The 144179-nt window shown below is 33.8% G+C and overlaps 1 protein-coding gene and 1 pseudogene across 4 annotated transcripts; both read left to right on the top strand.

The window, feature by feature from the left end:
• The first annotated feature begins 40045 nt into the window (after window positions 1-40045).
• Window positions 40046-112739, top strand: EFEMP1 (EGF containing fibulin extracellular matrix protein 1). 4 transcript variants are annotated; one of them, XM_023494946.2, is made up of 12 exons: window positions 40046-40289; window positions 41679-41760; window positions 42495-42521; window positions 45124-45172; window positions 45362-45634; window positions 91884-92006; window positions 96826-96945; window positions 97931-98050; window positions 100477-100596; window positions 106535-106658; window positions 106785-106980; window positions 111261-112739. In XM_023494946.2, exons 2-12 carry the CDS (start codon window positions 41680-41682, stop codon window positions 111420-111422), a joined length of 1395 nt encoding a protein of 464 aa, XP_023350714.1. In that variant the 5' UTR covers window positions 40046-40289; window position 41679; the 3' UTR covers window positions 111423-112739. The 4 variants fall into 4 exon arrangements, with proteins under 4 accessions (XP_023350714.1, XP_023350713.1, XP_023350715.1 ...); XM_023494945.2 differs by having other exon boundaries at window positions 40047-40289; window positions 41673-41760; XM_023494947.2 differs by lacking the exon at window positions 42495-42521 and having other exon boundaries at window positions 40047-40289.
• A 5284-nt stretch (window positions 112740-118023) lies between these two features.
• On the top strand, window positions 118024-123653 carry LOC105749099 (annotated as a pseudogene).
• Window positions 123654-144179: the final 20526 nt, after the last annotated feature.

The raw sequence follows: 144179 nt of genomic DNA, 5'->3' as shown, positions 1-144179 counted from the left end.
AGCTTAATCTAAACAGAGCTGAGCCAAAAGGACTCAAACCCATGTTGAGAGAAAGCAGCTTCAAGCAATTCATAATGATCCAGCCCAGCATCAATGGCCCAAGAACTGATTACCCTATAAATTAAGATGGGACAGACAGAAAACAATGACTCAGTAAGAAAAGAAATATCCAAAAAAATTTTAAAAGTGAAAGAAAAAAAGTCTAAGAATTATAACATTGAAAATACCTTAACCTGAAAAACATCAAGAAGCAACAAGCTGAGAAGGATTCTGGGAAGATGATGGAGGCCAAAAAATTCCAAACTCTCCAGATTTCCCCTGAAAACAAGACAAAATTATACCTCAGGGCAAACATAGAACAGTTAAAAACAAATAGAATTTAGGGCAGAAGAGTGGTCCTCTTGGAATAATCTGAGATCTGAAAAAAGATACCAAGACTGAGGTTTGTCCCTTCTCCCAAATCTTCCCAATTCCAGGATAGTTTCACTGAAACAACTAGCTAGGAACCCTGGGATTAGCCAGATTGGGAAATTGCTTGGGCCCCAGTCAGAAGAACTTTCAGCTTCCAGACAGGGGGATGGGGGGCAGTTGTCTGAATTGGGGAAGATTGAGGGAACCTCTGCCGATAAGGAACACCAGGCCCAACTGTGCCACTGAGTTGCCATCACCACCCTGACTGAGAAGGAACCAGAACATGCCCAATGAGTGCCTGTGAGCACTTATATGAGGGTGAAGTTGTTGGTTTTAGTTTCCAGAGTAGAGAAGAGAACTGAAGGAGGACTTGAAACCAAAGACACCATCCCCCTACCTTTACCCTAAGTCTAGAGTTGTTGTTATTTAAAAAAAAAAAAAAAAAAAAGCAGGCAAAGGAGAAAGAACTTAATTATAGAAAGTTACTATATATATTGGGAAGGGGAGTTCATCTTCAGAGGAGGCCACTAAAGTTTAAAAAAAAAAAGCCTCTTCTATCCCCAAAGAGTAATATCATCAAAAAAAATTCATAGAAGAACTCAAAAAAACAAACAAACTTTGAAAATCAAATGAGAGAGACTGAGGGAAAAATAAAAAATAAAAGCAATCCAAGAGAAACTAAAAATTATGAAAAGAAAAGCAACCAACTATAAAAGGAGATCCAGAATCTTTGTGTGTGTGTGTGTGTGTGTGTGTGTGTGTGTGTGTGTGCGCGCTGATGCAATTGGGGTTAAATGACTTGCCCAAGGTCACACAGTTAGGAAGTGTTAAGGGTCTGAGTTCATATTTGAACTCAAGTCCTCCTGACTTCAGGGCTGCTGCTCTATCCACCGTGCCACCTAGCTGCCCCAAGAGATCCAGAATCTTAAGGAAGAAAATGACTCTGAAACTTAGAATTGGGAAATTAGAAAGGGGAAGTCAGCTAAGTTATGAGATCAAGAAATAATAAAGCAAAATAGAAAGAATGAAAAAATTAGAAAAGAACATGAGATTGTCATAAGAAAAAAACAATAGATTTGCGGGACAGATAAAGAAAAGAAAATATAAGATTAATTGGACAACCGGAAAGCTATGATTAAAAAAAGAATCTTGATACAATAATACAAAAAAAAATTGAAGTCCAGAAATGTTAGAACAAGAGGGGAAGGTAGAAATAAGAAAAAATCCACAAATCCCACCTAAAAGAGATCCTATGAAGAAAACCTACAGGAACATCTTTGCTAAATTTCAAAAACCCCAGATCAAATGTAAAAATTTACAAGCAAAAAGAGCAATCAAAACAACAACAACAACAAATCAAAATTCTGGAGCCACAATTAGAATGACACAAGATCTATCAATGGCTATAATAAAAATAGATGTTCCACAAGTCTTGGAATATTATATACTGAATACCAAAAGAATTATGGCTGTGGCCCAAAATATCACATCCAGTAAAATTAACCATAATCCTAAATGGAGAAAAAAATGAATATTCAACAAATTGCCAGACTTTCAGGATTTTCTTTCTCTCTCTCTCTCTCTCTCTCTTTTTCTCTTTCTCCTTCTCTCTCTCTTTCACACACATACACACACACACAGGGTTTTGCAAAGATTAATGTTGAAAATTATCCAAGCATATTTTTTGAAAATTAAAAAGCTTTAATTTTAAAAAAAGAATGATTAACCAATACCAAAAAAAAAAAAAAAGACACAATGAGAAATATAAGGTAAATATCAAAAAATAATTTCAAGGAACTCAATAAGAACAAACTGCTTATGTTTTAACCATGGAAATGTAAATCATATGTCTAAAATTGTCACCAGTAATTGAATAATTCTAAACAAAGTTTGGGGTGTGATTCTAAAAATCATAGAAAAAGACAAAAAACATTATTATGAGGTGTGAGAGCAAGAACTGATATAGAGGAATTAGGGGAGAAGAACAAGTAGTTCTGAGATCCTACTCATATCAGGAATGGGTTAAAGAAGAAATAATACATATATATAACTGGAAAAATATAAAACTCTTCAAAATTTATAAAGAAATAGGAGGGGAAGAAAATAGGATAAAGCAAGATAAAGAAGGATGTGTGGTGCATTAATAAGAATTCGATGAACAGGGAAGGAAAGATAAGGGAGGGATCGCTGGTGAGGGAAGAGAGGAGGTTAAGGAATAGCAAGACAATCCAGGGGTAGAAATAAAGTAGAAGAGTCATTAGAAGAAGGAAACAATATATACACAAACATAATGATAATGATCTGCAGTAAAATTTATTAGGAAAAAAAATAGGAGCAGTAATCATCGATCTCAGACAAAGTTAAAGCTAAAATAAATTCAATCAAAAGAAAAAATAGGGAAACTACATTATTATAAATCAGCCATATTAATATTGTTTTAGATTGTTCAAAACAAGTAGATAATATAAGGTTGTAATATTTCTCTGGCATAGGAAATGATGAGTTGGTGGATTTAGAAAAATATGAAAAACTTGGACCTAAGAAGGCTGATGTCATTCACCTTCAGAGAAACAGAGAACAAAAAAAAAAACAAAAAACAGAATTTACATAAATCTATATGAATGAATATATGTATATGTATGATTATAGATACATATATGTATGAGTGTATATGTACATATATACATATACACATGTATATGTATATATTTTGTATATGTACAAATATGTGTTGTAGCTATATGTGAGTGTATGTATATGTATGTGTGTGTCTACATAAATAGATAGATGGGGAGGAAAGAATAAAGTAAAAAGTGCACAGAAAAAAAAAACAAAAGAAAACCTACAAGAAAGCAAAGAAAAAATGGATAGTTCTGAATACAATGTATTCTATTAAAATGGACATTTATTCTTACAATCTTGAATCCTCTCATGCTCTGCTGTGAACATGAAAAATGTTTTCTTCTATTTGTATCTAAGTTTTGAACAAATAAATACATTTTTAAGAAAAAAAAAAAAAAAGAAGAAGCAACAGAGGCTGCTAGGTGGTGCCGTGTATAGAGTATCAGCCCTGAAAATCAGGAGGATCTGAATTCAAATTTGAATCATTCGATTAACATTTCCTAGCTGTGTGACAAGGATAAGGATAAGGCAATTGCCTTAGCAAAAAAATAAAAAAGAAGAAGAAGAAACAATCTAAGAATTAATGGACATCTAAAAACTATGATCAGAAAGCTCAAAATGAGACAATAGTGTGTAATATCAGCCAAAAATAAGATAATTAGATTTTATACTGTATTAAGAGAATTATAAAGACCAGGAATAGGCTAAAAAAAATTAGTTCTCTGCTATGGCCAGACCACTTATAAAACTTGGTATTCATTTTGATACCACATTTTAAGAAGGACGTTGATGAACAGGAAAGTATCCAAAGGACAACCATTTGAGGGGTATATTGTAGAGTAGATAATTTTCAGGTGTGGCTGACTTTAGAAAGCATTTGCAATTCCTTCTAACTCATAGATTTTGTGATGACATTATAATACACCATATTACTTGGCATATTTTAAATTGCTTTTTAGTCATATATGCCTCTCCATGATCCCATTTGCAATCTTCTTGGCAGAGGTAATGAAATGGTTTGTCATTCCTTCTCCAGCTCATTTAATAGAGGAGGAAACAGTTTAAGTGATCACATCAAGCTATGACATAGCTATGAAGTGTTTAAAACCAGATTTGAACTCAGAGTAATATTCCTGACTCTAGGCCTGGTACTCAATCCACTGTGCCACCTAGCTGCCCCAGTTGATATATTATCTTTGTGTTTAAGCAGTATTATTAAGCATAATAACAAACTCTTATATCCCTTTTTAAACTTTACATTTTTCATTCTGGCAAGACAGGTCACTTTATGATGAGGAAAGCTGAGACTCAAAACATCTAATTGTTTCCCCAGTCTTTTATAGCAAATTTAACCATATAAGGTCTGACAGTTTAAAGGGAAGGCAAGGGAAAATAGCAAGGATTGCCTAAGCATTTGAAAGTTGGACTAAAAATCATAGAGAAAGTAACTTGAGAATCAAAGAAAAACAAATATTCTGCTATTTAGTTTATACTCACTAATTTAGGCAAGTAAGAATAAGAAAATGATGAAAATTTGTGAAATCCATCAGTGAAAAATAAGATAATAATAAAATAAAAATATCTTATATCTCACAGTTTGGGAAAAAGTGTTCTATAGTTCAAAGTTGAAATAAACTAAATGACTATGGATTTAAGAATATTCAAACTGTGAATTCTTTTTAGTTTATTTTTTTTTCAATGTTAAATTATAGTTTGGTACAAGGCAAGACAACAGAGAGTTAATAAGTCAATCTAATCATGTAATGAAAAGAAAAACAAGCAGAAAAGCCCAAGAAATAAGAACCTTTCTCTAGATCTTTATTTGGAATTTAGCCTAAATCAGCAGTGACTAAGAGTCATACTACCTCCTATGCCCCTAGTTGTTGCATGGACTTCCATTCCATGGGGAAAGTATTCCTATAAAAAAATGCATACTAGAGTTGGCATATTTTATTAGACTCCACATTAGGAATAACAGAGACCAAAGGTTAATAGTGAACTTTACCTTCTCTATAGCAAGGAAAGAATGCTCCTATGTACGAGATGGGAACAGAAAGAAAGAATTTTAATTCTAGAGTTCATTATTATAAATCTTTTTACTAATGAAACTAGTTCCTTTTTTTCTAAGTGAGAATGTTTTATGTGTCAAATTTAGATAAATATCATTACTCCCTTAAAAATAAGTTTGAATAAATATTCTGAACTATGCCAAAATTCAACAATCATACTCTGTTATCCAAAAAAAGTTTGTACATTATCAGATCATATATAGTAACATTTGCTTTCCCACTGCTGTGGTTCTTATGCTTTGTGTTAAATTTATAACATTCATTTGAACATTCCAGTAACTAATCTAAAAAACACTTATTTAACATTTTCACATCAAATACTTTCCCAACAAATTTCAAAACTTCTCATCACATGATGAATCACTAGCTGTCTTCCAACTTGCTGACAAAATGTTGAGTCAAGATAACTTCCAGTGAAGTTCCAATCAGTAATGTCTTTTTGTTCCTTTTGGCCTTCTTTTGGAGGCTGGATTTATATGGTGAGACCTGTTCTCTCTCTTAGAGATATGATTTTGAATGATGATTGTATATTGTTAAATATAGATGGCTGAGATCTCCAAATCTGACAAAGATTATCATTTATAGAAATGCAAATTCCAGGGAAGTATATCTCCAAGTTCCTAAGAGTTGTCATAAAATCTACTTATAAATATTATCAATTCATTTTTAAGTAAGCAAATTTGTTAGGTAATTAGGGGAGAAAATAGGTTGTTTAGGAAGAAATTTAAAGACAGTTGTGTTCAATGATATAATAGTGAATTTCTGAGTTATCACATTAAGAGTGAGAGTTTTTTCCCATTTCTCTCTATTCTCACCCATCATCCTCAAAAATGTGTCTGAGGATTATAGGGTCTCAAGGGTTCATCTAGTTCCAGTTCTCTTCTGCTAGAACACTTGAGATAAGTTTCAAATACAGGGACGAATAGGAGGAAGAAGGAGAAAGAAATAAGCTAAAATTGAAAATAATGGTACATGCTATAACAATCAGACTTCCAAGAAAATATTTTAATGATCTAGAAAAAATAACAACAAAATTCATATGGAATAATAAAAGGTCGAGAATCTCAAGGGAATTAATGAAAAAAAAATCAAATGAAGGTGGCCTAGCTGTACCTGATCTAAAACTATATTATAAAGCAGCAGTTACCAAAACCATTTGGTATTGGCTAAGAAATAGATTAGTTGATCAGTGGAATAGGTTAGGTTCACAAGATACAATAGTCAACTATAGCAATCTAGTGTTTGACAAACCCAAAGATCCTAACTTTTGGGATAAGAATTCATTATTTGACAAAAACTTCTGGGATAACTGGAAATTAGTATGGCAGAAATTAGGCATGGACCCACACTTAACACCGTATACCAAGATAAGATCAAAATGGATCCATGATTTAGGCATAAAGAATGAGATTATAAATAAATTAGAGGAACACAGGATAGTTTATCTCTCAGACTTGTGGAGAAGGAAGAAATCTGTGACCATAGATGAACTAGAGACCATTATTGATCACAAAACAGAAAATTTTGATCACACCAAATTAAAACGCTTTTGTACAAACAAAACTAATGCAAACGAGATTAGAAGGGAAGCAACAAACTGGGAAAACATCTTCACAGTTAAAGGTTCTGATAAAGGCCTCATTTCCAAAACATATAGAGAATTTACTCTAATTTATAAAAAATCAAGTCTTTCTCCAATTGAAAAATGGTCAAAGGATATGAACAGACAATTCTCAGATGAAGAAATTGAAACTATTTCTAGTCATATGAAAAGATGCTCCAAGTCATTATTAATCAGAGAAATACAAATTAAGACAACTCTAAGATACCACTACACACCTGTCAGATTGGCTAAGATGAGAGGAAAAAATAATGATGAGTGTTGGAGGGGATGCTGGAAAACTGGGACATTGATGCATTGTTGGTGGAGTTGTGAACGAATCCAACCATTCTGGAGAGCAATTTGGAACTATGCTCAAAAAGTTATCAAACTGTGCATACCCTTTGATCCAGCAGTGTTACTACTGGGCTTATATCCCAAAGAGATCATAAAGAAGGGAAAGGGACCTGTATGTGCACGAATGTTTGTGGCAGCCCTCTTTGTAGTGGCTAGAAACTGGAAACTGAGTGATGCCCATCAGTTGGAGAATGGCTGAATAAATTGTGGTATATGAATATTATGGAATATTACTGTTCTGTAAGAAATGACCAACAGGATGATTTCAGAAAGGCCTGGAGAGACTTACACGAACTGATGCTGAGTGAAATGAGCAGGACCAGGAGATCATTATATACTTCAATAACAATACTATATGAGGACCAGTTCTGATGCACCTGGCCATCCTCAGCAATGAGATCAACCAAATCATTTCCAATGGAGCAGTAATGAACTGAACCAGCCACGCCCAGAGAAAGAACTCTGGGTGATGACTAAAAACCATTACATTGAATTCCCAATCCCTATATTTATGCCCACCTGCATTTTTGATTTCCTTCACAAGCTAATTGTACACTATTTCAGAGTCTGATTCTTTTTGTACAGCAAAATAACAGTTTGGTCATGTATACTTATTGTGTATCTAATTTATATTTAAATATATTTAACATCTACTGGTCATCCTGCCATCTGGGGGAGGGGGGAGGGGGTAAGAAGTGAAAAATTGGAACAAGAGGTTTGGCAATTGTTAATGCTGTAAAGTTACTCATACATATAACCTGTAAATAAAAGGCTATTAAATTAAAAAAGAGAGAGAGAAAAATTCAAAAAAATAAAATAAAATAAATTAGAGGAACATAGGATAGTTTATCTCTCAGACTTGTGGAGGAGGAAGAAATTTGTAACCATAGATGAACTAAAGACCATTATTGATCACAAAACAGAAAATTTCGATCACACCAAATTAAAAAGCTTTTGTACAAACAAAACTAATGCAAACAAGATTAGAAGGGAAGCAACAAACTGGGAAAACATCTTCACAGTTAAAGGTTCTGATAAAGGCCTCATTTCCAAAACATATAGAGAATTGACTCTAATTTATAAGAAACCAAGCCATTCTCCAAATGATAAATGGTCAAAGGATATGAACAGACAATTTTCAGATGATGAAATTGAAACTATTACCACTCATATGAAAGAGTGTTCCAAATCACTATTGATCAAAGAAATGCAAATTAAGACAACTCTGAGATGCTACTGCATACCTGTCAGATTGGCTAAGATGACAGGAAAAAATAATAATGTTGGAGGGGATGCGGGAAAACTGAGACACTGATGCATTGTTGGAGGAATTGTGAATGAATCCAACCATTCTGGAGAGCAATCTAGAATTATGCCCAAAAGTTACCAAACTGTGAATACCCTTTGACCCAGCAGTGCTACTACTGGGCTTATACCCCAAAGAGATACTAAAGAAGGGAAAGGGACCTGTATATGCCAAAATGTTTGTGGCAGCCCTGTTTGTAGTGGCTAGAAACTGGAAAACAAATGGATGCCCATCAGTTGGAGAATGGTTGGGTAAATTGTGGTATATGAATGTTATGGAATATTATTGTTCTGTAAGAAATGACCAGCAGGATGAATACAGAGAGGCTTGGAGAGATTTACATGAACTGATGCTAAGTGAAATGAGCAAAACCAGGAGATCATTATATACTTCAACAATGATACTCTATGAAGATGTATTCTGATGAAAGTGGATTTCTTTGACAAAGAGACCTAATTCAGTTTCAATTAATCAATGATGGACAGAAGAAGCTACACCCAAAGAAAGAACACTGGGAAATGAATGTAAACTGTTTGCATTTTTGTTTCTCTTCCCAGGTTATTTTTACCTTCTGAATCCAATTCTCCCTGAGCAACAAGAGAACTGTTCAGTTCTGCACACATATATTGTATCTAAGATATACTGTAACCTCTTTAACATATATAGGACTGCTTGCCATCTAGAGGAGGGGGTGGAGAGAGAGAGGGGAAAAATCGGAACAGAAGTGAGTGCAAGGGATAATGTTGTAAAAAATTACACTGGCATGAGTTCTGTCAATAAAAAGTTATTATAATTTTTTTAAAAAGAAAAAAAAAGAAAATAATGGAACAAAAAAAACAGTCTTTCTGGTTAGATTTAGGTCTAGTCATGATTGTTTTAATATGTTGTCTAAATATCAGATAATTTATTAATTTGGTGCCAACTTTTTTTAGGTGTTTGTATTTCTAAAAATGAAACAAACTATTTTAGTGCTTCAAATTTACATATAAATGAAGTATTCCTAAAAGTCAAAAAACAAACAAACAAAAGAAAACCTTTAATAGTACAAAAAAAAATTCTATATTTGACAATTAAACTCTTTTCTTGGCTCACATTCAGAATTCCCAAAGATCTCGAAGCTTTTCACCATTACATGATTCTTTCTTACTTGACAGATGAGAAAGAAAGGATTTAATTACTATAAGGATATCTCAATTGAACATATTCTCAGAGTAATTTCTGAGTAGTAACAACACCATTTTGGAAATATCATTTGCCTAGAGTTTAAATAAAAAGAAATACTGTTCGTTAAGTACCAGTGGGCATATTTGGAATACTCTCAAATCATAAACTTTACTAATTTTTCTATGAGTCTTGCATATGCTAAGAACTTTATTAGCAAAGCATATCTTAGTTTATTTATATGTTTTAAGTAATCCAGGATAACGTATTAGCCTATGGAAGAAAATGGGTTTTGGGTTTTTTTTGGTTTTTTTTTTTTTAATATTTCAAGGATTTACCCTAACATGACCATAGTTTATTTAAGCAATCTTTTTTTTTAATTTACTAATGTAAAAAATCCAATTTTTATATGATCTTTTTTTTAAAAAATCAATTTCCTAATAACTTTTCAAGCATAAGCATAGCCTTTCAAACATTTTATAAACATTTCTGTCTTCAGGCTACTAATGGATTTTTGAGTGATATGATATTTTCAAGGGCAGAAAAAAAGACACTAAAATGAAATAGGGTGAAGACTGGATGAATAAAAATAATCTGAGATGCTTCCTTTTGGAGTTAACCATATGACATCTGAAGTTCTCTTAGCTCTAAGACTCTATGGTTCATTATATAGAAATATCCTGTTTAAGACCATTAATTGGTACTACCAAAACATAGTATTGGGGAAAATGGTATTGCATGGAACAGTATGAAGGGAATAGCATTATAAATGAACATTTGAATAAAACTAATTTAGTCCAATAAACCTGGTTCATAGATTCAGAATCATAGCATTTAAAACTGCAAGAAACTTTATATACCATATATTCCAACCTCATTTTGTAGATAAAGAAACTTAGTTAATTGGTTAAATGATTTGCTTAAAGTCTCATGGACAGCAATTGCTGTCAATCAAACCCAACCCTTCGATTACAAATCCAGTAATTTTCCCTTGACACCAAACAATTTGTAAAGCTCTTTCTGACACATAGGGGATACAGAGAATAAAGTATTGAGCTTGCAGTCAGAAAGACTTGAGGTTTAAATCCTGCTTTAGACTCTTACTAGTTGTGTGACTTAACTACTCTCTGCCTTAATTTCTTCATCTGAATGGACATGGCTCTCTTCAACAATGAGATGATTCAAACCAATTCCAATTGTTCAGTGATGAAGAGAGCCATCTACACCCAAAGAGAGGATCATGGGAGCTGGTACAACATAACATTCTCACTCTGTTGTTGTTTGCTTGCATTTTGTTTTTTTTCTCACTTTTTTTCCTTATTGATCCGATTTTTCTTCTGCAGCAAGATAACTGTATAAATATATATATACATATATTGGATTTAATATATATTTTAACACATTTAACATGTATTGGACTACCTGCCATCTAGGAGGGAGATGGGGGGAAGAAGGGGATAATTTGGAACAGAAGGCTTTGCAAAGGTCAATGTTGAAAAACTACCCATGCATATGTTTTGTAAATAAAAAGCTTTAATAAAAAAAATAATTTTTTAAAAAAAATTTCTTCATCTGTATAAGAGGAAAATAACCTATCCCATGGAAGGGTTGAATGAAATAATATATGTAAATATCTTTTCAAAAACCTTTCAGATTTTAAAAACTCTTATTATTGGTGTGTGCTAATCATTGTACTAGAGGAGACACAAAACTGAGATAAAACATGGTTCCTTTTTGCCTTCATAAAGTTCAAATGACCATAATTCAAAATTAAGAGATGAAAGGCAGAATTGAATATATATCCAAGGTTTTAAGAATTTTAAATGATTGGAGAAAGAACAGTTAGGATCCTACGGACCAAAATCCTATAGGGAAAATCAAATTCTTCTGGCTTCAAAAGGAGTTCATATGGTCAAAGGGCTATCAAACTCTTCACATATCCTTCGATCCAGCAATATTTCTATGGGTTTGTATCCCGAAGAGATCAGGAAAAGAGAGAAAAGGACCCATATGCAAAAAGTAGCCTTTTATATAGTGACAAGAAACTAATTCAGTGGATTGAAATAAAGTGGATTTGATTTCTTTAATCTTGAGTCTTACAAGATTTTTGACTATTACTTAGACAAAAGTATAACTTACATGGTTGTGAGGTTTATTTTTTTAATTCACATAAAACTATTTATCCCTATGAAATTTTGTCATTTTAGAATGAGCCTAGGATTCTAGTGCTGATGAATAGTTTTTTAATATCATGGCAAAATGTATTTAATAAATTTTAATGTCCTAAATATCTGTCTATCGACTAAAAATAAATTCTTAGGCTTTATCATCATATAAATTAGGTGGCAGGCTATATTTCCAAGATTGAGTGAAACTATGCAGTTATTTTGTCAGCATTAATACAAATTATTGCTTTCACTAGCAAATTTTTCATTGAATTTTTTAATCTGATTGTCTCTTTAGAGATTGTAGATACATAATTTCCATAGCAAATGGTGTTCTAATTAAGGTATATAGTATTACATAATTTCAAATTTATTGCTGTCATTCATTCTTCTAACCATCATTTCCTCAAATTTGATGCTACCCAGAGTTAGTTCCCTGGCACTAAAAGACATTGAAATATTCATTAAATTTAATTTGGAAAAAACTTTCTTATTAGAATATTCCATAAACATTAGGTATTTTTTAAAAGTATTAAAATGTTACATACATCCCAGGTAACTATACATACCACTTCTAATACTTTGAGTTCATAAAAACTAAGGACATGACCCTAATAGAGCCAGTTTTTCTAATACTCACTGCCCCAACTTGGAATTGCTCCAGGAAAAAATCCCAGTATATTCTTGATATAAATTATTTTTAAGTTTCCACAAATGTAAGTAAAAGGAATTCCTGGAATACCTATAACCATTCAAGATAAAATACAGGTGTTTGGGTATAGGACAGATGTTATTTCATCACAAAGAAATCAAAGAATTCATAGAACACACCAGAACCTATGAATAGATATGGAAACAGAGTGCTCAAAAGAGCCCATTAACAATACTCGACCTTGAAAGGAGCTAAATTAATTTATCAAAACAAATTTCCATTGAAATCTCTCTGTCTCATAGGTTCATACACAGTCCTTTCCAGAATCAGTTGTACCCTGTGATTTGGATTTCCCAGAGCATAAATGTATTTGGGAGTCTGCTGAACAAACAACTTCCTTTCCATTGGACCTACATAGTCTAAGTAACTCACTGGCTTTGCTCTCGAAGGACAAAACTGAAAAAGAATGATACAGGCTATCTTCTTTTTCTGAAGAACCCACTATCTCAAGAAATGTTTTTCTAAATGGCCTAGGGTCCAAATTCTCAAACACAGGAACCCTTGAATTTGAGTTTCCCATGAAGTAACTCCCACTTCGGGCCAACTGGACATACAAATACCTACCATTTCCATGTGCTTTTGCAAAAAAAATTTCTCAGAACCTTGGTTCCTACCATCTGTGAAACTGAGAAAGCCTATTCTCAATCTCTTCTTAGAGCACATGTAAGCATGTGTAGGAATGTCATATGCCTCCCCTGCAAATTACCATTAACTGTTCCAGTAAAGGGGGGAAAGGGAGCAAAAAGAGAAATTCCATTCCCTCCTCCCTGCTATACTCAAGAGGAAGATACTAAAAAAGTGAAGAAGCCCTGGAAAAAGTGAGAAACTAAACCATCTAGCTTTTATGGCCCATCATAAGGGGAATTCCCTATCTCTGGAATTCATTGGACATGTTAACTTTCTATGAAGAGATTGTTACTCAGTTATCAAACCTATTCATCTTGTAAGAACTAATATTGATTGGTGACTATCCTGACTATCTTCTAGGTACATAGGAAATCATAATTAAACTAGAATTAATTCATTAAAAAAATTTGAAATGCAAAATTGTTCCTTTTGCGTTTTCCAAAAGTGCAGTACTGTAGGCTGAGATTCAGAGTCGGAGTAGCTGGGTTCAAATAGAAGGCTGTTTCCCTCTCAGTTGCTTCTTTCTAACTCTATCCCCAGTAAGTATACCCCCCAACTAGGAAATGCCTAATAGTATTTACAAACATAAAGTATTTCAAACAAAGAAACAAACAGATTTTCTCTTGCCTAGAAAAAAAAAAAAGATTTCAGGTTCTTATGAAGAAGCTCCATGAGAGAAAGTTGATAGAGGATTTCACTTTGGTATTTACAGTGGACAGAGGAAGTGTTGTTAGCAACATAGCTTCTGTCCTACACACTGATCTGCCCAAGAAACTTCACCCCAAAGTCCCTGCCTCCTTTTCGTGGCAGTTGCTCTCCCAGGTCTATGTAGCTTCTTATAATTTTACTTTCTCCACCTTCATAGAAGGTTCTATCAATCTTGTCAAGAGTGAATTCCTTTCAAAGTCTCTCTCCTTGACTTAACAGACTGATTTTTAAAGGTTATACAGTTATTCAATTTCAGACATGTGCAATTTTCCTGACCCATTTGGGTTTTCTTGCCATATCAGACCACTGGAGTGATTTAACATTTCCTTCTCCAGGTCATTGTATTAGTTAGGGTTAGTGATTCACTCAAACCAGTAAATCCACTTATAGCTGATAAGTTGTCTGAGGCTGAATTTGAACTGACAAAGATGAGCTTTCCTGACATCAGATCAGACACTACAGCTACTGCACCACCTACCTGACCTAAAGGTTATCAAACACATTGGTACAGTTATTTTGACCATTAGTTGTTTGGACTTTTTTGTTATTAGATCTATCAAAGACTAGCTCCCTTACACATAAAATGAGAAGCTTAGATTAGATGTTCCCCAAGGTCACTTTCCAGTTCTAACATTCTGCGAATTCATGATGCACTCTAGTTCCAGCAAGGTCAACACTGACTTCCTTTATTGTTATAACTGACTTCCTATTTAATACACATTTTTTCATATTTATATTTTATTTTATGTTAAGAAAATTGTATTTTAAGATTTGAATTTATTTTATCAGTTGGTTTGCTGTTTTTGTTCTTTCTCTTAAATCCCTAATTCTATTTTTATATTTATTAGCTTTTTCTCCTTTCCCTACTATATATATACATATATATATATGGAATAATTTATAATTCTTCATTCATATCTTTTTTTTTCCTTCATGGAAAAAAAATACCACTTCCTGAAAGGTTTTCTCGTCAGTATTCTTCTCCGTTCACAAGGTCCTCTCACTGTGGTAATCATTCAGTCTTAACTGTTGGCTGATCTTGGTTGGCAGGTGGAATAAAGCTAGAATTGAATGTGGATAGACAAACTTCAAAAGGCCTGTCATTCACTAGATGAAACTAACCATCTGGCATAGATTCCCCAGAAGAGTCCAGTTTAGGAGTTCATTAAATCTTCCCTTCCAAGGAGACCAGGCACAGATGTTAACTTTCCAGGGAAGCCAGTTAAGTCCCATAGCACCACTTGGATTCTATCTCCAAAGAGATATTTAGCCCATTTTGATTCATTTTCCAGATTTCTATAACTCTTTTATCTCATGAAGAAAAGCCTTTTATGTGATTTGCATAGTTTCCCCTCTTCTAGTGACAAGTTACCCCAGAATTCTGTGAGAATGTGTACCACACACAAAAAAGGGGGAGAAAGGCACCCACAAAGCAATAATTGAATACTAACCATATACAAAATACTGTATTGGGAAAAATAAAAAATACAAAAAAATTAGAAGACAATTATCATCATAGAGAAATTTAAAGTCTCATGGAAAGGCAAACATATGTATAAAACAATTCATGGATTCATATAAAGATCATTAAATGATCTTTCTAATGCTTGAGATACATTGGTCACAAATTCAAGTCACAAATAATCTTTCAGGCACCAGCTATTAGAACCAATCACATATACAGCCACTCCTCTAAGACAAGAAAGGAAAATACTAACCTCTTTAAAATTCATCTCAGCCTGTGTCAGTTTTTAAAATGAAACACAATCTATAGAAATAAAAATGATAATGTACAATTCAAGTTAATATAGACTTTGAAATGCTTCCTACATACAAAGTACTCAACTAGGAAATGAAATCTTAAAATTTTTTTTAAAAAATCTTTCCCCCCCTCAAGAAGCTTACATTCTAATGAGAGAAATAAAGCAAAATAAATGTAGTACTTTTGATAGAATATGATAAAGTCTAAATGAAATATATAACAATTTTGAAAGAGAAAATCTTTTTCAGCTATAGCAGATGTTCCTAATCTGAGGTCCAGGTCTGAGAACATGGATGAGAAAAAAAATAACATCTTTATTTCAATATAATTCATTTCCTTTGCAATCCTGGATATTTTATTTTGTTCATTTAAATGAGAAAAAGTTATAGACTACACCAGACTGTCAAAGAAATCCATGATGCACAGGAAAAAAAAATGGTTAAAAAAAATCGGAGTTCAGGCAATCAGGGAAAGATTCCTGGATATATTGGCACCTGACCTGGGACCTGTAGAAATAGGATATCAAGAGTGAGTTCCAAGTACAATACTTTGTTATTATTGTTCAATCATTTAAAAAATGTCCAACTCCTTATAACCCCATTTGGTGTTTTCTTGGCAAAAATTATGAAATGGTTTGCCATTTCCTTTTTTAGCTCATTTTACAAATAAGAAACTGATGCAAACAGGGTTAGGTGATTTGCCCAGGCTCATACAGCTAGTAAAAATGTAAGGTCAGATTTAAACTCATGAAGATGAATCTTCCTAATTCTAAATCCAGTGCTTTATCTACTGAGTCACTAATGTGACATTACATTGATGCTCCTATTCTAGCTTCATCTATCTGATTTGCCACCTAAGATTTCATTGTGCATAAAAGGATAAAAAGCAGACGCTAAACAACAAGAAGTGGGACAGCTTGATGAGCTCAGAGCTAGTCCAGCTTCATCATTCAGCCTTTACCTTTATTAAGATTTTTATAGACTATATTCTTGAGTGATCAAGCCAAATCAAAATGGAAGTGGGTCAATACAATGGGGGCAAGTGAGAAGTAAGAAAAAACTTCCTAAAACTGATGTTTTAGCTGAGTCTTAAAAAAAAAAATCAAGGATTTTGTGAGAGACGAGAAAAAAATTTAACCTAAGCATGGTTAGATAGATAGTCGAGTGCCTGGAGAAGAATAATATACTTTAAAAAAAACAGGAAGGAAGGAAGGAAGGAAGGAAGGAAGGAAGGAAGGAAGGAAGGAAGGAAGGAAGGAAGGAAGGAAGGAAGGAAGGAAGGAAGGAAGGGAGGGAGGGAGGAAGGGAGGGAGGGAAGAAGGGGAAAAGGGAGGGATTGGAGGGAGGAAGAAGACAAATTGGCAACATTAACATCTAATTTACAATCCAATTTACAAATGGCAACATTAACAGCTAATTCTAAAGGGAATAGGGATCCACTAGTGTTGATTATATATGGGGGTATGTAACATGGTCAGACCTACCTTTTAGAAAGATCATTTTGATAGTTGAGTGAGGTACAGGAAAGACTTGAGGGAGGAAGTTTTATTGGAAAGCTAATGCAGTAATCTAGCAAAAGATGATGAGAAAATGTATTGGAGTATTGGGTATGTGAATGAAAGATATTTGCAAAGGACGGTTTTGGGTTTTAAAAAATTCCAATATTTGGCATCTGATTGGATATATGGAGTAAATAAGAGAGAGGAGATAGGAATGACATCAAAGTTGCTGATATGACAAAAAATGATGATTGAGAGAGGGGAAAGACCATTGAATTTATCCACTGAGAGAGCACTTGTTACTTTGGAGACAGCAGTTTCAATTGAATGATAAGATTGGAACTCAAATTGCATGGGATTTTTTTTTTTAAGTGAGAGTAAAGGAAATAGATTTTTTTTTTTAATTTAATAGCCTTTTATTTACAGGATTTATACAGGGGTAACTGATTTTTTTTTTTAAATCACAAATGTTGATGGTGTTTTCAAGAAATTCATCTAAAGAGAGCAGAGATATAGGATAATAATTGGAGCACATAATAGAATTTAGTGAAAGCTTTTTTTTTAGGATGGGTAAATGGACAAGTTAATGTTAACAGTGGACATTTATACTCACTGCATAGAGAATGTGTAATTAGAAAGCACTAGAAGAAGACAAAGGGGATTAGTTCTCCTGGGATAGGCAAAACCAAGATCTGATTGGATAATACACACAGAACACCAATCCTAAACTGAAGAAAAGAGAAATGTTACCTGCCAGAGGATAGAGCTAAGAAAAGAGAGGAAACTAGCACTTCTTAATTTAGAGAGAGCTTGTTGCCAAGTATATACAGCAGACTTGGTTGACTACACGGGCTCCTACTCCTGCATAGAGTCAGACATTGGTCTGTGTCTGCTGGCTGTAAACATGAGCATAAGGGATAGTCTGAAAATGCATGCAGACAGGAGAAAACAGGATAAAATCATAAAACAGTAAATGGTCCATTTAACTAGAAACATAGATTGGAAAAGAAGCTAAAAATAAATTGGAATCAGCCTGGCCTTAAATATCAGATTAAGAAGCTCCTAGTTCTGCTCTAAATCAAAATTGATTAGAGAAATACAAATTAAAACAACTGAAGTACCACCTTATACCAATAAGACTGGCTAATATGACAGAAAAATAAAATGATAAATGTTGGAGGGAATGTGGGAAAATTGGGATATTAATGCATTGTTAGTGTAGTTATGAAGTATTCTAACCATTTTGGAGAGCAATTTTGGAACTATGACCAAAGGACTATAAAACTGTGCACACCCCTTGACTCAGAAATACCACTACCAGGTCTATATCCCAAAGAGATATGAATACAAAAACACTCATAGCAACTCTTTTTGTCCTGACAAAGAACTGAAAATTTGAGAGGATGTACATCAATTGGAGAATGACTGAACAAATTGTGGTATATAATTGTGATGGACTATTCCATACTATAAGAAATGATGAGCAATATGGTTTCAGAAAAACCTGGGAAGATCTATATTTACTAATGTGAAGTGAAGACCCGGGAGAACATTGTACTCAGTAATAGCAACATTGTACAATGATCAACTGTGAATGACTTAATTATTCTCAGCCATACAATGACCTACGATAGTTCCAAAGGACTTCTAATGAAAAATGCTATCTACATCAGTTGGAGAATGGCTGAATAAATTGTGGTATATGAAAATTATGGAATATTACTGTTCTGTAAGAAATGACCAACAGGATGATTTCAGAAAGGCCTGGAGAGACTTACACGAACTGATGCTGAGTGAAATGAGCAGGACCAGGAGATCATTATATACTTCAACAACAATACTAGATGATGACCAGTTCTGATGGATCAGGCCATCCTCAGCAACGAGATCAACCAAATCATTTCTAATGGAGCAGTAATGAACTGAACTAGCTATACCCAGAAAAAGAACTCTGGGAGATGACTAAAAACCATTACATTGAATTCCCAATCCCTATATTTATGCACACCTGCATTTTTGATTTCCTTCACAAGCTAATTGTACAATAATTCAGAGTCTGATTCTTTTTGTACAGCAAAATAATGTTTTGGTCATGTATACTTATTGTGTATCTAAGTTATATTTTAATATATTTAACATCTACTGGTCATCCTGCCATTTAGGGGAGGGGGGGGGGTAAAGAGGTGAAAAATTGGAACAAGAGGTTTGGCATTTGTTAATGCTGTAAAGTTACCCATGTATATATCCTGTAAATAAAAGGCTATTAAATTTAAAAAAAAAAATGCTATCTATCTCCAGAAAAAGAACTGATGGAATCAGAATGCAGATCAAAGAAGATCTTTTTTTGTTTTATTCTACTTTGAGGTGTTTTTTTTTTTTTGGGGGGGGGGGCCTGTGTTTTCTTTTGTACCATGGCTAATATGAAAATATGTTTTGTAGGACCACATATATAATCTATATAAAATTGCTTGTATTTTCAAGAAGAAGCCAGGAGAAGGACAGAAAGAAGAAAATTTGGAACTCAATTTTTTTAATGTTTTAAATTGTTTTCAAAAGGCCATAGGATTTAGCAACTAATAGTTGTTTGGCAATCTTGAAGAGAATGTTGTTCAAAAGAATGACAACATAGGGCAGAATAGATCTGAGTTAGATACCTCAATTTTAAAAAAAAAATTGTTATCAATATGGTGAAGACAAAAACTTCACACTGAATATTATTTTCACACTATGTAGAGACATGAAGTTAAGTGTTTAATTTTTAACCCTTTCTACCCACAACTGTTTAAACTCTGAAACATTTTTATACATTCATCATTTTTTTAACCTTGTTTGTTTGAGGAGTGGATCACTTATGTTATTTTTTCCTATCCCATTCATTGCCCCAACCACACATAGCTAGTCTTGGGGGCTGGGGTTCATTTTTTAAAATTATTTTAAATATGTAGTTGAAATTTAGCAGAAAGAAATTCTAGAGGGCAATTCTAAAAAATGTAACTATTAATATATTTCTACTCTCCAAAATTTTTTCCTGTTCATAATATTCCTTCAAGATTGCATTTTCCTAAGACAAAAAAAGGTCTTCTGAGATTCCTTTAAGTTTCATATGCATATGGATATTTTAATTGAAAATTTAATTATGCTTTTTAAGTCACATCCTATTATAACTTTATTCTTTTGCTTCATTTGGTTATTATCATCTAAACTCCTCAATTTATCTTCAATCTCTCCCTGTAACTAGCTCTTTACCTATTACCCACAAACATGCCCATCCTCATTTTCAAAAAACCCTCACTTGATCCTTCCATCCCCAATATCATCCTATATTTCTTCTGCTTTTTATGGCTAAATTCCTAGAGAAGATTGTCTACGATAGGAGCTTCCGATTTCTCTCCTTTCACTCTTTTTTTAATAAATTCTTTATAATCTGAATTTCTATCTCATCATTCAACTGAAGCTGTTCTCTCCAAAGCTATGAGTGATCTCTTAATTGTCAAATCCAATGGCTTTTTCTCAGTCTTCATCCCTCTTGATCTCTTTGCAGTTAGTCATCTCCTCCTAGAAAATCTCTTCTCCCCAAATATTTGGGATACTACTTTCTGCTGGTTCTCATCCTACCTGCTATATTTTCATCCAGATTATTCAACTAACATGGGTATCCCACAGGCTTTATCCTGAGGCTTCTTATCTCCCTGTCTGCTGTTTTATGTAGTGATCTTATCAGTTTTATTAATCCAATTATATCTCTCAATACAGATGATTCTCAGATCTATTTATCTAATCCTTAATCTACCTGATAACCTCCAATCTTGCATCTCTAACTTCCTGTTAGACACTTTAACTGTCCTGTAGACATCTTAAACTCAACATGTCCAAAACTACACTCATTATCTTTACTCAAAAAACAACTCCCTGCTAACATCCTACATCAAGATAAGATCAAAATAGGTTTATTTATATACATAAAAGTGATAATATAAGCAAATTAGGAGAGCAAGGGTCTACTGGTCAGATCTGTGGAGAAGGAAGGAATTTATGGCCAAAGAAGAAGTAGAAAACATTATGAAATGCAAAATGGATAGTTTTGATTACATTAAATTTTAAAAGTTTCACACAAACAAAACCAATGCAACCAAGATTAGAAGGGAAGCTATTTTTACAACTAGTGTTTCTGATAAAGCCCTCATTTTTACTAGAGAGAGAACTCAGATTTACAAGAACAGAAGTCATTCTCCAATTGATAAATGGTCAAAGGATAGGAATAGACAATTTCCAGATAGAAAAATTAAAGTCATTTTTAGTCATATAAAAAATGCTCTAAATCATTGTTGATTAGAGAAGTGCAGATTAAGATAACTCTGAGATTTCACTTCATACCTCTCAACCTGGCTGAGATGACAGGAAAAGATATTGATAAATGTTGGAAGGGATGTGGGAAAACAGACATTAATGCCTTGTTGGTGGAGCTGTGAAATGATCTAACCATTCTGAAGAGCAATTTGGAACTATGCCCAAAGGGCTCTAAAACTCTGCATACATAGCATACACAGTATCAGGGTTTCTACTGGGCCTGTATCCCAAAGAGATCATAAAAAAGGGAAAAGGACCCATATTGCAAAAATGTTTGTAGTAGCTCTTTTTATAGTGGCAAAGAACTGGAAATTGAGTAAATACCTATCCATTGGGGAATGTCTGGATGTTATGGTATATGAATGACATGAAATATTACTGTTTTGTAAGATGAGCAGGTTGATTTCAGAAAAGCCTGGAAAGATTTACATAAACTGATGCTGAATAAAGTGAGCAGAACAAGAAAACACTGTACACAGTAACAACAAAATTATGTCATGAACAACATATGATCATGATCAACATGAATTTGGCTTTTCTTGACAATGTGGTGATTCAAGATAATTCCAATAGACTTCTTATGGAAAGTGCCATCCTCATCCAGATAGAGAACTATGGAGACTGAATGAGGTTGGAAGGATAGTATTTTCACCTTTTGTTGTTGTTATTGTTGTTTGTTTCTTTCTTGGATTTTTTCCTCTTTTGGTCTGATTTTTCTTGCACACATTAAAAGTATGGAAGTATATTTACAAGAATTGTGCATATTTAACATACATCAGATTGCTTGCTATCTTGAGGAGGAAAAGAGGGGAAAAAATTTGAAAGACAAAGTCTTAAAAAATGAATCTTGAAAACTATCTTTACATGTATTTGGGGGGAAATATTATTGAGAATATATGGGAATATTATCTGAGTTTCACAAAGATTTAATAAGTATTAAAATAAAAACTCAAAAGACCATGGCCTCGGTGAATGAAGTGAACCAAACCAGGAAAACATTGTACACAATAAAAGCAAGATTACATGATGATCAACTTTGATAGAATTAGTTCTTAGTAACACAGTGATCCAAGACAATTCCAATAGACTTGTAATGGAAAATGCCATACATATTCAGAGAGAAAACTATGAAGACTGAATACATATTGAAGCATACTAGCTTCACCTTTTTTTTTTGTTTGTTTGCTTTTTCTTTCTCATGGTTTTTCCCTTTTGTTCCCCTTTTTCTTTCGCATCATGACTAATATGGAAATAAATTTAAAATGATTGTACATGTATAACTTTTATCAAATTACTTGCTACCTTCAGAAGAGGGGGAAGGAAGGGAGGGAAGGAGAAAAAAATTTGGAACTCAAATATTACAAAAAGGAATGTTGAAAACTATTTTTACATGTAATTGGAAAAATAAAATATTAAGGGGAAAAAAACTTCCTACCTTCCCTATTACTGTGAAAAGTACCTTACTCCTCCCAATCCCTTAGGCTCATAATTTAGTAGTCATCCTTGACTCAACTCTCTCTCACCCAACTCTCCCCACCCCTTTTCAATCTGTGGCCAAAGACTATCTATTTCATCTCTGCAACATTTCTCAAATACACTCCTAGTCTCCTCCGTCCCAGTCATTACCCTGGTGCAGATTACCATCACTTCATGCCTAATTTTTTGCAGTAGCCTGCTAATTGAGTTGCCTAATTCAAATCTCCCCCAACTCTAATCCATCTCCATTTAGCCAACAAAGTGATTTTCCTAAAGTATAGATCTAACCATGTCACTTCCCTTCCACCCTCACTCAATAAACTCCAGTCACTCCCTGTTGCCTCCAGGATCAAATACAAACTCTGGCATTCATATTCACCATTGAAGAGAGAGTCCCATATCAATGGGCTTTGGGTCTCATCAGGAAACCTTTATCAATTCCCCTTTATTCTAGTGCCTTCCCTCTAATGATTATTTCCTATTTATCCTATATATTATTTTTGTTCACATTTCTCCAGTAGCTCTTCCAGAGCAGAGGCTCTTTTGTCTTTCTTTGAGGTCTCAAAACTTAGCATAGTATCTAATACATAGCAGGCATTTAATAAATGCTTACTGGGCATTTGGGCTACCCACAATTTTGATTCTTTAGAAAATGTGTTATTCCGTTTTGGTCATGTATACTTATTGTGTATCTAATTTATATTTTAATGTATTTAACATCTACTGGTCATCCTGCCATCTGGGGGAGGTGGTGGGGGGTAAGAGGTGAAAAATTGGAACAAGAGGTTTGGCAATTGTTAATGCTGTAAAGTTACCCATGCATATATCCTGTAAATAAAAGGCTATTAAATAAAAAAAATTTTAAAATTTTAAAATTTTAAAAAAAGAATTTGTAAGAAAAATAGGAAAGTAAATTACAGGAATGGGTTAGAAGAATATATTTTAATTGAAATTGATTGTTCAATATATAATAAAATCAAAAATACAAATTTTAAAAAATGTGTTATTCCATGGTAATCTTTTTTTTTTCTTTTAATGGAGTTGAGTTTCCGGAAATAACTGATGATCTGCACAAGTATTACACAATATCTCTAATGCAATCCAGTTTAATTTCTTCTTATGGGTTTACAGTAGTTCTTCACTTGGAAGCTAACAAGGAAGAAAGAGGCACAAGAAAGGAATAATAGAGGGGTTATAGCAATCTTTTTGTATATAAATTCATTTCCAGTTTTGTTATCAGTCTTTCTGGCTCCAAAGACAGCAATGAAACTATTTATTGCCAACTCTTAGTAACTCATCTCGAGAAGGCTTCTTAAAGTTATACTGTGTCCTACTGAAACCAGAAAGGAAATATTGTGCATGCTTTAAAGACAAGACCCTCATTGGCCAGTTCTCCATTATAAACCTTATTGGAGGAAATTTTTTAAGGTTGTAAGTAAAAAATATATACTATATATAAATAAGCAAAAAATAAAGGAATTTTATATTCTCTGTGCCATTCAATCAAGTTTTATAACTATACAAAAATTATTTTTGAAAACCTACCTGTTCCCACTCATATTTTTATCAACTCTATATTCAGATCATCTCATAGAAATTTTATAATGATGAAAAGGTTGTCAGACAAGTCATTAGTTATTGATATTCTATTAATTACTTTTGGGGAATAATAATACCATTTGTCATTTTATTTAATATTTGGGTTCCCTTTCTCTCTTTTAGATGACTTTAAAACAGAGGTCCTTAAACTACGGCCTGTGGGCCAGATGCAGCAGCTGAGGATGATTATCCCCACTACCCAGGGCTATGAAGTTTCTTTATTTAAAGGCCCACAAAACAAAGTTTTAAAACATCAGTTTCAAAGCATATAAATATATAAATAGCATATAGTATTTGGAGGTGTGAAGATATATATGTGTGTGTGTGTGTGTATGTGTGTGTGTGTGTGTGTGTATACACACACACACACACACATACATATACATACATCAATACACACACTCAGGAGGCAGACTGGGGCAGTGAAAAGAGTAACAAACTTGAAAGTTAGAATCCCAACACTGATTTCTATTGACTCTATGACTATAAACAAGTCACTTATTCTCTCTAGCACTTATTTTCCTTATCTGAAAGGATGAGGTGGTTGGAATAGATGAAACTAGAAGAAACATTATGATCTTACTTAATTTGTTCCAGTTCTTCCCATTTTCTTCTTCCTCACAGCTATTTTCACTTCCTCATACAGTACTGAAAGATTGGTTCTATTTTTGATCTGTTTATTATCTTCTACATTTTCATCCAATGTATAATCAGAAAAGAACATGTGCTAGTCACATAACAAGGATGAAGAAAATTAGATAGAAAGTTAAAAATGTTACACTAGTATTCATGGGATGTTAAAAGACCTATGGAAAGTCTTCCATCATAAGGGGCAGGTCTTCTATGCAGGATTTATGAGAGAAAAATAATAAGAATCCCATAGGATGAGGCAATGTGTATGGATTGTCAATTATATTATTGTAGAAAATGACTACTTTTGTGATATAAATTGAAGTGTACAAAATAATATAGAGAGAAACAAATAAGGGCAGTACATGAATTCTATAAGTTTAACTAACGTATGTTGGTGGAGTTGTGAATTGATCCAACCATTCTGGAGAACAATTTGGAATTATGCTCAAAGGGCTATCAAACCCTTTGATCCAACAGTGTCTCTTTTGGGTCTGTATCCCAAAAAGATCATAAAAAAAGAGAAAAGGACTCACATGTACAAAAATGTTTGTAGCAGACCTTTTTGTAATGGCAAGGAACTGCAAACTGAGTGGATGCCCATCAGTTGGAGCATGGCTAAATAAATTATGGTATATGAATGTCATGGAATATTATTGTTCTATAAGAAACGATCAACAGGATGATTTCCAAAAAAAACCTGGAGAGGCTTACATTTAACACTTAGCACTTACTACCTAGGCAAGTCACTTAACCTCAGTTGCCTCACGAAAAAAAAAAGAAAAAAAGAAATTCTAAAAATGAAAATCATGTACCATGATATGTAATACCTATCTAATTATAACAAAAGTTATTCCTAAAAATGTAGAATAATTTCTTCTTTGGAGAGAAATAGAAAACAAAACCTTAAAACAATAAAAACTCCTGCTCAGGCCAAGACCATATTACACAGAATAGATTAGAGAATTGCCTATTATTCATAGCATCTGTCACTTTGAAGAGCCAATTATCTTAACAATTCAGAATTTAAAATAATTATCATTTATTCTTCTAATTTAGGATATCTTGGGCAATTTACTTTGCATTTGTTCTCCAAATATCTCACTTGATCTTCAAGTAGGAACTTCTGGAGGATGAAAAGTAAATGAATTAAGGGCAAAGAAGAGTTGTATAAATAGTCTGGGAGTGTGAAACCTGGACTGAGAATTAGTAAATCTGTGTTATATTCCTAGGAGATTTTCCACTAACTGTTTGCTATTGAGCAAATCCTGTCCTTAACTTATCTAGACTCAAGTTTCATCAGGAATAGGCCAGATATTCTGCTTCTCCTACCAATCATTCCATACTGGATGCCAGTCTAAGAACTGTCTCCTTTCTCTAAACAATGTAGAAATAGTCTAAATCTATTCAATATTATAACAATATTCTGGACCATATATAATAATAAGTCCTGATGCAAAGATGAACTCATCTGGCTGAAGGTGAATACTCCAAATACACTTCACCACTCCATAAAAAAAATGGCTTTAGGACTCTATCAACCTCAATGTGCACCATTAAGCAGGACCAAGGACTAGACATCTCCTCTGTCAACAATCCTGTACTACTACAACTCCATCTTCCAACTCTTTCACTAGGACTACTGTCAAATCAGTATTACTTTTGCTGCTGTAAAAGAGGTAACAGTCTATGGATCTAGTCAGTAGCCTTATGCTTCTGAGTTAATAGATGTGTTCAAAGCCAAAGATCACTTCTCCCTCATATTCTTCCATGTCAACTCTATCTTTCTGTTGTCTACATCCACTATTCCTTAACCTGTCCTTGTACTCTGTGGAATTCTTGGTCTATTATTGATAAATTGTCCTAAATATTAGATCTGTGCCCCATCTGCAGAAATCACTTTGCATAGAGTCAGCACTTTCTTATATGTATTATTTATTATTACATCCCAATACAGTAGTCAGAGGTTATTTTATTTTGTTTTTGTAACTATTACACCTAGTGTAGGCTGAACAGAGTGCCTGGCAAAGTAACTAGTCTATAGTATATGTTTGATAAGTGTTTGTAGAATTGAATTCATTCAATAAGCATTGTGTCTACTATATACCAGGAACTAGGCTAGGCCCTGGAGATAAAAAAGCAAAAATAAAACAGTCCTTTCCTTCCAGAACCTCACATAGTTCTAGAACAAGAAGTACAGAGATGGGGAGAAAAAAGGAATAAATATCACATGATATACATAGATATAAATTATGTGTGTGAGTGTGTGTGTATAATGTATTTGTTTAAAATATGTTTAGAGCTAAAATACAAAATATACCTAAAGTTAAAATTTTAGGAAAAGTACTAACAAATGAGAGTTCCCAGAGGAGGCCTTTGGTAGGACAAGGCATTTGAGATGATCCTTGAAATATTTAATTTAATTTAATTTAATTCTATAATAATTCTTTGAGGCTGAGGGGAAAAGGGAATATATTCCAGGTAAGGATGATAGTCTATACAAAGGCATAGAAGTGGAAGATGGCACACTGTATATGGAGAAATTAGTAAATAGAACAACTTAGTTGGAACTGATCAGGGTAATGTATTAAGGGGAGTGACACGTCTGGAAGACAGACTGGGCCAGATTGTGAGGAATTTAAATACAAAACAGAAGAGTTTGTATTTTATCTTGAAAGAATACCAAGTCACTGAAAATTTTCAGGCAGGAGAGTGACATGGTCACTCCTGTGCTTTAAGAATAGCAGTTTAGTGGCCATGTGGAAGATAGTTTGAATATGAGACTCAAGTCAAGGAGACTACTGCTATAATTCAGGGAATAGGTAAAAAGGGCCTAAACTAGAGTGATGGCTGGTAAGTGGAGAGAAGAAGTTAAATGCAAAAAGTGAAATGGAACTAGAAGACAAGACAAGACAGCACCTTATTAGATATAATTAGATACAAAGAACTGGGTTAGTAAAGAGCTGAGGATGACTCAGTAGACTACAAGGACCTTGAGGGCAAACATTGTTTTGATTTTTTATAATTTGTAGCCCCAGAACCTGAAGGAAGTCTAGCACATAATACATGATAATAAATATTTGTTGACTGATTAAATGCTTGTTGGTGATTTCAAAAGTTGTGAATCTGGATTCCTGGAAGAAATGAGAAATAGGGAATGAGGTGAGGGATTTAGAATAACTCATCTCTCAGGTTTTTTCTAGCTCCATCATTCTATAAATGTCTCTTCTCTATTTTTCCATTTCCACCTAAAGTAAATTCAAAAGCTGTCAACAATTTTTATAAATTAGCTGGAAATTAAAATTAAATTTAATAAGTTATTTTTGTCCCTAAAATCCAAGTGAATTCAACTATTTTTTGTATTTATTGTCCCTTTAAAAGTATATATGATTATAGTTTAAGTATTTTTAAAAGATTCCATAAAAAATTCAAATATAAGCAATATTTATCCAAGTGAAATATTATAAGGATAAACTTCCCATATATAAGGATAAAATTTCCATGTTTGTCTTTTTAATCAATAATAAAAGTCAAAGATGTCATTTCTTATAATTCATTCTTCCCAGCATACTATAAATTCCAAGTGGAAAGACTTATTTTCAGCTTTTCTGTGTTTTATAATGAAAGTAAAATCAGTCAAAGCAACTTTATCAAAATAATTTATGTTCTGAAATTCCTTTAAGTGCAGAGAAAAAAAAATAATAACTTCCATTCCATTTTTGGGCTTAGTTTCAGTAATTTCACTGCTATATGACATAACATAATGGAGAAGAATCATAAATTACCCTCACTAATATCATAGCACAATGTTCAAAAGTTAGATTTAAATACACATAAGGAATCATCTTTTTTTGTTTCTATACTGTCACTCAACACTTAACTAAAGCATCAGATCTTTAAATTTTTTTTAATGAATTTGGGGAGGAGGTTCCATATTTGGAATTTGATAGATATTGGAAAATGATGAGAAAACAACCAGTGAAGTTTGGACCCTTCCTTCCAACTCTTAGTTTTAATTGTCTGGGACATTGAAAAGTGAAATCACTTGTCTAGTCTCACAGCCAGTATGTATCACAGGCAAAACTTAAGTTATCCTAACTTTAGGTCTAATTCTAACTGATTATACATCTTCCTCATGTTTAGTATCAAAATGTAGGTCCAAATATTCACAGAGGGCACAGAGAACTAAATATTTTTGTTATGATTGACCTTTCATGAAATGAAGGAAGAAAAAAATAGGACAAGATTCAAGATATTTTGAGAGCCATTGCAAAAAAAATTATAATTGTTGAGGAAAATAGGCAAAAAATAAAATATTGGCAAACCATTTTAATGATTTATTTCCAACCCACAGAATATGTGAGAGGCAGCAGGTAAAGTAGAATATGAGTTGTATTTGGAGTAAACTGGAGTTTTGATATTTTGCTTGACACTTATTTGATGTTTGATATGCTCAAATCACTTAATGTCATTGAGCCTCAATTTCCTCATCTGTAAAGTGAGATATAATAATAATAATACTGTTAGGCTCAAGTAAGACAATATATATAACATGTTTTACAAATCTAAAAATGCAACCAATTATTATCCTATGTTTTCATTATCATCAGCTAGTGATATCACAACCTTTCCCTTCCTAATTGGCCATCCTAGCTATGATCATCTCTTAATTGAATTTTGTTAGGTTGTTCCTAGCACAGCAGGTCAGATGTGAAGCTTTCTAACTGAAAAGCTTTGTAATATACTATCTAAATCTTTGGTCACTTCAATCACTATAAAAGGATAAAGTAATGGAGCAGAGATTTTATTTTTAATATAATTATATATACTATACTATATATATGATCTATACTATATTATGTATGTAAATATATTATCTAGACATATTATCTATATTATACTGTATATACATATACTATCTATACTATATATACATATTATCTATACTATAATATAATATATGCATACTAGCTATATTATATACATTGTATCTATACTTTACTACATAGATATACTACATATATACTGTGATGTATATATATATCTATACTATCTATATTATACTATATTATATACTACCTATAATACACTGTTATGTACATACTATCTATACTACATATTATATGTGTAAATGTACTATCTATACATAATATCTATACTATATACACACACACATACTATCTATACTATATGATATATATACACATACTATTTATGCATACTATCTATACTATACTATAATATATACATACTAACTATACTATAGTATCTATTCTGTACTATATATATATGTGTGTGTACTACATATAATACTATGCATAATATTAATAATACTTAAATTACTTAAATTAAACTAGGAACAGCGAGGTGGAACAGTGGATAGATCATGGGCTTGGACTCAGGAAGATCTAAATTCAAATGTAAACTCAGGCACTTAACACTTAATAGCTGTGTGACCCTAGAAACATCTAATCCTGTTTGCCTCAGTTTCCTCAACTGTAAAATGAACTGTGGAAGGAAATGGCCAACCACTCCATTATCTGCCAAGAAAACCCCAAATGAGGTCACAAAGAGTCAGACATAATTGAAAATAACTAAGTAACAACCAAGATTTTGGAAATTCATGATTTGTTTTTGGCAAGGCAATTGGGGTTAAATGATTTGCTCAGGACACAGCTAGTGTAAAGTGTCTAAACTCAGATTTGAACTCAAGTCCAGTGTTCTATCCACTATGCCATCTATCTGCCCCCTGTTCCTGATATTATTAATTCAAGTTTAGCAATACAACCATCTATGATCTCAACCATTTAAGATGTGCAGTGGTCTTTATTAAAGAGATACAAAGTCTAGAGTAGGTCAGATGAAAAATACTGTGGCAGAAGCAAAATACAATTATGCCTATAGAGAAAGCTTTTAGGTTTAGTGTCATGTTAAAGAGTAGTGGGTTTTGTTGTTGTTGTTATTCTTATTTACTTCTGTTTTGTTTTGGATTAGTTTTGTTTTTTTATAATGTGGTAAATTTGTTAAATACAACTTCATCTGTCTCTAGTGGTTCTAGTCATTCCTGATTAATTTGTTTTCTGATTATTCAAGATAGCCTCTAATTCTATGACGAAATCAAACCTCCACTGGAATTCCAGGCATTTGAGAATATTTTTTGTGTTTGAAATAAAAGTTTGCAAGTTTTCTCATGCCCATTTTGCAGACAAGAAAGAAGTCTTAAGCATATTTTAAAAGGTGGTTTTGGTGTTCACAGCAATGAAAGGCTTCAGGCAAATGAATTTTATGTAAATACTACTCTGCTAGAATTCCTTAATCCTGATTTACAGCTACCCCTCCACATTCCCCAGCTGAGACTTCCACATCACAGTCCATCCTAGTTAAAATGCTTAATGTAGAGAATTCTCAAAAAAATCAAACAACTATCTACAGAACACAAAATCTCATGAATTTCTTATACAACAGATAATTTTCTACAAGTTCAGTTAAAACTTACAAAGTAATTTTTCCTCTTCATCTAACCCTGAATTCAATGTAGGTCTCCTCTAGGGATGAAAGATTAAATCCATAGCATCACAGTATCTTTGAGGTAGAAGAGACCTTTATATGCTTGCTTCCTTTTTTACTTCCTCCCTGTCAAGTTTGATTTTGGCATCGTTTCCATCTTATAAGCACTATAGACTATTAAGAGTATCTTAATGAACATCTTCAGAATTTAAAGCATTAAAATTCTATGATTTCTATTATTTACAAAAGGATTGGTGAAATTAAATCTGAGTATTAACCTATTAAAATTTTATTCTTTGAACTGACTCTTTTCAACAATGAGGTAATTCAAGGCAATTCCAATAGCCTTGTAATGTAAAGGGCCATCTACATTCAGAAAGAGAACTATGAAGACTGAATGTGGATCAAAGCATAGCATTTTCACCTTTTTGTTGTTATTTGCTTGTTTTTTTTTCTTTCTAATTTTTTTTTTCCCTTTTGATCTGAGGCTTTTTTTTTTTTTCACTCAACAAGACGAATATGGAAATATGTTTAGAAGAATTGCACATGTTTAATTTATATCAGATTGCTTGCTGTCTTGGGGAGGGGAGAAGGCGAGTTTTCAAAGGTGAATGTTGAAAACTATCTTTGGATGTATTTGGAAAAATAAAATACCATTAAAATTTTTTAAAGATTTTATTAACAATTAAAAAAAAACTTTATTCCTTGGAATTTATGCCCAGTGATTTAAAAGAAAAGAACATGTTTAAAAAGAACTTAAGAATGTAAGATTGCCTTTGAAAATAGTACACTAATAGCTAACAGGGGAACCTGTTTAGAAACTGCTCACTGGCTCCTTCCTTAAACCACATTAAAGGAAGCCAAAGTCAGATTCCTGAAAGAGTTATGCTTGTCATCATCAAGTGATTGTGAAAGCAAGAATTAGTGCCTTAAAACTTTGAAGATGTGAATGTGCAAGGTCACAAACATAACTCTATTTTGAGGCTGTTCCAAGCAGAAAAGAGCTTCTGCATTCAACCTGCCTCAAATGGAAAGGACTTTACAAAACTGTCACAACAACCTCTCTATGTAAAAGTTCAAGGCAACCCCCAATGCCTCATATTCTGACAACAACAAAATATGAAAAATTGTCCAAGGGACCTGGCTCACAGGCATGTATACTTACACATGTGTACACACACACACACACAATTTTTCAGCTTCCATCATTCATAAATACTGAAGGCTTCTCTATCCACACAGCTCAGCTTCATGTTACATATCTTCCTAAGTTCTTCAAATCCCTATAGAAGAAGCTTCCAGAGTTTCCTTTGGAGAATCATAAGCACATGCTCTAATAGATAATGAGGTATTACAGAAGATAAAATGTTGGGCTTGAAGTCAGGAAGTCCTGAATTCAAATGTGATCTCAGACACTAACTCTATGAGTGGACAAGTCACTTGATTGCTTTGTGCGTTACTTATCTCATTTGGAAAAAAAAATGGAGATAATAAAAGCAGCTACCTCCCAGGATTGTTGTAAAAAACAAAATAATATTTATAAAGCACTTTGCAAACTTTAAAGAAATATATAAATGCTAGTTATTACTATTATTATTATCCCAACTCCCACTGATGAGTCAGGTCCTCAGAACATAATTATTACATGGACTTGGGGATCTAAAAGTGACTCTTAAAGATTGATGGAAGTCCTTTCTAATGTATAGCTCAGGAGCTTCCTACCAATGTGCTTCTTGCCATAATTATCAGTTGATGATCAATTAGTCAACCATTTAATTAGCTTTTAGCAAGAGCTATTTATTAAGGTAAATGATAGAGTAGATAGAGCACTGGGCTTGTAATCAGGGAAGACCCATCTTCCTGTATTCAAATGTAGCCTCAAAAACTAGTCTTATCATCATGGATAAGTCATTTAACTCTTTCTACCTCAGTTCCCTCATCTGTAAAATGATTTGGAGAAGGAAATGGCAAACTACTGCAATATCTTTGCTAAGAAAACTCCAAATAGAGTCACAAAATATCAGAAATGACTGAAAAGAGGAATAACAATTGGAACAAAGCAGCCCATTCCTTAAAAAATAAAATAAAATCTGTTAATACAGTCTCCCACAAATGCAAAGTCCAAGGAAGAGTAGATTGGTGCTTAGAGAACATCTGTAACAATGGTGGAAGTCATAGCTCCTGAAACACAACATGTGTAAACGACTGCTTGATCAAAGAATTTTTTTTCTGACTTATAAGGCTATAATTAACTAGTTGATTGATTGAAACCTGTTCTCACCTAATTAAAGTATTAAGTATATCTTTTTATCTATAACTTTAAATGAGGCAGAGTGACTTTATTGATTTACTCAACCAAGCACTTGCCTTTTAACAGAATCACAGATCTAGATCTAAGACATCTTCCTGAGTTAAAATGTGGTCTCAGATGCTTACTAGCCATATGACTCTGAGTTATACGACCCTCACTTAAACTTATTTGCCTCAGTTTTCTCATCTGTAAAATGAACTAGGGAAGGAAATGGCAAAAATCCCATTATTCATTTTTTTCATTCGACAAGTATTTGTTAAGTACCTACTACATAGCAAACACTATACATGAGCTCTAGGGATACAAATATAAGGATGGAAAAAATTTCTATTTGTAAGGACCTAAGATATTATTATATGTCAGGAAATACCAAGAAATACTAATAATTCTTTATAATATATGTGCATCGAACTGATGCTGAGTGAAACGAGCAGGACTAAGATATCATTATATACTTCAACAACAATACTATATGATGACCAATTCTGATGGACCTGGCCATCCTCAGCAATGAGATCAACCAAATTAGTTCCAATGAATTAGTAATGAACTGAACCAGCTACGCCCAGCGAAAGAATTCTGAGAGATGACTAAAAACCATTACATTGAATTCCCAACCCCTATATTTTTGCCCACCTGTATTTTTGATTTCCTTCACAGGCTAATCGTACAATATTTCAGAGTCCAATTCTTTTTGTACAGCAAAATAACAGTTTGGTCATGTATACTTATTGTGTATCTAATTTGTATTTTAATATATTTAACATCTACTGGTCATCCTGCCATCTGGGGGAGAGGATGGGGGAAGGAGGGGAAAAATTGGAACCAGCGGTTTGGCAATTGTCAATGCTGTAAAGTTACCCATACATATAACCTGTAAATAAAAGGCTATTAAAAAAAAATATATATATATATATAATATGTGTGCATAATATTTACCTCAACATATGCAATTACAATTATATATTAATATATAATATATTATAATCTGTTATAATTGTTTAATAATGTTAATTGTATCTTATTATTAATGAACTCTATGCTATATATTACACAATTATATATAACCTAATACTATGATTCTATACTATATGAGTATATAACTTTTAATGTTCTAAGACTTATTGTATAGTTTTATAATAATTGTTATATATGTTACATAATTGTATATAGCTATATATACATAATTATTATATGATTACATATCATTTAAATAATACACAACTATAGAATATATATTTCAATATTATTGCATATAAAATAGAATATACAAGCACATATAATAATGCTATATATATAAATATATATGCTTATATGCTAATAATAATATACAAGCTTATGTTCACTAGAGATGTTTGCCCCCAACATATGGAATGAATGACCAATACGGAATTTAAAAGGAAATGGAATCTCCTATAAATGATGAAGTCCTATTTTCAAATGACATTTCACTCATTGTATCAATATGTGGAATACTGCAGAGTTTTCTACATGAGATACATAATCAATCACTAAACATTTATTAACTACCTACTGTCCAAGCACTTTGTTAAGCAGCAGGGACACAAAAAGAGGAAAAACATAGTCCCTGCCCAAAAGGAGTTTACAATCTAATCTCTAACTCAAGAGTTCAATCTATCTACACAGGTTCAAGATATTTTGCATAAAGAATATTTTCCAATTCATGATATATAATTAGATGGAAAAGCCATAAAGTTGGTCCATCTGATCCATTCCAATCTAGTAAGCATTCATTAAATGTCTACTATGTTCAAGGCACTGTACTAGGTGATGGGAATACAAAGCCAAAATAGAAGTAAGTCCCTGTCCTCAAGAAGCTTACATTACACTAAGAGGATACAACTTGTGAACAGAAAAGTGTCTGTTTAATAATCTGAGGAGGGAGAAAGCACTTACAAGTAGGATATGTTTCCTTTAGGATTCTCAGAGGCAGAAGTAAAGCTAAATGTATTTCAGCTAAGAGATAGCCAGTGCAATGGGACAGATCGAGGAGACAGAATGCTCAGTTCAGAGAATAGTCAACATGCCAGTTTGGCTGAAATGTATAGTACAGTAAGGGAAATAATGTAAAATAGTCGTGGAAAGGTAAAATGAAACAAGATTATAAAAAGTTTTAAATGCCCAGGTGAAGAGTTCCTATTTTATCCTACAGGAAATAGGAAGCCATCCAGTATGGCTGAGCAGAGGAGTGACATGATGAGATGCACGCTTTAGGAAAATTATCTTGTTGGATGTAGAGATGGAGATGGAGAGACTAGAAACCAAATTAGGAGTTGTTCCAGTAGCCCTGATGAGAACTGATGAGGCCCTGCCCCAGAGTGATGGTTGTGTGAGTGGAAAAGAGATACTATATATAGCATTATGGTAAAAAGAATACTGCCTCTGGGGTCAAAGGACCCAGGTTCAAATACAGCCTCTGCTCTTTACTACCTCTGGACCATGGAAAAAACAGTAACCCCTTTTTGGTCCTCAATTCTCTCATCTGCAAAACAAAGGTTTTGAAATAGATGACCTCTAAATTCCATTCTAGATCTATGATCCTATAATATGTCATGGAAATGGAATCAACAAAATTGTCAACTGATGGGAAGAGGAGGATGAAGGAATATTAATTCATACATGTTGGATAGATGCTATGGATAGACCACGAACTAAGACCATAATTGAACAGGAAAAAGAAAATAAGCTAAATTCTTTTTTCAAAATTGCAAGGGAAACAATTTACAAAAATAAAGATATGGAGAACATTAATTGCTCATAAGTAGGCCATGCCAAAATAAGAAAAATGGCAAGACTACCCAAATTAATTTGCTTATTCAGTGTCATACAGCTACCATAGCATTGTTTTTTTAGAGCTAGAAAAAGTAATAATGAAATTCACATGTAGAAACAAAAGGTCAAGAAGGCCAAAAGAAATAATTTTTTTAAAACCAGGAAAGAAAAACGACTAACAGTGCCATAAATCAAATTATATTACAAAGCAGTACAAATCAAAAAAAAAAAAATTGGTACTGGTTTAAAAACAGAGAGGTAAGTTAGGGCACAGATTAGGTGGACAAAATGCAGAACACACTAGAGTAGTGATCAGTAAACTGGTAGACTCCAAATACTGGAGTAAAGATTCACTATTCAACAAAAACTTCTGGGAAACATGAAAAAGAGTCTGGCAAAAACTAGATATAGACCAACATCTCACACTATATTCCAATTTAAGATACAAATAGATGCGTGACTTAAATATAAAAAAATAACACCATAAATAAATTGGAGGAATCAAGAAGAAATTAACTTTTGGATCTGTAGCTAAGGTAAGTGTTTGTGACCAAGCAAAAGATAGAAAGGATCACAAAAGATAAAATGGACAATTTTGATGAGATAAAATTTAAAATTTTACACAAAATTAAAACAATTAAAATTAAAAGGGACATAGATAACTAGAGTCAAAAAGGGAATTTTTTCAGCAAGTTTCTCTGGTCTAAATTTCATATCAAAAATATATAAGGGATTCATTCAAATTTACAAGAACAAGAGCCATTCTTCAATTAATAAATGGTCAGAGAATATAAACAGGTAGTTTTCAAAGAAAGAAATCTGAGTTTACAACAAACACAAAAATCATTAATAAAGAAATGCAAATTAAAACAACTCTAAAGCTGTACTTCAACCCATCAAATTGGCAAAAATGAGAAAAAAGGAAAATGTCATTTTTTGAAAAACAGACAATAGAATTGTGCATCCATCCAGTCATTCTACAACATAAATTAGAATTATGTCCCAAAAATTACCAAACTGTGAATATCTTTCAGTATAGGCAAAAAAGAATACAGGGAAATGATCTTTATGTACAAAAATATTTACAGCAGCTCTTCTATATCAGCAAAGAACTGGACATTTAAATCCCATTTACTGAAAAAAGGATAACAAATTATGTTATAAGAAATTAATAGAGTATTAATGTGTCCCAAGAAACAATGAAATGAATGCTTCAGAGAAACCTTCCAAGACAAATATGAACTAATCTAGAGTGGAATAAGTAGAGCTAAAACAATATATACAATAATAATAACATTGTAAAGAAAAACAAGAATGAAAGACTTGAGAACTCTAATCTAAAGAAGAGGAGAGGAGAGGGAAAAGAAAAGGAGAGCAAGAGGAAAGGAAGAGAGGAGAGGAGAGGAGAAAGGAAAGAAAGGAAAAGAAGACATTGAGGTATATTTTTTTCAGTCAATAAACATGAGGCACCAAATACGAATAATCAAATAAAACAAGTTCCTACCTCAGTCATATCAAAAGATATATGTCTCCTTCTGTATTTTGAATCTATCACCTCTCTGTCAAAAGATAGGTAACCTGCTTTATTAATGAATCTCTGAAATTGTGATTGGCCATTGCAAAAAGTTCTTTTTTTTTGAGGTAATTGGAGTTACCCAGGGTCACAGAGTTGTCGAATATTCGAGACTGTCTTTGAACCCAAGAAGATGATTCTTCTTGTCTCCAGGACCAGCATTTCATCCATTTTACCACCTAACTACCACTTACTAGATCTGTTAAAATGAATGGATTGTTTATACAAAAATACTTAATTACACCTTCCCTTTTTGGGGGGTTTGGGGTGGGTAACAAAGAACTGGAAACAAACGGGATTGTCATCAATTAAGGCATGGATGACAATGTAAGTTAGGGTATCTGAATATGTATCACCATGAATGTGATTAAATACCATTATGCCCATAAAAAATGAAAGAAGGATTGTTTCAGAGAAACTTGGGAAGATTTGTAGAAACAAATACAAGAATGAAGTGAACAGAACCAGAAGAACAATTTATTCAATAGCAAAAGTATAAAGACAAACCTTTTTAAGAACTCTGTATAAGGGCAACTAGTGATAAGAGTGGATAGAGCCTGGAGTCAATGGGACAAGATTCATTTGTTTATTTGTATTTAATGAAAAGAAAGAACAGAAAAGAAGAACATCTTTAAAAGTCACAGACTGAATTATATACTTAAAAAGTAAAACTAGCTATACTAATGGTATATGTGTACTATATATTTTAAGCATTTCTATAGATTTCGATAAATAGATTTCTATATCTATAGATACAGAATTGCCCATGGTGCTATTCAGCTCGAAATAAAAATAAAGGATATTTTGCAGAGCTTTTAATGACTGAACCTTCCGTTTCTATGAGATGCCTGTACTTCTGGTAATTGTGTATGACTGCAAATCATGGAATATCAGAGTACAAACAATTAAATGAGTAAGTTACCCAAAAGGAAAGAGGTTTATTTAATTGTATAATGGTGTAATATCATCAGAGAGAAGTATAGAATGAAAAGTAAATGTAGTGGATCCTATAAGAGGGAAAGATAGCAAATAGACTCCGTGCCCCACTGGTAGCCCCCAAAAGACCAGTGGACGCTAGCACCCAGGGTAGACCATTGTGGAGAATTTATGAGAGATGAACGTCAATAAATAAATAGGAATAGTATGAGAAGGCATAGTCGAATGCTATCTGCAGATGCGTACAAACTATTAGAATGATTTTATCGTGAAAACTTAAAGAATACATTTGGCAGGACTGGGAAGACTTCCCGTTCTCTAAAATACTTTTCTCTGGGTGCTTCTTGCTAATGCTTAAAATTCTACATGAGGGAAGGGAAGACAGGAAGAGAGGGAGAAAGAAGGGGAAGACAGAAAGGGGAAAGGGGTGAGGGTTAGGCAAAGGGCCAGAACCTATTGGATGTTCATCTTCTTAATGTTGAGAGTAATTTATTCTTTAAGAAAAAAAAATTAAGAGGAATAAGCCTGATCACTGTTAAAATCCTGTGTAATCTGTGTGTACATACATACACACACACACACACACACACACACACACACACACACACACATATAGGCATGTTTTTAACCGAAGGACTGGAGAAAAAAGAGGTCTTATTTCAAACCACGAGAAAACATAGCCAAATGTGCCTCTGTCCAGCCTACATTTTATAGTTCCCCGAAAGGCAAAGCTCAAGGGAGGGAAGGAAAGTGGGAAGAAGCCGAAGGTGAACTAGAAGGGGGGAGAAGGGGGATGGTGGGAAGGAGCTGAGGCGCCAGGAGCAGGGTGTGGGGAGGCGGAGCGGGCGGGTCTGGGGAAACCAAGGAGGCAGAGGAGGAGGGCGCGCGCCGGCCGGGGCGAGAGCGCGCGGAGAACTGAGCCGCTGTCTCCCGTAAGGGCTGCCTCACTTGCACCGACCCTGCGCCTCCCTCAGTTCCCTCCCCCTTTCCCTCCCTCTCTCCTCTTCCTCCTCCTCCTCCTGCGCTGCCAGACCTCATCAGCTCAGACCCATCTAGCTTCGCCCTGCATCGCACACACCTTTCCTGCCCCAGGCTGGAGGGGAAAACGCACCCCTGCAGGTAGGAGCCCCCTGGCGTAATCATCAGGCTTTTAGTGTTTAATTAGCTCCCGAGCGTCTGCAGAGCGCAAACATCCGAGTGTGCCCTAGTTCTTCGGTGGGGTACTGGTGAGAAATTGGGATTTGCTTTGCGGGAGTGTGGGAGCCACTCTGCTGGCACACAGATCTCTGTATCTTTCTGCACAATTTAAAATTTTAGGTATCAGGTGTGTTCACGCGCGCATATGTGTGTGTTTGTATTTATGTGTGTTTAGGGTTAGTTGATATTTCAGACTATGTATCCATACATCGGAATCGATCCGTGAATATAAGCTTGTATGTACATCAGTGTGCTTTTTCTTCATACAATATGTGTGCATGTAAATCAGCAAGTTTGCGCGGATGTAAAAACGGTTTTCATATTTCTGATTGCTCGCGTATGCATGTGCTTGTAGGTTATGTATGCATATCAATGTGAGGGTGATCTTGTCCTTCTAGAACTGAGTTAATTAAAAGTAGGAGCGCTTAGTTCTGTGACTCTGTCCTGTGAAGTTAAACGGGTTCCCCCAAAGAAGCTGGAAAACACCTCCACATGACCGCCCAGACCACATCCAGTGGAGTCTGCAACCCTCCCAACCCCCAGCCGGGGGATACCCTTGCAATGCCTTTTAATGTGCCCTCTGCCTGGAGGCTACGGTCGAATTCTCGGGTGAAAAAGTGGGGAAAGCCCTTACCTGCTTTGCGTGGGGCTTGTAAGGCTGTTAGCTCTTAGGTAGGAACCTCTGTGGAAACTCTACTGGGAGAATTTGTGCGGGGGAGGAGGGAGCTGCCAAGGGAGGGCTCTACCAAGATGGGTGAGTAACAAGTAGGGGGAGGGAAGAAAATGCTTAGGAGATCTCTAAGAAAACCAAACTAAGAAAATGTGGTGTTCCCCCCCCCCCCCCCCAGGGACTTTGCTTGGCTTTGCAGCGATTTATTAGAAAGATAATGAAAAGCTTTAAGAAACCTGAGGGGTTAAAAATACCCCTAACTCTTCTCTCCAAAAGACTAGTAATAATAATTCACATTATCTCCTTTGAAATAGATTGTGGTTAATTCTCCCTCTAGGTGTAATAACAGCCAGTGTACATTCTCATTCTCTCTATAGATAGATAGTCTGCCAGGTGATGGACACTACACAGTGTACAAAGGCTTTCTGGTGCTTTTATGCTAGTGAATGCCTAGTTGGGCAAAAGGGAAGGGTGGAGTAGGGGAAGATGACAAATCTAATTCTCAATGCGGAATAGTAGACTCAGTCTCTTCTGCCCTCTATTCTCTATGTAATTTAGAAGTTACATTACATACCCTCTTGTCCTTTCAATCAGCAAAGATAGTAAAAATCCATTTTTCTTGTGTTTCCTTTGAGATTCAGGATGTTGAAAATACTGGTCCTGACCACTTTGACTCTTGCTCTTGTAAGGTCACAGGAGACTGAGGAGACTATCACATACACGGTAAGGTTTGATGGAATTCGAGATAACTTCAGTTTATAGACATTTTGTAATATGAGAGAAATTATCTACCTCTGGCAACAGATGTGGGATTACTCCCTGCAGTCTTTAACATAATGTGTGTAATGAATTAACAATACTCCAGCATAGAGGCAGACCTTTCAAATGTGTGTTTGTATCATGAAATGAGATAAGAACAAAATATGTTAGCAACGCAAGAAAAAAACTGATTTATAAACTAAAAGGAAAGATATTTATACTATCTAGACATATTCACTAAGCCAGAAAAAAACTTGAAAGAGTAAATAGGAAATCACATACTGATTGGTAAAACCAAAAATTTAGTCACAGGTTGCTCCTAAATAAACTATTACAGAAACTCCTTAGATAGTTTGTTCATCTAATTGCATTTCTCATATGAAGGAACACTAATTAGTTTATTAAATATGTTAAGGGCAATGTGTGTTTAATAATGCCAGGAGTAAAGTCAAATGTTTTGATGCATTTAAAGGCTCCCATTTGTGAGAGACTTGTGTTAGTCAAAACTAGTGTTGTGTAAAAAGTTTTCTTAAAATATATTTTGTATAAGTAGGTTAAATGAATTTTTTGTCATAATGCGTAAAATTTCCAGTAGTTCTTTGAGAAAATAATTGTATGGCTATAACCAATGGTTAATAAAATATTGGAAATATCTTCTCACTCCTCCCTTTGCTGGGAAATTGATGTGGTAAGAACAGAGGAGGGTCGAGACTGCCTCACTTCCGGTAAGTTTTTCACCTTGCTTGCGTTTTCTGCTTTCTAATAATCAGTGTTATGAAGAAAATAATAACATTTGCCCTGGCTTAAAATGATCAAAAACAGTTGATCCCAATTTGCAAATTTACTAAATTCCAAATATTCTGTAAATTTAAAAAATTTTCTTGAATGTGAGTAATTATATTACTGATAATAAAGATCTCCACTTTTTAATACCATATAATCCTCAAAATGCTAATTTTTTCTGGCAAGATGTCTTTGTATATTTAGATTAATTTTAATGAAACACAATTTAATATGAATGATTTATTATTAATTTGATGATCAGATGGTAATTTCTTCCTCTCCTGGGACTAAGCCAGGTCAGAAAAATACTAAATTAATGCATCTCCTTTTCTTAATCTTTAAACTTTAATGTTCACTTATTGATTCACCCAAAGTCATTCTTTCAGAAAGCTAAAATTAAATTTTATTTCCCTTTATCCAATTATTTTATAAAATACTATTGCTTTAATAAATTAGTTAACATAAACTAAAGAATGATTAAATTTCGTAAGTGAATACTTGTAATTCATTTATATTGTCTCATTTTACTAATCATTTAAATCTTTTTCAACCTTAGCAGCCATATCTGTGGATTTTTTAAGAATATATAGTAATTTCAAATTCTTGACTTAGAATTGACTCTTCATGCATAATAGAAGACTTCCTAAGTGCAACAATTTTTTTACTTGTTATATTAAGCTGTACTTGTTCATGGCTCATATTAATACTAGATTTGATCTAGTATATGCTCACAAGCAGTTCCATATAAAACATATCATATTAAGTACCTAAAGCTAACTGGGAAAGCATTTTTAAATATCATATTACTTGTGTGAATCAGCTTTCTCTCATTAAGAGGGCACTTAACTAAAGGATTACTCATTATCTGATAAACATTCCTTATCCTTCCATTCTATAATCAGTTATTGTTAGCTACTACTGGAGGATGATGGGTTAGGAGGAATATACTTCATGTCCCTTATACAAATAATGTAACAGTATACATACTAAAGCAAGATAATAATCTATCTCAGGTTAGAGAAGATTTGAACATTGGTTTTGATCTGGTTTTTGAATCGAGTAAATGAAAGAAATTGACAGAGTTGAGAAATGACTTAATTTTAGAAAGAGCGTGAGCAATGTCATGAAAATGGAAAGGTACGAAATCTGTAAGAAATTATGAAGAGATCAGAATAGCTCATGTAGAGTATCAAAATTAGCAGAGAAAGGAGGTTGGATAGGATGAATGGGTTAGAATACAAGGGGTGAATTAAATGATAAATTGAGATGGCACTTCACAAGTTTCTGGCAAAGAGGTGATTTGGTGAACAGTGTTTGAGAACTTTTCTACTGGCAAGTATATAAAGGGTTGTTGTTTTTTGTTGAGTCATTTCAGTTACATCTGACTCTTTGTGACCCCATCTGGGATTTTCTTGGCAAAGATTAGAGTAGTTTGCCATTTCCTTCTCCAGCTCATTTTACAGTTGAGGAAACTGAGACAAACAGGGTTAAGTGACTGCCCAGAGTCACAGAGTGGATAAGTGTCTGAGACGGGATTTGAACTCATGAAGATGAGTTTTCCTGATTCCAACCCTGGTATGCTATCCAAAATACCATCTAGAACCTTAAAGAAAAAAATAACTTTAAAAATTGCTCAGTGCTTTACATGATATCTCATTTGAGTCCTACAACTCTGAGAAATAGTTACAAGCTAGGAGTCTGTTGTTCAGGTATGATGACTCATGATTGATGCAATGATTATAGAAATGGAATATATTTGAATAGGAGACAATGATATTCAAAAAATTAGCAGATCTATAAAGTTCAATATAAATAGAAGAATTTGGAGTTTGAGGAACAGTCACAATAACTCTAGAATACCAAGAGTCAAGTGAAGTCACTGACATTGGGGGAAGGGAGACAGATTTAGAAGGTCAATGATATGGTTAATTTTCACATTATTAAACTATCAGTATAGGAACATATCCATCTGCAGGATATCTACCTGTAAGTGACTACAATGATGAGATGGTGAAGGCTGAGTTTAGATGTGGATTTTGAAGTTATTTAATAAAAGTGGTCACTAGATGCATAAAAGTAGATGAGCTCTCCAAGAACTCTAGAACTCTAGAGAGGAGGAAAAAACTCTGAAAGAATGAACTTTGGGGCAATTTCCACAGTGGGAGGAAGAAAAATCAGCAAAAAGGTCAGAAAGGAGAATCAAAAAATTAGGAAATCTGAGTCATTAGTATCATTTTGGTCAAATGAAGAAAGCTCTAAGAAAGTGGTCAGTAAAGTTGAAACAACAGAAAAAAATGATTAAAATTGAAAAGAAAGTTAACTTTGATTATTAAAAAGTTAAATCTGACTATTAAAAGGCATGGCCAGTTTGCAAGCTTACCTGACTTCTTTCCAAAAGTTCTTCCCAAAACACCCATCTTATCATAGATTCTTGACAAAGGCAGAGAATCACTATAACATAAGAATGGTGTTTCAAAATGCTTTAAAGGAAAGTATGCAGTAATTAACTATTTCATGGACTTATTTTTGATGTCTCATACACAGCAATGTACAGATGGATATGAATGGGATCCTATAAGGCAGCAATGCAAAGGTAAATGAATTCTAAAAGCTTTAAATTTTAACTTAACTTTGCATTTTTCTTTTCATGAGCAATTTATTTTATTTTTAAGTTTACTATTGAAAAAAAGTATGATGTATCCCTGAAAAGTGTCATGCTTGAAAAAATCTTTTTCCCACTACGAATATTCCTGACTTGTATTATTATCATTATTGACTACAGATATTGATGAATGTGAAATTGTCCCAGATGCCTGCAAAGGAGGAATGAAATGTGTAAACCACTATGGTGGATACCTCTGCTTACCTAGAACAGCTCAAATTATTGTCAATAATGAGCCTCCACAGCCTGAAAGACCCCCAGAAGTCCCTGCAGGCCGAAATAATTTTGTCATTCGAAGGACCCCAGCTGACCCACAACGCATGACTTCCCATCCTCCTCATCAGATTCAGTGTGTGACAGGGTATGAACCAAGTGAGCAGAATGTGTGCCAGGGTAAGTGTGTATTCCTTTTTAAATATTTAAATTTAAATATTAAAATACTTATCATTGCTTTATGATAAGATTAGGTCATATAGATGACTATTTTATTAGTAGTTATCAATTTATCCATCTGGAATTTGATATAGTACCATTCAACAGTGTCACCCTTATATTTGTAAGAAGTTTTGGGGGGTTTTATTAGTTATTAATTTTTTTTCTTTGAATCTCAGGAACAAGAATCATGTTCCATATTTCCACTGAATGATCTCCTCTTACCCCATCCACATTTATCACTATTTTAAAAGTTTGATTTGACCACATTTCATTTGTGTCACTTGCACCATTGGCATTATCTTCCTGGTTTTTTGTTTGTTTTTATAGAGAGCATTTATCTCTGTATCACTGTGGCAACAACAGTAAAGTTAAACTTACAAAGCTGATAAGAATCTGGTGTTTGGAAGAGATATAGGCTATTTACCAAATAATAAGACCGTGATGAAAGAATTTTATGTCCACTTCCCCTCTCTCCCTTCCTAAGCACAACTCTTTTAATTGTTGCCACCCACCAGTTGTTGCTTATCTGAGCAGAGTCTTGGAGGCTGGCTGTTCCAATAGACCTAATCATTAATTGTATAGACATGATAGGAGAGTGACTGAAGTCAGGACAAGCTAAAGAGTGCATAATTACTTGTCATACATAGTAATTTAAGTCCCCTTACACAGATGTGTCTGTGACTTAGAGATACTGTACTTCCATTTCCATTCTCTACCAACATGGACCCAGGAGGACTTTTATCTTCCAGTAATCCATAGTAAAGTACTACTACCCCTTGAGAAAGTGCACTGCTTTGCATTGTCCTAAATGTGAAAGGGAGAGTGCAGCCAGCATATTAAGCATTCTCCAATTTATCCCCTTGGAGCCACCTATGAAATTATCTCTCATTCAATAGTATTTGGTCATTATGACTATTCATTATATATATATATATATATATATATATATATATATATATATATATATATATATATATATCTTACTCAAAAGATACTGCAATTTAGAATGCCCCATTCAGTGAAGGATCAACATCTGTAAAATCCATTACCATTTGCCTTTTTTTTATTCTAAAGTGTTCCCACTTCATGTACTGACTGGTAATGGGATTGTGTCACTTTTCAGAGGATTCTTCATATTAGCATCTGTTTTTTGTTACTTCTGTGAGTCAGTATTTAGATATTAATGATGAATTCTTAAACATGTGCATGGTGTCCAGTATATTTAATTCAAAGATTATGTCACATGGGATGGAAATTAAACTGATGAACTGATAATGTACATTATAGTAACATCTGACAAAGTGTCTTGATTTTGTTGCAAACATATCAATTTTTTTCTATTATTTAAATACATAATTTGGTAAGTCTTGGTGTTAGATTTTTTTAATGTAGATTTTACTATAACTTTTTTTTTCCAAAGAGTATAATTCACTTTTATAAGGGCTCAATTGTTTTCAGTACCTTGAGTTTTAGGTATGTTTGTATCATTGTATCAACTACAGGGTTTTTTTTTTTAAGTGATAATTTCCTAAGGATATATACAATCACTCATTGCAACGGATACCATCGGTAAGTGAACTATAAGGTACATAGAGACTTTGGCCTAGAATCCAAAAGAAAGAAAAGAGACAGAAGGTGGCTATAATTGAGCATTCCTGGTATTAAAACTAGGAATGAAACTGGTATAAAACTATGCTTATCCATCGGTTATATTGTAAGGTTACCATTTGACATTATTGAGAATACATCTAAATCATATTTTTTCCAATGAAAATTTTAAAGTACTAAAAATGTATTCCCTACTATTTGAGAATTTAAAAAAATAAACTATACCACTAACCTCAATTTGGGGAAAACTTATTTTGTAATTTAGACCATTAAATACTTGACATATATAGCATGAGCCTAAAAAATAATTGTTGATTGACTGAAAGCACACTAGTATTTCCAACCAAAATGATTCTCTTTCTAATCCATCTTGTAAAAAGGGGAGGGAGGAATAGGGTCTTTATAACTTTCAAGAAAGATGAAAAGTCTTTGGGATAACTTAAGGCTTAAACTGGATTTCTTCCCACTTTACAGTTTTGCAAAGCTCCTATAAATGTGGATTTACTTAATTGTTGTTAAAAAGGGGTTATTTCATATGATAACAACTGGCTAATCTGTCAAGGGAATCTGACTAACTTAAGAAGAGTCACACTTAGGCTTGTCTTATTATTTAATCAAACGTGCAGTCCAGCTTCTTCTAATTGCCTACAGATGTATGACATTCTCATTCCAGTCCAGCAGCACTAAATAATATTTTATAACCAATGTGAACGTGTGGGGACCTTTGTTTAAAACAATAGTACCCTCTGAGGACCTATATTACTGACATCATATTGAAGTTTGAAGAGCCTTCTGCTTTAATAAAGATGCCCACTCCCTTTTAAGTATTGCCTGGTCGTATCTGGTAATGCAAGCACATTTACCATGAGCCAATGCCTTCAAATAAATTAATGAATGAATGCCTAAAGATGAGTCACATTGGCATTAAAAGTATCTCTCATTTCCCCATAGAATTTTTCAACAGGTGGAGTTCATTGGCACAAAATGTCTTAAAACTAAGAACATTTTATAAGTTATTTGCTGATGAGTCCATATTAGCTTTCTATTTAAATGAATTCTCTATTACATTTTAAGTTACCAATTTTAAAATAAAATTTTCAATAAGGTAATTGTATTGACATGTTTTTTGATAAATTAGCTAAAAGATACTTTTTAAATTTAGTCATTGATTTTCTTCTTGACAGTTATCATTTGAATGAAAAACAGTCTTATAAAATCTGAATATATAGTGAAATGAGCTCTATGAATTTCTAGTACCTTTATTTTATTTTTCCAGTTTTTTTAGTTTTCATGGGAAAAATAAGAGAATTTTAACACAGTGTAGTATGTGAATAACATTTCTCAGTGGCTTCCTGAGCAAACTTTCACCACAAGAATGTACAGTAGCAACCCACAAAAAGATTTTCCAGTGAGAAAAACTATGTATATAAAGTAAATGAAATTTTCCATTACCACAAATTGTACTTTTAATATGTAAATAATCTTTTTACAAAATTTTTAGTTTTAAAAAGGAGTTTTAATAAATGAAATTAATGAAGCAAAAGATAGTACATACAACCATGTACAAATTGTTTATGCACAGTGCAGCTTCCATGACAACAACAAAACTCTCCCAAGAAATAATGGTTTATTCTCTACACGATGCAAAATTTTAATTTTTTAGAAGTAAGCAAGATTTAAACAATTTAATGACACATTTCTAATACAGATTACAAAAATGTTTTACCAATTTGATATCATCACAACAATAGCTGTTAATATAGACATATACACACCCACACACACACACATTTATATATATCACTTGAAAATTTGCTAAGCACTTTCAAATATTTCATTTTATTTTCACAAAACTAGGAGAGAGATGCTATTATTATCCCTATTTTATAAATGAGGAAATTGAGGCAAACAAGTTAAATGACTTGCCTAGGATCACATAGCTTCTAAATATCTAAGACTGGATTTGAACTTAGGTTTTCCTGATTCCAGGTCCAGTACTCTACCAGCTGCCCTGTCTCGCTGCTTTAACAACTATGCTAACAAATGCATCAAAAAGTAAAGGAAAATTTCCAATTATGCTAGTTTTGCTCTATATCTAAACTTTTATTTAGTTCTCAATATTTTTTCAATGCACAAATCACATTATCTTAATGTACCCTTTCAGTTTAATTGAAAATACCAGTTAAGACTAGGAAAAAATTTTTTATTCTCAGTCTCTTTTTTTCTGTTACTCATAATTTTTTCAAAAGATAAAGGCTTGATTGTGAAAAATGAAAAAAAATTATCAAACCTCTGGGCAATGAGAGAAAAATAGACTCTGACCACTAGGGAGTAGGGGTGGAGGGAGTGTGGGAAATACACATGTGGACAGACAGATAGATAAATAGATAGCTAGATCTACATATGTTTACAGATTTCTTTCATCTAATGACAATTAAAAGAAACAAATGTTTACATAATTAATTAGGCCAATTTTAAATTTTGTTCCTACGTACAAGCAGCTTTTGAAAGAAAGACTGCTGTCCTTAGATTCAAGAAACTAGGTTTGAGCCCTGGCGCTGTCACTTGGGAGAGCAAGCCTGGGGGGAGGCACTGCTGCCAAGGATCTTGGTCAGCAGGAGGCCACCTGGAGAGTAAAGAATAAATGAACCCTGAAAAAGAAAGAGGGAGAATGCCAAAGACAAACTTTACCTTAGCTACAGTTTTGCCTAAAGTTGGCAGGTACTCAGGACTTCAAATATTAGTCATCCATTGTCCATAGCAATTAGAAGCCCCTTTGATCAACCTAATAGCCTAGATGCTCCCTGGCTTAACCTCTCCAAATGTAACGCCAGGTGGGTAGGGACTGGGGGCCCAGATTGCCTCATTTTCGCACCAGTCAGTCCTTGACCCAAATGACTGGTACCATTTATCGTGTTCTGAGTTTCTCTAAATCCCAGAGTCCCTGGATTAGGTAGACCATAGTAGTTTCCTCATGAGCTGAAACCCCACCCATATCTTTCCCTGATTTTCCATGAGTAGCTTACAAATTTCTTGAATGTCTTGATGAGGATTTACTAAAAAGCTCTATAGTGAAGTCAAACAGTCAACTTTTATTAAGCACTTACTGTATATCAGACGGTGTACTAAGCATAGCAAATACAAGAGAAAGATAGTTCTTGTCCTCAAACAGCTTACATTTAAATGGGAGGAAAAAGCCAGCCTGGGGAGTGGTAGAAAACTTGGAGTACATTAAGTGTTTACCAAAAAAGAGAAGGCAATTTTTTTTTTTGGAGGAACTACAGTACTACTTGATAGAATGATGGGCAGTTTTATCTGACTTCTATTGGATTACTCCTAGTCAGATCTTCCATAGAATTCCTTATCCAGATACGTGGAGAGAACCCTCCTTGTAATCCCATTTTCCCTTTCCTCTAAGGGTTTCCACATTTGTGTAGGAACTCTTCTCTGGTCATCTCACCCCCTTTTTCCTAATTGATCTTGTGCAAATTTAACAAGTTCAATCTTCCTTATAGTCTAGTTAGATATACTTAGATATAAGCACTTCCACCTATGACATTCAGTCTAAAACATGGCCCTGGCCCAGACCTGGCCCCTCTGAATCTGATTCTCCTTGCCCATATCCAGTGGTTCTCTCCTACAGACACAATCTCTTGCTAACTAGTCATGTGATCTTTAAATCATATAATTAATCCCTGTCATTACCATGGTGCAGACTTTCATCATGCTTTATGTGGTTCATTATGATGTCAGAGAGGTTTTTCTGCACTAATCTAACATTTAGGTCAAATCAATCAGTAAGTCAGTAAGCACAACCTACTATGTGCCAGATGCTCTGGTATTTGAAAACAAAAATGAAAGCCACATAAAAATGTGTGTTTGTTATTCTTTTAAAGTTTGTTTTATTTTCAATAGAACAAAATAAAGAATTTTGGCACCAAAAAAACCTTTTGTGGTGGTTGTTCAGTAATTTCAGTCACGTTCAACTTTTTGTGATCCCATTTGGGGGTCTCCTTGGCAAAGATACTGGAGTAATTTGCCATTACCTTCTCCAGCTGATTTTACAGGTGAGGAAATTGAGACAAACAGGGTTAAAGTGACATGCTAAGGGCCACAGAACTAATGAGTGTCTGAGGCAGGATTGGAACTCGGGAAAATGAGTCTTTCTGACTCTAGGTCTGCAATTCTATCCACAATGCAACTCAGCTGCTCCAAAGCTGGGGTAGGGGCAGAAATGGAGAAAGGAGAAAAGTGGAGAAGGTATGGGAGGGTGAAATAAAAGGAATGTATGGAATAGGTCAGTGATATCAAATAGAAAAAGGGGCCACTGAACCAAACATAAGATCCCTACTGGCTAGATATTGACTTAGTAAACTACATATTGATATTATCTGTGTTTTACTTTTATTTAATTTGTTAAATTTTTCCCAATTACATTCTAATCTGATTCTAGCATCTCAGGAGTGTTACTAGCTCTCTGGAAGAGTAGCTGGTCCAAGGGCTTTTTGTCTCACCAAAGTAATATGGAAACCAGTAAGTTAAAGTGCACAAGAGCAAAAATAATATCTCCTTGTTATGCTGCCCCTAAGAAAAAGGTATACCTTTTTCTAGGGAAATAGTTCATTGGACTCTTCAAGGAAAAATATAAAGACTGAATGGCCTTGGGAATTATCAACATTATCTCCCTATAAACATATTCATTTTCAAAAATTAACACTTCTGATAAGTGTTTTTGTAACATCTTTCATGTCTCTCCCATAACCTCACATAGTCATTCATTATCATCGGGAAAAATAATGTAAAAAAAAATTGAAGTCATTTCTTTTAATTAGCATCAGTGATTTGAAATAGCCTTTTGATATAGAAGTAACTAGAAACTTTTAATTAAGATATGTCACAAATGAAAATAAACTCAATTCAATATTTACTACATTCCTTATATTGCCAGATACTGGGGATAAAAAAGATCCAAATGAAATATCCCTTTCCCTCAGGGAGCTTCCACTCTTCTAGAACACCACAGCCCTGGAGTACACAAATAAACACAAAATAATTTGAGGAAGTGAGGGACATGACAATTAAGAGGATTGAGAATCTTCACAGAAGAAATGACATCCATGACAAACTAACTTTGTTTCCCCCCATACTTATTTTATTTATTGGTTTAAAAAAACTGAACTACTACAATTCTGATTTGAACTCAGGAATCTGATACGACTGATTATATAGTACTTTATGGTACAATTATTTAAAGCACCTTTATTTATTTATTTATATTTATTTGAAGTGCTACGATGTAGTACTTTAAAGTTTCTCATTTGACTCTCATAATTATCCTTTGAGTTGATGCTGTAAGTATTATTATAAGGAATCTGTGGCTTAGGGAGTTTAAATGACTTGACCAGAGTAACACAGTTAGTGTAGTGGAAGATCTTATCAACTCCAAGCCCAAATCTCTCTCCACTGCACATATCGCCCATTGAAGTTATCTATCTGCTCATAGAAATTCTTCCTTTCAAATTCCCATTGAAATAAATTGACAGATTAAGTAATAAAGTTCTCCGTTGTCATAATTCACTTTCTCTTAGTGCACATCTATTTCCCTATGAGGCTACAATACAGAAAAGACCTTCTTAAACTTAAATACTTATATTCTTTTCCCAACCAGGGAAGGCGTATCAAAACATGACAAATTGGGGGGTGGGAGGAACTTAATTTGTACTAGTCTTTTGCGTCAATCTGAAAACTTATGTTAGCTGTCATCCTGGAGTATGAAACAAGGAAAAATTCCAAGCAAAAGGCATAGGCCACGCTGAACAATTTTCTCTCTTTTCCTAAGTTAGTTCTTCATGTTTGGCTGAAAGTGTTATAAATTCACTAAACATCAGATATACTGTTTATAAATCTACATAGAAGAAATTTTGTGGCCAAAATAGAAGTGATTTCTAATGTCTATCATTTCTTATTATATTTGCCACTATACTCCTTCTCCACGTCATATAATCAAAGCTGATTAAGGTTCTTTTTTAAAAAGAAATATAAATAAACTGAGCATGAGAGTACAAATACAAAATATTGCCAGGTTTTGAAATATAAAAGAAAACTATACTTGTGAGAAACTTGCCTGTTAATAAATGAGCCTATCTGCAAGCTAATATATTATGTTGCCATCCAGGGAAAAGTAAATCAAAGCTTTGATTCAAAGCTTTCTTTAATTAATGGTTTTTAAATTTTAAATTCATTAAAATGAACAAAAAACCTCTTCATTATTTAAAAGTAAAATCTCCCAATATAATTATTTTAACACCATTTTTGTTTAAATGAACTTCATTGTTGAGGGGATTTATTGAGCCCTGAAATAAATTTATCTATACTTGGGCCATTCCAAGTGGATCCTTTCATGCTTACAGGATATCTAGGTAGTAACATCTCCTTACATACATGTAAAATTTCCATTAGCACTACCATTTCAGATTGGTACCCATGAAAATTTTATATTTCCAAAATGAACATTCTAATTTATAAAATCTCCAATTAGATGACAATTTTATTCCCCCAAATTCATACACAATATTCAGTTGAATATTCATTGATTGATGGATTTTTACCATCTGTGACTAAGAAACAATTTGAAGGCTCAAAAGGGCTGGCCTTTGGTAAAAAGTCTAAGATGTTAAGGAGATTATCCTCAGTGATTAAATTTTTATGCCCTCTGGGATCATCTATTATCTTGTGATATTTCCTTTACAGACAAAAAGAAAGCTAAAATATTGTTTTGTAAAGGAAAGAAGATCTTAGCCAGTCTTCTACTCTTAAAAAAAAAAAAAGAAAGAAACTTGAACTAACATGTATGGTACTTCTTAGTGGTTAAAAAAGTCCCACTTTGACTTCTTTAATTTGCAACTTAAAGTTACCTAACAATTCAGAAAGGATTTTTAAAATTACAGTGTAACCAAGTAGTTTAGCATACCTGAGGTTATCATTTCCAAATAGCTTTCTACATTGCCTTACTGTTGATCCACAATAATGTTGTTGTAGTCTAGTTAGTTCAGTTCATTTTTTGTAAGGAAAATACCTAATTTTTGGTATGTATAATTACATAGTATAGCATAGAGCTTTGAAATTAGAAACTATATACTAAGGAGAGAAACTCCCTGCTATAATTGGGTAAATTATAGTATTAACCAAAAAAAGTATTGAAACATACAATACAATGAGTGTTTAGCCTAGCTAAAGCATCTCGGTGCTTTTTTGGTTAAGTCTTTCTGAACTTAAAAATTCATTAAAACTTTATGTACTACAGATTTTAATTTTTAGGGTTATAGTTATTAAACACAGAATGCTGTCACAATTGTTAGTTCTTAAATTTTGATGTCATATTTAAAAAGTAAATTTTGTAATTCCTTTTGTTCTTTTCCTTTAAAATATTTGTGCTTATTTAATGATGAATTATTACATAATTATACATAGAAGCAAATTGGGAATTATCGTCAAAAGATTGGACATTGATGATTTGAGTAGAAAGGAGGAATAGCTAAGTCTCATTTCTGTACAATTCTCAAGAAAAAAAAAACTGCTATTTTCCTTCTAGCAAATCAATCTTAACTTCAAGAAGGTATAAACAGGTCTTTAAAAAGTAGATCAGAGGTAAAAATTCTATCATCAGTTGGTTTAGGAAAGAAGAGGAAAGAATATTGGCATAATCTGCTTATTCACTGTTCCTTGGCTCTGAACAGTCAATTAGCACTCCTGTTTGATTCTCTGACCTGGCTACTGAGTACTGGCTTTGATTGCCAATAGTCTGACTTTAAAATCTGAGCTACAGCACAGATATTCTGAGAATTTGTTAGAAGCATGTAATTACTCCCTGAATCATGGGAATAAGGTTTTTGGATGTAAGCCACAAAAATGGGCATCTAACAAACCAGTAAGCTGTTGTCATCTTTCTGTATTCCATGAGCAATGTGACTTGAGTAGAGTTTTCATTTCTTAGTTGTTTTTCTAGTCATGCTGATGAATTGTGTAATGGAATTTTTTTTTCAACTGTTTCCCTTAAGATAAATGACACATTGAAATGATCTCTTTTTGTGTTTTATTAATCAGAAATAGACTTGGAATTGAAAGAAACCTCACTTACATAACCCAAAACAGTAATTTTATACAGATGAGGAAACTGAGACCCAAAAAGTGTTGCATGAGGAATTGGTGGCAGAGCAGAGATTTGAAGCTGGTTCTCTTGACACCAAATCTTGTAGTCTTTGCTTTATACTACGCTGATTTTTCTAAGGAAAGCAAATAGCCTGCAGGGAGAAGTCAAACTCAACTTTACACCTTTCATCTTGTCAGTGTAGTGTATCTAATTTCAAAGAACAAAAGAGATATCTAGTTTAATTATGACTGACTGTTTACAATTGAGTTGTCAAGCATTTGAAGCATTTTCATTTGCTATATCATCTGTTCAGTTTTGTTAAAAGATTTATTTTCTAATAATGGGAGAAAATTCTTGTTAAAACTAGTTAACATAAGCTGTAAAATGAAATCTCATCATATAATAGTAGCAATGAGAAGCAGATTTTAGCAAAAACTGCAAGCCTGAATAACCTCAGGAATGTGCAGTGGTCTTTGCTTATTATTACTTTCTCTAGGAGAAAGCCTCAATATTTTGTTTCCAGAAATCAACAAGTGGTCCAGCCTATAAAGAGCACCCTTGCACTTGCTGAATTATTGGCAGTTTTCTTCTTTAAAACCAAAGAGTAAACTGGATTTTTCCCACATGTGCTTGGTTTTGCACAAATGCACAAACATATAATTTATTCTACATCTAAAACTCATCCGCATGTTTTTTCCAGGCAGTAACTATAAATTGCATGCTGAAAAAATGAAGCTGCTCCAAAATTAGCAGAAGAAATCATGTCATTACAAAACATTTAGCCATAATTGTAGCCTTGTAGTATAACCTAAATAAACGATTGCAAACATTTAATAAAGCTGAGGGTGAGGAAATTATATGAAAGAAAGGCATAGTGCACAGATCCTAGTCTTAGCATGGATGGTTTATTGCTATAGTTTCCATATACACTTTATCAAGCCATTTAATAATATCCTGACCAAACTCAGAAGCTTTTGAATAAAATCAAATAAAAACATTGTATGTTTCTCAAGTTAAATATGCATCTAGTAAAAGCTGTTGGATACTAAATAACTGATGATTAAGTTAACTTCAAGAATAAAAAAGATCATCTGGATTGAGTGAGATCCTGATAAATTGTCATTTGTTAATTAATGCAGTATTTCAAGGATATATGATTTTGTAGGCATGTATACTCACTCCTTGTATACAAATTACAACCCTCTTTACCTTGGCATGTTGTGTTCATTTAGTCAGAAGACTTCACCTAGTCCAACCTTCTCATTTTACTAATGAAGAAGATAAGTAGAGGGAGGTTAAGTTACTTGCCTAAGGCTATTCAGATGGTAAATCAGAGGCAGAATTTGAATCCAGCTCTTTCATCAAGTGCAGTGCTCTACTACACCATTCTGTCTCATTGCAGTGGGACTTACATGGAAGAACTTAATTTAATTAAAGACAAATACTAATTGAACTTCTATTAAAGACAGGATGCTACATTAAAGTTTATTATTTATAAGGGGGTAAATAATATAAACACATAAAAAAGTTTAAATGTAATACAGTAGTAGTTAAGTAACAGTTACATAGAACAGGATAAGAAATGACTCATACAAGGTATGACACATTTACACAAAAATACAATAAAAAATATAACGTCTCCTGGTATCTGAAACGGGCTCTACTCCTCTTAACTAAAGCCTGAGTTGGGACAAACAAAAAAAGCACATCCTGAAAATTTGAGGGAAGCCAGGAATCTGCTTTGGGCAACCATTTATACTAGAGCAAGTCTGGGGAGAGGACCAAGCCATCATCTAACTGTATTATTGCCATTGAATCCTGATTTCCTATAACTGTCATCATGTTGACAGAACTCTGTAGCAGAGAAAGGACTTTTAGGGGAGCATCTTGGAATTAGCCTAAATACAATGCAAAAATATTCATTTTTACAGCACGGAATTTATTATTAGTCAGTCAACAAGCATGCATTAAGCATTTACTGTTTGCCAGATATTGTGCTGGGGACTTGGCATATAGAGAAAGGTAAAAAACATAGTTTTTTTTGCTCAAAGAGCTTACTTTCTATTGGAAAAAACAACATGCAAACTACAATGTGTATGGACCATATGTACAGTGTAAAAATTAGATAAAATCAGAAGGCATTAACAATTGGAGGTGGAGAGACGATCAGGAAAGGCCTTGACAAGATAGTACATGAGAATATTAGTAAATAGGAGAGGAGCCAGTAAACAGGGAGAGATTGAAGATTAGTGAAAGGGTGAGGATGATAGAAGGGAAAATCTTTTTCAGAAGACAGGATGGAATGGGATCAAAGGTACATGTATAAACCTTGCGTGTGTGTGTATGTGTATGTGTGTAAATATGTACATAACCTTGTGTGTGTATATATATATATATATAAACATGTATATAACCATATATATATGGGTGTATATATATATATGTACATATATATATATATAACTATATAACATGTATATAATCTTGGCAAGAAGAAAAACCATCTCTTCATATGACATAGGGATGGAGGAAGAAATAGCAAGGGAGGATATCTGAGTGATGTGAGATGAGAAGAAAAGAGGGGATTCTTGGCCACATGGCCTCAACTGTTTGGTGATGAATGAGGCAAACGCCTCAGCTAAGAGAATTAGGTGGGGGGAGATTGTGCCATGGAAGATTTGAAGGAGGATTAAATGGTTTGGAAAAGCTGCTAATGGGAAGTGACATAGTGAATCAACTAAGGAAGTGTAAAAGGATTGTTAAGTTTAAAGATCTGAATTCTAATTCTTGCTTTACCACTAATAAATGTGACAGAGGAATGACTTAACTAACCTATGTAAGATTTAATATTCTAAGCTCTAAAGTGAAATGATTTTTGAGGTCTCTTCTAACTCTAATATGCTATGATAAAATCTATCTGCATCCCAGAACAAGACAAAAAATGAGGAAAAAATAGATGTTCCTTTATGTTTCAGATAAGCCACTTATGGAACTCAATGAAGTTCAATAAATAATCTATATAACCAAAAATTTTTCTATCCCCATCATAGAAGAACCATGTATAGTCCCATTCCAGCTGGAGCTGGGAAGTTTTTTGTTATATCTATATTTATACCAGTGTTTGAACTAAAGAGAGAGAGATTTTGAAATTCATTATGCTCTATGCCATCCACAAGGCTGCTTAACTCTGAGAGAATTGTTTCAAGCTTTGAGAGAAATATGCATAATAATCTTGAAAGAGTAGAAATAAGAAGAAATGGATAGGAGTAGCTGATCTTGGCTATTTTTCTTGGATCATAGAAAGAGAAATAAACTAATGCATGGAAATTTTAATGAAAAAAGTCTAATGAAGTTATTTAATTAAGATTCATCTGACTGTAAGGAGAAGAGTTTTGATCTACTTCTGAACAAATGACTGGGGCCCAGGTGGAAGGGATCTGCTTTCCTCGGGGACCAAAGAAGCCAAAAGGAATAGAATCTAGACCTGGAATAGGGTTGATACTGGTATATAAAAAAAAAAAAAACACTATAGGTTTGCATGGGCTACACTGAAGTGAATAAGGAGAGGATTTGCCATCACTTTTTGTATATAGTCTCTACTTCAAATCTCCACAGGTAAATTTATTTTTTTTTCCCACTCCAAACAATTGTTGTGCTCGGTGGAGGGAAGGCATATTATGAAGAAAAAGAAGAAGAGATTATATATTACTCTTATTCCACTTGACTTGGCACCCTTAAAACAATTTCTCAAGGGTGCTTTTTAGAGTCATGTTGTGACACAATCTAAATCTCCTATATATAACTAATTTTTTAGGTATATATATATATATATATATATATATATATATATATATATCTAATGTTTTAGGTAACTAATTCTAATTTATTTGTAAAACATTTTGCTGTCTACATCCTAGATTCCTAAAAAAAAAAAAAAAAAAAAAAAGGTATCATTCTATGAGTATTTCTGTGATATCAACATTTAAAGCTGCCAGCTCAAGAATATTCCACAATATTTCAATTTTCTAATCTTTTCTAATATTTCCAAATTTTCAAACACACTCGTACAAACTCCATTCTTTAAAATCTGCTATAGAATTCTTTAAATTGTTACATAGTTCTGAGGTCACAAAACAACAAACATTTATTATCTATGGACACTGTACTAAGTTTTGTGCTAGATGCTGATAATACAAATGAACAAGTGAAATTGTTCTTGCCATCAAGTGCTAATATTCCACTGAAGAACATAATATGTTCAAAGATAAATAAATATTTGGTGTATGTCCATCAATAACAAATGTTTATTGAGTGACAACTATATCCCAGGCATTGGAAATATAATGACAACAATGAAACATTATCATCTCTTTTGATCTTACATTCTGATGTTATGAAAAATGACAAAATGAAGGGGGTGGGCATTACAAAATGAGGGAATAAGGAAAGGCCTTTTGAGAGAGGTAGCTCAAGCTGAGTCTTGAAGAGACTAAAGGTTTCCAAGAGGTAGAAGTCAAAAGAGAAGGCATTCTAGGAATTAGGAATATAGTCAGCCTAGCAACATGGTTTAAAGCCAGATTGTGAATAGTATTAAGAGAGAAATGTTTTGTTTAACATTAAATTTTTACCTTAAAGTTTCTATTTTAGTCTAGAGCACCACCAAAGCTTCTTAAAAAGTAATGACATGGTTAGATTTTTCATTTAAAAATATCAACTGATAGTTGTGTGGAGGATAAATTGGAGAGTAGAAACTGAAGAGGAGACCAATTAGAAAATTATTGTAATAGTCTAAGTGAGAAGTCATGAGAATATGAACTACAGCAGTTATGATATGACTAGAGGGAAACAGACACATGAAGAAATACCAAAAAAAAAAAAAGGTAAAATTGATAAGGCTTGGAATCTGATTGGGTATAGGAGGGTGAGTCAGAGTGTCAAAGATGACTCCTAAGTAGGAAGAATGCTAGTGATCTTGACAAATTTAGGAAAATTAAGAGAAAAGGTAAGTTAAGGAGGAAAAACAATGAGTTCTATTTTGGATATATTGAGTTTGATTTGCTTTTGGGATATTCAGTTGGACAATCCAGCAAATGGTTAGAGTTATAGAAATCGACCTTAAGAAAGAGATTGAGACTAAATATGTAGATTTAGGTAATATCTACAAAGACGGTATTGAACCCAGGGGTACTGATGATATCATGGGGGAGGGGGAAGTATAAAGGGAAGAAGACTCAAGACAGCCCTGGGATGAATATATGCAGAGAAGATAAGATGAGAATGATAAAACCAGAAAAGAGACCAATCTAGCAGACAGAAAGAGACTCATATCAGAGCAGTATCACAAAAACCAGGTGAGAAGTCTATGCAAAAGAAATGATAGTCAACAATATTAAATACCATAAAGAAAGAGATAGTGGGTTATCTTACTAATTAATTTTGTTTGGGAGGATTACCTTACTTCAAATCATATACCTAGTTCTTTGAAAATTATTCAGTAATCAGGCTTTCAACAAAATTTAACTTTCCCAGTCTTGTAGTATTATTTTAAATATACCTGTTATTCTAATCCTTATTGTTACAGCATACAGGGGCTTTTCCATAGATTTTGTTATCTAAGATATATCTCCCTCTGCAGCCACAGTCTCATTAATAAGATTGGATATGTTGTACCTTTTCATGAGTATCTAGTTCAAGGCCTGGTATCAAAAGATCCCTGATCTCAAAATCTATCCAGAAAAAATCCAGTATAAGCTTTTACAAAATATTTTAGAAGATTCAAGATTTATTCATTCAAGATTAATGCCTTCTTTCCTTGCCTAAATTTAGCTTCTTTACAGTTGCATTTATATGTAACACACACACACACATACACTCATTTATATACACAAAGAACTTATATTATCTGAAATTATACTGACTAAAATGGTATGATAAATGGGTACATGGTAATCCACTTAACTTTCCTCTAAATTGTATTTTTTTTTCTAAATATGATGTTAAAACTCCAAAGTAATATGATTTGTCCAAAGAAAAAGGGGCACCTTGGACAGCTACCCTATAGTTTTTCTCAAACAGTGCAAGGATTCCTATTAAATGTCAGAAAGGTCATCCAATGAAAAGTAACTTTAAAACAGGTTTAGATAGAGGCAAAAATATAAATATTACCTCTGAAGACAAATTACCTCATTTCAAATAATGAAATGTCATTATCCAATTTCTTTAATTTTGTCCTTTAGAAATACCCAACTTCAACCCTCATAGGCAAATGTGTATTTCCTCCTGCAAAAGATTTTTTTTTTAATTGAGCAATTGAAATTATGGCAAAACTTTATATAATAAAATAGAAAATAATAATATTCTGAGAATTGATATCTTACCTTCAGAGTTCTTTTATTCTTTGGACTAATAAAAGTTTTATCATCAGGAGACATTTGGGAACAGAACTCCATTCATTAAGCATAAGTAGAAAAATCTAGTCATGATAATTTAATCTTCTTGTTCAGCTATGTATGCGATGATCTCTGTTTTCCTGCTGCAAGTTTCAGGTCAAGGAATAAGCAGGAGAACGGTTAATCGCAAAGTTTTATGGTATGTAGATAGATATCTTTGGCCATTTCCAAAGTCTCACCAGGATCTTATTTTTTCTTGCTATTTTTGTGGGTTTTTTAGCAACATCTAGCTCACTAACTCACCTACCCCCAAAACAGTTCTCGTTCCTTATTAAGTTATTCATCTGACATAATCTGCTTTCTTAATTCTGGCCAACATAATTTTCATAATTTTACTTACAAAAATGTCTCCAGTTGAAAACAATTTATTTGAAAATTTACGAAAATATTTTGTTTGCCTTTTTCTTTTACTCTTTTAAAGGAATTTATGAATAATTTTAAACTCCATATTAAATTTAGAATGCTAACAGCATTTTCCTCTATGGCTTGACTTTACAGTAGATACTAATATCCCATGAGGATTTTCTAATAAAGCAATATTCAACCCTAAAGTCACTAGCCATCTGTGGTAGCTCAATTGATTGGAAACTATTAGACTAGCTACCTGACAAGATCCCCTTTTGTCTTCATTAGAAAAATCAATGAGATTTTTTTTCACCCCACTTAGGGGTTAGCTCAGATTTGTGCTAGTTTCATTGTTTAGCATTTTTTGGAATGTAATAAATTCAAATAATATTTCCTGTTCTTTCATTAATATTCTAAAACTACTAAATTCATAAATTGTCATAGGTTCCTTTTAATCACTTGCTTTCTTTAAAAATTAAAGAGGAATTTATAGTATTGATTGAAACTCAGCAGGGAAAGCTTTGCATCTTTTCTGGTTAAATTAGAGAAATTTCTTTAGACTTTAAAATTATTGAAGGAGATGCTACACATCATTTGGTCAAAGATTTTGCTTACTAGGAAAGAAATTTCATTTAATTTTCCAAGTGGGAAAGAAAAAGAATTCTTTTATCTCCTATAAGTTAAATAAATTCCTTAACTACATAACTGACATTTGGAAAGAGTTAAAAGTTTTTGCAGGAGAATCAAACTCTTTTATGGTAACTAAATAATTTAAGTGCCAAGCTGGACATGGATAAATGTATATCTCATATTGTGTTGATGGCATTATAAGGTCTCATATATAACTATACCAGTTTCTTGTCTTTCCCCTTCTGAATGGTTTCTGCAACACTGAACTGAACTGATTTGGAGAAATATACATTCAAAGGTTAGTAGACAAAAGACAAAGGAAGCTGAAAAAATAGTCACCATTGTGTTAGCAATCTATGGAACCAGAGAGAAGCAAAATATAAAGTATAATTCATTGTATTATAAACTAGTGTGGTCTCCTTACTTTGGAACATGACAGCACAGAGAATGGGAAAAATAAGAAAAATAAAATAGGAAAAAGAAAAAGATTACTACAAAGAGGAAAGAGTAGTATTATGATAATCATGGAAAGAAATATTGTCCTGCTGTAATGGATCCTAAATCTCTAGTAGCTATAAATAAGATTTGTCAAATAATCATGATAATTCAATTAAACAAGCATTTATTTAGTGCCTAATTCATGCCACACATGGTGCTGAGGATACAAATACAAAAATGAAACAAGGCTTACCCTCAAGAAGTTTATATTCCACTAAAATATAATTATCAATATGCACGTTTTCATGTACAAACCTATTTAAGAGGCAGACCCTACTTAAAAATATTTCTCACAGAAACAAGCTAAGGGAAAAAAAACATAAATCTTAAATAAATGGATTTTACTGTTGTTAAAATTTGACTGGCTAAGAAGGTTGAAAACAATGACTAACAAAAATTTTAGGTTTTCTCTTATTGAATTATTATTGAACATCCATACTTTCTTTTGTGCTATTTTTAAAAAACCAAATAAAATTTAGGATTCCTATTAGGAACTGACATTTATTTCTACATTCAATTGTCAAGAACCATTTGAAAATGGAGACCAGATTTGATAACCTTTTTATTTGTTTTCTGTGCACAGAAAGAGATGAAAAATGAGAGATGAACAGAATAGAGGTGAGAGAAGGCAGAGAGAAGAAAGATGTTATGAGACTGTGATAGCATAGATAATAGAGCACTAACCTTGGAGACTGAAAGACTTAATTTCAATTCCCCTTCTGACATAAACCAGCTAAGTGATTGTGGGCAAATCGACAGTCATTTAATTCAGAGGTCTTCAAATTTTTTTTACTCATATTGACAAATTGGTAGAGTATTTAATAAGCACTTATTAAGTATAAGTATTTTTATATAAATAAAAGAAAACAGGACAGAGAACTTAATTCCTCAAGGAATTTATATTCTAATGAAGACAACACAAATAAGGGATCTGGGAGGGGCACATAGAGGCTAACAAGAAGAATGAGGGGACCTATGGAGAGTCAAGGTATGAGTGAGGCAAAGCAAAGTGAGTTCCTTCCTGAAATAAAGTCACCAATAAGGAGAGAAAGGCCTGAGATTAGAATTTTCTCTGGAGTGAAAAGGTAGCCTAAATATTTTTGCAACATATTCTTCAATATGTATATTTGTTTATTTTTAAGTTATATGCCTATAGTATCATAGTAATAATTAAATATATCATTAATGCATATATTTTATATACCAAAAATTTTTAAATATAAAAAGTATTAGATAAAGATAAAATCCTATTTGAACCTGTATTTAATAGGGAGCCTCAGGGGGTCACTTAATGACATGATCAGACCTGTCCTTTAGAAACATCACTTTGAAAGTTGTGTGGAATATGAAATAGAGAAATGAGGGATTTGAGGCAAGGAGACACAGGGCAATTTGCTTTGTGCATTCACTATTTTACACTATTTGTATATTTTACAATATACAAATTAAAATGTGACTGTTAATGTTAGAGATATTATTTGTAACTGCTTGGTAATTAACATGACTTTGTCCTTTAAAGTAACGAGAGGATTACAAGAGATGAGGATCTTAAATACTTTTTTAAACTTCCTGATTATTGACATTTATATAAATTGTAAAACTTTAGAATCTTGTTCAATATCCAGTACTGATACATATCATACATTTATAATTTTTATTACTAGATTGTTTATTTGGAGGGTATCTTTATCCAGAAAACAAACCAAGCCTTAGAAAACATACCCTCAGATGATTTCATGTGTATTTATGACCATAACATAAATGATTCAAGGATAAGAACCTGAAAGTTTTAATGTTCTGGTGCTCTATTGTAAAACAGGAAGTGTGATGTATGATGTAGATAGGGTGCTAGACCTGGATTACTTTACACTTGAACTCCAAGTAGCTGTGTGACTAGAGACAAGTCCCTTTTCTTTCTATAGAATTGAAGAGAGAAAATTAGGACTCAATGCCTTCTAGAGTTCCTTCCAAATTTATGGCAATCAATACTAATTGTTTGCTAAAAATCTGGACCATAACACTCAAGTTTTTAAAGAGTAGAAATTTTTCATCTCATAGTATATTTGGGAGCTAAAGATTTTTAACTCAATTAAAATATTTACATACTTTGTGATACACAATCTCAGAGATTAAGGTAAACTGTTTGCTTGCGATTATGACACTGGGCTTAAATCAAGATAGCATCAAGTCCTAAGTAATTGTTTCTCCATTTCCCCCAAAGGAGGCTCTAGCATGGGAAAATAATTTCTTAGACCCTGCTTAAAAAGAAAATAAAAGAGTAATGATTAATCCGGAATTTCAAAAATAATGCAAGAGCATTTTTAAGCATTTACTGTCATTGTACTAACAAGCTCTGGAGTATGAAAAAAAAGGTAAATAGGCCATGCTAAAGGAACATCAACTTAATAAAAAAGGAACTTATTTGTACATGATTAATTAATCCTTATAATATATTTGCTTGACTAACCTCTTCTGTCTACATCAGAGACATTATTAGTCTTTATTAATATGAAACAATATGCTTCCCTATTTCCCCAGCTGGGATTCAGTCAGTCAAAAATTAGCAAGGCTCAGGATTTTGCTTAAGATAATAAATGATTCTCTTTCACAAAAGAATTACAAATAGAAATATGGTTAATTAAGATCCTAATTTTTGGTTCATGCTTATCAACATTATTTCTATTTGTCTTGAGTCAGACCTCTTTAATTACATTTGGATTTTTTTTTCCCAAAAAACTAAGTAGGAGTTAAAAGAAAAACTTATAACCCCCGAAGGGCAGGAGCCTGGATGATTCAGATACACAGCCCAATGGGTGTGGTCAGAATAGGCAGAATATTGTCCAAAAGAAGATTTGGTTGCTTCTAATATCTTTCTGGGAGGTTTAATAAATCTAATCTATTTTACCCATAAAAGTGAAATTTCTAAAAGCAGTATCAATTTATTCCTAAATTACTTGATAATCATGGTTATACACTTTGAGTTCTCCATTTTGTTTTTTTAAATTAAAAAAAACCACTGTTATTTGGATCTACACATCAAGAATATTCATAAGCAAAAAGAAAGTAGAAAAACATACATGTTAAATTATTCTGTGCAGACTGGCCTGTTCCCACATTTCACTGTATAAAGGAAATTTGATAATCATTTCTGCTTCATATTAATTACATTTTCTGTTCAGTTTGGGAATTTGTATTCTGGAGGAACTTAGAATATGACAACAAATTCAGAAGCTTCTAAGTTCAATACCAATCCTGTGCCCTAAAGAATAGTTCATATTAAGAGGCAACCAAGTAGTACAGGAGATAATGTGTATATAGATCTGGAGTCATAAAGACTTAAGTTCAAATGTAGCCTCAAGACACTTAAGAGCTGAGGCCCTACAACCATTTACAGTCTGTCTGCCTCAGTTTCCTTATCTGCAAACTGTGAATAATAATAGCACCTACTTCCTAGAGTTTTTGAGGACCAAAGAGGATGATATTTGTAAAACACATTGCAAATCTTAAAAGTTCAATATAAATGGTAGATATTGTTATTAAGGAAAACAATGGTTTATTATTAGGAGAAAAATTTTGAGATGAGCACAAAGAAGAATGAAAATGGTTCAAATTGAAAAGTTTAAGCAAAATCTTAGTATGCAGACAAAAAGGGGAGATTATTTAATCAGCTCCATTTTGAATCAGTTACAAGAAAAACAGTTGGCATCAGTGAAAGAACAAGAAAAATGCTATAGTATTTAAAAAGTGACCAAAGAGAATTCTGTAGAGAAAATGGAAAGAAATCAAATATTCCTAAGTGACTTTAAAAACCACATAATACAGTACTGTGTGAAGGACAGTCATTTTTCTCTTCTATTCATTCTCTCATCTGGGTTTTTCCATGCTTGTTCAGTTCTTAGATGCCAATGTTTTAAAAAACATATATATATATATACAGCTCTATTAAAGTGCAATTAGGTGATGAATGGGTACCATGCAAGCCAGATACATGCCAGCTTCTGGCTCAAATGTAAGAGGATTCCCAGGAGGTGAGCTTGATCCAGGGCTATAACCAGGGATTCTAGTTAGTTTCAAAGTGGCAACTCTGATATACAATCCTTACTAGGGTAAGCCCCCAGGTTGAAAAGAAAAGCTTTATTTCCTTTGGTTTTCTTTGTGTTGTACTTTGATTGCGTAGCGTATCCTACCTAAATATTTGTGAATCCATTTCCTTGATATAAGTAGTCCCTCTGAATTCCTCTCTCCTCTCATCATTAAAGCCGGATTGATAGTTTAAGGATTACCTTTCTGCCACTTACTATGAAGGACAGATCCAAACTATTTTGGTTTAGGTTTTTTATCTTAACCACATAGCTGCAAAGCTGAGTGGATAATCAATCATCTTATGACTAACTCCATCTGGAACAAATTTGAAGAAGTGGTCAAATATGTTTCTTTAAAAAAATAAAATAAAATCAGAGTTGATCTTTTCAACAGTTCAGAAGGAAAAAAATGTAATATACTCTCTAAATAAGATTTATTTCTTGCCCCTTCCTTGCCACCCCAATTCCCACCATCCAATTAGTACTGAACTTAATCCACCTAGAATTTCTGGGAAGGATGGATGCCTGTTTACTCCCTAAGCAATGAAGTCACAGTCTGTGCTCTTGATTCTGATTAAATGTGGCTAAGATACTGTCTACCCACTCAGAATCCAAACAGGTAGAGACTACTTTGGAAATTATGAATTAGAATGACAGTCAATAAAGAAGATTATTTTGTTATGGAGTCACTTTCTATAGCTTCCTGCTCTGCAGATTCTAAGTGGGAATTTCTGTATCAAGGACCATGTTCTGAATTTTTTTAATAGCCAACCTTTAATTTTAAGAATTACAGAATTTCAGAATTATAAGGAGCCCTGAAAGAAATCTAACCAAGATCTAATTAGGAATCTGATACAACATCCCCAACAATTTGTCATACAGTCTGTGCTTAAGGAAGCAGGCCTATTGAGGAAAACCTACTAATTTTCCAAAATATGCCATTCCACTGTCATTAAGTCCTAATTATTAAGGTAAGCTCTTCTATATTCCCCAACCTTATGAAGTAGGCACAACAAGTATTTCTCTTCATGTAACAATTAAAAATTACTATTTTCAGAAACTACTAAGTTCAGAAACATTTGACCATACAGTTGATAATGAAAAGTTGAATCCAAGCCTTTATAACTTGAATTCCAATGCTTTATCTATTATGTTTTAATAAGAGAGCAATGGGAAATGATATTGAAAAAAGTTAATTTGTAGCCAGATTAAGGGAGTTTTGGGGTGCCACTGTAAGAACTTTGGGCATTATTTTATAACTAATGGGCAAAAATGATGGTGGGACAAAATGGTTCAGGAAGACTTGGTTTCAAGTTCTATTTCTGGCACATTCTGGCTTTGTGATCTGAAGAAAAAATCATAGGATTATAGATTTAAAGGAAGAGACCTTAGAAGTCATCTTGTCCAACTTCCCTCAATATACAAATAAATAAACTAATTTCTCCATGCCCCAGTCAACTTTCTTAAGATTATGTATGAGTTGCAAAATTCATTTTTGTTACAATTCTACATTGATAGAGGGAGTAAGGAGCCATGTAATACTTTTGAACCACAGTAACATAATTAAAGCATTAATTTCAAGGACTTTTAGTGTAAGAAGCAAAACAATTACATGTATATAATTAAATTTTGCTCATTTACCCTCATTGTAGCTAGTCAGTCTGATAGTTAAAAAGTAAGAATGTTTCCCAAGAAATAGTGATACTAATTTCAAATATACTCATGACTTTATAATTAGGAAAGTCCAAAATATTTTAGGTCTCTATCATAAAGGTCTTTATTAAAACTTTAATAAATAGTTTCAAATGATTTGTAATAAGCCCATTCAAACTGGAATATAAATACCATTGATAAAATAAATGCCATTTACAAACAATACTTTTACTCTTAAGTAGGATAAATGTTTTCCAGTTAATAGTAGTTATTCAGCAATCATATTTATTCTAGATAAAGACAAATCCAAATATTAGCTCAAAAAACCATGAGTTACTTATCACAAATTCCAAATTAGCATAATCTCAATTAATATAATTTTAACTGTGAATTTGGTTCCATGAAACAATATGCTGTCTAAATAACCTCTTGAACAATCTTTTAAACTACAGTTTTCTGGTTCTTACCTACATCTAATAAATTGTAGAACATTTATTATTAATTTTAACACAATGTAGTTGAAGTGATTGGGAACAAGTTCTCTGCCATATGTGGTTTTTTAAATAGAAAGTTAATAGCAATATTCTTTTAATATTCTTTTCACATTTTCCTAGGCAACGAGTATGTGAGGCAATGAACTCAAGTTAGAGTTAGAGTTACCACCCTACTTTTAATAAGGTGCTTTGAGGGTACAGGTTATGATAGTTGGAAGTCAAAAAGAACTCATATTCATATAGAACTTGTAAATTTACAAAGTACTTTGGTCAAAATAAGATTTTAGGTAGGTAAGGTAAGTATCCCCCCATTTAAAAGTCAATAAAACTGAGCCCCAGAGAGATTTTTCTGCTGCCAGCAGTTAATTGATCTAATCCTTCTACAAGAAAAACCATGGGAATGGGCAAAGAAGATAAATCCATTTTCCCTTTTGCTTCTATGGAAAATTCTTTTTTTTTCCTAGAAAAAATATTGTAAGAGAAGAAAGTGTGAGACAACAAAATCTAGAAAAGTTGGATAGAATCAGAGCTTAGAGATTTGAGAATATATCGACAAGCTTATAGTACACACAAAAGGAATTTTAACTATGTTTAGATCCCATTTCATTCAATCTTGACTTTCCAGCTTTTCTTTGAAGACCTCCCTACAACCAAAATTTGGCAAAAGTAAAACACCTGGCATATCCATTTATTGGCCAATTTAAGTTTCCATCTTGGAACACCTCATAAATAAGGAATATGCCTTTACTTGTACTTTTCAGAAGTGAAGGTTTGCTTGAGACCTTCTGTATTATTCTGTATTAACTTTTTTATTTCCCATTAGATTGGGGAATCTTAAATCCTGACATGTAGAAGAGAATTTTCTTTGTAAGAAATAGCACATGAGAATAGCACACACATAGGACTTCAAAATCCATAAAAATCACTTCGAAGTAAAAATGAACTTAGTTTGAATGCCCAGCTGAATATAATTTGTTAATATAATGACTTGGACCATGTTCAAATACAAATACAAATCTTTCAAAGAGTTCCCTCTACTGTGATTAACTACCAAATTTGAATAGGCAAATTTGACAGCCTTTCATTCCCTGTAAAATGTAGTTTTTGCTCCATAAAATACAGTCTATTTCTGACAAATAGGTTAAACTAGCTGGGCTTTTTATATAATTAATGGGAGCTGGTTTTGTAAGTGCTACAAATATAAATAAAGATGCATGTCATTTTAAAAAGTATGAATTTGTTATTATGGAATTATAATGTAAAAACCTAAGATTTTCTTTTCTTCTCTGCTGTGCACTTTTTATTTTATTCTTTTTTTTTCCCTTTCTTCTCCAAAAAGGCTACAATTAAGAATGAATATACTTAGATAGATAGATAGATAGATAGATATACACATATACACATAAATATACTAATTAATATATATCATTATCTATATACATATACACATGTCTATACATATATATTTATAATCATGCACACAAAATATATGTGCATGCTTGTGCATACATATACACAGATATCTATAACCACACATTTATATATATATATATACACATATACTTTTACTGCATCTATATAAGACTATACTATGCTTGTTTGCCTCTGAAGATGGATAACATCATCCTTTGTAAGTCCAAGTCTTTCCATATTTTTCTAAATCCAACAATTCATCATTTCTTAATACATTTTCTATCTATAACATCATTTATGAAATTTTATGTTCTTAGGTTTAGCCCATCATTCTGACCTACTTATTATGAACACATTAGCAATCTGGAATTTTGCATCACCTACAAATGGAGAATTAGGGAATCAGAAAATGCTACAGCCAAATGGGACTTTACAGATAATGCAGTGATCTTATTTTATAGGTTAAGTAAATGAGACCCAAAGGCTTGAAATTTTACAAGTAGCAGAACTGATACATAAGCCCATGTTTTCTGATTGTAAAGTTAAGTTTTACTATGACCTATCAGCCATACATATGTCCCCATAGTATCAGGGACTAGTGAGGAATAAAGAACGAGAATCGGACAACCATACAAGCATCAGGGATGCTCTGGGACTTCATTTCATCCCCTCCAAGATGGGAATTCTTCACCTTTTTGTGTCATGGACCCCTTTTACCCTTGGTGGAAGCCTATTAACTTCTCTGTGAACTCAGATTAATGTCTTTAAATTAATAAAATAAAGTACATAGGTTTATAAAGGAAACCAATTGTATTTTAAAAAATAGTTATAAAAATATTTTACAGAACAAGTTCATGGTCTGCAGATTTAGAACCCCTACTAATGTTTCAGATTACAATCTAGTCTCAGTCTTGTGTGTTTGATTCTAGTTTGCATCCTTACATAAATCCTTTAAAGGGAATCCCCCCACAATGTGCCTTTATGACAGCACCAGTGAAACACTAGTTTATTCATCTCTTATTCCCACATATTAACTGGTCTACTTTTTTAGTTGATATATTTTCTTTTAGGCCAATACAAGTGGTAGTTGTTATTAAGAACCACTAATCCTTTACCCATCAAATGGGTGTTTTTGCAAGATCTTTAGATCCCCCACAGTTATGATTTAGAGATTAAACCTATTTGCCTCTGTTTCCTCATATGTTTTGTCCCTGTGGGTGCTCTGTCCAAATATGTAGACCACAACCTCCTCCATGCTTGGGCAGTCTCTCAGATGACAGGCATAAAGCATAGCATAGGGCTTATACTTGAAGTCTTTTTAAAGTGATTCAGCCTAAAGAAGCTTATGTTCAATGGCATTACTTTCAAGAATTGTAGCTCCCCTCAGCACCAAAATGAAGTATCAAAAGAGAATTTTTTTTGTCATTCAGTCATTTCAGTCATATTCAACTCTTTGTGACCCCATCTGGGATTTTCTTGTCAAAGACACTGGCGTGGTGAGCCATTTCTTTCTCCAGCTCATATTACGTATGAGGAAACTGAGGCCAATAGATTTAAGTGCCTTGCCCAAGGAAACACAAACTACTAAGTGTCTGAGGTCTTCCTGACTCCAAACCTCACACTGTATCCACTGTATCATGTAGTTGCCACAAAGAACTTAATGAAAGGCAATAGAGAAATGACCTAGAAAAGTTCAACAAAAGAAATGACCTAGAAAAGTCCTATAAAAAATCAACAAAAGTTCATAAAATGCAAATGTTGAGGACCCAAAAAAGAGAAATATATATATTTATTCTCAAGGAATGTTACAATAAGAAAACATTCATCAATCCATCTGTCAGAGTACCCAGACAGCCTTTTATTCCGAGAAAAAGACATCAGGGAATAAATGAAATAAAGTGTTCAACTTTCAAGGAAGGGTTCAAATCCAGCCTCAAATACTATTAGTTATATGAGCCTGGGCAAATTACTTAACCTTTGTCTACTTCAGTTTTGTCATTTGCAAAGTAAGGGAATTGGACACCATGTTTTAAGGGTCCTTCTGGCCTGATAGTTATGATCCTATGAATACATAAAAATCTGTGATCTTATTTCAAATTTTCCTTTTTTGGAGAAGCTGGTGGCATAGAAGAAGCTAATAATAGATAAAGTACTGGCCTGAAGTTAGAAAGACCTGAATTCAAATTTGGCCTCAGACACTTAATAGTTGGATGACCCTGGGCACTAAACTTAGATTTGCCTCATTTTCCTTGATTGTAAAATGAGCACCTTACCTTACAGACTTATTATGAATATTAAATGAGATAATATTTGGAAAAGTGCTTAGTCCAGTGTCTATCACATAATAGATGTTATATAAAGGTGAATTCCTTTCCTTTCCTATTAACTTTAAATACCACAGAATCCATCTCCTATCTCTTGAGTATTTATTTTGCCTTCTTCTATAGAGAAAGTATCTTTTTTTTTCATTTGGTCATGTGAGATTGTTAATTTTTAAATATAATATTGCATTGTTTTCAATTGTTATTTGTCACCTATAATATTAACATTCAGTCAAATACTTTTTGAGCATTTGGATTCATACAACATGACTTTTTTTTTTTTTATTCAGCCCAAAATCAGAGTTATGTGGATGCTAAGATTAAATGCCCCTTCGTTATATGCATATGAAATTGATCAACAAACAATTTAAGGGAGTCTTCCAAGGCCTGCTCATGAGGAGACAGTCAATCTGATTTTTCTATTTCTTATAAACCCACAATGGCTATGACCCTGAGCTTTGATCTATAAAAATAAGATTCCTTTCCTGTTCAGCATACTTACCTACTAGTGATCATGGACATGTGTTGGAAAATGATGAGCTAGTCCTGATGTAGAAAATAATCTTTTCGTCATTAAAAATTGTTCTTATGGGGCAGCTAGGTGGTGTAGTGGATAGAGCATCAGCCCTGAAATCAGGAGGACCTGAGTTCAAATCTAACCTCAGATACTTAACCCTTCCTAGCTGGGCAAGTCACTTAACTTGTTCTTATTCAGATAAGCCATTTTAGATTGACTAGATTTAGATTAGACTAGAGAAGAATTTTTTAACCTGGGGTCCATGATTTTTTTTTTTTGTTTTGAAAATTCTATTTCAATATAATTGGTTCATCATATAGTAGATTACTGTAGTCATTTCCTACTGTGTCTTGTGTATCTCCTATTCCACTGATATACCACTCCTTTTCTTAACCTATACAAAATAATTTTGATGATTACCTGTAAAGGGCTGAAACTCTGAATAGGTGCACTGGAATCAGACAACTGAGCACTTAAGGCTAATTACTGATTGGCCAATACTCTATTAGCATATGCTTGGAAAATGGCCCTTCTCACTATTCTGTGCTGGCTCTATCTTTTGGTGTATACAGATAATTGTAGGAGGGATTAGGGGGTGGAATAAGACAAGCCGAGTCACTTTGGCTGTAGACAAGGAGGAGAGATGAGGTTATGGAGAGTTCCTGGAGTTTTTTTCTATCTTCTTTACTTCTCTCCCTAAAGACCAAGGACTTTTGCTTATCTTGACTCCGGCTGATTCTAAGGCATCCAGGGTGCTAACCCGGACTTTACAATTACCACTTTATAATATAGTTTTAGATCTGATAAGGCTAGGTGACCTTCCTTTCCTTTTTTTTTTTTTTCAATAATTCACTTGGTATTCTTGACATTTCGTTCTTCCAGATGAATTTTTTTTATCGTTTTTCTAGATCTATAAAATATTTTTTTGTTAATTTAATTGGTATGGCACTAAATAAGTGAATTATTATTTAGATGTAATTATCATTTTTATTATATTGACTCAACCTACCCATAAGCAATTGATATTTTTCCAGTTGTTTAGATCTGACTTTATTTGTGTGAAAAATGTTTCATAATTGTGTTCATATACTTCCTGTGTTTGTCTTGGCAAATAGACTCCCAAATAGTTTATATTGTAGTTGTTTTAAATGGAATTTCTCTTTCTATATCTTGCTGCTAGGCTTTGTTGGTAATATATAAACATGCTGATGTTTTTTGTGGATTTATTTTATATCCTGTATCTTTGCTAATGTACTTTTTTAGTTTTTTCTCCAGGATTCTCTAAATATACCATCATATCTTCAAAGAGTGATTGTCTATTTCTAATTTCTTTAAATGTCTTTTTCTTCTCTTACTGCTATAGCTAAAACTTCTAGTACAATATTGAATAATAGTAGTAACAATGAGCATCTTTGTTTCACCCCTGAACTTGGTGGGAAGGCTTTTGGCTTATCTCCATTATATAAAATGCTTGTTGATGGTTTTAGATAGATACTATTTATCATTTTAAAGAAAGCTCCATTTATTCCTATGCTCTCTGATGGTTTTAAAAGCAACCAAAAGCTGCTTCTATTGAGATAATCATATGATTTCTCTTGGTTTGTTATTGATGTGGTCAAGTATGCTAATAGCTTTCTTAATACTGAATCAACCCTTCATTCCTAGTATAAATCCCAACTGGTCATAGTATATTATCCTCATGATAAATTGCTGTGATCTTTTTGCTAATTTTTTATTTAAAATTTTTGTATCAATATTTATTTAAAAAATTGGTCTATAATTTTTTTCTCTGTTTTGGCTCTTCCTGGTTTAAGAATCAGAACCATATTTGTGGCAAGGAATTTATTAGGACTCCTTCTTCACCTGTTTTCCCAAACAATTTAGATAGTATTAGAATTAATTGTTTTTTAAATATTTGGAATTAATTGTTTTTTAAATATTTGATAAAATCCATTTGGTCTTAGAGATTTTTGGGGGAAAGGGAAGAGTTCATTGATGGCTTGTCCAATTTCCTTTTCTAAAATTGGGTTGTTTAAGTATTTTATTTCCTTTTCTGATGATCTAGGTAGTTTATGTTTTTGTAAATTTTCATCCATTTCACTTAGATTGTCAGATTAATTAGCATATAACTTGGGCAAAATTGCTTCTAATTATTGCTTTAATTTCCTCTTCAGTGGTGATGAATTAACTCTTTTCATTTTTGATGCTGGTAATTTGATTTTTTAATTTTCTTTTTTTTTTAAATAAATCAAATTAGCCAAAGGTTTTCTACTTATTGGAGATTTTTTCATAAAACCAGTTCTTAGTTTTATTATTAGTTCAACAATTTTCTTAATTTTGATTTTATTAATTTCTCCCTTGAGTTTCAGAATTCTAATTTGGTACTTAATTGGGAATTTTTAATTTATTCTTTTTCTTGTTTTTTTAATTGCATGCCCAATTTATTGATCTTCTTTTTCTCTGTTTTATTCTTGTAAGCATTTAGAGGTATACAATTTCTCCTAAGTACTGCTGATTGTATCCCATAAATTTTGGCATGTTGTTTTGTTATTATCATTCTCTTTAATGGAAGTATTGATTGTTTCTATGATTTGTTCTCTGTTTTGGCTCTTCCTGGTTTAAGTATCAGCACCATTCTTTAGGATTAGATTATTTAGTTTCCCTTTAGTTTTAATCTATCTTTCCATGATTCTTTATTACATATGTTTCCATTGCATCATGATCTGAAAAGTATACATTTAATACTTCTGCATTTGATTGAGAGGTTTTATGCCTTGATACATAGTTTTTGCGTAGGGTCATGTATCACTGACAAAAAAAGATGTATTTCTTTTTATCCCCATTCAATTTTCTTCAGAGTTCTACTATAGCTAATTTTTCTAAAATTCTATTCACCTCCTTAACTACTTTCTTATCTAGTTGTGCCTATATTTATCTAGTTCTGAGAGGGGAAGATTAAGATCCCCAACTAATACAGTTTACTATCTATTTCTTCCTGTAACTCACTTAACTTATCCAAGATTTTTGATGCTATGCCACTTGTTGCATATATGTTTAGAATTGATATTACTTCATTATCTATGGTTCCTTTTATCAAGATGTAGTTTATTTCATTGTCTCTTTTTATTAGGTCTCTTTTTGTCTTTGCCTTGTCTGAAATTCAGATTGCTACCCCTACTTTTTTTTTTTACTTCAGCTGGAATATAACATATTCTACTCCAGTCTTTTACTTTTACTTCATGTATGTGTCTCTGCTTTGAATATCCCTTCCTAATCTTTACAATTCAAAACTTTGCAAAACATTATATAACTCCTGGGTTATGAAAGAGTATATCTATTATTCTATAAGATGGCCAATTTACCATTATTTTTTCATTGCCAAATTTCTACCTACCATGAACAAAAAAAAAGATATAAAGGTGTAATCTTCCATCTACGTCTCTTTATACCTTGACCTTTGAAGCACAAACATTACAGCAGTATCTCTGTGTTAAGAATTATAATTTCACCATTTGCCTTTTGTCTAAGGTCAGAGTTAATACTTTTACTCTAGAACACTAATCTTGAGGGAAACTGTCCAACAGGCTAGTGAGAATTGAGGGGAATACTTAGCCACTTGTGTATTCAACAGAGTAGCTCAATCAATGCATAACATGATAGGTTTTTACTTGTGATAATTGTACTTCCTGGGAGCTTCAGATGGGAGGAAAGGAACCCAACCTTGGAATTCCACTTTTTTAAATAGCTGCCCTTTCATCAAAGAAAAATTCATTTGAAAAAAAAAAATGACCTTCCATACTTTGGTTCTCATTCAGCAAATAACGATGGTTATTAACACCAAAATAATTTTTCATTATATATTCAGGTCATTAAAGAAAAAGTCACAATGTTCTCATCAGAAAAATTTTCCCAAAAATTAGTTCATAATAAGGTTTTTTTCCCTTATTACTTACAGGATATATTCACCACAATGGAAATTATATTTGAAATATACTTTTTTAAAAAATTATTGTTTAATAATAAAAATACCTTTTTATTGCTATGAGAAATTCAGTAAGCATCAACAGCAGATTCATTCTTTTTTGCTTTTATTGGTATGAAACATCCTTTACAAAGCAGACGGGCATCTGTTTTGCAATTTATAACCTTCTTTGCCTGGAACACTTAAAAGTTAAACAACTTGCCTAGAGTCACACAGGGAAAGAAATAAGCATTTATATAGTACCTGCTATGTAGAAAAAAGGCTCTGTGCTAAGCACTTTTACAAATATTTCATTTGATTCTCACGATAACATGTGAAGTAGATACTATTATTATCTCCATTTTACAGTTGATGAAACTGAAGCAGGTAGCAGTTAAAAGACTTACCTAGCTAATTAGTATCTGAGGTCAAATTTGAACTCAAGCTTTCAAAACTCCATGCCCAATAATGTATCTACTGAACCTCCAGCAGCCACCAGTAGCCAGGATATATCAAAATTATTGATTTCAGTTTGAAATTCTTGAATTTCAGTTCTTCCTAACTCCAAAACTAATTCTTTATCCACTGCACTGTATTCTCTCTCAAATTAATAAGGTCAAATGAATTTAGAGCTGTAAGAAACTTCAGTGGTCAATCCTTTCATTTTATGAAAACTGGAGCATAGAGAGTTTAAAAGATTAGCCCAAAACCACACAACTATCTAATTTATTAAATGCAAAAAATCCTATATTCCTTGTAGCTGGTTTTACATTCTCTCCTTTTAAAAAATTATCAACACATTTTGTTTTTGTCTAACTTTTATATTTCGATATGTTCTTAGTGTAGCAAAAACTAACATCAGAAGTGGGAAAGGAGTTTTAAGAAAAAGCAACAGTGTCCATTGAAAGTCACAATTCCAGGATATTAAGAGAACTACAGTGCTTAGCTACTGCTGGAAATTGTGAAAAGAGTTTTCACAATTAAAGATCACTTATTGGGACCTTTAAGCCAAGTCTGACAGCTTCACAATAAACAAAGTTAACCACATCTTTGTCCCTGAAGCCAAAAGTCTTTATTAAAAGGGTTCCACAAATAAACCAGTAAGTGAATAAGAGCAAATAACTTAAAGCTAATTTTCAGGTTGGAAATTTAAATTGATTCTTTTTCTTATGGAAAAAAGAAAATAGAATATTACATAGCCCATAGGAGGACTTCATACTATAATTATTTTAAGGAATATATAACAACTCCAGGGAAAGCAGATTTTTTGACCTATGTTACTTTATGCTAAAAATTCACTTTGAGGATTTATTTAATTTGTCTATCTCTTTCTTAAATCAAATTTGTGACATCTCTTCTTTATTTTCTATTCATTATGTTCATTTCCCATTGTTTCCTTTCATAATTTTTTTTCTGAATTTACAAATATTAAGCAGTTCTGTGGCTTAATGACAATCCAGCAACACTATAGCTCCTTTGAGAATAGGTATTGTATCTTTTTCTTTTTTCTTTTTTTTTCCCAGGTTCTCAGTGCTCTGACAGAATACTTGGCAAACAATAGGTTTGCCAATCAAAGCAATGCTTGCTGATTGATAGTTGCACAGTTAATTCTCAAAGAGAAAATTATTTCTAACACACTTGTACAAAGTCAGCAATTCTGAAGAAATTAGTCATTTATTTAGTTCAGAAAGAAGGATCTTTCTATACTATTTTTTGCCCCTTTGATTAAGGAGCTCCTTATCATTCATGTTTGCCTTAGCTCCCCAATTTAAATGCAGAGGGAATTTTAAAAGTAAAAACCCAAAATTTCATTATACTCTGGATTGGGAATTTAAGAAAGATAACTTCTTCTGGGAATTTCAGGTAAATGTCACAAGCATATTTAGAGCAGAAGAATGTATTTTTAATGTGGCTTCTTCCTGAGAAACTTTTTGAAATAAAAACACTCAGCTTCCTTAAGTACGTTCATTAAACAAATAATTTTCCCTTCTTCCCATCTTGCTTTTAGGTATTTTGTATAAAGACTTAGACAATTATTTCAATGCTACTATTTCATAAGATGGTAGAAAATCTGATAGATGTTCATTTGCTTTTTTCCCCCCTAACATGATAAGATACAAAGACATCAATCATTAGTATCTGATAGCAATATAAAATTGAAATTGATTAGTAAGAGGACAACTTTGCCTTCTAATGGTCTCAAACTCCATTTAACATTAATATTCTCTGACTTCTAGTAACAGAAGTAATAGTCTTCTACATTTTGCAAAGCACTTTTTTCACAACAACCCTATAAAATAGATAGTACATATGTCATAATCTCCTTTGCATATGAGAAAATTTAAGCACAAAGTGGTGACCTGACTTGTGTCAGAAGTCTGGGCTCTGAAGGACAGTGCTCTTACTAGAACACTACACTTCTAAGTCTGAGAATAATACAACATCATGAAAAATGTAAAATGTCCAGGAATCCAAAGGGCAATGGAGAGACTTCTGGTGGTTGGAATTATAACATGTTACTAAGAATGACTGCATGTGAAAAGTAGCTTCAGAGACATTATATGGAAAAATAGGTTGGAAAGTCACTTAGCAAGAATGAGATTTAGATGAATAGCCCCAGGCCTAGCATGATACTTCATATTCTAGACGATTAAGACACCAATTCAGCAGCAATGAATATGGACAAACTAGAGTGCTAAGTTTAGTATTAGGAAGATCTACATTCAAATTCTGCTTCTAAATATATTCCGTGTGACCCTGGGCAAATACTACCTCAGGCACTTTCCTGGGACTTACCTACAAGTTTAAAGATGCCTAAAAACTGCCTACCACCTTGAATTCTCTATACTGGGAAAATTGAAACAGCTCTTTTATGTATTAGGGTAAGAGCCTAAGGAAGAGACCTTATATCCAGAAGGAGGCTATGGTTCAAGTAGTGTTCTGACAAAATAAATAGAATATTGTGCCAGGTCAAGCCAAAGTTCAAAGGGTAAATAAATCCAAGGGAGTAGGTAATTTTAAAGGAGTTCATAGAAAGAGTCCAAGCCCAAGTTTTCAACACAGAATATATCAAGGAAAACATAGTACTAAGGGAATAATAAGTATCAGTAAAATGATCACTTTTTCCTACACAACTTCTCCACTTAAGAAAGAATACATCTCTGGCTTCACTGTGGGAGATGGTAATATGCATCATCATCACAGTGGTTGATGGTGGTGGTGGATGTCCTTTGTTCTCAAAAAAACCCCAAAATGACATCACTATGTTAGAGTCAAGTTATGGTATGACTGACTGATCAGACCAATACAAACTCAGAATGTTCTGCCACAGGTCAGACACAAATAGTCCATGTGAACATTTGATGTGAATTTTCTAACTTTATGAATCTCACATTTCTTCTGAGCTAATACAAATCTGTTTTGCTTATATAGCACAGCACCTTCTCTAATGAGGACATGCCATGTTGGGCAGTCCTATACCAGTATCTCCCATGTCATACAAACAAGTTATTGAGAGTGTCCTTGTAGCATTTTTTCAGATCACTAAGTCAGCATTTCTCCATAAAATAATCTTTTTTGGCAAACGTACATTTGGCATTCGAACAATGTGGTTAGCCCAACAGAGTTGTGTTCCTTTCAGTAGAGTTTGAATACTATGCAATTTAGTTCAAGAGAAGACCTCAGTGTCTGGTGTCTTATCCTGCCAAGCAATCTTCAGAATCTTCCTAAGCTAATTCAAATGGAAGTGATTATGTTTCCTGGCATGGTACTGATATACTTGGACACTATAATAAAGTGAAAGCCTTAAGTAGATTCTCTATGGAGGATTTATCGGAAAATATAAACAAAAATCACATTAAATGAGGAGGATGTGAAATTTTGCAGTTTGCATTAGTAGAAGTATACACTTTGGTAGTGTTCAGACAACCAGAGAATCGTGGATCATCATCATAGATGGATCATCAAAACATAGAACTGAAAAATATAAGAACCCTAAGAGAAATGATGATCATGATCCCAATAGAGAACCAAAGCATGGAGTCATTTCCTACTTGACTTCATGGCATGAAGATCTCAGGCACAAAATCATCATTTACCTAAAATATCTCAATCAATAAATATGAAATGTCTTAAAGCATATTGAGAGTTGCATATTCTCCCTCATTAAATTTCATTTAAAAATACATTCAACAATCATTGTCCAGATTAGGCTTACACACCCATCTGACTAGAGGACCCTACATGATCACTGAAGATCAAATCTTTTCCAGCCATGCTTTGCCTAATAAATTAATTTAAATCATCAGAACTCAGGTTACACAGGGAAAATTTGCACAAGATCAAGAGAAGGAAGTTGAAATGAAAGGGGAAAGTCAGAGCTTTCTTCAGAGGAACAATTTTAAGGAAAAGAAAAAATTCTCTCAGAGGAAAATGTCAGATAGAAGGCAATTTATATCTACCCTTCAAGGAGCTGGCATGTATGGAATTAAACAAGTAAAACATGCTCATAGGAATATACATAAGACAAACTGATGCTAACTTCCTTTAAACAATGAGCATCACAGCAGGAACAATACAAAGAAGACTGAGAATTTAGGAATCTCATTCCACTTCATCCCTTGCTTCTACTTACTCATTCACACTGCCAAAACAAAATAATAGAGCTAATTTAGAAATGCCAGTAATTCATTATTGTTCGTTTTTGCTTCAATGTATCCCATAATCACATGCCACCTCAGCATCAGCACATTTAACAGATGTTTTCCCTACTTTAACATTTCAAGAATCTATTATTTCACCAGTACAGATACTTCCACTATGATGCAGTTTTCAATCAATCCACAAACATTTTAATAAATAGATTCTAGGTGCCAGGGACAGTTTTTAAGGGCTAGGAATACAAAGGGAAAAAAGCAAAAATGTTCTGCAAGGACATGAAAGTATTTGAGAGTTGCTGTGACCAAAAATATTAATCACTAATATTGCAACTAATCTAGCAAGAAACATCTGTGAATTTAAGTAGACTGGTCCTTGGACAGCCAACAGAGAGTCTATCTGACCCCATGGTCAAAGCCTCTCTTTTTGTCTTGGTACAGCTTTCCAGTATTGGCACTCTTCTGACTTAAACACAAGGAAGGAAACAGTACATCAATAGAGATTGTCACTGATATTCTTTCTATTGCTGAGAAAATCAGGAAAATATAAACAGAATGGGTAGAAAGCTCAAAAAGCAATAACCACACATTTGAATCTGATCTAGTAAATATTAGGAAACTAACAGAGATTTGGAGAAAAATTACCAAGGTCAATTCTGTTTTCTATAAGTAAATTAGGTAGTATATTTCTGTTTAATTGTCTGGCCAAAAGCTTCTAGAATTTGGTGCAATGATGAAAACAGGAGTGATTAACCCGGCCTAACACTATTTAATTTTCACAAACATGAAGATGTTTGCTTCATTGAACATTCTTTTCCTCCAAGTAGTTGCAAATTGTTTATTTTTCCTACTACCTTCCAAAGTATCAAATTTAAATCTCTCATTTCTGGGGTTATCTTTTCCTCCCTTTTTAAAACCGAATTCCAATAACTGAATAAGATGGGAAGGGAAATAGGGAGGTTCTACATGGATATAATAGGTTATTTATGAAAATGACAGTATATACTCCCGAAGTTAATTTATTTGTTTACAAAATAGTGCTCTATTCCCTAAAAGTTGTTTCATGAAGTATTCGCTTTAGTAGTGTGCAGGCAACCAAAGAATTATAATTGAGGACCCTTGTTTCTTTTCTCACTCTTCTAAAAGTCTCTGGCTAATTGGCTCACGTGTTTAATGAATGATACTGATGAGTCATGGAATCAGTTTCCTCATAGCCAGTTAACTTTTCTCTCTTCCACATTCATAGACCACACCTCTAACCCTCATTTGACCATTTCACAGATGTGTGCCGCTAGTCACAGGGGAGACAAGTCAAGAGAGGGTTACTGGAAAAAGCAACTGAAAACACATGCAGTAGCATCATTTTTACATATGAATGACAGCATATTATTCCGTTATGAAATCCAGGACAGTTGACTTGGCAGTTTGTGCAAAGACTTAAGTCCCATTGTTTAAAACAGGAACATTGAAAGGACTTTGGAGCGCTATTTGTTGAATTTGGGAAAGATTTTTGTTTTTAATTTAGGGCACAATGAATTATTTACCATCTCGCACTGATAAGCAACAGGAACTATTAACCTTTTGTTGGACATTAGTAAAGATAGTTTTCTTCTCTACTTAATATTAACATTCACTTTCCCTCTCATGACTGTTTAGCATGAATAAATTCTAGCTTATTGTTTCAAAAGGGTGAAAAAGCTAACTTGGACTGGGCAGAAAGCCCAGATTAATTTGATCCCAGTATTGTGAAGGAAGAAGCAAGGAAAATAAAAAGTCTTTGACAGAAATCATTGATAATTGGCTGAGAACTGGGGAGGGAACCCAGAAAATTTGGAACATTATGAATGTTATTCTAATATGAAAGGAAGAATCAAGGGAGGAACCAAAAAACTACAAAGTAACAACCTTCATAAGGAAAAATAAGACAAATGAGAAGAGCAATACATTTTCTTTGGAATCCTCAAGGAGTGGGTTGTTCTTATTGTAAAGTTTTCCAGACTATTCAAGTTTTATTCCCATGAAGTACCAAACCTTATTTTACTTTCACCATTCTGTAAATGCATTTTTTGAAATACACCATATTCAACTAAACCTTCTTAAGAGTGTATTGAACATAATTAAATCTTTTCTTGATGACTCATAGTCATCATTATGAATATCGTTATTATATGACTGTAATACAGTACTGCCTTTTAGGTTTTCTGGTTACATAAGGCTGTTTGTTCCTACAGTAAACAGGCTAGATTGCCATGTATTTTGAATTCTTGTGTCTTCTCTTTATAGTTTTTCTTTTTCTCCTCTTGCTGTCGGCTCTTATTACTTGAAAGTATACCTATTACATCTATTTCCCTGTCAATTTTGCTATTTCTAAGTTTTGTGGGCCTTAAAATCAGATTGCCACACTCATTAGGAAGATATAAATATATATATAGTATATGTAAATAGTTTCTGGGTAAGGACATAATAGGTTCTGTTTTGAGTAAGGTACATCACTTCTATCCCATTTGACCTCCATTTTTTATTCATAAGTATTCTTTTGTTTACCTAATAGTTTCTCATTACATTCCAGTTAGAGGTACTATTACTACATAATGAGACTGACTGAATTCAAACTAGTAAAGATTTGTTGAGTTTCAATTTGAATAGCAAGCTCTTTAAAAATATTTCCTTTGTATTATATCAGTGCTTAATACATTGGTACTTAAATGCCTGTTAAATTGTTGATTTGATATCAGATTGTCATGAAGAAGGAATTATACATTTAAGTTTACTTAAAGTATTCAATTTTTTTAAAGAATCATGAAAATGATATTTTTAATTAACAGAAGTTTATTAATATACTGTACTGTATGTTCTATAGAAAGAGAATAAGTATACATCAAGCACCTAGTATATGCCAGGCACTATGCTAAGTACTTTACAGATATTATCTCATTTGATCCTTACAGCAACCCTGGAAGGTAGGTACTATTATTATCTGTATTTTTTTAAACAGCTGAAGAAACTGAGGTAAATATGTTCAGTGACTTGCCCAGCCAGGGTCACACAGCAAGTAACTGTCTCAGGCTGGATTTTAACTTAAGTCTTCTTAACTGCAGGCCCAGAGCTCTATCTGCTGACATCTAAACTGCCTCTTTTATACAGAGTTTTTGTGTTATCTAACTATATTTAAAAATCATGACTATTTAGAGAGGCATTAAAGAATTGTGATAATGAAATGGCTGTTGCAAAAATCAGATTAAACTGAGAGTTCTTAATTAGAAAATAAAAAGTTAAAATACTTTGAATATTTGGAAAGAAGCCAACACATCTGTGAAAACAAATCAAATAAATTCAAAACAGCATTAGGCAAGAAGTAGACTTTTAAGGATAGGTAGATAATGAAGCCAGAGCTTATATAAGTGGGGAAAGAAAGATTTATTAATGCAAGAAAGCTAGATATTCCCTAAATTCATCTTCTGAAAATGCATCTCAAGGAAGCTCCTTGAACATGAGATGATATTAGGCAGTTCTGAGGTCTTCCTTTCATTCAATTGTTCAACAATATTTATATAGTATCTCTTATATATAGGGTATCATCCTAGGAACTGTGTGGTGATACCAGAAAAGCTTGTCCCAATCCTCAAGAAATTTATAATAAATTTCAGAAGAACCATTGATATCCAGTTATATGGGATTCTGTCAGTCTGTATACTTCTTCCATTGACACAGAACACAGCCTCCATTTCTATTTGAGTTTGACACCACTGCCCTAGAGGTCAAACTAATTCAGCCCTTTCTCCCCCAGGAGAGAGGTATGCCTAAACTATCCCAGACAGATTGGCATATATCCAAATCTCAAAATATTATAAGGAAGGAATAACTAGAAGAGTTGTGTCTGATACTCACCAGACAGCTGGACAGTTGTTATTTATATCAAATATAAATCCTTCCTGCCATTTTCTCTCATATATTCTCAACATGAAAAGACCCTAATTAGAAACCAAGCAAAAACTAAAGTTTTTGAATACATACAAATCAAGAAACACCTGGCATTTTCCCTGCTGGTATTTCAAAAAAAAAAAGTCTCTTTTAAATAAAAATTGTAAAAACAAAAACAAACTATTGTCCCAGATACTATATGCCCCAATTCAGCATATGCCAAAGATATGGTCTTTGTCCTCCTGGAAAATGGTAGTTTTTTTTTTTAATCTTTCCATGATCATCATGAAAGGGGCTGGAGTAAACATTATGTCTACTTTATAGATAGGGAAAGAGAAGGAAAAAATATTGGAATCTCTGCCAAAGGCTACAAAATGAGAAGCCAAGCCAGAAAGAATTCAAGTCCCCTGCTTCCAGTACTAATTTTACCTTTGTTCTGTAGCCTCTCAAAAGAAAATGATCATGAATTATTTCATTTTAATACAGATTCAACACTGAGGATCTTCATAAATCAAGAAAGGCCCTCAGGGAAGCTTTACAGAAATGTTTTGAGTGAAGTTAATTCTTGCACTGCTGAGAACTCACTGAAATGCCCATGTGCAGTGCAAAGTTATCAAGTTGTGGAAAGAACATTGCAGAGATTAAAATGTTGCATAAGACAGAGAGCAAGCAGCATGAGTCAGGGGTTTGGGAAATATGAGTCACAGAATGAGGAAAATTTGCCAAACTCATGGTTTAGAAAATGAGAAACTAAGCAAGGACTGAATGGGCATAAGTAAAATGGGGATACAATTGTCCCCATTAAACTGGGAGAAACCAAAATAGGTAATGACACAAAATAGTCAATAAGCATTTATTAAGCACTTACTAGGTGCCAGGAATCATGCTAAGCACAGAGATACAAAGAAAGGCAAAATAGCCCTTACTCTAAAGGAGTTCACTTTGGGGAGGACAGTATGCAAACAGACATACAAACAGCCATATACCTACAAGATAAACAGGAAATAACTTAGAAATGAAATGCACAAGGGTCAAGAGGAGGTGAGAAAAGAGAGAAGTTCGCCACATTTTTGGAAAATGAGGGAATTGCTAGCTATTGCCTTTAGCTGCATTTAGGATAATAAGAAAATGTAGCTTGACATATTTTATAACATTTTACAAAGTGGCATTATTTTTAGGGTTTTGAAGCTGATTTTAGCTTTTCTTCTATATTGTGTATCCAAGCCATAGCCTTTAGCTTGGCCTTCTAAGCCTTCTACCACCCGCCTTGATTCCTTCTTTACATGGACTATTTGTTTCAGCTGGCTCAATTTAATTACCATTCTCCATAGACAATCTATTTGTTCTTGGCCCTCAGTTCTGTGAATACTATTCCCTCTGTCTGGGAATCTCCTTCCTATTCTTCTATAACAAACCAAACCTTCAGAATCCAATCCAAAATTGAAACCTTTCATGGTTAATCCTACCCACTTCTAATTATACTTTTTATTCTATACCTCCTCAAAATTTATGATTAATCCTCTGATCATAAGATCATAGACATTTAGAGCTGGCAGAGGTATTAGAGGTCACTGAATCCAACCCCCTCATTTTCTAGATGAGGAAACTGAAAAAACTAAAGTGATTTTCAAAAAAGCAACCAGATAGTAAGTGTCCAAGATTGAATTTGAACACTTATGATTCCAAGTCTGGCACTCTATTCATTTTTCCATGCTATCTGCAAGACAGTACCAGCTTTGAGAGCTATTTCCTAGAGCATTCCAACTTCAAAAATTCCTAAATTTGGGCCCTGTATCTTCTAAAGAGAGAGGAGCATTCTGTTCCTCAAAGAAAAAAGACAATCCACATGGTCCAGGGCAGTGTTCTGATTCAAACACAAAGCCAGATATAAGTTTCTGCTCTTTCTAAAAGAGCATCACAGTAAGCTATCTAAAATTTTCAACTTATCCAAATGTTGGAAGCAGTGGAAGCCATAGCAAAGAAGCATCTGGCAGCATCCAACAAGGCAACATCTTGCAATGTCCGGTATCAAAATGTCTGGCAGCACTCAATACAGGAGCATGTATTGGAGACTGGAAACCAAGATCACAAGAAGCATTGAAAAGTCAGAGTTTTTATTGCATAAGATTTAAGAGTTGCTACTTTCCATAATGACCATACATGCCACCTTTCTACTTCTTTATATAACCTTTATGTGTGTCTTTTCTCTGTACTCATCTTGAGTATATTTGTGGGAGAAGACACCCCACATAGGGAGAGATGTTTTGTTTCTCCTTTTCTTGCCCTAATTTTTCAGTAAATACCTTTACTTTGAATTTATTACATCCTCTGACTATTAAAGTAAACATATTGGTGAAGGTTTAGGAATAAAGAGTACATTGAATATGCATAATTATTCTTTGAGGAACTCATCCTGTTAATTAAGGGGTATACCCAACAGATAAATATTTAAATAAACCATGAAAATCAATAAGGACACTTGGGTCTGAGTAAATAGTATGAACCAAGGCAATAAAAAGTAGAAGAAAGAATTGACAGAATAAATGATTCATTGATGCCCCTTACATCTGGTACCCATGGTCCACAATAAATGTTTAGAAGTGCATCAGAAACAATACTATTATATCATAGAGACTCCTTGGCCCATGGGTTGCATGCAGCCCTTAACACTCCCTAGTGTGGCCTGAGGCAGACCAAAACATAATTCTTACCTAATTTTAATATGTTGATGTATTAATTTTTTAAAAAGAAATAATATAATGATTTCTAAATCAATATGCAACCCATTGGGGATTCTTATATACTGTACAGTTTGGTGACCCTGATTTCTTTTTATATTTGATACTACTATTGTATTTCACACATCCTTCTTTTAAAGTGACAAAGGATTTTTTTTCACAATTTAACTTTGATGTATAATTTCACAAATTGGCTTTAATCTTTCTGAATAATTAGGGTTTTTTGCTGAGAGCAAGACATTGTCTAAAGCTTCTTCCTAAACCTTTAAGTAACTTCTCTGGAATTACTGCATATACAATATAAAATACTGATTACATTGGATATCACTACACGGAGAATGCAAAAACAAAATGTAACACCCTCATGGATCTTCATGTTTCTGATATATTATGGGATTAGGGAGAAGAGGAAGGAGTAAGTGAAGATATGTGCTTTATCAAATTCTAAGGGACACATGTAGTTAACAGCACTAGTTCAGTTAATTGTAGTAGTGTTTATCTAATATCAAATCCTTCCCTACTGAATGAACTTCCCTAGAGTTGAATGGGTATGATATTCAAGAAGTCAAAAGTTTAGGCAACACTGAATTTATTTGTGAAAGCTAATTAATTCTAAACTTATCTCACAAGAAATCTCAAAATCTCAATCAGTTTTATCAAAGAAGATTTTGGAACAAAATAAAAGATGATAAATGTGAATGGGGTGGAGATATTATGAATAGAAAGTCTTGGAAAAGTATCAGTCATTTATGAGGTTTCCTTAGAAAATGGAGCAATACAAACACAAATCCATAATTGACAGCCAGCACTTGCTAAATGGGGAATCTTGCCATATCTGAATCTAGCATTTCAGTATCTCTAAGGGCAGTTATCACTGTAAGTCCTGGCAAAGTTTCTTGACCTAAAACAATAGGAATCCTTCAGTCATTTTGCATGAGAGAGTCATAAAGCACTGAAGAAATCCCTACAGGAATGTTTTCATCAGCTGCAAACGAGAATATAATAGAAGGCATAAAGATTGCACAGATTTCCAAGAGGAGGTAGGCTCCACCTCTGGCACAATCCATAGAAAGAAAATAACTGGTAATTACTGCCTCTCAGGAGGCTATTGAACAGTCAAGGAATTTTACAACACATTCAAAGAAATATGTCAGTACGTGTCCTTAGGTGTCACAGTGGTATATATCTGTCTGTCAAGCATATTTATCTAGCAGTATAATTTTGATTAAATTAAGAATCTGACAGGGCATTTTCACAAGCCCAATGCAAGGTTAAAAGTTAATCTTTTGAGAGTTGATATGAAACAGGTGGATGTCTACTCTTGTCTATTAGCACCCACCCCTCCCTCTTCCTCAGGGAAAGAATCTGTCATCTCATTTCAATGTCCAGTCAGTTTGAACTGATGTCTGAAATCCTACCCTCTGCCTGAACTCAAACTGCTCCACTGGCAGAATAGGGCAACTCAGGAAGATATTTATGCTTTAGTAATCCACATAGACATGTAAAACATAGACATGTAAAAGACAAGTCTACAACAAAGCCTGAATCATAATTAAACCTGCCAGATTTGGAGATGTGTTCTTAAAATATCTGTGTATTTTCTATTAGTTTGGGGAGAGGCAAGCATTGAGAATTAAATTCACATTGTCAGTGATCTATTTTCTACTGAATCTTTTGGTCAAAATAATTTCCATTTAGTACATTAAAAAGTTCATCATTTTTTCCAAAGCACCACCCGGGTCTGCCACCATGATGTTCTGAAATCCTCAATGCTTGTATAAACAGCCAATTCAGCTAAGAAATTTGTTGACCAGAAATCACAAGTTTTAAGGAATTTGTTGATGCAGTTTACATCTCCAATTGCTGAAAGATTGCATAACCCTTTCATTTACAACTTTAAAATAAGCATCATTAAAGACATGGCAAAGAAAATAGAGATTAAATTGTATAAATTACTAATATTGTTTATATTAGGATATAAATTACAACATATAGCACATGTGTATATATAGATATTTGTGCATGCGCATATATATATACACCTATACATATATCCAGAAACACACAAAATCACACATTAAGCTCAAATTAAAATTCTTTCAAGTGACTTTGTGTATTAGAGCTGGTTAAAAAAACTGTCCTTTTCTCTTGTAACAAATCTAATATGAGATTTTCACACATATATGCTTTTTATAAAGGGAAGGAGGAGTACGTAATCTGACGTTTTAAATTATTCTGTCAGAAAAAACAGGAAGTTTTGAAAAATTAAGCATTTTAAATTATAGTACTCTGTTGTACCCCACTAGGATATGTCAAATGTATTTCAATTCATTTTGAAATTTGCAATGGTTTTTTTCTTTATATTCAAATTATAAAGTTTGTAAAAACAATAGCATTTGTAGGTCAAGAAACAAACTGGTTTAAAAAAATCTGAATATTGATTAAATATAGAATCAATTTGATTAAATTTGATTAAAAAGGCTACTTACAGAAGTCATGTCCTCATCATTTGATTTCATCATTGGGGATATTCTTTCCATCAATGCATATTGCAGTCCTTCCAAGTTTTCTCATGCTGTTCATTACTTATCCCTGTCTTTCCTTAAGTCCTTTAAGAAAGATCCACCCAATGAATTGGAGCTCTTTATCCACTCTTTGTAGCAATGTCTTCTGGATAAAATGGAAACAGAAAATTTCAAGACCAAAAGATATAAACAGCAATCTTTCACAACAGGCTAAAACTATTTCTTTGTGTCTTATTTGTTTTTGAAAGACATCGATGAATGCACTACAGGGACTCATAACTGCAGAGCAGATCAAGTCTGTATCAATTTAAGAGGATCTTTCAGCTGCCAGTGTCACCCTGGTTATCAAAAGCGGGGAGATCAGTGTGTTGGTAAGTACTCTGGGGGATAAAGCATTGCTGGTTCTACATGACATTGCATTTTTAAGTGTATAGGCTCTTATGATAAACCATCTCCATATTCCTAAAAGATGGTTAGCTAACTGTGGGGGAAGAAGAGAGCAAAAGGGAAGAGCAAAAGCCTTTATTAAGTACCTAACTCTATACCAAAAATTATATTAAGTATCTGACAAATGCTATCTACTCTCCTGTCATCAATCTAGATTTGAGCACTATAGAAAGTACCTGGCCATTGTTTAGCCTTTAATCTTTGACTTTACTGACTAACTAAGCCTTAGGGTTAGGCTAAAAAAAAAAAACAGTCTAAAAAATCAGCAGGGACTCGGCTTTTGCTCAGCTCGTTCTTTGTCAAGGGGCAGTTTATTGAATACAAAGGACATAGAAAAGTCTTTATTGCTGAAGAAAAAATAGAAAATCACACTCGAAGTCTTTTCAAGAGCAGAATAAATATTCTCAAAGACAGAATAAATATTGACAGAGCAAGAAGAGACTATAAACTACTTGAGGCCAGGGAGTATGTTTTACCTTTCTTTGTATCATAATACTTAGCTGTGTTTGGTCCAGAGTAAATTTTAATAAATGCTAATTGACTGACCTGACAAATATCTGTTAAATATGCAAAAAATATGCAAAAATATATGCACATGGAATCACAACATAACAAATACAATTTAATAGCAAATAACTCTGAAAGGTAAATATTCATCTAAAACCTTATAATACTCATTACAAGAGGATGGAATTCAGAAACTTTACAGGCTTGTTCAGATCACTCAAGTTCATTTTGAAGATTAATTACTTAAAGGATCTCAGTATAAATCTCTTTTACCATCAGATAGCTCTAACACATAGTAGTATCAAAAACATAAAAATTCAATATATAACACAATTCCAAGTTAATTAGATGTTAACTGAAAATACTAGCCTTTCTCTGTGTTGCTTTAGTATAAATTTATATATTAGGAAATACCATTAAATACTTACTAGATCCAGAGCACTATGCTTAGTATCTTAGGTATATATAATGTTTGGAGAAGACATGATCCATAACACTGAGTAACTGGCAATCTAGTAAGACTATATGATATAATCAAATGTGTAAATTACAAAAGAGCCATGATGTTTTTCATTGGAGAATGGAAAGTATCCTGCCTTTGGAATCAGGAGGCCTGGGTTCAAGTACTGGGTCTTAATGCTTGTGACACTGTGAGCAAGTCACTTAGCCCTCTTATGGACTAAAATAAGGAGGTTTGCATAGATGACTTCTGGAGTCCCTTGCACTTTTAAATCTAGGATTTTATTAGCATATAAGGTGTACATTAGAGGGCATTTGAGTTAGACTTTTAAGTAATGGGTAGAATTCAAAGAAGGGGTTTCATGTGTGGGGAACACCATTGTCAAGGACAAACAACCTTGAAAATAGCTATGAGGAAAGGCAATAGAGCAGTTTGGCTAAGAAATATAATACATGGAAGATGATTACAAAAGATAAATAAAAAGTGATACCAGATTGTAGGTGACCTTGTATGACAAACAAAAAAGCTTAACTTTTCTCAGTAGGTAGTTGAAAGCCTTTGCAGTGTTTTGCCAAAAGGAATGGACTGACCAGACTTAATAAGGAAAATTAATCAGGCTGTGATGGAAATAGACTGACTTGAGAAAAGAGGAATGGCAGCAAGAAGAATTGTTGGGAAGGTACTTCAGTAATCTAGGCAAGCAGTAATGAGTAGATAGTATAGCACTAAGAGTAGAGAGATATTGCAGAGATAAAATCAATAGGACTTAGATTATTTATTGGCTAAAAGAGGATGAGGGGTGAGTTACAGGAAGAGAAAGTTGAAGAGAGTGCCAAGGGACAGCTTATAAATATTGATGCCACTGACAAAAATAATGAACCCAGAAGAAAAGGCAGGTTGAAAGAGAAAGTTTGGAAATTTAGATCTGAATACTTAAAATTGAGATGCTAAAAATGCATTCAAAACTGAAAATGTGGAACTCAGTAAACAGATCTTGGCTAAAAGTTCATATTTCAGCATCATCAATATAAAGGTGATAAGCAGGGAAGTGGATGAGAGATTATGGAAATAAAAAGAGTCCAAGAATAGAATTTGAAAACTACCCATCTAAGTTTACCTCTCAGACCTGTGGAAGGGGAAGGTTTTTATGACCAAAGCAGAACTAGAGATCATTACTGATCACAAAATAGAAAATTTCGATTATACCAAACTGAAAAGTTTTTGTACAAACAAAACTAATGCAGACAAGATTAGAAGGGAAGCAATAAACTGGGAAAATATTTTTACAGTCAAAGGTTCTGATAAAGGCCTCATTTCCAAAATATATAGAGAATTAACTCTAATTTATAAAAAATCAAGCCATTCTCTAATTGAAAAATGGTCAAAGGATATGAACAGACAATTCTCAGATGAAGAAATTGAAACTATTTCTAGTCATATGAAAAGATGCTCCAAGTCATTATTAATCAGAGAAATGCAAATTAAGACAACTCTAAGATACCACTACACACCTGTCAGATTGGCTAAGATGACAGGAAAAAATAATGATGAGTGTTGGAGGGGATGTGGGAAAACTGGGACATTGATTCATTGTTGGTGGAGTTGTGAACGAATCCAACCATTTTGGAGAGTAGTTTGGAACTATGCTCAAAAAGTTATCAAACTGTGCATACCCTTTGATCCAGCAGTGTTACTACTGGGATTATATCCCAAAGAGATTATAAAGAAGGGAAAGGGACCTGTATGTGCACGAATGTTTGTGGCAGCCCTTTTTGTAGTGGCTAGAAACTGGAAACTGAATGGATGTCCATCAGTTGGAGAATGGCTGAATAAATTGTGGTATATGAAAATTATGGAATATTACTGTTCTGTAAGAAATGACCAACAGGATGATTTCAGAAAGGCCTGGAGAGACTTACACGAACTGATGCTGAGTGAAATGAGCAGGACCAGGAGATCATTATATACTTCAACAACAATACTAGATGATGACCAGTTCTGATGGATCAGGCCATCCTCAGCAACGAGATCAACCAAATCATTTCTAATGGAGCAGTAATGAACTGAACTAGCTATACCCAGAGAAAGAACTCTGGGAGATGACTAAAAACCATTACATTGAATTCCCAATCCCTATATTTATGCACACCTGCATCTTTGATTTCCTTCACAAGCTAATTGTACAATAATTCAGAGTCTGATTCTTTTTGTACAGCAAAATAATGTTTTGGTCATGTATACTTATTGTGTATCTAAGTTATATTTTAATATATTTAACATCTACTGGTCATCCTGCCATTTAGGGAAGGGGGTGGGGTGGGGGGGTAAGAGGTGAAAAATTGGAACAAGAGGTTTGGCAATTGTTAATGCTGTAAAGTTACCCATGTATATATCCTGTAAATAAAAGGCTATTAAATAAAAAAAAAAAGAAAAGAAAACTACCCATCTAAAGAGATCAAGATGAGGAAGGGGAGACAGCTAAAGAAACAAGGAAAGAACAGTGGTAGAAGAACCAGAGAAGCCTGTATCTCAGAAGCCAAGGAAGGAGAAAGTTTCTAGAAGTATTTGGAGTTTGAGGGGAAATGCTATAGAAGTCAAAAGGAATGAGAACTTTTTTAAAGTCCGCATTGGACTTGGTTGTTTTTATTGGTAATCTAATAAATAATAATAGCTAATCTTTTAAGGTTTGCAACAATATTTTCTATATTATCTCATTTGCTCCCTAGAAAAGCCTTTGAAGGAAAATGCTATGATTATCCCCATTTTACCAATAAGAGATCTGAAGTCAAAAGAACTTAAGTGACTTCCTTAGGATGATAGAGCTAGTGTCTGAAGGAGTATTTGAACCCAGGTCCCAATATTCCATTCATCATGCACCTCAAAAGAAAATTTTAGTGGCTGAGTGGCAGCAAAAGCCAAATTTCAAGAGGTTTTGAGGTAAGAATACATGGAGAAACAATAAAAGTAGCAATTTAGGTGATTTCAGGAAGGATTTTAACTGTTCAAGCAAAGAGAAATGGGATGATAGCTAGATAGTGTATAAAGATCAAAGAAAGCGGGTTTTTTTTAAGAATTGGGAAGATCTGAATATATAAGAAAATTAGTTTGAAGAGTGTGTGAGAGAAAGGATTTCTGGACCAAAGTTCTTAAAAGATTGTAAGAGATAAAGTTATTAGCATTAGCTAAGAGGGAGGAATAACTCTCTGACATAGGAGGGAGGGGATGGAATGATACTTTTGTAAAACATGATTGTATCAGTTCCCTTTTACAGAATAAGAAAATAGACACTGAAAGGCTAAGTGACTTCCCAAAAATTCCTTGATGGATCTAAAACTTAGGTTTCTGGACCCTTGGACCTGGAATTTTTCCAGTGATATTCTGGTTTACCTTACTCATGTGTTACATATTGTAGAGATATCACCCCTTAAAAGACACACTAATATTTGAAAGTAACCACTGAATCTTCTTTAAGTTTTATTCACACATGCAATATTGCTTATAACTGATTTGAATAAATAATTCATCACTCTTCTTAGAAGTTTGTGATAAATAAAGGGAAAGACTTCCCATCTTCCTAACATCATGGTGAAATTTAAACCAAAAAGTGTTCGAGGTACTGTTAGCTATATCCCCAAAGTATCAAGTATAGGGAAAAAATATTTTTGAATTTCCACTTCTTCTTAAGATTTATTTGTATTCATACTTCTAATCTGGGGGCATCACAAACTATTGGAAAAATGAATAAATAATAATATTTTTGTCCTGTGATATCATAGATATTGATGAATGCAGCATCCCTCCTTACTGTCAACAAAGATGTGTGAACACACCAGGTTCCTTTTATTGTCAGTGCAGTGCTGGATTTCAGTTGGCAGCAAACAACTACACCTGTGTAGGTAAGTCTTTTCATGAAGGAATAACCCCCTTAGCTTAATGAGGTCTCAAAAAAAAAAAAAAGTAAATCTTCCATCATAGCATGGTTATTTCCAGTTTGATGGATTTTTTGTGAACTAGTTTTCATCAAGATCCCTTAAGCAATCCCCAAACTGAAAAAGACAATAACCAATCTGTTTTCCAAAACATATCAAGATGTGAATGGAAAATTTTTTACTCTCAGTTTTATTTCTCCTCTGTGTATGCATTAAAAAAAAAACTACAGAACAATTGATGTACACACACCAATTAGTCAATAGCGTGTGAAATAAGAGTTGGAGGTGCCAAAGGGATAGGGGGTTATTGCAAGTTCATGTACATAAACTTTCCACTGACAGCACCTCCAATTCTCACATGCTGCTTCTCTCTTTTCAGAATGCACTGTCACGGCACACAATTTTAAGATTGGCATGACATGGAAAGAATCTAGCACAGGAAAAATGCCTTTTCACAATATTTTCAGTGCCTCAGAGCATTGCAAAACTCTGTATGAGTCTCAAAGGCCCATGTTATAATTGTAATGGAATTTAACAGAACCTATTTAAAAAGTAATAAATAGCACAGATAAATCTTCACCACAGCATGCTGAGAGACCATATCAGTGTGTGTTTCTTATATCAATTATTTATAGACTTGGCATTTTGTACCTGAAAAAAATAAAGATGCTGGAATGTACAGTTTAATAGCAGCACTAAATTGTTTTTGGAAAAGTTCATCACACGTTAGAATAGCTGTCATTCCTCGAAAAATGATGGCAATGTTTCTAAAAAGAAATGTAAAGAAGTGATCTGAAATTGTTCCAGTGACTATGAAATCTAACTTGATGTTCTCCAATGAGCTTCTGCAGGGCAAAAGTTTCAACTAGGGAAATCAACCACTTGTCATCATCTGATGCAACTGGTACAAAGAAAGAAAATATGTTTAAAGATGTGAAACCTGTCCTTTCAGATATCAATGAATGTGATGCCAGCAATCAATGTGCTCAGCAATGCTACAATATCCTTGGTTCATTCATCTGTCAGTGTAACCAGGGATATGAGTTAAGCAGTGACAGACTCAACTGTGAAGGTGAGTTATTTTTCAAATCAGTGCAATGTGAATAGTATAAAGGTGGGGCGGCCAGGAGTGAGGAGATGTCCTTTACCTTTTATGGAATGAATTTCTGCTCAGAGAAATTCAACTTTGAATTCCAGTTAATATAGTACATCTATTAAAGTGGAACAGCTAGATGGTGCAACTGGATAAAGCATCAGACCTGCGGTCAGGAAGATTCATTTTCCTGAGTTCAAATCTGGCCTCAGACACTCAGTAGCTGTGGGCAAATCACTTAACCCTGTTCACCTCGGTTTCCTCATTGGTAAAATGAGCTAGAGAAAGAAATGGCAGGCCAATATAGTACCTTTGCCAAGAAAATCCCAAATGGGGCCATGAAGAGTCAGACTGAATAACCGTCTAAACAAAACCAATAAAATCAGATTCATAGTATGAAACTGTCAATGGGAAGAAACCAAAATAGATATGGCATTGTGATAGATAATAAATAGATCATTTTACTTTCTTAAGAGAAGAATGTGATATAGATACTCAGGTACTAGATCCCTGCCATCATTTGTGCAGTGATATGACTATGATCAAGTCACTTCAACTCTTGGGTCTCATTTTCTACAAATGAAAGAGAACATTGGATTCAGAAAGTTCTGTTCCCAATTCTGTTACTTACTACCTGTGTGCCATAGTCTTAGACATGGTCTATCCAGACCAGTCCCCATATTTTTCAGATGAGGAAACAGGTTCAGAGAAGTGAAGCAATTTGTCCTAGAACATACAGGAAATGAGTGGAAGGATTCAAATTCAGAACTTAGCACTCGAATTCCAAAACACTTTTCATTATCTTAGTGACTTAACTCCTTGATGCCTCAGTTTCCTTATTTGTAAAAGGAAGAAGTAGGACTATGTGATCTCCTGTTTCCAAAGATTGAATCTTATATAATCTAAAGTCACAGACGCACTGAACTGAGACTTGTTTCTTTGTTACTTAGTTGATATGGGAAGGAAAAGTAGCTCGTCCCTTGAAAAGCATGCATGTGCAGAGTCCCACAAGTATAATGCGAAAGGCATGAGATTTTCCTGAGGGTGATATCATCCACATTTCATTTCCCTTTCCACCCAAAGGATCCTCCAAGTTTCACTTGGGGCCATAAGGGTCATACCCCACCCTGCAAATCCCACATCACGACTACTGTACTTCAGACTGAAAAAGAGTTGCTCTCTGGAACTTGTCATTGCCCCATCCGAAGCAAGTGAGAGGGACATCACCACAAAGAAATGCAAAGCACTCCTTGCCTCCAGGCCGGAGCATGCCATTTCCCAAAGCCTGCCAGGCCTTCCCACCCTGCCAGCGCCAGGACTTTTTTATTCAGTCCTCAGATCATCTTTATGACAAATTCACCCACTTTCTGAGAAATTTAATTTTTATAGTATGCTTTTAGGGCTGCCTACTCAACAGCAAGAGAGATATTTATAACTTTATTAACTTGCTCATTCAGTCTGTATTAGAAACCCCCCAACCTCCAAAAAAGATTCCATTCAATTCACTTTGTGCTCTGAAGAGTACCTAATATAATTAGCTTTTTTACATATTGTTAGCTTTTGCTAAAACTTACTTTTACTTCTCATAATTCTCTTTGTGTCTTAAAGAGTTATGTATTTGTTTTCATTCTATTGCTCATCTTGAAATACATCTGTAAAATATGATGAAATAACACCCAATATAAGTCTCTTGACTTTATCTTACTCCTCTTAAAGACTGTAAGCTACTTGAGAGCAGTGGTATGTCTTATCAAAACTTTGTTTCTGTCTCAACAAGAAACACAGTATCCTGTATTCACCAAGCACTTCATAAATATTAGGATTGTATTCTTGTTATACATATTTATTTTTAAAATAGATCATATAATCTTAGGGACTTCAGAGACCATCTAGGAGTGAATAGGTGGCAAAAAAGATCGGGTAGCAAGCCTACAGTTAGGAAGATTGGAGTCCAAATCCAGTCTCAGAAATTAGCTATGAGACCCTAGGCAAATTACTCAACCTCTGTTTTCCCTCAGTTTTCTCAAAAGTAAAATGGTGATAATAATAGCGGTTACACCTCAGAGTTGTGAGGATTCAATAAAACAAAAACTATAAAATCTTACATAATGCTGACCCATAGTTAAGTATTATATAAATGTTAACTTATCATTATCACTAGTCTATCATCCATATGATAATATGAATCTCTTTTACATTTCCAACAAATTGTCTCTGAACACATTCAAGTGATAGGAAACTCTCTCCCTGCTTTCACATTAGAATGTAAGCTCTTCAGAGGAGGAATTATTTTACTTCTTCTATTTATATCATCATCACCTAGCACAATGCTTGGCACAAAGTAGGTGCTTTGATTGGTTACAATAAATTCATTGAATGGAATTAATTATTGTTCTCATCTGTAGATATTGATGAATGCAGAACTTCAAGCTACCTATGTCAGTATCAATGTGTCAATGAACCGGGAAAATTCTCCTGTGTGTGTCCTGAAGGATATCAGGTCATTGGGAGTAGAACCTGTCAAGGTAAGTTTCTTTATTTCAGTACTTTTAAATTATTTGGCATTAGCTGGGAATTTCACATGGGGGGAAATTAAAGGAAAAAATTATTGAATCTTCTAGTGCCGACCTTCATTTCACTATGCTAACTCGTGTCACATTTCAAGCTCGTTCTTCCTTCATTCAACAAGAAAAGTATCAGATCAAAAGCTTCTTGTTTAAATATACAAATGAGTTAAAACATGAACTTTTCTTGAGATTTTGGAGCCTTTTTTTTCTAACTCATTTCTTAGCTTTTTATGGATGGAATTTTTATGAAATACAAGTCTTAGCATTATAGAACTTTGTTATACATACAAAATCAATAACTTTTCAACATACCAGGAAAAGAAAGTTCTGTTGTGAACTTGATTTTCTTAGTATCCAATCTTTAGACAAATTATTTAGGTTCTTTATATAAATAAGTTGTTTTAAGGATACCAAGGTTTTAAATTAGGAAATCACTTATGTTTCAGGAAATTAGGACTTCTTTTGTCATAGAACTTGCTATCTACCTGGACACAACTACTAATCTCAATCTCTGTTTCTTATACTTAAGAATAAGGATATTGTGAATTTTATGCCTACAAGCAATAAGAAACCAGCTAAGTAGTTTAACTTCAAGGATTCAGGAAAAAAAAATCTTTGGGCTAAAAAGATATCTCTCTCACCTATTCTTGTAACATATGAATTTCTATTAATGGAAGAAAAAATTCCACTAATATGAAAATAAGGTCATCTGTGATAAAGCTCAAAATGCATATATTAAATGCATACTTAGGCATTAATAAGTGATATGGATGCTTTCTTGAAAGCAAGGTTTGGATGAAGTCAGTTATCTTATATGTACTTGCTTATTTGCACCTTGTCTCCTTCATTATAATAGAATCTTTGAGGGTTATATTTTTGCCTTTAGGCTTAGAACAGAGTGATGACTGTGTTAGCACCCTGGATACCTTAGAATCAGCCGGAGTCAGGATAAGCAAGTCCTTAGTCTTTATTCTTGGTCCTTAGAGGTAGGAGTGAATTGGATGGAAGCAGAATCTCTGCGACTTTCCTTCTTCGTCTCCCTCCCAGAAGTGATCCTGGCTGGTCTTATTCCACCCCCTTGTTCCTCCTACAATTCTCTGTATACACCAATGAGCCAGCACAAGATAGTGGAAAGGGCCATTTTCCAAGCATATGCTTATAGAGTATTGTCCAATGGGTAATTAGCCTTAAGTGCTCGAACCAACCTCAGTGCATCAACTCAAGAATTTCAGCCCTTTACAGAACAGTGCCCATCACACAATAAGTACTTAATAAAGGCTTACTGGCCAAGAATATGCTAGGAGGTGAATGTTATTCTCTTAAGGGCACTGACCATTTTTCATTTTTGTCTTTCGATTCTCATGGATTAAAACAAGTGCAGGTATAATGGATAGAGAGCTGAATCTGGAATCAGAAAGGATTTCAATTCATGCCCAGATTCAAGCAGTCACTAACTGTATAACTCTGGGCAAATCATTTATTCTGCCTCAATTTTTTAAACTATAAAATGTGGATAATAATAGCATCTATTTTCCAGGGTTGTCATGAGGATCAAGACTTGATATTTGGATCAATATGAGATATGAAATAATAAATAAGGCACTTAGCACATTGCCTTGATTTTAATAGGAACTATATAAACACTATTATTGTGACCTACTATTGTGACCTATTGCAGTGCCTTTAACATATTAGGTTTTTAAATGAATTGAATTTACCTTAGACTTTGCCTGAATAAACCTTATTAACATTACATGTGAGGAGTTAAGATTTTTTTTTTTACTCTGCATTCTTTTGTTTACCTATAGTCCAACTCCCCAAAAGAACTTAGAAGAACCAGACCTGGGTATTTTTTTCTAATGAAGCTTAGTTCTTTTATTTTTTTTTCTTTTCTTTTTTTTTTTTTTTTATTTAATAGCCTTTTATTTACAGGATTTATACATGGGTAACTTTACAGCATTAACAATTGCCAAACCTCTTGTTCCAATTTTTCACCTCGTACCCCCCCACCCCCTCCCCTAGATGGCAGGATGACCAGTAGATGTTAAATATATTAAAATATAACTTAGATACACAATAAGTATACATGACCAAAACATTATTTTGCTGTACAAAAAGAATCAGACTCTGAATTATTGTACAATTAGCTTGTGAAGGAAATCAAAAATGCATGTGTGCATAAATATAGGGACTGGGGATTTAATGTAATGGTTTTTAGTCATCTCCCAGAGTTATTTTTCTGGGTATGAAGCTTAGTTCTTTTAAGTTATAAAAGGAAAAAACCTACTCTTTATCTTATATTCTATAAGCCTATCAGACAACTAATACTCAAACAACTCATATTGAATAGAGCTGAATAACTCCCTTCTTCACATCAGTATCCTTACTCCAAGTACTAGAATTTTCATAACTCATCAAAATTATGCTGCACCACTAAGTCTTATGTGGCAAAAGCAATCCTTTAAAGCCCATCTACATAGATAAAAGAGTTAAATCAAAATTCACATTACTGGAAGTTGTGAATGAGACTGCAGTATAAAGGTTCTTTTAGCAGTTGCTAGCCTTTAATTAACAAACTGCTCTTGGCTTCTGATGCAACCAGAGAACAAATGGCACATTTATACTTTAAAAAATATATTTAAAAAAATATCAAGGGGGAAAGTCTCCTGAAATTTACTCTGGTGGAATCTAAAATTTCTATTAATAGACCCACTGAGTTTATAAGAAATCTCTTTTATTCATTGGATCTTAAAAGTTGTGACTTTTAGGCTCTTCTAGAGATTTTGGTTAATTACATATAAATCAGGGGCCCAGAATATTCATTCTTAATTTTTTGAAAATAAATTGAGACATGGAAGATAGCCAGTTAAGTGCCATTTATTATGATGTAGTAGAAACTGTGACCAGAGAATAATTGGGGTTTAACCACTAACTCTGTGACTGTGGTCAAGTCATGTGACCTTTCTAAATCTCCATTTCTTCTTCTATTAGATGAAGTTAATATATAGCCCTATTCTTCCTCACTACATTGTTGTGAAGTTCAAAGTATATAATGGACATTCATTTATGTTAAAGAAAAAAAAACAAAACTAAAAAACAGAGAATTAGATGGGGTCCTACTTAACTATAATTTAAGTTACTTAAGTATAATTTAAATTTATTTAAAAACAAAAGTTAGCATTGGTTACTGTAAAAACTAGACGCTTTCCCAGTACAAATGGGTAAAGCAAAGTTGCCTCCTCTCACTATTATTATTTGATGTAATTCCAAAAATGCTAGTTATAGCTGTAAGATCATAAAACAAAATCAAAGATATAAACATCAGCAAAGAAGAGAAAATTATTATTCTATTTGAACATGACATGATGGGCCTTTTATTTTTTAAGTAACTCCATGTTAGCAAAAAAAAAAAAAAGATTAATCAATATTATTAATAGTTCCATTGTGATAAACAGAAATAAACGCATAAAATTACCAGTATTTCCATAAAGTACTAAACACCCCCCCCCAAAAAAAAGGCTATGAGAAATTATGTTACAAAATAAATAAAATACATGGTAGAAAAACTACAAGATATATACAAGATTTATACAGTTACAAAACACTAATAAAGGGAGACAAAATATTTTAAAAATTCACTGCTCATGAGTGGGCAATAACAATATAATAAAAATGACAATGCTATTTAAATTAATATACATATTTAATTTTATGCCCATCAAATTATCAAGGGGCTGCATTTTAGAATTAGACAAAAATAACAAAATTCATTTGGAAGAACAAAAAGTCTAAAATCTTAAAAGAAATAACAAGAAAAAATGAATATAAAAAGGGGCTTAGCATTACTGGATCTCAGGCTATATTATATAATAGTAATAATCAAACTTTTTGGCACAGGTTAAAAAGAACATGACAAGATGTGCTAGGAACACTGGAAAGTAAGCAGAAATCTGGTTTGGACCATTATATACCATATCACCACAATAAGTTCAAAATTGATAGATAAATTAAATATAAAAGGTTATACCATTAAAAAGTTAGAAAATAATGAAATCAGAAACTTTTACTTCTCTAGGTAGGGAAAGAATTCTCAAATAAGGAATAGAAAAGATCATGCAAGATAAGATAGTCACTTTTGACTAAATGATATTTTAAAACTTTTCTATTAATAATATCAAGAAAGAAATAGAAGAGAAATAAGAATGGGAAGTTTCCAAAATAATTGCAAATTATAAATGACCATTTCAAGACTTGCTCCAAATCATTAACATTAAGATAAATGACAATCAGAACAACTCTGAGATTTTATTTTATGCAGTGGGAAATGGCAAAAATGACAGAAGTTGGGAATAATCAATTTTGGAATTATATGTAATTAACCTAAATCTCTAGAAAAGCCTAAAAGCTACAACTTTTAAGATCCAATGAATAAGAGAGATTTCTGATAAACTCAGTGGGTCTATTAATAGAAATTTTAGATTTGGAAGGGTTTGGAAGGGATATACTGATTTGTAGAGCTATGAAATGGTCCAATAATTCTATATATCATTTTGAAAGTATTCAAAAAGTTTCCTACATTGTCCATACCCTTTGACCCAATAGTGCCACAACCAGGCATATACTCTATGGGAAAATAAGTCAAAGACAGAAACTCCAATATATTCCAGAAAATTCACAGCATGTCCTTGTGGTAATAAAAAAAAAAAAAAAAAAAAAAAAAAAAAAGAACTGGAAATAGTATATCTATGCCATTGAGCTAGGGATAGCTGGAAAATTTTGTTTTATGTGATTATAAGGAAATGTTCTTTTTTTCAGTAAGAAATAATTTAAGTAATTCAAAGAAATGTGGAAAGAGAACAGAATAAAGAGAACAATATACATAAAAATTACAACAATGTAAATGAAAATTTCACTAAAAGGAAGTAGAGGCTAAGTCCTTTTCAGGACTAAGCTTATTATGAAGTTCTCTCTCTCTCTCTCTCTCTCTCTCTCTCTCTCTCTCTCTCTCTCTCACACACACACACACACACACACACACACACACAAATCTCCCTCCCTCATAGTGTCTTCCCCTTAATGACATCTTTCTTCTCACGATTGATAATTCTGTTTAAGCTTGCTAAACTCTTCTATGTATTTAATCTGCCAGTCAATGGCATACTCAGGCATGTTCTTTTAATGGATTCTTCTAAACTCCTTTGCTTGTTAACCCTACTGCTCTTCCAAATCTATTTCATATCTACCACTCCTAATGCCTATTTTACCTCTTCATTTTTTTCTGTAATCTCATTTCTTAAATAATCCTATCTCTTGGCAAAAAGAAAGAAAAAGAAAGAAAGAAAGAAAGAAAGAAAGAAAGAAAGAAAGAAAGAAAGAAAGAAAGAAAGAAAGAAAGAAAGAAAGAAAGAAAGAAAGAAAGAAAAGAAAAGGAAAAAAAGGAAAGGAAAGGAAAGGAAAGGAAAGGAAAGGAAAGGAAAGGAAAGGAAAGGAAAGGAAAGGAAAGGAAAGGAAAGGAATGAAAAGGAAAGGAAAGGAAAGGAAAGGAAAGAAATGAAAAGGAAAGGAAAGGAAAGGAAAGAAAAGAAAGTAGAATCCAAAATAACTGGAAAACTAGGAAAATCTCAGAGAAGAAATAGTGAAGATAGAGAACTATTGTATTATTGTATTTGTTACCAGATATACTTATTATATCTAATACTTTTGCTTAATTTTTTTTGTTGTTGTGGGCAATTATTATGATGTTGATACAAAAGACTTCTATAAAATATTTTAAAAGATTAAATCATCTCCATTCTTTGTTAAAAAAAAAAAAAAAGAAATCCTTCTTTGTAAAGTCAGTATTTGACATTTAGACACTTATTTTTATATAAAAATTATTTTGACCCATCATCTCTAGATATAAATGAGTGTGATACAGCAAATCAATGCCGGGAAGAGGAAATGTGTTGGAATTACCATGGTGGATTCCGCTGTTATCCACGAAATCCTTGCTCAGATCCCTACATCCTAACATCAGAGAAGTAAGAAAAATCATCTTTTTCAAAGATGGCATTATTTAGAACTCAGAAAGCCAAAACAATTAGCAGCTTCATGAATATATATGTCCATTTTTAACGGGGTTTTTTTTATTTGGTTTTGTTTTACAGTCGTTGTTTCTGCCCTGTATCCAACGCCGTATGTCGAGAGCTTCCTCAGTCTATAGTCTATAAGTACATGAGTATCCGATCAGATAGATCTGTGCCATCAGATATCTTCCAAATCCAAGCCACTACTATTTATGCCAATACTATTAACACTTTCAGGATTAAATCTGGAAATGAAAATGGAGAATTCTACTTACGAGTAAGTATTTTTATATTATATCTCAACTATGGAGAGGAGGGCAGTATTATTTCTTCATAAAATACAAGTTCACCAAATCAATCTTTTAAAAAAAAGGTAGAAAATAATCTTTAAAAGTTTATTTTTTAATCTCACAAATTTTTCATTTTTCACTTGCAACCAAACACACATACTATTTCTTTAAATGTGTTGAGAAATGTTCTCCCTTCCAAATAAACCATTTCTGCCACTGTTACTATTACTACTCTTCCAGGAATCACAAGCTAAAAACCTTAAAGTCATTTTCTCTCCTTCCCCTCCATCTGTCATTGAGTCCCGTCTTAAAGTATCTCTCAAATGTACTCTATTTTTTTTACATCTATTACCACTTGAGTTCAAGCACTTAATACATCACAACTGGATTATTGCAATAGCCTCCTGTGTTCTCCCTGTTTCAAGTCTCCCCCAGTGCCAACCTATATAATCTCAGTGAGTTTATTTTTGGTCTTAACTTTGGCACATTTTAAGGATCAACACCCTTCACAGAGCAGTTATAAATTGATAGAGGCCATTTCATTCTAAAATAACCTTATTCATGAAGTCAAGTCTTTCTCAAAAATCCCTTCAGGAATAGTTTATTCTTAACTAACTTTAAAAGTCAAAGTTTCATTTTAAGAAAAGAAAAAATAAACTGGGGAAACTATGTGGTAAGGGTTGCAGATTTTTAAATGTTTACCTGTTTACACAGTTCTGTGATGTATGTGTTTCTTTGCCAGTGAGCTAGATATGATTAATTTCTTATAACTGACTTCTGAAAGGAAAAAAAAATGGCCATCTAAACTTACAACTCTTTGATACTCTTTGTTTACATATAAGAAGCACAAATTCATTCAATATTTGACATCTAAAGCCTAAAGTGCCTGATATAAAATTTAGTAGGGTGATTTTTTTTCTTCAGATAATGCTAAATCAATAATATTGGATTATTAATAATCATCATAGTGCAAAGCAGTTGAATAGAATCATCTCAAAATTTTCCTTTTGAAAAATTAACTTTAGAGTTTAGAGCAAGCATAATTTAAAATCTAAAGAAAAATAATCCTGGGACAACTAACAAGCAGTTAAAATGGGGCACAGTTCAATCTGTCCTTTTATATGAACATAAATATGTACTTTTTGAGAGCTGAGTGTAGTTCATCTTAGAGTACTTCTTACAAGTTAACTAAATCCTTTGTTATTGTTTATCTATCCAATTCATTCAAATATAAATGCCACAGCTTACTTATTTACAAACTAAATGTTTTCCCAAATGAAAATAATGAATCTTCCCTGTCATGAATGAGATAAAATGCTGACCCAACTTTGAGGTTCTAAATTTTAGCCATTTTTTATTATTTGATTCAACAAGAATTTTTAAGATGACTGTGGGGAGAGTATTACATCCCACAAACGCACCATCCCACAAAAGCATTTTGTATTCCATAATTCAAAAGAGTAGCTGAAACAATTGCTGCAAAAATTCTCCCAGTGAATTTTCACTTGTGCAAAAGTTTAATCCAAAAATTCAGTAACTACTGTGTGCCCCAGCTCCACCTCCATGGTAGATGTATTGCAAGAGGAAGAAGAATTATTAGAGTATTCTTGCTCTCAGAGAGCTTTATACTTAGACAACATTCATAAATATAAAAGAAGCATAGAGCAGTTCTATTCCAAAACAACTGGTACTGACAATACCATTGTTGAAAAAAGAAAATTTTAAAAACTTTTTTTAAAGTGTGAATTCAGGGTAGCTAGGTGGTACAGTGAATAGAGTATTAGTGCTGAAGTCAGGAGGACTTGAGTTCAAATTTGACCTCAGACACTTAACACTTCCTAGGGTTAGGGTTAGTGTGAGCCCTGGGCAAGTCACTTAATCCCAATTGCCTCAGGTTAAAAAAAAAAAGGTGTGAACTCTCCCAACATGATTCATAAAGCAATGTGTGTTTAAAAATAAATTTTAAAAAAACTTTTTTTAAGTGTGAACTGTTACAGTTAGTCAAAGAAAGTTTCCAGAAGGAGATGAAAAATACAGAACTTTAATGTGTTTGAGTAAGTGCTATCAGATGAATAGTAACTGTGGAGCCCAACCAGCTAGCCTTTACACAATTACACATGATGCCATTCTTCATTTTTTATTAAATAAATTCTGATTAAATTGATCACAAATATTAATCAAGTATTAAAATTTTTCTTTGGAGGCAGGGCAATGTTTTTGTATCCTTCACAATTTCTGACAATACTTTGAACATAGTAGACCCTCAATAAATATTTGCTGAAAGAACACTGTAGAACAAAAGCATTCTATAGTACATACACACTTCTGACTATCACTCCATTTCTTCCAAGCTTCAGTACGTTTATGTAAAAAGTCACTACAAATTGTTTTCTTCAACCCTGTCTCTGTCAACTGGCATTAAACATGCATTCATACTTTCACTCTTCTAGTCCTATTTGTCTTTTAGCTTTCTTTGCAATAAACAGAAAGCAAAGTTTTAAAATGCTACAGGGAGACTCCCAGGATCTCAATGATACTCATTTAGTAATCTGAGATCACTGAACTTGTTTATTTTGTTTTTAATTCATAACTGCATTCCAAAATAATTTATTATATATTATATATATATATATTGTGTATTCATTTTATATATACATATATAATTATAATTATTTCATGTAATCCTTATTTTATGTACTTAAAAACATTATTTTGAAATAGATCTTTCATGGCTTCACCAGACTGCCATTGACACAAAAAAGGTTAAGAAATCCCTAGTCTAGTTCATTTTTTTTTTAACTTTACAAATGAGGAAACTGAAGCTCAAGGAATTAATGTTAAGTGACTTTCCCAAAATCACACAATTAGCTAAAGAGAAAAAAATTTTAGACTTGGGTCCTCTGACTTCAAAGCCATTACTTCTTGCCCTACACTGAGAACTTCTTATTTTCAGTCAGAAGGGAATCATTTTGACTTGTGTAACTATTTGACTAAATTAAAAAATAAATAAATAAATAAACAAACTTTTATCATCTAAATTGCTTGAACATTCTACCTCCTTCCAATTATCTACCTTGCATTTGTTCACAGTAAACACAGTAAAGTTTAAATAAAGATATATTGTAGTTTCTCTATAAATGTCTTTTTTGGTTACTGAAAAATTTGTCATTCCACTCTACAAATTCATAATATTATAAAGAATAAAGGGATATTATGTTACTCTTCCTTCAATATAAGTGATTGTTCAATATTTTTAAATGCTTATTAGCATAAGAATCATAGAAAATGATTAAAGAGTAAACATGTAAATCTATTGTATTTATTTATTATAGTTAGAGATATTAACTGAATTCCCACACTTAGTAAGCATTACAGCCTGAAGATGTGCCACCCTTGGAACTTAAACATATTAAAATTTCCCAACTAGAGTCTCACATGCTGAAACATTGCTATATTATACATCTGCAACTTTTTTATTTATCAGTTCTAAAATATCATAAGATCCTAAGTTATTTATAGGAACAAATTTTAAGAAGTACAGTAGTATTATGGCATTGAACACTAAATGAAAATAATGTTAAATACTTTTAAATGACTTACAAACACAAATCTCTAACATTTCCCAATGCAGTAGTTCTCAGACTTTTTCACTGCCTTTCTCGTATAGTCATGCTTCCCTTTCACCAAAAGGGAGCCATTGTATTCCTGTTGCATTGAGACTTTTCTTGCCTGACTCTTCATGAGCCCTTTTGGAGTTTTCTTGGCAAAGATACTGGAGTGGTTTGCCATATCCTTCCTCCAGCTCATTCTACAGATGCAGAAACTAAGGCAAACAGGGGTAAGTGGTTTGCCCAGCTTCACACAACCAATATGTGACTCACAAAATGCAGTATGTGACTCACAAAATGTTGAAAACAAAGCACAAGGAATAATAATATCCTACTAAGACAATAATAATGCAATGTTGATTCTTTTCATTTATTTTTAAAATGATCCTCTCATCTAAGTAATTGTTAGCTAAAGTTGGGTTTAATTAAATAGAAGACTATAAACACAGATGGAAGCCTGCAGGACAAGGTACTGTCAAGAAATCAAGACATTGGGTACCTATGGGAAGAATCATGGTTGAAGGTGAACAAGGAACAAAATGAGTTTAACATAGAATCAATTTACAGATTTTCTCACAACTTTTAAAAGATTCCTAATAAGAAGAGTAGCAGACTGAGAAAAATTAATCTTCTTACTCTCTCTTTTTTTCTAATTTCAGCAAACAAGTGCCATAAGTGCAATGCTCGTGCTAGTGAAATCACTAACTGGACCAAGAGAATATATTGTAGATCTCGAGATGTTGACAGTCAACAGCATAGGAACCTTCCGGACCAGTTCATTGTTAAGACTGACAATAATAGTAGGGCCGTACTCATTTTAGTCAAGCATCAGAAACCATCATAGGCACTTAAATCAGCCAAAGAATATTGTTATCTTAAAGCACTTAATATTTTATTTATAGATATATCTAGTAAACCTGCATCTGTAATCTGTACACTCACCTATAATTCAAAAAAAATTAGCACCGTGTTTATAAATGGGCATTGTCACATATTGTTAAGATTCAAAGTTTGCCTTCTTTGCTGTATCTGAATTAGATAAAAATCCACTAAACAGGTCTGGTTCAAGAGATCTATACATATACTATCCTGTGAAATTTCAGAGTTGGTTTGTTTTTTTCCTATCAAAATAGGACAAAGCAAAAGATAATACACGATACTTATAATGATTTTTAAAACAATTTTAACAGTTCTACTGACAATCACATAAAGGAAACAAAAATTTAATATTAAGCAACATACAAGTGAAAAATTATCTACAGGTTAAATGTATTTCTTTTTTTTTAACTGCCTTATAAGAAAGAGAAAAGGTCAATAAAAATCTATTTCTTTAGAAAATGAAGACCTATCTTATATTTGTGTTGTTTTTTACATCTGACTTAGAGGTGGTTATTTATTACATGGCAGAGGAAAGATTGTATTGAAGTTTTGATTACAATACAATAATGTTCATTTCCAAGGGACATCCTAGTTTTCTTTTTAAAAAAAATATGGACTGTGATTATTCATTCTTTTATTCAATTCATTCAGTAAACATTTATTAAGCACTTACTATGTGCCAGGCACTGTAAATTTTGTTCAACAGTGCATGAAACTTTTAATAGAAAATTAGTATTGAAAGGTATTTTCAGTATTTTTCATATAAGAAAAACATGACTATTTCTAGCCCTATGGCATAGCCGATGTCATTGATCTGAATAGAGTTCCAAGGAACTATGAAAGCTCCTGTCCTTCATTTTGTTTCATGCCATGTGACATGAAACAAAATGAAGATAAAATACCATTTTTCAGAATTCTTTTGCTGAAAGGATTTGCCTTCCTGGATAGCATTTAAGTCCCAAAAGTTTGCTGCCTTATAGCATGCTTGACCATGCTTGTCATGTACTTAAGTAGTACATGACATATGAAAAAAAAAAAAAAACAGGAATGATCTGATGTATAAAACTTGAGATTTTATTCCTTACGTCCAGAATAGGGAGGAGCTGAGAATTGACATTTAAGTGACCAGTATCAAATTGCCTTTCCATTTATATCTGTGAAAAAACTTCTGTGTCCTCTTCTTTGTCTCAAATGTAATAGTTTTTACTTTGATGTACAAATATATTTTTTATAAAAATAAATGTAATTCTTTTAGTGGATCATCTAGTCTCTGGCCTATGTGAAATTCTGATAGCCTATACAATTTTGGTTTTTGAGGGAAAAAATCAGAAGAGTGTTCCAAATCTGTTTCCTTTGTAGGAGGGGGCATGTTGTAGTAATTGAAACTGATTAATAGGATTAAGTAAATGGAGAGTAACTCTCTTGGGAAATGAGGTCATGGTTCAGGGCTTGATATTCAGGGGGAGAAATATATATTCAGAGAGAGAGAGAGAGAGAGATGAGTAATGTAAATGTAATGTGGAGAAACTAAGATGAGATAGAGGTTAGAGAGTCATAATTGTTTAATTTATTGGAGAGTAAGTCAATTACTGGATCCAACTATCGTCTCCAAGTATCCAGTATCGAATGTGGGGTATAGAGATTCTTTATAGGGAGTCAGAAACAATAACATAATGGGGAGCATATGATACGATAGGGAGGCACCAGAGATGGGAAGATTATCTGATATTCTGATGGGGAAAGATATCTGATATTCTAATAGATTGGAAGGAGCAGCATCTGATATTCTAAAATATAAGATCTTTTATCCTTATCAATTATCCTGATGATCAAGAGGGAAGGGTGGTATTGATAGCCTGAAGTTTGGGGCAGAATGACTGAGATAAGGCAGTTCAAGGAAACTGGCATTACTGTGGCCTTACGGTATCAGTCTATGCAAAATTTATAGTTTTACCTGTGAACCAAATTCAAAGGTTTAAGCAAGAAGTAGTTTAGAGTAAAAATCAAAACCTACTTTAGTTACTACAGGGCTGAACAAGGAAATTCTATATGACTGAGAAATAAGTATTGGCAAAAGGTTGATTTATAACTTCTTCACCCAAAACATTATCTTTTATTATGGTGATATCACAGCCATGACTGCTTCTTGTTGTGTTATATCAGCATCATTGTGAGCCCAGACATCACCTTTCCCTCTAGAAAGTGTGGCAAGTGAAAGTTGAAATAACTAAAGAAACAAAGATTCAATCTTCCAAACTTATCAATTTATTAAGCAATGCATGTTAGTTGCCTAACAGATTGGGACTAGGCTACCTACTCAGTTTAGGACTGGACCCCAAATACAAAGGCAGATAGACTTTTATACATTAAAAACTATACAATAAAGCCAATTATTAAAAGGAACAATACAACATTAGGTAATCTGATTTCTACTTGAAAGATTAGAGACTTTCCTAGTTGGGAGATGGAGAATGAACAGATGAAATTCTCTGAATTCAGAAAAAGAGGTACCCCTTTTCCTCAAAGTTTCTGTGAACAAAGGAACATGGAAACAGTAACTGATTGTTCAGTACAGGACCAGTTTTCATATAAGGCATATGGGTTGCTTGAGATAGATTATTGTGAGAAAACTACTTGTATCACTCTTTGGAGCTGACTGAGTTCTGGTCAACATAGCCTAAATCCTTGGTTAAGGGTTTCTAAATAGCAGATCAAGATGGTCCATTTTTCCAGTAACACAGGGCTAGATTCAAACAATACAATAAGGTTTTCCTCCTATTTCCACAATTGAATAAAGGTTTTTCACAAGACCGAATTTGAAATAAATCCATAATTGAATAGAAAGGGCATTGAACTAGCTCCAGAATTAATTCACAAGATAAGTCCAAAACAGAGTCAAGTCTGCAAAAAGAAAAAAAATTGGTGATGGAAACGATAATTTATTGAAGAAAAAAAGTAGACTAGAATAGAGTGGAGTGGAGTGAATATTTCAACTTCATTGTTATTACATATATTATACATATTTTCCTCTTCCTTTTCTCAGGATCATAATCCTACATAGAACATAGAATATTTAAAGATTGAAAGGCCTTTAGAGTTCATTCAAAGCAGTGGTATCAAATTCAAATAGAAATAGGGACAATTAAATCCTATATAAGGGTCCCATATTAGTCACATATTGACTTAATTTTAAAATGTAATATTATTTTCCAAAGGACCCATAATGAAAAATGCTTATCCATCTCTAGACAAAGAACTAATGAATTCTGAATGCAAATTGAACCATATTTTTAAAATAAAACTGTCTTTACTTTCTTTCAAAAAATAAAAATGTAATATTATCTACATTTTACTATACAGCATATTTATTTGTTAAATATTTCCAAATTACATTTTTATCAAGTTCAGGCACCACTTGAGAGTGTTATGAGCCATAGGTAGTGTGCTTAACACCTCCTATTTACAATGCACTCATTTAACACATGGAGGGGATTCACTGAAATCAATATGAGAAATAATTATATATGGGGGCCAAACCATGGACAAGAATAGTGTAGCCTGTGAGATGATGACTCCTAATGATATGAGATGCATTGGCTATAAAGAAATTATACATATGAATACACACAAACATGGATATGAGGGGAGGTATGTAAAATCAACATGGCTAAATTGAATAAAGGAAAACATTACAATGTATATTGAAATACTTTAAATAGAATTCCAATTCATCCAACTCAGTGTGATTCACATTCTATCTGATGTTTGATAATGCTGGAAAGTATAAAAGGAATACTCCCTTTTGTACTACCTCATTGTACTACCACCAATATAACCTTGAACAAAATTTTCTCTGGATTTTGATCTATCCCACCTACAAATGGAGATAATGATATTCTTATGGTCCATTCTAGAGGGGGAAAAAAGTCATGATAATACAAATTATGAGAATGTATCTGAAAATTTATATTTTTGTATTGATTTCCCATTATCATATTGTATATTTATATGTGTGTACACACACAAACACACACACACACACACACTGTCCACTGATATTGGAAAGGACTTTAAAGTACATGATATGACCTTTGAACTCTGCCACTGCACAGATCCTTTGACTTTGAAACTAGAAATAGGATAATATTCTATTGCAGAATCCCAACCTATTTGTTACTTCCTTCTCAATGTGTTAAATGAAAATTGTAGAAAAAGAAAAAAACCAAGGGTGTTAGCTTCTCTTCTACACTGCCTCTAGGAGGTAATTGTTTCAGCAAACTAAAAATATGGAAATAAAAAGAAAGTTCATTCAACACCCCAAGACCACCTGAACGTAGGATGATGAGATTATTTTCTTTGGAAACTTCACAAATCAAGTTTATTGTTGAATCTTGTTTCCATGACTCCAAGCAACTGCTTATGTTTTGAATAGCCATACATGTCTCTAACTTTATAACTATCCTGTTACAATATAGAACAGCTGCTGGACTGGTCATATGTTATGCATATGGAGCCCACCAGGGACAAAGCCCACTGTTAACATGTAAAATTATTTTTAACACTCTCACATTTCTATACCAAATCATCATCTCAAAACCATGGCAAGGTTCCATATTTCCCAGCTGGGAGAACACCTGTGGAACACAAACCTAAGCTATGATACATCTGGTACCAAAAATCAGAATTGTTTCATCTAGCCAGTAGATCAAGATATCAAGTCCACTGAACAAAATTGGAGCAAAAAAATAAATAAACATCTTCTATTTGGTAATATCTATCTAGGCAAGATATTTGTTAGCAGAAGACAGAGCCATTTTATTAGACAGGTGTAATTTAAGAGAAGTTTTAAGATATGAATGCAGAAACTCAATTTTAACCTTCCATAAGAAAATGTTCTTCTATATCAAAGCATTGTCATTTAACAAGAGGACACAGCACATATTAACTCCAGCAAAGCAATTTAAAATTCTCTTAAATCACAATTCTCTGTCTAATAAAATATCTCATTTCTGTTCATTGAACCCTGGGTTCAGTTTTAATTTCTCTACACCTTAGTTTGCTCTTTTGTATAACAGGATAAAAATACTTTGACTTTCTGCTTCAGGGATTTGTTGTGATGAGATCACTTTTTAAATGTGAAAGTTCAACATATAGTGGAACCATAATGCCTTCTTTAAACTCAGTTGATCTCTCACTTCTGCTGAGGTGTCCGAGATATCCTATCAGATAAATTTACCTAATCTTGACCTCATAAAGTGTAACTAATTTCGTTTCATCCTAAATGTAAGAATATTATATAAAGGGAAAGAATAGAAGATTAATTGTCAAATAGATGATATGAGATGTATTCAGAAATGGGAAATAAGAAAAGATTCATGGAAGAAGGACCTGAGTGGAGTCTTAAAGGACAAGAAAGCTTTGGATAGAGGGAAAAAAATAGGGAGAATATTCTAGACCAGGCAGATGCTGAAAATCAAGATGGAGGGACCCTTGCACTGACATGATCCAATGGTGTGGATTGAGTGTTAGATTTGAGGTTAGGCAGACACAAGTTCAAAACCAACTTCAGACCACTAGCTATCATTAAACCTCTCTCTACCTCAGTTTGTTCACGTATAAAATGAGGGAAATAATAGCATCTACTTTGCAGAGTCTTACAAATGGATATTTGTAAAGTACTTTTCAAGTTTTAAAGTGTTTGCTAGCTATGATTATCTCAGAGTTAGCATGGTCTTTGAGCCACATTTCTATCAGTCTCTCTTCATGGACTGAGCACAGTTACTCGAGTGTTTCTAAACTGACTACCACCAGAAGTCTTCTTGCCTTTATTTCCCACTAAGATTTGATGGTCAGACAGTAAGTTAACAGACTCTAGAGAAATCAACACTATAAGCCTGAATCTTGTTCCTGAAACCAACTTCATTATTCTAATATATGTGGTATAGCTGGAAGTTTTCCATCATGCCAAGAATCTTTGTGTTTTGGGAAGAAAAGATCTAGATGGAAGGAAGAAATGAAAGAAAGGAAAGAAGAAAAGGAAGAAGGGAGGGAGAGAGGGAGGGAGGAAGAAGAAAGGAAGGGAAATTAGGGAGGGAAGGAAGGAAGGAAGGAAGGAAGGAAGGAAGGAAGGAAGGAAGGAAGGAAGGAAGGAAGGAAGGAAGGAAGGAAGGAAGGAAAGAAGGAAGGAAGGAAGGAAGGAAGGAAGGAAGGAAGGAAGGAAGGAAGGAAGAGAGGCAGGAAAGAAAGGGAGGGAGGGAAGAAAGGAAAGAAGGGAGAAGATAGCCAAGATTGAGGGAAGGAAGGAACGAATGAATGAACAAACAAAGGAAGGAGGGAAGGATGGGAGAGAAGAAAAATAAATCCTAAAAAGTTATATCTTAATATATATAACATATGTCACATTAACCTGCTCTGGAATGCCAGTCAGAATTGTCTCCCAAAAAACATCTGGTATTCTTTCAAATATAAAAGTCAGCATAGAAGATATGTGGTTTTAAGAATTCCACAAATACTGACTGGTTTACTTATGAGCATGAAGTGAAAATGAATTACCATAAGGCCTTGTTTAGAACAAGCAAAGGTAAGCAAAGATAAAATAATCAAATGAGATAGCTTCTTGTTAATCTTATTTCACCTGGAGAAGCGTAGAGCCAGCCTAATTGGAAAAAAAATTTCCATCAAAATCTCAACAACAGATTTAATTCCTTCTTGAGAACTGAGCTATGAACTAATAGAAAGATCAGCAAACTGGGGCAGTCCATGACGACCAAGAGCCCAATTTTTACAGTTCTGTAGTTAGGTATGACACAACTTTGATTAATGGTTCAGGGAATTCTTTCCATTTCTGAAAGCATTTAAAGAAGGCTGCATAAACACTGGCTAGGTTCTAACTGGGGGGGGGAGGGGAGGGAGAGTCCAACTTCTGCCTGCATCAAAGCTGGCAGGATTAAAAGAGACAAAAATTGATATGTTTTGAGGAAATTGTTTTATTAAGTCTTCCCAGTTTACAAGATGTATAGCATCTTAGCCCCCTAAAACAAACAAACAAACAAATCTGGTCCTTATTTAGCCTTAAAGAAGTCTGGTGAGCTTAATCAAGTAGCCAGAGCTACCTTTGTATGATAAAATTTCCCTACTATTCTCCAGGGTCCAATAACAGTAACCTTCGTTATCCTGGCTTATGTTCTCTAAGATAACATTTCATTAAAATGCATTGCCATAATACTAAAAATTACAGCCATGGAAGTACCAGCAGAGATTCCTGAGTTTCTAGCCAGAGTCTGGCCGTGACAGCCGCCTTTCTTCTGAGCCCAATTCTCTTCTGTTGGTGGTGGTAGGGGGTAAGGATGGTCTTTCAGTCTCAAAGAGAACAATGACATCATAAGGATGATTTCATGAATTGAATTTGAGTGAGGTAGAGTTAAAGCAAAATTATCAGTCTTGTTCTCTCCTCCTTAAGTCATTAAAGTCCAGTAGCAAGATAAAAGTCAAGTCCCAGAATTATTATGCCAAAGTTCCCTTTTAATGGGGTGACCAGTCCCTCCAATTGTCCTATTTCGTAATTCTGCCTTAGGTTATGACTGTCCCCTCTTAATAGTTGAGATAAAGGTTTTATAGACATTCCTTAATGTCATTAGAATATCAGTAACCTCCTTATATTAGGTTATCCCCACCTAGGTCCCTCCATTATGTCATTGTTCCTGTTATTCCATAAAAGGCTCCCTGCCCCGATACTCGGGGCTAGTCTCTTTGAGATGATAGTCTCGTCTAGCCCTGGGATCAACTGGTCTCAGTATTTCTCTCCATTTAATAAACTATTGAATTGGTCTCTAATCTCTGTCTTGCTCAGTTTCTTTGGCATTACAGAATGAAGTGGGTGACTTTGACCTTTCTAAATTAAGGTCTTTTGAGGCAGCTAGATGGCTCATTGGAGAGAGCAGCAATCCTGAAGTCAGGAGAACCTAAATTCAAATCCAACCTCAGACACTTAATACTTCCCTAGCTGTACGATCCTGGGCAAGTCACTTAATCCTAACTGCTTCACCAGGATAGGTAGCTAGGTATGTAGATAGATAGATTGACAGACAGACAGACAAAGATCTTTCCCAGGTTTCAGTTTATCTAAGGTCACATCTGTTCAATGAATAAGGACTAGGTAAGAATTGAGACAAAAAATAGCCCAATTTACTATCCCAAAATTATCAATTTGGAAGGGGAAGACCCTCAGAGTTTCTCATCAGAACAGAAAACAATGCTATTTACAATCATTCTAAGCCATCAAAACCTAAACAGTGAGCCAAGAAAGCAAGGTTATTGGACATTCAGTGAAAGCCAGAATGATTTGGGTGTAAAGGCTGGTTAAGTAGCTCTATTTAAAACACAATGGGGTTTTTAAGCCTGTTTTTCTGTGTAGGATAAAAGTAAATTGTCTCAGGTTTTTGAAAAACAAAAATGTAGAAGGAAGAGGGGGAGGAGGAAAGGCAAAAAAAAAAAAAAAAAAAAAAAAAAAAAAAAGGGGGAGAAGGAAGAGGAGAAGGAGAAAAAAAATAATAGCATTTCCCAACTTCAGTTTCAATTGATAAGTTAGGTCCCCAGCTCACAGATCACATGGTAAGGATAGTTAATAGAAAACCTCCTAAGAACCTGGTTCACTCTTTCCCACAAGTACATACAGCATCCATAGGAGGAGTAAGCTTAGACCATGATAGTAGTGAGACCTACATATAAGAAACATGTGTGACAAGCTTTAACTCACATCACTTGTTCAAGAAGTCCTCTCTCTTGGTGACCTCATACAGAACCCTTGTTATTTTTGTCCTGGTGTCTCCCCAGTCAGAATATGGTCTTCCAGGGGCCCTCGATTGAAGCCTTAACCTCTAGGTGAATGGATTTTTAACTCAAGTAGCCAAATTGTAATTGGTCATTTTCTCCTGGAGTCATTACTTGAAGGAAACCTGTGAAAATTTGTCTCCCAAAGAAGGAAAGCCCTGAGGTGACAAAATCAGATGAGACAAAAGATTACATAAACCACCTCTTACATACAATACTCTGCCAAATCCTTAGATTTCTCCTTTTATAGGATATCATATACAGAATGCCTCTCCCAGAAGCTGAAGAAGGCAATAATTCTGTAAATTGAGAGTAGTAAAAGTTGAGGATCCCTATGCAGGCCACTTGTGGGAATACATGCCATCTGGCTTTATTAATTCCAGTTTTTTAACACTTAAGAAGATGCCAAGCATTGAGCAGCTCTATGCCATTCACCTTGAGAAGCAATGGTCCATAGCCATGAGGTCTTTAGCATTCCTGATGTGCTAGACCTTGCAGGCTTACTCAAACTTACTTCACATTTGGAACTGGTGAAAGCCATCTGGATGTATAAGCTTCAAGTTAATATTTTGGGGAAGTTTTGTAATCATAATGGAGCTTTTCCCATCCCTTCTGAACATAAGCTGAAAATTTCCATAGGAACCAAAATTCAAATCTTGCATCTGTGGGGGTGGATGTTTCTGAACTTCCTTGTATCCCAACCATGGGATATGGAGGTGCAACCAGAATCTCCCTATATAAGACATCAAATGTTGGGGTATAGGCTATTATCCCAAAAGTATATTGGGGTTACATTATAGGCCAGTGTCACAAATTGTCTCAAAAGAATTTGTAGCCTTAGTAGACCTTCTCCAAATCAAAAGGCAAAGATTTTATTACACTTCTAACAGTAGTCTATATCCATAAGGGTTTTTAGCCAAAAAAAAAGCCGGGGGAGGGGGGGGTGATTTTAGCAACTAACAAGGGAAAGATGAGAGTTAAGTTTCCTATCAGAACTCACAATTAACCAGGAGGAAGACTCCATTAAGTCCTGGCAAGCAGAGAATTATGCCATTGATTGGTAGGATCTATAGGGTCCTTAAAGATCTTAGCTACAGTGAGGCTTAGAAAGTGAACTAACACTACAAAGAATTTAGCAAAAGAATTACAGTACAGTAAATGTTTTATGGGAGACATGTAATCTTCAGGACTGACATCATAGCTTTCTAATTGGATATAGTAATTGAGGGATTATAATTTTGATGATTCAAGACAAGAAATGAAAGACCTACTTAAGAATAAAAGGTCCACTTAAGGCAGAGATGTTTCTATCAGTGTTCTTCCCTGTTTGTCACAAAGAGAACCTAGGCTTCCAGATTGTATACAGTAATTTAGTCTCTATCAACCTCTAGTCATCAATGCCCTTCATTTTGAAGTGAGATTCATCACATCTCAATCTTTTAAAGGTTTCTTTTGCATTAACTTATGCACTTTTGCCATGAGGAATGATTGAGAGTCAACAAACTCTTTGAAATATAAAATATGAAGGATTAGCCTGAAACTTGGAATAATTAGAATTAATTCAAGTTCCTTTCCTTAAGAGAGCTCATCCAACATGCAGTTGAATATAGGTGATGATCAGGTTTTGTTTTGTTTTTTTTATTTATTTATATTCTTTTGTTTTGGAGCTGTTCTTGAAATAAATCTTTGCTACCTCAACATAAATGCTACTTGAAAGAGTTACATGAAGTTAGAATTCAGCTTTCTAGCCAAAGATGGTGTCTTTTCTGCACTAAAGATGGCAGAATTGGAGTTCCCACATTTTGAAACTATATGAGATAAGTAGACAAGCTGATTTGGTGTCCTCACAGATAACAAAATGAAAGCTGTCAATGAGGTTTTTTCCTATATCAACTACCTGCTCATTTCTAATTATCTTCATTTGCATAACCCAAATAATTGGATCACAGACCTTTCAAGATGAATAGGATTTGTTGATCTTACCTTGGTGAAATATTATGCAGTAAAACTTTAATCTTTCAGTCAGTTTGTTGAATTTTTGCCAATCCTGTAATTTATCTCTTTAGAACAGATGTTTTGTGAACCATTCAAGAATCGTGCATATTATGGTCTGAGTGCAGGTACAGGAATAGGCATTTCATCAGCCCTTGTGAGCAACAAGAATTTCAACAATGAAAATATCAATCTTCAAATATCAACTCCCATATGCCCAATAATAATTCCCAAAAAATCAATGACCAGAATGAGGAGAATAAGACTTGCCAGAGTGGACAGGCTGAAGAGCAGTAGATTGTAGCTAAGGCATTGAATGAAATGTTAAGAAGTACCTCAGGATGATAGAGTAGAAATGAAGGCCCAGTTCACAGCCAGGCTGTTTTCCCATGGACATTGTAAAAAACCCAATCAGTCCTTCAATCCAGAGGTTGATGGAAAATAAGCAGGACCCTGTAGTCTTCAACGTACTGCAAAAGCAATACCATTACCCTTCCTGATTCAGACTGAAAAGATGAGGAAGACAATATGGGAGTCCCTGAAACCTGCATTACTAAAAAACAGTTCTCAGAACTATTCTGAAAAAAAGCCAAAATCAGAGAGCCAGTAGAATACAGGCAATTCCCAGTGAATGAAAAAGGCAAGATGCCATTTTGAAAGAGATGCAACTGCTCCCATCAAAAAGGCCATTTGAAATTATCTCTATCAAGAAAAATAGCTGTGAGAAAGGCTGTCAGATTACAAGATCAAAGCAAATATGAAAATAGCCAGTAATATGCCCAAGAAGAAGAAAAACAAAGATATTTATTCCAGTTGTGACAATAGTCCAGATCCTGTGGGCAATTCATCCTTATGTAATACTGCTTCTCAAAGCCCTGACTTTGTAAGAGCTGTGACTGGAACTAGTGAACCCATCACCACAGAACTAGACCCATCCCAGCCTTTCTTTGTATCTGCTTTCTTTGTAAAACTAAGTGTTCAAGGATCACTAAAAGAGAAAACTCAAATTTTCTCCTACAAGAGGTTTCAGATACTATATAGCAGAACTAGCAGATATTCTGATAACTAGCTGCCTTTGATCAGTAGAGTTTGTGTTATAAAAGGGTCCAATGGCATAGGATCAGAATTTTTCCTTTAGGGTTCTCCCATCTGGTGGATCTCCAAGCTCATTCAATGACAAGAAGACTAATGAGAATGTCTATGGAGCCATAGGTAATATTTAAACACCTCTAACGAGAACCAGGAGCAAATGTTCCCATGTATTACTCATATCTGAGTCAGAGGTTGCCAACCAAAGCCATATCATGCAGGATCATGATATCAGAAAGGTGATTTCCATGACATGCAAATGAATTGGATTTAAATAAAAAAGGGCTGTGCAAAATCAACAGCCTCACTTTCACCTCTAGAACTGTCTGAGTCCAATGACAAGATACAGATCAAAATGACTAGAGATGGCCCTGGTTGCAGTGAAAGACCTTGGCCTTTTTTAAGCTGATGCCCAATCAGCGATTAAGGCTAAGTAAGAAATGATGCAAAGAGTGGCCTCTTTTACCTAGACAAAAAAACATCAATCAAGGAGAGGTAAATCCTTCAGGGTTTCTGGCCAAAACCACAATAATTACCATTTACTTTCACTGTGCACCAATCCGGGTCCAAACAATGACCAAGTGGAGCTTGGCCTAGGACCTGGGATTGGAGACAGCCTACATGCAGTGGGAGACCTTGGCCTTCCACAGAAAAAGGTTATCCACCGAACAAGAAGTTCCAAATCCAGAACAAAGGGCCCTAAATTTGTATAGGGATCAGGAAGAGATATGATGTCAAAGAATTGGAAATGTAAGGAGCTTCCATCAATTGAGGAATAACTGAACAATTCATGACATAAAAATGTGATGGAATGCTATTGTGTTGTAAGAATGATGAACGGAATGATTTCAGAAAAACCTGGGAATATTTGTATGAACTATTTCAGAATGAAATGAACAAAACCAGAACAATTTATATAAAAATAACAATGCTATCAAAACAAACTTCAAAAACCTTAGTAACTTTGATCAACGCAATGAGGGGCTGTGATTCCAAAGGACCAATGATGAAGCATATTACCACTTTCTAATAGGGACAGGCACAGTATAGAGGTGACACAGTAAATACAGTGCTGAATCTGGAGTCAGAAAGATTTGAATTCAAAACCTTCCTCAGATATTCTATGTGACCTGTATTAAGTCATTTAAATATCTGCCTCAGTTTTCTCATCTGTAAAATGAGGATAATAATAGCATTGGAGAACCAATAGAGGATCCATATTGTGTGGGAAAAGGTGAAGAACTTACAAATTCTAAAGTAGATCAAGCCTTATAGGCCTCAGTTTTGGCTTCTCCGGAGTCACATGATTTTAGATAAGACCTGGACTACATGGCCAAAGAAGCTGTATATCACCTTGTCTACTGCATTCCACTGACCAACTAGGGGAACAGTAGATTTATGTGACCAATCACAACATATAGAGGGTGGGATTTTGGAGGTTCTTTGCCTGAAATGTATAAAAGCTGTAAGCATTTTCAAGGCTCTGGTCCTATCCTGCTATGAAATTTTGCTCGCAGACCAGGATGGGGTCCACTTCTCGAGATTCTAATAAATAATTCTGCTTTCTATGAGTGATCTCTGTAGTAGTCAATTTGGGTAGGTCTTTTTGTCCCAAACAATATGATTGGATTGAGTGTGAGCCAGCATCACTGTTCACTCCCATTTTCCAGTTATTTCTCTAGCAGAAAACCAGAGGATATGTGGGACTACCTTAGGATACTCCAATGTCTCAAGCCAAATTCTCAAAAAGAAGTCAGGGATCCTAGCTTGATTTTGTTTAGAGTATGTAGTAATTATATAAGAAGATTAGGGGAGCAGGTACAAAGCTTTGTACATAATGGAAATATGGAGATGTAGGAGAAATTTCTTGAATCTCGTAGGTTTTTATATAATTTTTAAATCCATATTAATGAAGATAGGTAATACAAAAGAGTTGTGTAATAAAAAGACTAAACAGGAAACACAAATTGGTCCATTTGCCTAAAACCAAACTGTGAAGAGTTTTACATACTAGAGAACTTTATACTTGATCCCAGAGCTATTAGGGATTTGTTTTGATTTTTTTAGGACCCTCATATTAGGAAAATCACTTGGTTGCTTCATGGAGGATGAACTGAGACTGAGAGAGACTTGAGGCAAAGAGACCAAATAAAATGTTATTTGAATAGCCCAAGGAACAGTTGATGAAGGTCTAAAGAAGAGGATGATAATGTGAGTGGAAAAAAGAGAATGGGACTATAAATTTCAGATGAATGTCCCCATCTGCATCAATGGAAAACATTTCTACACCTATAAAATTACACGGATAAAATTTCCAGATCAAGAAACAAAAGATACTATATTATAATTAATTCAGACCTGTTGAAGAGTAAGGGAAAATTTCATTACAACATGTTCAAGATTTGGCATTCTTCCCATCTATAAGAGCAAGCCTAATTAGCCCTGTGGAAATCTATAGATAACAAGCCTAGTCTATTTAGCTTCATGCATAATACAAACAGGAGAAACTTTGCAAATCATGAGGGATTGATTCCATTCTTCTCTTTGTGATTGGACCATTTAAAAGTGAACCTTGGAGTTTTCCTTAGCAGTGATTCCCCACCTCTGCAGAGTTGCAGTATCCGATTTTGGTTAGATTTAACTCCTTCTACTTCCTCACCTTTCCCAAAAGAAAAAAATAATTTTGCCCCTTGAAAAAAGTGGGAATAAATCTGAAGCATCCCAAAAATAAGATTGCAATTAAATTATGAATTATAAATTCAATGCAATTCATTTCAGAAAAAAATAGCAATTATCTACTACCTTTAGAGCATTGTACTAGACCAGAAAATGAAATGTTTCTCTTTTCTTAGCAGTGAAATTGTGGACTACGGGGCCATGATGTTGCATACATTATCAGATTGATCACTGCTTTGCTTAATTGTATTTTCTTTATTACAAAGGAAACATCAGTTTGGGGAAGGATGCGGGAGGGGATGGGGCAGGATAGATACAGAAATGGCTATGATATAAAGATAAAAATCATAAATCTTATTTTTACAAAGGATGAAACCTATTTAAACATAAATTAGTTCAACTTGAGTAGAGTAAAAAGTTAAGCAATATGAAATGACATCATTTTGAGAAATATAATGTCCAGGAAATGATGTAAAACATCATAATCTGATAAGTCACGGAGATGTGAGGTAGTGAATTGAGATGTTCATTTTTTGAAGCCATGATAGTACTTTTTTGATTGAATACTGTTTCCAGAGCAAGAAGTGAAAAGGGTAGGAGGAGAGGGTGAGGCAAGAGGAAGATGCCCAGAAGCAGAACAGATGTCAAGAAGACTGCCAAAGCAGACAGCTGGATTATATGTAAAACGTGGTCTAATGGGTCATTATCAGGACAGCTCCAGGCAACAGCAGGAGTTCCAAAATTGAATAGAGAAAGTCCTCCAGGACAAGCACTCAGGAGGTCTATGGATTTAAAGTATATAATGAGAAGGAGAGAAGATGGCTGAGATGGTCCACAAATAAGGATGTAAACGATCTCAAAACATTTTGAACTTTATTACTAAGGCAAAAGAAAGACAATGAAGTTTTTGGACATGTGGTGTACATAATAATCATTCACATTTATAGGGCACTTTTTAAGATCTACAAAGTGCTTGCCTCACATCAATCCTGTCATGTAGATATCCTATGACTATAATTGTTCTAGTTTTCCTGATGAAGAAACTAAGGATCATAACTCACTTGTCATACTCACATCACCAGTAAATACCAGAGCTTGAATTCAAATCCAGGTCTTATGATAAATGCCAAGTTCTTTTCATTAAATCCCATTACCTCTGATTCAGTCTGACAGAAGTATGTACAATGGTTTGAAAAAGAGATGGGGAAACAATGGGGAGACTTGTTAAAAGGCTACTGCAATAGTGCATGTGGGTGTTAAGGCCTGTTGAGTGGCAGCAATTAGAACAAAGAGGACCAAAGATGTCGCAGAGACAGAATTGATAGAACTAGATGTCAAAACTGAGGCAGAAAAAAAAGGATGAAAGACAATGGTAATAACACATATTTATGTTGCCCTTTAAAGTTTGCAAAATATTATTGCCACACTATCCCTATCAGGTAAGCCACATCAATAGCATTGTTCTGTTTTTCAATAAAGAAATCGAGATTCAATGAGGTTAACTGATATGACTGAACATACACAGCTACAAAGTGTCAGAATCAGGACTTGAAAAACAGATCTCCGGTCTCCTAATCTGGTGTTGTTTTCACAGCACCCCAATCTAGCTCTGGAGCAAGGTGAGTGAATGGTAAGGGATGTAATCTAGTCAAAAGCAAGAACAAGACAATAAAGAAAAGACACCCAGGATTGTGAATGCCAGCAACAGAACAATAGAAAATCCAGTATAACACTTGAAATCCTCTGAAAAACTTTTAGTGTACAAGCTGCTCACCCTTGCTCCTGAGGATGGAGAAATAAAACCATCTGCTAAAAAAGCATCAAAGAAACCTCTCTCTCTTTTTTTTCTACAGGCCCAAACCAAATCAAAGAAGATATTTCATCTTGAGGACACTGAATGATATCGATGCACATTTTTTATTCTACAGGACGTGCTCAGAAGAGGGTGGGACCAGTTTCGGTGTCAAATAAATCAATGGAAATGATAAATGAAAAGCAAGAGATGAAAAATGATGTAATGCAAAGCTATTTAACTCTGCCAGATGCTCCCGTCGCAAACAATGCTGAGCACAAAGCAAATTAAATCTATGACTCTTTATCTTCTCAATAGTTTCCGTAACAAGCTATTTGGTATGGCAGAAGATCAGTTTCTAGTTCTTGACAGTTTTATAGTTCCTGGTCAAAGTTTCCAACCACAGTTTGGTCAGAACTGACTAGGATTTTCATATATGCAGTTTCCCGCTTGCACATAACACAATTTCATCCCTTAGGATGTGCCAATAAGCCAGGTTACATTAGGCAACAGACAAAGGGAAACTGACCAAAGCAAAATGGGAATACTGAAATCTACCTTATAGAGAACAAAGGAATCCAGCATGTTTCCATTATTCTTTCTTGCAATTACCACAGAGAAGCATGTCAATTACCAAAACATCTTTTGGGTTATAAACTGAACGTGCAGGAAGGAAGAGAGTGAACATAAGGTAGCACAGGGTACTGGAACACACAGCTGTACTTGGAACCAGGAGAAATACGGCTTTGAATATTCTCTTCAACACTTAGTTAACTGTTGATCAATGAGCAAATAACCTACCCATTTTTCAACTCATTTTTCTCATATAAAAACGAGTAGTGACACCTACCTTACAGGATTTTTGTAAGGATCAAATGAGACTTCTTTTTAATTAATGCCATCAAAAAAAATGTATTGGGTTGCCTTGAAAAGTAATGGTTTCAGGACAATTATATGGCACAGTGAATAGAGCACCAGCCCTGAAGTCAGGAGGACCTGAGTTCAAATTAGGCCTCAGACACCTAATACTTCCTAACTGTGTGACCCTGGCCAATTCATTTAACCCCAATTACCTCAGCAAAAAAAGAAAAGAAAAGTAATGGGTTCCCTCTTATTACAGTTATTCAAGCAAAGGCTATGTACATCCTGGATTTCCTTATCTGTGAACCTATTCAACATCACCAGTAGAACATTCTTTTACTTCTCTTGAGAGCAGGAACTATCTCCCTTTTGGTTCTGTATTCCTAGCATCTAGTTCAATACCTGGCATATAAATATAATGCATAAAGAATCCTTGTTTGTTTATTGAGTTTTCATTATTTATAGAGTGTTTTGTAGTGGAAACTTTTTGGTACAAGTTAAATTAGATAACTGCTTCTAACTCTAAAATGCTGTGATTCCACAAAGTACTATAGAAATACCAGCTGTTACTCCTTCCTTTCCTGTGTTTCAAATGTTCACTGTTCCCCTCCTCCCTAAATCAGAGAGGGATCTGACACAGTGATTGATTGTGCATTAAAAATGAGTTGTTATCAATGTTATTACAGCCTGCAATTCCTAATTTTAAGATAAAGGACTTTGTTTTTCTGTTATAGAAACTTTTGACAATCACAAGATGGGAGGAAAATATTCAGAAAGGACAAAAGGTGAAACATCATCTCTACCCTTGTGTGTATAATTTTAACAAGTGTTTAAAATATCCTCAATGACAAGAATATAACAAAAGGATTTGGGGAGAAAGGTCAATATAACTCTATTAACCAACTTGCAGTATCTCACAACTTCTCAGAGTTAGCACTTCTGAAAGGTTTTAGTACTTTGAGATAAAAAGTTTTATATGTACACAGATAGGTATGCATGTATGTATAAAAGTATAAAAAGGAAGAAAAAGAAGGAAACAAGTATTAAGAGTAGCATGTCATGCCATGCATGTGCTAAGCACTTTACAACTATTATTTTATTTAATCCCCATAACATCCCTGGAAAGTACTAATATTATTTTCCCCCCATTTTGTAGTTGAGGAAACTGAAGCAGACAAAAAACCAGCATCAAACAATAATGTATGAGACCAAATTAGAACTCAGACTCCTGACCAAGAACTCTATCCATTGTATAATCTGGTAGAGATCCATTTTGTCTAGTAATTTTTGTCAGATAGTGAATACTTCCCAGAAACTGGGGTCTTTGAGTTTATCAAACAATATACTACTATATTTGCTTGCTTCTCTGTTATATACCTAATCTATTCTATTGATTAACCTTTTTTTTTAAACCAGTATTAAAATATTTTAATTATAAGTGCTTTGTAATATAGTTTGGGATCTAATACTAATAGAACTTTTTCCTTATCACTTTTTTCTTCATTAACTTTTGTTCTTCCATGTGAATTTTGTTATTTTTTTTCTAGCTATATCAAATATTCTTTTGGAAGTCTGGCAAAATATTGAATAAGTAAGTTAATTTAGGTAATGTCATTTTTGTTATGTTGACTCAACCTATCCATGAGCAATTAATGTTTTTGTTTTGTTTTTAGGTCTTTATTTCCATATAGAATGTTTTATGGTTAGATTTATATAGCCCCTGGGTAAACATTAGAAAATATACTCTCAAGTATTTCGTAGCTTCTGTAGTTATATTAAATGGACTATCTTATTCTCCCTTTTTTGGCTGAATTATATATAGGAATGCTAATGATATATTATAACTTTTAACTTTGCCGAAATTAAGAATTGTTTTGATTAATTTTTAGTTGACTCTCTAGGTTTCCCCAAGTACACCGTCATATCATCTGCATCCTTCTTACTGTATCATGCTGTCTATTGACATAAAAAAATTATCCTCGTATAATATAAGTGGTATCCTTAACAAAAATCTTTAAAATATGACACACAATTATTCCTAGGAAGGAAAAAGTAGTGGATTGCAATTTGTACATGTTGTAGGCTCAGTGAGTCCTATATGGGTATGAAGATATTTGGACTTTCCCTTTCCTAGCAATGAGAGAAAGTAAAAAGAATTTGTTCACATGAAAACAGAGCCAAGCCCCTATTTCTCTGCTCAATCAAAAAGAAAGAAAATATGAAAAGTAAAAGGCTGTTTCCTTATGGCTAAGTAGAAAGCAAGAAAGTGTAAGAAAGTAAACATTTCAGAAACCCCTGGTTTAACCCAGTTTACTACTTCCAATCAAATTAGGGTTACAGGTTTCTAGTCATCTAAATCCAAACTAATTCCTTAGCTACCCCCTCTACATTGCTCTCAGCTCAGAGTTTTCTGGGATCCTACTTCCTTACCCCAGACATTTTTTGCTTTATTATTATATACTCATTTACCAATTCTTTCTCTTCTTCCTTAGCTTTCGACATTCCTTTGAGAACCCAAATCAACACCATAATCATTTGTAATCAAATTAATATTGCCAGTGATTCTAGAGAAGACATGTCAGTACATTTCTTCATTACTCCACTCTCCATCCCAGTGGCTTCTGAAAACAAAATTCTTTTGCCTGGCCAGCACTTCTCAGTATAAGTTGTCTCCCCCGTAATAATATATGCTCCTTAAAAAAAAAGAATATAAACTCCTTGAGAGTAGAGACTGTCATTGCTTTTGTTATTTGTATTCTGAAAACTTGGCACACAACAATTTTTTTATTAAATATTTGTAATCCATTCATTCATACATTGAAAGTTTCAGCAGTGTCTAAGTAGTAAGTTTTGGAACAAAAGGAGCATGACATCATCATCATCACTAACATTTATACAATTTATATATGCATGTACATATATGTATATATTAATCATTAAAACAGCACTAAGACTTTTTGGGATAGCTTGTATAGGATTTTTAAAACTTTCAAAGTACTTTACAATATTATCTCTTTTTATCCTCACAACAACTCTGGAAGAAGAAAAAGAGAGAAATCAGTCTCCCTTAATCCAGACTATACAACTTCTCAGGAATGACATAACTAGATTAAGGGGTTCCTATTGTACATTCATTATAGAAACATCCTCTCCATTCCATGGCCCATATAAAAAAAAGTTATTCATGTAGGCGCTCGATGGTAGCTGGATGTGTTCTTTCAATACCATATTAATATAATTATATGGTATAAGTTGCTAACTGATAGTGTCAGGAAGAGTGGAGAACTGGGGACACCTTATTACATGCCTCATATCTGGAAAATAATCTCTCCCCAGGTTTTATAGCACTTTGTCCAGGTCTCCCTTTTGTCCTTATTACATTATACCTTGTACCACACATTTCCTTCTATCCCCATTAGTTTTAAAGTTCAGGGACTTTTTGCTTTTTTTCCTGTCTTCATATGTCTATGCTTAATAAATCTCATTGAGTTGAATAGAATTTAACTGATGTTCTACTCTAATCAGATCTACTGGTCATTCATTTAACTTATCATGTCTATTCTAACCTGTAGGAACAAGACATTCTCTTTTTTACCAGAATACTTTTACCTTCACCTATTTAAACCCTACTATTCTATGGGATATTCAGGAGGTGTGAGGGGTGCCAAGCCCTTTTCATGGCTGTTCACTCACCTTTGGTATCCATCTGATTCGCCCAACTCTTATTTACGGTTCCAAGAAGCTACAGCATATACAGTTGGTAAACCAAATCAGCAGATGGACTAAATCAAGTGAAGAAGATCTCAAATCCAAAAGTAAATTAAGAGGACTATCTACCTGCTAAAACAGGGGTCCTCAAACTATGGCCACGGGCCAGATGCAGCAGCTGAGGACGATTATCCCCCTCACCCAGGGCTATGAAGTTTCTTTATTTAAAGGCCCACAAAACAAAGTTTTTTTTTTTTTGTTTTTTTTTTTTTTTTTACTATAGTCCAGCCCTCCAACAGTCTGAGCGACAGTGAACTGGCCCCCTATTTTAAAAGTTTGAGGATCTCTGCACCTAAGATGTGAAGACTTCTCCCAGAAGAATGGACAGAAGAGAACAATTTGTACCAATGTCCATGAAGGCAACTGAAGCAAACACTGTGGAGCTCTTAGAGCTTGGTCAGACATTGAAGATATCAACCACTTCGTCCTGGGCCATCATCAGTTATCTTTACTTTTGTCCTGCCACTGGTCTTGGATGACACAGGAAGACAGAGTAAAGCTGACAACTTTGTGCAACTCTATCTAATTCAAATCAAAATCATATACAAGTTAAGACATCACCCATGATGTCACTTGTTCTCTTTGAAAACAAAGGATGAACCACTCTTTCTTCAGTTCAACTAAACAAGCATTTGTTAAAAGACTATTATACAGTATTATAAATACTTGGAGATACAAAGACAAAAAAAATCCTTTCCCTCCAGGGACTTATATTCTGCTGAAAGGACGTAATTTTAGATATAAGTAAATATGCCTTCTAGACAAAGTCATTTTTGACTAAAGGATTTCTCCTGTTTTAAAATACCTTTTACAGGACGTGGTACCTTAGCTGAGACTTGAAATGGAACTTGGGATTCCAAGAGGCAATATTGTTTTAAAAACAACTTTGAGCCCCTAAGTAATTTCGACAATTAAAATGCTAACTGTAAAAGACCTTTCAGCAGAATATAAGTTCCTGGAGGGAAAGAATACTTTTTGTCGTATCCACAGCTTGTAGTGCAATATAATAGGGTTTTTTTTTTTAAATAAATGCTTGTTTAGTTGAATTGAAGGAAAAGTTGTTGTTCCTGTGATAAACATAAGTCTGTATAGAACAATTTTACATACACACACACACACACACACACACACAAACAAACACACACTTGTGTCTACTGATAGCCATTTCTGGGAATGAAAGGGGAAAAAGAAAAAAAAGAAAGATACATAATAACTTTATTATATATTTAAAAGGAATAGTAAATTGTACATAATAGATTTACAGTTTCATATATAGTCATATTTTTAGTTTGCTGCTTTGAAAAGGCTTATATTATTTAATAAATTAAAAATAATTTTAAAAAAAAAGTATTCTAGGCATGGAGGTGAGATGTGGAATGTCATAGTTAGGGAAAACCAAGTAGGTTAGTAGAAGGGAAGGAGTAAGGGAAGGGAAAATTCCTACTATGTACCAGGCACTATGTTAAGTGCTTTATAAATATTATTTCATTTAATTTAAAGATAAATTCTGCTATTATCCTCATTTTAATGTTTAAGAAACTAGGCAAACAAAAGCGAATGACTTGTCCAATGTCACAGAGCCAGTAGTTGTCTGATCAGATTTCTTACTCCAGGCCCAACAATCTATTGATCCACCTAGCTGCCTCCAAATAGCTAGAATGTAGAAGGTATGAGAAGAAGTAATAAAAAATATGGAAAGTCAGAATGGAAGATTGTAAAGGGCTCTAAATGCTCAACAAAATAGTCTCTGTTTCAATCTGAAGGCAATACAGAGCATCTGAAGTTTATGTGTTGGAAGGTGATATGATCAGACCTATGCTTAGGAATAATCACAAAACAGCTATTTGAAGGATGGATTAGAGGGAATAGAAGCAATGAGTCCAATTAATAGATTATTGAAATAATCCAGGTGAGATTGCTTTAGAGTCTGAATGGAGAAAAGGGCCCAGATATGAGAAATATTGTTGGAGGTAAATGGGATTAGAAGGGTACCTGACTCATAGTAGGTACTTAATAAATATTCACTGATTGCTTGATAGAATTGATCATTTAACATTTACATTCTAGCCCCATTCTCTCAGGATCCAGGTGCTTCATTGTCCCTTAGTATTCCAAGGGACTCTGAAGGGTATATGGGGTGTTCTTCCTTATAGCCAATGACTCAAGTTCCCACTATCTGTTTCCCCCATTTGTTAGGAAACTGTGATTAGAACACCAATTCCATTTTACCATTTAATATGGGTTGGTTTTTACAAAGGGATATTTACTTGAAAAATACAGCAAAAACAAAACACACAAACATTTCTCTGAATATCTTGGAGGCATAATCTCTCCAACCCCATCTTGGTCTCAAGTGAAGATTACTCTCAAAGGGTAACTCAGTTCTTATATAGTATTAGCCCCACAAAGTTCACATGCAGAAAGTGACATTGTTGTGATCCTTTGGACTGAGCTCCTGCAAGTTACTCCCAAAAGTCATTCCTTATTGCCTTGGGATTTATTGGACTGGCCACAACATCAAATTTGTGTTTTCTATCCCCAGATCCCTATAACTTTGTGCTCTCAATTCAGATTTCACTCCCTGCACCAGATATAATGAGGGAAGAATTTCCTTGTTCCACCAGATGCCTTTTCAAATGTCTCCAAAGCCAATCAGACAGCTTTCCCTTCATCACAATTAGTCCACTGAAACCAGTTACAGAAGGTCCACACATGTTTCCATCTCTCCAAGGTACTTCACTTTCACATCATCACAATTCTCTTGGAAGCAGATCTCTAGCATCTTCCAGATGGTAGAGAGACATCAACTCAGGTGGTCTGGACTGGTGCCAGACCCTCATTACAATAAATTTTGGCAACTGATCAGACATGGGGATGAGTAAAAATGATGAGTCAAAAATGACTCTGAAGTTATAAACTTGCATGATTAGAATGGTGGTGGTACCTTGTCAGAAATAAGAGAAGTTATAAGAAAGAATGGGCTTAGAAAGAAAGATAATGAATTTATTATGCTTATGAAACATCCAGGAAGGGATGTCTACCTAAAGACTATTTAGATCAGAAGAGAGACTTAACTTAATTCAAAGTCCACCATATCTGGGAGCTCAGTAAATTAAGGGCTGGACCTGGAGTCAAAAGACTCAAGTTCAAATTCAATCTTAGACTCCAGCTGTGTGAGCCTGGCAAGTCACTTAACTTCTCTGCCTCAGTTTCTTCATTACAAAAGTGAAATAATAATTCCTCTCAGAGCTGTTGTAAGGATCAAATAAGATAATAATTATAGTGATTAGTATAGTCTCTGAAAAATAATTAGTACTATATAAATATTAGCTATTATTATTTATTAAATCTTCTTTAAATACTCACAATGCCCTCTCACTTACATATCCTCCAATTACACTTATTTTCTATGTCTTTTGTTCAGCACACATCACATCCTGCTTTGGACTGGTTTGGTTTTGGTTTTTTTCCATGTGTGTTTATCTCATCCTCCATTTAAGGTGCTTACTAGACATTTCCACTTGGAGGTCTTACTAGTACATCAAATTCAACACTTTGAAAATTGAATTCATCAACTTCCTCCCCTTCAAAAAAACTTGCTCCTCCTCTATTTCTTTTTAATGATTTCACTATACTTCTAGTTATCAAGGCTTGAAAATCATGGTGCTCACTGAACACTCTATCTCCTATGCCCCCACTATCCAATTGGATGTCAAGTGCCAGCCTGATGAAAAGATACACAAATTGTTAGCTCTCTATTCTTTCTTATCCACAAGTCTAATCAAAACAACAACAACAAAATCATTCCACTATTGATCTACCTGATTCTTGACTAAATCTAGAGGAAACTATTTACCTTTTCTTGGGTCGAGTTGACTTCATTTATCCTAAAAACATGATATAATAAATAATTGGCAATTATTTATCTTACAACTATACTTTTTCCCCTCAGATATAAACATCTTTTTTTAAAAAATACTTTGGTGGAATTGCCAATCTCATTTACCAGTGCACTACCCCCATCTCGGATTTAATGAATCTATTCTGTTTTATGGATGCTACAAAAGACTTGGCAAAGAAAGAGAATAAATGGAAAACATGAACAAACTTGTTACATACTAGTTTCAAGGGAGGAGCTTATAATCTCCTTCCAATTCTAAATATCTATGATTCAAAACCTAGTCAAACCAGAGGCACACAACTTTAAAAGGAATGGGAGAATTCTTGCCTTTTTCTGATTTGCATAAATCTTAAATAGTCAAAGATTTCAGTGGAATCTGGAAGATTCCAGAAGATCACAGCAGCCTATTCAGCAATTTTAAATGAGAATTGTTTTATCATCTGCCAGACATGATAGACCTCCAACATACTCTCATGATAGATATCATTCTGCTTCCCTCATTCAAGTAATAAAGAACTAGAGCTCTTATGAGAACCTAAATCACTAGACAATGACAAATAAGTTATCCGAAGACTATGATAGCACAATACACATAATAGGTGCTTTAAATATTTTAAATATAAGCAATATTTATTATTATTATATTAAGGAAGATCATTACCAATTAACTTTCTTTATATAAAGCCATGATAGTAATTTATGAAGCTTTTAAGCTTCAGTACAGTACTTATGTACAGTTGGTACATAGTAAGCATTTATTAAGTTATTTCCTTCCTTTAGAGTCAATATGTGCTATTTACTACGCATTGAACTCTAGGAATATAAAAAGAAAACAAAGAATAGTTCCTGTTTTCATGAGATTTGCATTCTATAAAGAATATACAACATCTAAACAGATAAATGTATATATGATCATTTGAAAAGGAAGGAAAGAACATTAATACTTAAGGGAATCAGAAAAGTCTTCCCACTGGAAGTAGTTTATAGGATTTAAAGGAAGGTAGTCTTATAAACTCATGAGTTTTCATTATCCTCTTGTTCTCCATGTTCCTGCCTAAGATAACAGTCTTCACCTCTCTTCAGGAAATACTGTTTTTGCAACTGAACATAGTTCTGTGTTGTTCTTGAAAAATTAGATTGGTTTAGTAATCTCAATAATAATAATTAGCATTCATGTAGCACTTAAAAGTATGGCATAATGTATAAAAAACTAGCTTTGGAGATGGGGTGATCTGGGTTCGGGTTTCTTGACACTGGTTGTGTGACTCTGGGCAGTGCCCAAGCCAACTTTAGTGGCAAATCTTCATTGGTAAAGAATTTGGATTTGAGTTCTGTTTGTGCTATTTGAATTTGAGTCAAGGTTATTCAAATGGAATCCAACTGAATCCAGAATGTTCTTTTGAATGGAATGAAAGTGCTTAATGTATACTATGTATCATTACTCTTTTTAGAATCAAATCTTTTCATCAACATTCAAAATAATCAGTGAAATTAAAATGTTATACACAGTAAGATCCACCAGTGATATATGCTTTTCTCCCTATGATTTAACCTGTAAAGCAAATTCTATCTCTGTCTCAGCTCCAATATTATACCAAAATCATATTGTGCAATAAAAGTATGTTTATCTAAATACAAAACAAAAACAAAAAAAAACATAAAGGAAGGTAGGGATTCTAAAGGGCTGCCAGAGGTAGGAGAAAGTGCATTCCAAATTCAGGAAACAATTATGTGTGTAGGTACGTGAATACCTCTATGTAACCTAGCATTTTATAGGAATGGAAGAAATAAGTATTTATTAAGTCCACCAGGGTAGACAATCTTTACAACCACAACCCTGGCATGTGGGTATTATTATTATCCCCATTTTAAAATCAAGGAAAGCAAGGTAAAGAAAAAGTAAGTGATGTATTTAGGATCTCACAGCTAATAAATGTCAGAGGTCAAATTTGAACACAGGTCTCCTTGACTTTCAAGTCCAACCAGCTTATCTATTGGGCCACCAGCTGCCCTTAACAGTCTACCCAAAATAGTGAGATATTTTTCCAAATCTCAAACTTTATTCATTGCTGTATTTTATCTCATTGACTAATTTTTAGAACAATTTAATTTACATTCTACCATAAGTATTATATAAAAACAATTTTGAGATATGCATAAACTAATGAAAAATAAAAGGAATACATCCAAGAGAACTACTTATACAATAACAATACTGTAAAGATAGATACGTTCAAAATCTGTAAGATTTTGTAAGATATCTATAAGAGATTCTAGTCGATGTAATGATTGTTCATGATTTCAAAGGACTGATGAAGAACCTTACACACTCTCTCAGAGAAGTACAGTTTCAAGCTTCAGAGTGACATGCATAGATATAGAAATATGTAGATAAAAGATAGGTGATATATAGAAAGATGATAGATAAGTGAATAGATAGATGGATAGATGATAGATGATACATAGATATATACATAGATAAATGATAGATACATAGATGATAGATTGATGATAGATAGATAGATAGATAGACAGACAGACAGACAGACAGACTTTTTTAAAAGCTGGCAATTTTGGCAACAAGGTGGCACAGTGGTCTAGAGTCAGAAAGACCTGAGTTCAAATGTGACCTCAGATGCTTATTAGCTGTGTGACCCTGAGCAAGTCACTTAAATTTCCTCATCTATACAATGCTTTGGAGAAGAAAGCACTACATTATCTTTGCCAAGAAAACCCCAAATGAGGTCTTCTTTTTCAGAGGCAGGCACCATAACAAAACAACAAGGATGTAATTTGCTTTCCTTGATTTTTCATATTTGTAATAAGGACTTTTTTTCTTTTCCAATGGGGAAGGGAAATGATGGGAGGTAGAAAAATAAATTTCTGTCCATACAAAAAATTTCTTATAATTCATTAGTGGACATTATGTTTCAGTTTGTCACAGTCTATAATTTGGAGGCATGGTTATTTTCCATTAAATCTAATGAAAGATTCCTGTGACCACAGACTGCAACAGAGAAAACTGCACAGTCTTCAGGTAAACTTTTTCCTAAAGTACATCCTAAAAAGGAAAAAATTGCTAAAGTAATTCTTAATCCTCCCCCCAAAAAGAGCTAATTGATAAATTAATTCAGCTGAATTAATAAATTAATAAGTACTGAGTTTATTTTTAAGCAGACAAAAGGAAAAGGATTTTGTTCCCAATTAAACAGCTGGATTTCCTCCGATTTACCACAAAGGCAACTAAAAGAACAAAAATTAAATTCATCAATCAATCAACATATTGGATTGTTTGGAATATATGTGAAGTACTATAGAGCAAGAAGAGCTCTCAAAGGCCAGCTAGTCTAACCCTTTCATTTTACAGAAGAATAAATAGTGATCTCAGAGTGATGATTTGTTCAAGACCACAAAAGTTCAGACATGAGATCTGAATCTAAGTTCTAAAGATGATGGTGGAGTGGTTTACTATTTCCTTTTCCAGATCATTTGACAGATGAGTAATTGAGGCAAACAGGGTTAAATGACTTGCTCAAAGTCACATAGCTAATAAGTGGCTGAGGCCAAATTTGAATTCAGAATGATAAGCCCTATCTTCTATATCACTTAGTTGCCATTGTAACATAACATTAATATACAGCATTTATGTGTAATATGTTAAATGTAATATTTACTTAAGACATATAAAAAAGATAAGGCAGCATACATATCAAATGTTCACAGAGAAAGCGGTATTGTGGGGTTATTGCTATCTGTGAAGTAATGCTGAGCTGAACTTTATAGGATAAATAAGATTTAAATGGATAGTGGAAAAGCAGAAGAGATATTCAAGAATAGAATTTGCAAGGTAGAACTCTCAGAGGTGATTTATTTCAATTCACTCATTTTACCAATTAGGAAACTGAAGTTCCTTAAACACAAATATTAAAATAACATCCCTCAAAAAAAAAACATTTCAGAGGATATAAAATTATTTATAATAGTAGTTACTAATAATATTTCTAGACCTATTTATAATGCACAAAATATTTTCCTCACAACAATAATCCTGTGAGGTCATTATCACAAATATATGAACTCTAGGGTTTTTCTAGTAACTGAAAGCTTGTGTGGCCCTGATATTACATCAAATAGAGAAGAAAGTTTGTATCTTAGAAAATTTAGAAATTCATTTCAACAGGATTTCCAGTTTCTCAAAGATTTTCAGAGCCTCAGCTATTTTGATCAATAAGTACTTATCAAGGGCCTATTATGTTCCAGGCACTCTGCCAAGTAGAGAAAATTAAAAAAAAAAAATTCACCTTTAGGAAACTTACACTCTAATGGGATGGTCCAATGTATACCACTGACCTTAGGAGTAGCTGAATTATATGTGGGTCTGTTTGGAGGGTTCTTTTGGATTTTTGCTCTGACCCTGACTAGTTGCATATGATTATTGATAAGTAACTTGATGATATCCAACAAACATTAAGCACATTGTATTGACTATTATTATCAGCAAAGATTAAGCCACTACTATATGTGTTATATGCTGCAAGGTGCAGAGGAAAATAAAAAAGTTTTGCTAAGTCATAGTCCCAGACCTCTGGGAATCTTTTAGACTCTCTGAGACTCAAACTCAGTTTTCTTATCAAAATGGGAGATCAGCAACAAGGCAACTGTGGTGAAGTGCTAGAACCTCAAGGTCACATTGATTTAGATTCAAATTCCACTAGTCACTGGAGGATCCTGCAAAAGTCATTTAACTTCTTAAAACTTTCTGGCAATCTCTATAACTTTAAGTGACACATATACACATTTCTATAACTTTAAGTAGCAGAGGCAATTTCCTCACTGAGAAGTTTTCGAATGATGAAATTACAGATATGGGCAAAAAGAAAAGTGCTTCCACTACCTACTGAAAAGGAGATGTTGTGAGGAAACACTTTAGTAAACATATAGCACTCTATGTAAATGTAAGCTGAAAGCTACTGTTAGCATGGGATTTCTCTTTAAATTTAACAGAATTTATTAACTTAAAATTAGGATGAGCATATGATTTCCTAATATAGAATAGACCAAGGAGGGAGAGAATGGTATGAGTCAAGTGTTAAGAGCCAAACACTTACTGAAACATCTGCACTGGAGAATCTAGGATAACAAGCCAAAAGGGACTGAATTTCACGATGTTACCTAGCTATATGACTCTGAGCAAGTCATTTCACTGCCCTCAGTTACTTCATTCCCAAAATCAAAGAGTTGGACTATATAATCTCTAAATTCCCTTCCCATTCCATCTAATCTCTAAGGTCTTCTTGCAGCTCTGATTCTATGATCCACCACACTCAAGTGCATCTCTTCATAGAATTATGGCATCTCATGGCTGGAATGACTCTGGAGAGGTCATCTGATTCTCTACCACCACCACCAGCACCCTTGACACCCCACACCCACACCCACACCCACACATTCAGGCAATTCCTTGTTTCCCTTCAGAGCTGCCACAGCCATTTGTTCTGCGGACAAAATAGTATTAAGCAAGCCTTGAGAGTGAGTTTCAATAAAGTTCTGTGATGACAGTTGAAAAGGAATGCGCTCTCTCTCTCTCTCTCTCTCCTCAAAGGGATGAAGAAATAAGAAGAGATGGTAAAGAGATGAGTTTGAACAATTAGTTGAGAAGACAGAGGAGGAGGAAAATAAAGATTGAGAAAGAAAAAACTCAGGAAAAGAATCAGAAGGAATTTGGGACAGATAAAACCAAAGAAATAGAAAGAATGAAGTTTTGGTTTTTATTTGTTTTGGCATTTTTTAAAAAGAAATAATACAAAAGAAGCATCACAATATTCTGTATTTTGGAAAAATGGGAATCTCTGAGGCAAATTTCTGAAGCAAGAAAAGAAAGGTAAAGAATTGAAAAAAAGAGAAACATCAATGAAGTTAAAATGTCTCAATCCTACCTTATATTTATTTTTCAAGGGATTAAATTGAGTAGCTAAAAGGAATTCTGAAAAGTTTAATTTTCCTTCCAAGCTCCCATGGCTTCATCTTACTTCTATATGGTGTTCTTGGCTTGTCGATTTGTACTTATAAATGGGATTCCAGGAGATATGGATGCATACATAGAGGATCATTATGTTGGAAAGACTCCAATTGACAGATAGCCCTGGGCTTGCTTCACTGGCATTTTGGGAAGTCCTTTTCTCTCTCCTTTCACTCAGAGGCAACATGCTATACCCTTGAGAAGTACATTATTTATTAATGAGCACTTTCCCCTTCCAACCCTAGATCCTATAGGTTATTCCTTAGACTGCATTCCTTGCTCAATATCAAATTTAAAAGTGAAGCACTGATAGGGGACCTCTGCTAGATTCAGTACCAACTTGAGATGATGGGTCCGAGACCAGAAAGAACTTCTTCCTGTACAAGGGGGAAAAGTAACATGGGCAGGGAATAACTTCAGAGTAATTTTTTTTTAATTTTAGCAGGAAAAAAAAAGTAACGAAGTCAAGAAGGAGGCATAGTAACTCCCTCCTGTCCCAAAGCTGACTCCCTGGGAGGGGCTCCCCAGAGCAGCCTTTGAGTCTGTTGACTTGTTTTTTTAAGCTGCTAATGTAACTTGCAGTTACAGTGGTTTGTTTTGTTGTTGTAACATGGTCTCCATAGATGTGCATTGAAATAGTGCCCAGATGCACTGAAGCCAGTAACCATGCAATCGAGGAGTTGTGCAAGCCCAGCAAATTACTGGGATCCAAGGTATCCAGTACCCTTCCATGTCCCCTCCTCTTACTTCTAAAGCTCTGGCTATCCAGTCCCTGCCACAGAGCCCTGCTGTAGGTCTTGGATCAAAGACTCTTAGACAGGTGGCTGGAGAAACAAATAAAACAATAAAACCAGAGATTTATTTGCAAGAGTGTGTGTTGGGGAAAGAACTATCTATAGTAAATTGGACCAGGCAGACAAAATTGTAAAGATGAAATTGCACTTTAAGTCCTTTTCCTTCCCCTTCAGGTGCACTTTTCTCTCTCTCAGCAGGAGCCAACTGTACTGTTGTGCTCCCCATCATCTTCTCAATCAAGCAGGCTTTCACTAAAAAACCTGGGAGAAATTCATTCACAGCAAGGGATATAAAGTTAAAGTATTAACCAATTCATCTTTATCAAAGGCAAAATCACTGTTGACGTAAATCAAAGGAATAAAACCACCTGTGGAACCAAAGGCTTCTAACCTTAATTTGTCATTCTCAATAACACCATATGTGTTTTGGTCTCCAGATTTAAAAAACAAAACCCAAAAATTCTAGATGAATCTTAACCTCTATTAAGAGAGTCAACATCCAGTGAGCCACAAATACCACTATAAAAGCTATGAGTATAATCGCTTAGCTCTCAAACAAAATTTCATCAACTGCTATGATCTCTTCAGAGTGAATTATGGAAGATAGTCTATCAATAGCATTTATTAAATGCATACTATGTATCAAGTACTATGCTAAGTGCTGAGAATACAAATAAACACAAAGTTGCTGCTCTCCAGGAACTCACAGCCTAAGGACTGAATATACAGTTGAAAACTATATAACTAGGTTACCAAAGGGGCATACAGTGGTGGAGGAAGAGTAGGAAAAGAAAGAGAAAAATGAAAAGCCAAAAAAAGAAAAGTGAATATGTAAGAGCTCATATGAAAAAGATTAGAGGGTTCCAGTGTGACTAGGCTGACTAAAAGGTTATCTCAATCATAAACTGCTTTAAAAAAAAAAAAAAGCAAGGTGTAAAGGATGAGGAAGGTGAGTGTCCCACTGCCTGGTCCACAGTT

This window comes from Sarcophilus harrisii, chromosome 2, assembly GCF_902635505.1.
Source record: "Sarcophilus harrisii chromosome 2, mSarHar1.11, whole genome shotgun sequence".
NCBI classification, from domain to species: domain Eukaryota; kingdom Metazoa; phylum Chordata; class Mammalia; order Dasyuromorphia; family Dasyuridae; genus Sarcophilus; species Sarcophilus harrisii.
The sequence above is the reverse complement of the archived record's forward strand: the minus strand, read 5'-3'. Positions and strand labels throughout refer to the sequence as shown.

Coding starts and splice junctions, on each gene's coding strand:
- EFEMP1 (XM_023494946.2), top strand. CDS start 41,680: ATGTTGAAAATACTGGTCCTGACCACTTTGACTCTTGCTCTTGTAAGG. Junction 42,522..45,123: donor TCGAGACTGCCTCACTTCCG/GTAAGTTTTTCA, acceptor TCTCATACACAG/CAATGTACAGATGGATATGA. Junction 96,946..97,930: donor AAACAACTACACCTGTGTAG/GTAAGTCTTTTC, acceptor CTGTCCTTTCAG/ATATCAATGAATGTGATGCC.